Source organism: Talpa europaea, assembly GCF_964194135.1.
Source record: "Talpa europaea genome assembly, chromosome: 12".
In the NCBI taxonomy this organism is placed as follows: domain Eukaryota; kingdom Metazoa; phylum Chordata; class Mammalia; order Eulipotyphla; family Talpidae; genus Talpa; species Talpa europaea.
The window spans coordinates 76,654,561-76,798,739 of NC_140079.1; positions in this window are offsets into that span (position 1 = coordinate 76,654,561).

Below are 144,179 nucleotides of genomic sequence, written 5' to 3' on the forward strand. Positions count from 1 at the left end.
CAGTGAACTCACTGATTGTGCTATCAGCGATTGTGCATGATTGGGTAGGTTTGGAGTGGAGCTCGGGCATCCAAATGTGGGTCTGATCACATCAGAGCGAGAACCACAAAGGTGACAATTTCACTTTTGGGGTTTGAGTACCCTGAAATGACCCCCAGCTCCATACTTGCAGAAATGTGCAGAGGCAGGAACTGGGAGCCAATCTCTTGTGAGATCTATGGTGGGTGCAGCGCAGGAGACACAAGTAGCCTTCCCAGAATTTTAATGATTTTCCATTGGCCTCTGTTTGGTTGTCTCATGAATAGTCTGGACTTTTGTCCCATTTTCTGGAGAAATGATATGATAGCACAGTGTTCATGAATTTGAAGCTCTGAAGGTTTCCTTTGATAATGTTAAAAGTCTATCCCCTAAGTCTTCCAGGTCCTCTCCTCACACATGCCACTTGCAGATTTTATTTCCAGGACAAGTCAGCAGCTCCTAGAACATGTGATTCACATCAGCTTGCTTCCTCTGATGGGGCTGTTTGGTCTGCAAACATGTCCTTCCTCTGTCTTATTCTACCTGCTTGGCACAGAAGGGAAGAGATGGGGTAGACAATTTTGTTTGTGATGATAGTGGAATATTTCCAGATGCTAAGTGTATAATCCTTTCAGTTCTGCTGTGTCTGCCAAGCAAGACCATACCTGTGTGCTGTAGAAGAGAACAGAGTAAAACAAAAGTGTAACAGGATACTGTTTGCATGCTGTGCTGGAGGAGAAATGAATACAGTGTCACTGGCATGCATGCCAGCCCACTTTCCCCTTTTATGTGGAATTTTTTTCCTTGTTTTTTTTTTTAAAGATTTATTTATTTATACAAGCACTGGCTACAGTCAGAAGCACAGGAGGATGAGAGAATTCACCAGAGCCAGAGTGGAGAGCAGAACAGGCAGACTGACGAAATACACTGCTGAGGGGAGCAGCGGGTATGGCAGAAGAGGTCTGCACGCCATATGGAACCCTCGCCGGCTGGCCAGGGATTGAACTGGCACTGCTGAGCCTGTGGGCAGTTTCGCAACCCAGCGCTTAATCGCTGCGCCACCAGGGAGGCCCTATGTGGAATTTTAAAGAATTGTGAATGGAAAGACCTTTGAAGTGAAGAGGTCACAATGATTTGATGGAATAGAAATTACCCATTAATGGTATGTTTCTCTTTCTAATTCAAGGAGATTCTTCTGAAAATTGTTGAATAGACTCATGTTGACCAGAGAAACTCATGTTGACCAGAGAGGCTATGGTGAGCAGTCACTCATAAGTGACAGGGGAAAATAACTTAGTGGTTCCTGCCTTCTCTGCTTTTACCATGTTGGTTATTTTGGGAAATGTTTCTCAACAATGGGAGGTGATAGGTTGTATGCAAAGATACATAGGGAAAAGTGGAAAAATGAGCACCTGAATGCTTGGGTGGTATTTCTGACCATGGACTGTTCTGGAACCCTGGGAGCTTGCTTATGTCCAGAACACTTGCAGTCCTTCTGAAAGAGGGTGACCACTACCTGCTGATGAGCTTCCCTGATCCTGGGCTCTGGTTCTCTAGAAGACCTCTGATGGTAGCCTGTTGCCAGGCTTCCAGATCTCACTGCCACCTTCATGGACTGCATGTCCTTTGCCCTGCGTGTCCTTTGCCCTGTTCTGTTTGGTCTCTGGGTCTTGATCAATTTCATTCCCAACATAAAAAGGCCTTGACTATACCAATATTCCAAAAATTGAGTTTATTTTGTTTCCTGCTACACCTCCTCTCTAATTCATTAATGCTTGAGCTGTATGATCTTCTAGCTACCTTCATGACTGTCACAGAACAGTCTGGGAATCTGCATTGCAGTTTTGGAACCTTGGGTATGTTGCTTAATTGCTCCCTGGGTAATTGCTTCCTTCCTAAAGAAGGAATAGAGAAAACCAAATCTTAAACTTTTGAAATTTGATAGACCAAATAGTCAACAAATGTTTGATAAAGATGAACTACACTAAAATCTTGGTGTCTTTTTTTTTAAAAAAAGATATAACAACACTATTTTTGCATAGAAGAACTGGGGTGTAGGCCAGAGGTCTGGGGGTGGTGAGAGGATTCACCAGAGACAGAGTAGGGAGCAGAGCAGGTGGATATACTAAAATACACTGCTGAAGGGGGCAGCAGGTGAGACAGGAGAGCTTAGCTGCACCATGTGCATCAGCAACCTGGCTGGGCATTGAACTCAGGCCATTGTGGAGATAGTGCTGGGACTTAACCCCTAGGCCACTAGAGAGGTCCACATCTTGGTGTCTTTATTCTGCCTGTTCTTTTTTTTAAATAGATTACACATTTTTTTTAAAGATTTATTTATTTATACAAGAACTGGGGTACAGGCCAAATGTGCGGGAGGTGAGAGGATTCACCAGATACAGAGTGGGAAACAGAACAGACAAACTGATGAAATACACTGCTGAGGGGAGCAGCAGGTGAGATAGAAGAGGTCTGCTGTGCCATGTGGGTTTCTACCCAGCTGACCGTGATCGAACATGTGCTGCAGAGGCTATGGACAGCTTCACAGTGAGGCACTCAACTGCCTGTTCCACCAGGGAGGCCCTATTCTGCCTGTGGTTGTTCTTTTTTCCAGAGCTTATTTTACTTCACTTCTCAGGTGGCAGATATCCTCAAAGTGCAACTCAAGTTTGTGGTTCAGTTTGGAGAGCGCTTAGGATATTTCAGGAGTATTACAGAATGGCATCGGGCTTTTTTTTTTTTTTTTTTTTTTAGTTAAACAATTTTATTCAAACCTTTCACTTGTATTTATAATATCAGTCTTCTATGCCATACATCCACATTTTGAATCATTTAACAAACATTTTCACAGTTCAAGATCACTTCTTTTCAAATCTTGAAAAATTATTTGATAATGAGTGTGACTCAAGGTGAAGGAATATCATGACCATTTCTGGGAAGTGGAAATTAAGTAAAATGGAATGTAAGCTGAATGCGTAAGTTCTTATGTAGGTAGTGAGCATAATAAATTTGGGGTTAACATACAACTGTATCAGGCAAGTAAGAATATCTTCAGGATTTGGCGGGAAAGAGAGAAAGTAATGATGAAACCACTAGTGTTAAATTCCTTGGGAGAATTATTATATATTTAATAAATTTGTTTGTGTTCATTTGTTGGTTTACTCAGCCTGTGTTCTCTCCCTCACTTTCCCCAAGGGAAAGAACAGCCATTGAGGGGAGTGGCAGCAACCCCCAGGCAATGGTCTGGCCAGGCTCAGAACACAGGTTTGTCATTCCAGTTCCCAGCAACACACTGTAGAAATCATCCCTGGAAGCATCCGCTTATATTTCAAACTCAGATAAATTCACCCTCTCAGATCTTAGCCTACACCTTTCGTGAAAATAAAACTGGCAACTTATAGTGCTTATCCCATTAGTATTCAATTATATTTCCCAGATAAACAGCTGGAGGCCATCTCTTCAGTGACAAATGTGTTTGATTTGACTTAATCACCACCACAAGGCACATCATTTACCAACATTTGCTGTAGCACAATTTGAACAAGTAGGGTGATTCACCCTGGGAGAGGAGAGAAAAAGAATGTAAAACATTGAAAGAAAAAGAGAGACAAAGGTGAGCATGGAATTTAAAAGGTATCCACTCCTTTAAAAAATTTTTGTGAAGGATGGAGTTAGACTTTCAGTGATGAACATTTGTGGTATGTGGAGATGTTAATTTATAATGATGCACACCAGAAGCCTAGATGATCCTCTAAACCAATGTTACTTCAATTAAAAAAATTAAAAAGTAGATGAAGATAGAACTGGGGAAAAAAATCTCTTTTATTGAAGCCATCACCTTGATACAGAAAAGTTCAGAGGTCATAGGCCACACCAGTGCTACAAACTATCACAATTTTAACATATCCATCTACCAACTTTCCGCCCAAGAAATAGAACATGCTGGCAACCCACATTCCCATACCCTGGTATGCCTTCCTCCTCTAAAGTAGCCACGATCTCTATGCTTTTATGTATTTACTTTTAAGAACCCTGGCCTTTTGTCATTCTTATAAGGAAGCCCTTGGTATGCTTGATCAAGTCAGGCGCTGGATTTGAGCGCTGTGTTCTGAAGCTTAATCATGGCTGGAAGGAGAGTAGAAGCAAGGCCAGAAGGGGAGCAAAGTGGTGAGATGGAGACATGTCTCCACTGCCCCTCCCCCTCTGTGTGCTGGAAGTCATGGTGCGCTCCTTCCTCCTGCTACTCACCTTTCCAGCCCAGGCTCTGGAGCCCACCCATCTGTTCCTCTCTGGGTTGCTGCAAAGCTCTAATGACATAATGGATGTAAAAAGGCTTTGAGCAGGATAAAGTATTGTATAATTATTATGTGTTTTAACCAATGTGATGGAGAGACATTGATAGTGGAGGGAGTTATTTTGAACAAGAGCAAGACAAGTGCGAACCCAAAGAGGTACTGATCCTAATGGTTTTAAATGACTCTCAATGTTTCTCTGAATTTAGAGAAATGCCATTACCTTAACTCTTTAGGGCATGGCCCTAGTAAGGACAGGGCTTGTGTAGAGACCTTATGTTTTACAACATTCAGGCTGTGATTAACAAAAATAATATTAACTTATAAACAACAGAAATTTATTTCTATAGTGTGAAGTCTGTGGGAAGTCTAAGATCGAGGCACCAGCAGATCTGGTGTCCTGTGAGAATCTGCTTCCAGTTCAGAGGCAGCCATTGTCTGGCTATAACCTCACATGGTGGGTGTTCCCTGGACTTCTTTTATAAGGACATTAATCCCATTCCTGTGAGCTTTGCCCTCCTGACCTAATTGCTCCCCAAGGCCCCACCACTAACACCATTACATTGGGGATTAGGTTTCAACTTGGGAAATGTGTGGAGGGACATGGTCATTCATCTACATCATGCATATGATGGAATCGACTGCATTGTGTGATGTGTACGTTTGTTTCCCCAAGTGCACTCTACTTATCAGAAATATGAACTGTCGATTATTAATGATCAATAATCTGGCAGATTATGATCACATTATTCTATTATCAGGGGAAAATCAAGGTTTGTAAATGACTAGCTATTTTTAATGAAGGGCAGCATATTTTAAAATTTATGATGTGAAACAAAGACCATTTGGGGCTTTGGGTAGGCTTCTGGCAACTTTTGGAACATAGATTGGTGGCATTTGGCCACTGCATTAGGCCTTGGTGATAGGATGGTGAACAAAACTGACATGTTGTTTGTCCAGTGACATTTTAATGTCTCAGCAAGACTTTCTTGTCTCGTTTAGTTCCCTTCTAATTTTATTGTGTTTTCATTTTCTTCTGTTTTCTTCTTAAGGTTTTTGACTTCTGGGTCATAGAGGTTAACCTACTGGAAAAAAAAGTTTTCTAAAATTTTCTTCTTTATTACAGAGAATTGCTTCTCCTTTTATGTGGTAGTGAAATCCCTACTTTTCTGCATTTTTGATTCAATAGGTTATCTACTATTATTGTTATCATTGTTTGCTTAGTGTGTGGAGTGGTGTTGATGATGGTGTTGGATCTTTATTTATCTTCTATGGAACAGAAATATCTTTTTTTGTGGTTCTTACCCAGTTTGGATTTGTGAGTTGATGCACTGGGTCAAATGCCATCCTCAGAGATCTGGTGAACTCAGCTCCTAAGGTCAATCCTAACTGTGTGGTGAGTTTACTCTAGGAGGTTCTGCTAGCCAAGATGGGAACTTTGACTTGTTTGGTTCTAGCAAGTATAGGAAGTGAAACCCTGCCTACAGCTCCTGGTATGTATTGCTCTGATAATTTGTCAATAGTTCTTCCTATGTGCCTCCTTCTCCAGGTTTTACCTTCCAGGGTGGCTTGTATTCAGGACTTCTTATCAATCTAGCTCATATAGTGGGACCCATAGTTTTTGGAGAGTGGCAGATTCTCACTGAAAATTGAAAAGAGCCCTAGATTTGGATAAGGAGATATAGAGCTTGGAGGAAGAGGATTTGTACACTCTTGTCCCCAAAAATCAGCATTCAGACAGGAGTGGGATGCTTCAGGCTTTTGATGACAAGTACCTTGAACCAGGTGCAAATATAGCAGGAGGGAGGAATGATATATATCTACTCTCAGCCCAAGGGAGCCATCAATTATGATTTTCCTTCCAGTTCCATTGCCTTGCAGAAGAAAATCTTCCCAGTACCGTCTAGAAATTAACCAACCATTGGTTTTTCATGGAGTTGTAAATGTTTTCTTTTTGTGTGGAGTGGTGAATTTTATTTTATTTTTTTATATTTTTAAAGGCATTTTTAATTAAAAATTGAGAAAGGCTGTTTCAGGGTTGCTAAGTAGATTTAAAACTAGAAGCTGAATACAGCCTATTACTGCTTAATGTTATAATCGTTGTATTTATCCTTTTATTACTCAACCTGTCTTCTTTTCAATGTAATGAAGTTCTTTGTTTTCTCTCATCACAAATATTATTTCTGTTAAATATTATGAGCTTTTCTATTTTTATTTAAACACAATCAGAAAGAAACTTTTTCTACCAGCCTAATATTGTTTCTTAATTGAACCTTTTAAACTAAATCAAATTGTGTATTTTGTTTTCTAGTCTTGATATTCATAAATCTACAGCTCTGCTTGGACCTAACAATCCTAATTTCAGGGTAAATGGGAGACATATTGTTGAACTCACTCTCTTCTTTCTAATTACTACTATTTGCTATACTTTTGTGTCTTAGAAACACGACCTTCATTTTTTCCCTTTTTTGCTCTTACCCCTTCAAGTTCTCATGGTAAAATAGGACAGTGCAATATTTAAGTTACTTATTTTAGGTAACCTTCATCATTTTAACGTGTAATCAGGAACAGTAAGTTAAAGAACATACTTCTAAAGTTGTCTTTGCGATAGTAATAGGTCGTGCACCTCTTCATTTGTCTTTATTTTCCAGTCCCCTGGTATTCAGAAACATTCATGTATGATGAGGTACACCTCTCTCAGCCACCCCCAAACCCTGGCTTATATATCTGTCTGGCTAATATCTCTTCTAAGTCAAACAGACATCTTACAATTAAAGACACCAGACTAAAACTCTTGATACTTCTCCTTTTGCTATCAAAATTCCCAAAATGACATCTCCATCTTCTCACCGCACAATCCCATTCTACCAGTCATCTGTCTAAAAGCTTCTGAAACACTGTAGACTCTCCTGTTCAATTGATCAGCAGAACTGTTAGCTCTAATTTTAATATGTATATTGAATACGAGCGATGATCATTACTGCCACCTCTTCTTTTGTCCCTACCATCACTTCCTCATTGATTTTCTTTCTTCCACTCTGAATCCCTGAATCTATTCTCCTGGATTTCAGAATGCTGCACCTAAAATGCAAATAAGATCCTTTCTTTCCTCTATTTCAAATGCCTTGGTACTCCTCATGTCACTCAGAATGAAGTGGGAGCCTCCCTATGCTGGAGAGGCCTTATGTGGTCTTGTCCATGGCTCCTCCTCTCTAACGCTGCCTCACTGTTTTCTATACTTAGAACGTTCTTTCACCAGACATCTGCATGGCTCAATCCTCCCTTCTTTTAGGTCTGTTTGAACATCACTTTAACAGCAAAATCTTTTCCAAAGATCCTGTTAAAATAACACCCTCCAAAAAAGACTGGAAACAATATGTGTTGGCAAGGGTGCAGTGAAAAAGGAGTTCTTGTTCACTGTTGGAAGGAATGTAAATTGGTGTAACCTCTATAGAAAATGGTATGGAGTTTCCTTAAAAATCTGAAAATGGAAATACCCTATGACTCAGTGTTGTCTCCCTTAGGTATTTATCTGAAGAACTGGAAAACTCTAAATCAAAAAAATATATCCACTCCTATGTTCCTAGCAGCATTATTCACAATAGCTAAGATGTGGAAACAAATGTCCATTGATCAATGACAGCATGAAAGACGTGTGGTATATATACTCACTAGAATACTACTCAACTATTATAAAGATGAAGTCTTGCTTTTCCTAACAGCATGGATGGGACTTGAGGTGATTATGATAAGCAAAATAAGCAGGAAAGTGAAAGACAATTATCAGATCATTTCTTTCATGTGTGGAATATAAATAGCCAAAGAAAATGAAGTAACAAATCATAATAAAATAAGTCTTAGAGTCTATGAAAAATATAGTGGTTACCAGGGGAGAGGGGACAGAGGTGGGAGGGAAGGCTAGAGCAACAGACTGATAGTGGGAAGCATGCTTGAAACTTGGTGGTGAGTGAGGTGAGGTACTAACACACATAGAGGTAAAGACGCATCCCTGAAATTTATATAGTGTCATAATCAATGGTAAACCAATAAAAATTTATTAAAAAAAACAAATCTCTCAATGATCCAGTTCGTTGACCTCACTTTGTGTTTCTTTGGAGAAGTTGACATATATGTATTCATTAGTTTGTGTGTTTACTATTTGTTCTCCATATGATGTGGCTCACTGCTATATCTTTGGTGCCATAGGACCAACCCACATTAGATGAATGAATGAATGAATGAATGAATAGATTTTAATACATTAGGTTTGCACTTTCCAGTTCATTAACCACTTTCTGCTAGTAGTTTCAAACTGTTTGCTATGGAACATTCTCTTCTAGCTAAGTCCTGAAGAAGACTAATAATTAAACTTAACAAAGTTGGAATGACTTGTTTGTGTGGAAGTATGAGAGCTAGGACAGGGAAGAGTCCCTTTTCTCTGAGCCCTTTACACCCTCATGACTACCCCTGAGTATATTTGAAAACCACCAATGTGTATTATCTCACTTGAACCCTGCCTGTAGAAGGCAGGTGGAATTATCCCCATTTCCTAGGTGGGGTAAATAATGAAGATGGAGCATGTTGGTCTGGACAACATTGTGAAATGAATAAACTGCATAACCTCCAAGTGGCCAAGCCATACACCAAACCAAGTCCCTTAGTCTCAAAGCTGGGCCCTTCTCTCTGTACTACTTGTTGATTCTCTTAACTTCTCAATTAATTATCCTTTATTCTTTGCATCTATTCTCTTTGAATGTCTTTCTTTGTGTTTCCACTGTTGGTAATTACATGCTCTGGGTTTTTCTGTTTGGAATATTTCTGGCCAGAATCCTGAGAATTCCTCCCATTTGTCCACTGAGGTGTCTTTATAAATCTGGTTTCCCAATTATTTCCTTAATTATGATTTCAAGGTTACTTGCCTTTTCTGATCCTTTGGGGATCCTGTTAATCAGTGGGGATAATCTTGATCTATTTTTAGACCTGTCACTTTCCCTGCTCTCCCCTTGAAAATAGAGAGTTGTTGTTGAAATCTATTGTTTTGACATGGAAGTTGTTGTTTGCTTTTTAGCATCATGGGTTTCTTCATTGTTTTCACTATTCTCTTCTCCATCCATAGAATGGTCTTACAAACTTTGCTATGGTCTTGCCTGATCAACTCCTGGGGGTGTGTGTCCACTTGTGTGTCTACTATGTGTTTGTGTAGAAAGGTTACATTTCAGATAGAAATTATTGATGCAAATTTATGAAAAATTTACCCTTCTCTTCAAACTAGAGTACTTTTAAGATTCCATAGTTGGTTCTTACATTCAGGAATTGCATCTTTTCTAAATTGCTCATGTGATTTCTCTTGCAAACTCACTCTCTTAGAAATGTTTCTACATTTCTTTTGGTAATTTTGTTACCCAAGAGAAATTCTATAGCCAGTACTCCCTCGACTATATTCTTGGTTGTCCCAAGAAGGAGAAATATTAAATAAACCCTTATATGATCACACAATTTACAGAGGAAATATTTAAATGCATTTAAAACAATAAATTATAAACTTGAGGCCATTTTCTTTTCTAGAATTCTGATTGACCTCTTGACCATGAAAGTTTAGGATTCTCCAGATTTCCCCCAACATTCGATGATAAAAGTTATTGCCAATGAAAGAATTTTGTAGTGAACACCCATACTCCCATCCCTTGGATTCTACCATTAACATTTTATTGTACTTGCTTTATTACTTATCTAGTCATACTCTGGATGAGTTTTTATGTGTCAGGAGTGATTGACTATCAACAGGGGAGGAACTTCTTAAGGAATCTTTGAGCAAATTACTTCTCTCTGAGCCTCATTTTCCTCATCTCCAGAGTAAGTGTTTGAAGCAGATGGTAGTTTTTTTGGCTGTTTCTTGAAGCCCTATGACTCCTGTTTCATGGAGTTCTGTGGAGGGGCTGGAGGGTACTGTGCAGAAGCGGGAAGGAGAGTAAAAAGTGATGGGCAATCTTGAGGGCAGGCGTGACTCCCTATAGCCAGAGAAGCCCCACTTTGTTTTGTGTTCACTTTTCCATGTGTCTGCCAAGGGGACTTGTGCAACTGAATTCATTTTTAAAACTCTTACATAGCAGAACTTTAAAACTCCTTTTCAGCTGACAGAAAGAATGTGTCTGGTCTTTCTAACTACCTTATAAAATTTTAGAGAGGATAAATGAGCGATCATATTTGAGATGCCTCCTATGTGCCAGGCACTTTGCCAGATACTTTTGCATATTATTACATTTACTTCTCATAACAGCCCTATAAGACAGGGATTGTTAACCTTCCTTTACAGTGCAAAACTCCAGGGCTTATAAAGTCAGCTTGTTCAAAGTTGCTTGGCGTGCAACTGGAGGAATTGAGGCCATAGTGATACATTAGGCATCCCCTTATGTGAGAAGACATTTACCTATTGGCCTAGTTACAACCAAAAGGCATCTCACAATGCTCTCCTTAAGGTGGGTCATGAAACTCTTGGTTAAGAGCTCTTCTTTGTTGAAGGTTGTGAATTTACAATTCTCTCTTCAAACATGAAGACTGTTATACCTATAATAGGAGAATCTGAGACTGAGCATTCTAATTGTAAAAAATAAATAGGGCAGAGGTGGGAGGGAGACAGGGTCAAAATGAAAGCACAGTTATGTTTCCCTTTGAGGATGTGATTTCCGCCTTCAGTTTTGCTTTCCAGCATCCAGCCCTATTTCCTGTCTTGGAGAACTATCTCACGAAGGTGATGTTGGTGAACTGAAGGGCACTGTCTACAGAAAATGAAGACCCTCTATCTTGGCCCCTTGGAGGTGATATTGTGGCATGTGACTTCAGCTCAGTCAATTAGATGCCCTCTCCTGGATCTTCACCTAGAGAAATAAGTGAAACAGATAGAAGGATCCATTAGAATGATGCTTGAAAGAGGCTGTGGAGGTGTGTAACGCAAGGACTTCAACCAGCAGCAGTGCTGTTCTGGTCATACTGTGCTGTTTAGATGAGGTTGTTTTGCCTGTTTCTTGTTCCTTAAGGATATGATTTTCATTCCATTCTGGTAGTTGTAATGGACTCTGGTTATTGCTGCAGAGTTATGGCTTTTTCTGCATTGTGATGTGAAGATGCTTTTACTTACTGTGTGTTGTACTGTCTCCAGCAGTGGAAACAGCACATTTTAGCCTATAGTTTCACCAGACCCTTTGTATGAGTTAGGTTAGTTTATGCCATGATAAAAAACACCTCCACCCCAACCCCCAGTGACTCCAAACAACCAAGGCTAACTTCTTCATTATAGGCCCATTGTAGACTATGAGTGGTGCTCTGTTTGTTATGATCTGTCAAGGGCCCAGTGGATGGGGTAGCTACCATCTTGACTATTGCAGGTTACTGCAGCAGAAGGAAAGAAGACCTGGGCAAGTCTTCACCAGAAATTAAGTAGCCAGCCTGAAACTTAAAGATGTTACTTCTATTCCCAGTTCATTGTCCCATACTAGTCAAATAGTTTCACTCAAACTAAAAGGATTCAGTAAGAACAATCCTACCATGTATTTGTGAAATACAACTTTTATGGAAACAACATTTTCAGTTTCTGGGCCTATGTTCTCCTTTCCTAGAGGTTAAAAACTTGTCCACATAGCCTGGTAAGGCTAGTTCCCATATCACCCCATATCATCCTCTTTGTTACTTTCCTTCCCACCTACTTCACAGGAGAACATCAACAAAACCTCTCTTTCCTTTTATCAAAATTATCACCTCAACCCTTGACACTGTCACACGACAACTCATGTATACAGAAGCCTGGGTCAGTGGTCCAGGTCCAGAAATTGCTGGCTCTGAATTACAGTTTGGGCTCCTTTGGAAGAGCTGCTTGCAAACATGTACACACATGTGGGTAAGAGGTGTGACCTGCACAGACTGATTTTTCCATCCCATTTCAGTCACAGAATTTTAAGTTATTTCCAAAGAATCCAACCTCTCAGCAATTTAAGAAATGATATTAACGTAGGGAAGATTTTGAAGGTACAGAAGTATTTAACTGTATACCACAATATCATCTCCCTTTTCATAGCTGACATTTTCTACATAGAAACCTGATCTTCATAAACTTCCTGGAATCCAGGAAATCCCATGTGACTTGTTTATGCCAATCAGTGTGGGTGTAAGTGATGTGTATCATTTATGAGCATGAATTTTTAAGGAGGGTGTGCCTTTTTCAATATCTTGTTCACTTTCCATGAGCTACATGCAAAAAACCTCAGTGTCCCTAGGGGATGGCAAACCCACAGAAGGAGAATGAGTTCATGAATCACTGTGGGGAGAAGAGCTCTCCACTTACCAGGGACATCTGCATGATAATTTTACATTAGTGAGAAAGTGTATTCAGCATTGAACTTGAGGGATTTGTTTATTTCAGCAATGAACATTGCTCTAACTAACACAGGGGCTTATATCACATGCAACTCAGCCAGTAATAAATGAATTTCCCAAAGCCCACTTCTGAAAATGTCTTCTACACCAATTCTTTCCCAAGCAATGCATATTTTTTCTAGTTTTGCCCCCTTTCCTTGGGATAATAGCTCTCTGATCTGAATTGTACTTTTCTGACTGACCTATTAAGCAGCTTTTATATCACAGTTCCTGGTTCTGAACTGCATTCCTATATTCAAGAAGGAAGTGAGATATCGCCATCTAATAGGACCCATTCTTTCAAGATAATTGAGAAACTATCTCTAATTACTTGAAATTACTTTTTGGATCTTAAAGTCTAGTCTAAATAGATTATCCTCTATTTCTTCCTAACACATGGCTTACTGACCCCAATGGGACTCCTGATGATATTCCATGCTCTCCATCCTGTTGTATGTGCATACACTGATATGGAAGAGCCTTGGGGTTATAATGGATACAGCACATACTGTGACACCCTGGTTCTAATCCAAGCTCAGCCTCTGAGAAGTTATATGATCCAGAGTAGATTATCTCAATTCTCTGAATGTTAAACCAAGAGGATGTGTCTGGAAGAACTAACAGAACTCTTTTCACTCCTGTGATTCCTAGTTCTTCATTGGTTTTATGATTGGTGGTATGGATGACAGTAGATTTTCTACTATCCTGCTTTCCAAAAAAGAAAGTGAATATAACTCTGTACCAAAATTCAAGGTGCTAACTCAAAAAATGATATAAGCATCATTGCTTTTAAGAGACATTTGTAAGAGCATTTAAAAAAAAATACCAGTTGAATTTTGTTTTCTCCAAGTGTCTTAGAGATGTAGGAAACTAAGTTTTGTGTTTACTCTCCCCTCCTACCCCACACCTCCTAAATGCCCTTTGTACCTCAAAAAGAGAGCTTGGTTGCCCTGAAGACTATTTTTTTTTTTAATTTAGACAAGACTTGTGCGAGTGACTGATACTGATGCTAAGTGGGGCTTTCTGAGATGAATGAACTTGAAAAAAAAAATTGTGGGGAAAGAAAGTCTTCTCGGGAAACTTTCAAGGAAAAAGAAAAAAAAAGTTGTCTCATTTGGACTGTGTGTTCTTGCCTACGGGGGACACTGCAGGGGCACAATCTTAAAGATACTAGCTAGATAGAGCCTCCTGAGTTTGGCTGGCATCAATGAGACACCCACAGTTAAAATCTCATTTCACAGCTTGATAAAAATTAAACATAAAAGACTCTCCTGGCTCCACAGAAAGGAAATATTTGCTGTTTTGAGTTCAAAAGTGCTACCTCAAGAAATTGAATGACTAGTTTATAGACACACCTTGCTTCTGAATAATAGTCCATGGATTTAGAGGCATTTGATCTCCAAGGAAGGAGGCTGGTCATTCCATCTCTGAGAGTTGCAAAAGCATCTGTCTGGAGTCTCAATGCCTTGCCAATATGATCTCAGGAAGGCCTTTCGCCACCGGAGTTCTGACTGTGTGGAGTCACTCACTCCAGCATTCAGTCTGCTTTTTGATCCTGGAGCAGAAACTCTGAAAGACACATTTGGCTTTCTTAGGCTCTGCCAAATGTGAGTGAGAGGGAGGCTGCGTGGGGGAAGAGGAAGTAGAGAACCATGCCTTCCTCTCTGCTTCCTGTGGACTCTGTCTCCTTCCTGTCCTTTTTTGTGCCACCCAGCAGTGGTGCTTCCTTCTGGTAGTCATGGGTGAATACAGTCTGCCATGTGCCCAGCCCTTGTGGACAGTAATCATTAGGCCCACTCAGGGAAATCAGCACCAATCAGCCATTTTCCCTTCCTCAGAGGTTTGGGTTCCCATTCCTGGTCGCTCCTCTAAGTTTTCTGGATTTTAATAATTGCAGCCTCTTCTCTGTTCCTCCAGCCCTACTGGTCGTAGCTCTCATTGTAACTCAGTGATCAGTCAAGTTACCTAATTAGCAACTCTATACTTAGTTAACAAGTTATTTTTATTAAAATTTCTGTGTAGATATAACTTTTGTGTTTTCTGACATCTGACTGGACTCTGAGACACCACCGTCAAAAGGCTGATTTGTAAGTCTAACTTTTCTTTCTTTCTTTTTAAAAAAAAAAATTATTTTTTTATGCATCCAAGAGCTGGGGTATAGACCAAATGTATGGCGGGACCAGTGAGAAGATTCACCAGAGACAGAGTGGGGAGCAGGACAGGTGGATACACTAAAAAACACTGCTGAGGGGAGCAGAGGGCAAGACAGGAGAGGTCTGCTGCATCATGTGGGTTAGTTCCCTGCCTGGGGTTTGAACTCATGCTGCAGTGGCTGCTGATAGCTTCATTGTGCTGAGACTTAATCCTTTGTGCCACCTGGGGAGGCCCAGTCTGACTTATTTCTATGTATTTGTGTGCAAATACATGTAGCCTATATGTTACAATATAAGTACATGATTTTATTTTTGCAAACATGGCTTTGTGTTCTTTCCACATTGTTCTGCAACTTGCTCTTTTCACCTAAAGCTATATATGAAGAAGTAAGAAATAATAAGAAATAATATATTGTAAAGAATTGTCCATGAAAGTATATATAAGACTTCTTTGTAACTTTTCAAGTCTGCAGAATGTTTCATAATTTGTCTAATGGTGGTCATTTTGGTTGTTTCTAAAGTTTTTGCAATTATAAAAAAATGCTTTGATGAATATGCTATTGACAAACACAGGTAATTCTTTGGTGCATGTTTTAGCATCTATTTTTAAGATAGATTCCTAGTATTTGAACAGTTTAAATAACATGCACATTATTTTTTTTTATGTAATGCATACATCCAATGCCCTCAAAAAAGTCTACCCTGTGCCATACCACCAACATTATGTGATAGTGCCATCCACTTTCTCTTTTATAAATTCCTAAACGTTTCTGATTCACTGACTTTCTTACATATTCCAGTGATTAATTAACTATTTCTTCCTGGATGGAAGGAGTAACTAAAGCATATGCTCAGCTGCCATCTTGATCCAATTTCCCCAACTATCTGTTTTCTCTAGTGGTCTTGATACTCTCCATTCAATAAATCTCAAAATTTTCTATTGCCAATTATCTGGCTTCTAAGGCAAACTTGAAAATGTTTTGGATTTTTCTGGCACAGGTGAAATGATTAGAACATTTTTTCAATATGAGTGAATTTTTGTCTCCTTGAAGGATGAATCCTTACAAGGAGTATTAATGTGGAGACTTATGACCAAGAATTAATAATAGCATTTACCTCAAACAAAAGCTATCAGTTAAAACAAAAAGGGCTTATTCAGATACACACAATAGAAATGCAGAAGACTGGAGTATTCATATATCCAAATGCACTCCCCCCCAATCCAAGGGTAATAGCCCCCTAAGTAATCTCTGGAGCACCTCCCCCTTGGTCCACCAGAGGAGGAAATAACATCACCCCACCCTGGCTTGTTGAATCCTACTGTTTGCTGATTTACTCCTTCTCAAGGGCTCTTTTTAACCTCTTTTCTTCATTTACATAGAGTTTCTGTATAGTGTCCAAATAGTTATTGTGAAAAATAGTCAATAGTTATTGAGGACTTGTGTGTTCCACATCATATTAACTTTTTTTTACATTAAATGTATTAGTTGATACTTCCAATTGATCTTACTTTATAAATGTGGAAACTGAGGCTTAGGAAGCTAAATTACTTGACCAAATGGGACAGCTAGCAAGTGTTAGAGCTAGAATTTAAATGCAAGCAATATTAATATAAGGTAATTATATATCAATATTAATGTGGTAGCCAGATTCCATGATGTCCCCCAAAAATCCCTGCTTTCAGGAATTCACTAAGAGGTATTCATCTCCCATAACAGACAGGACTGACCTATGCAACAAAGAAGATATTGCAAAAATAATAGCATCTACTGATGTTGCCTAACAACAACAACAACAACAATAAAACAAAGAGATAACAGTATGTGACCTCAGAGTCTGTATCATGGGAGCCATGTGGTTTCTGACTTATTATCTCTTGGCTCAAGTCTCCTGCAACCAGGCATTTGAGAGTCATCTTGGAAGGTTCCAGTCAAACCTCCAGAGGATAACAGCCCTTAGTTCATCTTCACTGCAATCTCATGAGGGACCTTAAGCCAGAATCAATCAGCTGAGCTGCTTCCAAATTCCTGATTCATAGAAATGAGGCAGTTCATATTGTTGTCATTTTATGTCACTAAGTTTTGGGGTAGTTTATTATACAGCAATAGATACCTGTTATACTTGGCATGTGCTAGGTGTAGTGCTGGGGGTGGGGAACTCAGCAGTCAATAGGACATATGAGGGTCTGGCACTTGAGGGCCTTAAAGTTTTCCAAAGGAAAATTGTGGTTAATTTATGGATCAACTCGACTGGCCCTGAGGTGCCAGATTAATTATTTTTGGGTGTGTCTGTGAGGGTGTTTCAGATGAGATCAACATTTGCATTGGTGGACTCAGTAGAGTAGTTGGCACTCCTCTATGTAGGTGGGCAACAGCCAGTCTGTTGTGGGCCTGAATGAACAAAGAAGGAATTAGATCCTCCACCATACTCCCCATTTCAGGTGGGACATCTCGGTTTGTCCTCAGATTGGGATTTACTCCATTGGTTCCCTTGGTCTTAGACCTTCAGACTCAGACTGAAGTTCATTGCTGGCTTTTCTGGGTTTCTAACTTGTAAATGGCAGATAATGGAACTTCTCAGCTTTCATAATCACATGCGCCAACTCCTCATAATTATCTATTTATCTATATCTATTTATCTATCTATCTTATCTATCTCTGTTTCTGTGGAAAAATCTGACTACAGTACCAAAAAATAAGTAAAGGGAAACAATCCAGTAAATCCAATAAATGATAATCTAAGGGAAAAAAATTTTAAGTTCCATGCAGATTTTTCAGAGTAGGTTGATGAAGTCATTTAGTTTGGGTAGGTGATAGACGTAATCACTGAGGTGGTCGTATTTAGATAAGTAGCAGCACATTACAGCGAAGCCAAGAAGGCAGCAACCATCTAAGGAAAGAGAATAACTAGTGCAAGGATCTGAGTGATGGGGGGAGTTGGGCCAGTGTGGTTAATCAGTAGAGGTTCAGAGCAACAGGGTAGAAATGAGATGCAAGAAGAGGCAGGGGCAGGGTCATGAAGGGCCTGTGGTATGGTCAGGACTGGGCATTTTTTTCAAAGTACAATGAGAAGCTATGGAAGCAAGTGAGCGATGCATATTTGCACTCCAATATGGAGAATGAATTTCAGGTAGGCAAGATAAGCATAGATATCATGGTGGCAAATGGAAAGGGTGACATAAATAGACTTCACTGAGATTCAGAGGACTATTAGATTGAGATTTGAGCAACTAGGTAGATGGTGGCACCATTCACAGAGATGAGATAAATGGGGAGGAATATGCAGGGTGGGGGAGTCAAGAGGTTCATTTGTCATGTTGATTTTTAGATTAACACAATTTGATCACCAAATGAAGGCCTGGAGTTCCCAGGGGAGTCAGGGCAGAAACCAGGGATTTCAGGAGCCCAGTGTTAACCAGTATGGTACAATATGCCCAAGGGTTAAAGAGAATATTAGAGATCCTCTGAAAAGACCTGCTTCTGTTCATCAGGAGTGGGTGAGTGATTTGCTTAAATTCATGCACCTTAGTCTAGCTGGAACTAGAAACTTCCTTTTTTGATTTTCATATTAGTGAAGGTTCAACATTCAATATCTACTGTAAGCCAGGCTCTCTGCCAAGTATTTCCATTTAAATGATTTTATTTAATCCTGTGCTCTTTCTACTTCAGTCTATACTGTCAAAACCACAATGCCTCTTCAAACTGTGCCCCTTATATTCCTCATAGACTTGTACTGACAATTGCATTTTACAGTTGTGTTGCATGTCTCTGGGGAAAAAACAACTTGTTTATTCAGCTCAAGTGGCCAGCACTTCCAGGAGCAGAGTGTGGCGTCAGGGGGTTAGGGTTTTAATGAGGGCATTCTTTAAGCAGGAGATGTGAACATGACCTTGAAACTGTTCAGAAGGAATAGGTGACTTTAAGGTACCTTTTGTATTAAGACACTCAATTCAACAACAAGTTTCCTTCTCCTCTCTCCTTTTTCTGCTCCATTCCTTCCACCCTCCACTCCAATCTTGCTACTGCCCACCCATCTTTCCAAATATACATATCCAGTCCCTACAATATGCCAGACATTCTGCTGGGCATTGTGGATACAATCATAGCTACTATTCTTATCTTTCAGTACAGTGCCTGTTTCCTAGCTACAAGGTCAAGAACTCCTTGAGGGCACAGACCCGGTGTTGCACTTTAAAAAATTTGGTAAAATATGCATAACAGTGTCACCATTTGAGGCATTTTAAAGTGCCTATATAGTGGCATTTAGTACATTCACAAGGCTGAGGCTACTATCACCTCTATCTACTTCCAAACAATGTCGTCACTCCTAAGGGAGATCTTATACCTATCAAGCAGCCACACCCATTCCTATCTTCTCCAGCCCCTGGCAACCACTAGCCTGACTACCATCTAACCTGTGGATTTACATCTATTTGGGATATTTCCTATAAATGCAATATGTGCTGGCTTCTTTCACTTAATATAATGTTTTCATGGCTCATCTCTGTTGCTCCATGTAGCAGAACTTCATTCTCTTTCATGGGGAATTATATTCCACTGTATGGATATGCCATCTTTTGTTTATTCATTCATCAGCTAGAGGATACTATGTGGCTTCCTCCTTTAGGCTCTTGTGAAGAGGGCTACTATGATCATCCATGTACCAGGTTTTCCTTGACCACCTGTTTTCTATTCTTTTGGACATAAAACTATCAGTGTAGGTGCAGGGTTATATGGTATTTCTGTATTTAACACATTGAACTTTTGTTTGGGGTTTACCCATTGTGACGTGTTTACATTTTTGTGCTTCCTGGAGAGGCCTACCTGAGCCTAGGAGAGGGCTTTTGTAATATGAATCAATATTTTAAGGCATGTTTTTGCTTGATATTTCTCTCCCTTCTTCCACCTCTCTCTCACCCATACATATTGAAAGAGTAGAGTTATAAATCTCATTAGTCCCTGAAAATTCAGTTTTATAATGGAAAATGATAATAAATTTAGTGGTACTTCTAAGTCATCACGATAATAATGTTTAATTTGAAATGTAAACAAAATATTTTATGAAGAGAAAAAAGCCATTGATGATTCTATCCTCCTACTGTGGCAATAATTTTCAGTTTTTAATTTGTTCCATTTAGTCTTTATGCATATATTTTATATGCTTGTAATCAGGTTATACACATAAATCTAAATTCTGCATTCTTAATGGTTTACTATAAAATTTCTATAATGCAATATGCTTTTCATAATTTTTTAATGGCTATATTATATGTCATCAAGTTGATTTCTCATAGTTTACCTAGCTAGATATTTAGATTGTTTGCATTTTCCCAATATTTGACAAAACTCTGAAATTTTTATTCTAACGTATCTAACTTTTCATTTCTCTTAAATCATTTCTTATTTTTTATTATTTTTTAGAGATTTATTTATGCATATAAGAACTGGGGTACAGGCCAGAGGTGTGGGAATGAGAGGATCCACCAGAGACGGAGTGGGGAACAGAACAGGCAGATCTACTGAAAAACACTGCTGAGGGGAGCAGTGGGCGAGTCAGGAGAGGTCTGCTGTGCCCTGGCCAGGGGTCAAACTCATGCTGCAGTGGCTTTGGACACCTTCATAGGTTGTGTCTTAACCCCTTGTGCCACCAGGGAGGCCCCTCTTAAATCATTTCTTTAGAACAAATCCCTCAAGTGGAATAACTGGGTTAATAGGTATTTATTTGTATTATACTTGATGCTCACTGTCATATTTTCCAGAGTAGGTGAAACAGTGTAAAATGCTACCAGCAAATAAGTTTTTGTTTCAATACAGTTTCACCAAAATTCATTCTCTCTCTCTCTCTCTCTCTCATCCTCCCTTCATTCCAATTCCATGGGGATAAAATGACACTTTGTTGTTACTTTGATGACTTTCCCTTATTTTGCCACTGCTTCAGAAATATACTTCCAGTCTAGTCTGAAAAGAAGAAACTTTGAAGGAAATAACAAAAATGTGGCACTTGGGAAGATTAATGGGTTCAAACTGCATGGGTTCTAAGAGGCTCCAGGATCAGTCCTCACCCCAAAGACAAGTAAATAGGACCACTTGGGAGCTGACCACCCTGGGTTCCCCTCCTGAAGCAGGTCTCATGAGGCAGGGCCCCTCACCACAGGCTTCCTGCAGAAAAGGAAATAGAAAGAAGAGACAGGGCTACTTAATTCTTTCAATACCTGATTTTCATTAGGTTTGAAGCAATTCTTTGTTGTACTTTAAACTGGTTCTTTTGTTCAGCCTGAAACCTGCAGCCTGTTCCTCTTTGCAGGAGAAGGACCACAGAGTCAGCGGTAAGTTAGACGTGTGGGATCCTTCCTTCCAGACCGCTGTGAATGAAGGATTGGGTGACAGGTAATTAGGCAGCTGTAGCGGAGAGTGCACTGCCTCCTCCCTCTGGGAGACGAGTGTTCAGGGACCAGGAATCCACCTGGGGCAGCTGAGAGCAGGGATTTGTGCTTAGCTCCTCTGCTGTGAAGATCCCTTTCCCTTGGCTTGATGCAAAAATAACTACCACTGCAATTCTTTCTTTCTTTTTAAAAATTGTGCTAAAATATATGTAACATGAAATTTAGCATCTTGACCATGTTAAGTGGTTCAATACTATTAAGTACAGTCACACTATGTACCAACGTTATCACCATCCTTCTCCAGAACTTTTTTCGTCTTCCCAAAGTGAAACTCATACCCGTTAAACTCAATCCCCCCTGCTCCTCTCCCTTCAGCCCTGGGGAAGCATCATTCTATTTTTTTTTTTTTGTCTCTGTGAGCTTGCCTGCCCTAAGTACAGTATGTAAGTGGAATCATAGAGTAGCTGGGTTTTTTTTGTGGCTTATTTCACTAAGCATAATATCTTTGAGGTTCATTCGTGTTGTAACAGGTGTCAGAATTTTCTTCATTTTTAAGGTGGAAAAATAGTCCATTGTCTATATAGACCACATTCTGTTCATTCATTCATAGGTTGATGGATATGAGGGTTGCTCTTGGCTATTAGAACAAGGCTGTTGTGAAAAATGGGTGTGCAAATATATCTCAGAGTCCCTCCTTTTAATCCTTTTATGTGTGTACCCCAAAGAGGAATTTCTGGACCAGATGGGAATTCTATTTTTAATGTTTAGAGCAATCTCCATGCTGTTTTCCATAGCAGCAATGCCATCTTATCTTTCCAGAGGCTACTGCCTCAGCTCTGAGTTGCCGGGAGCTGGTAAAGGTGGCAAGAGAAAAAGAGACTGACTTTTTCAGGTATCTGCTGCCTATTAGAAACAGGAGAAAGGAACCCAGTTGTGACAGGCAAGACCAACTGGGTCCAAACTTTTCTGAATCTTTACTGAATTTCATTCTTTAATTCCTACACCTATAGTCACTTTAGGAAGGCCGGAAGGGTCTGTTCTTCAATGACATTACTATGACTTTTTAATATTTTAATTTAGTGCAGCAACAAGGTTTATAAGCTTACTTAAGGCTGAAAATTAAGACCTCTCTTTTTATTTGTTTTAAAACCACTTCAGCCGTCTGTGGGTAACTACAAATTCTAGTAGTTGCCAAAAATGTGTTCTCAATGGTTACATATTTAATGTGATCATAAAAATAGTGCTGTCTCCTGTCTTCATCTTCCTAGGTGGAATGTCCCAAAGGACGTTCCTTAGAATGTTCATGTGCCTTTCAAAACGGGGCTCTGCTATACTTCAGTTCTCACTCGATCACATTAGATCATTATTTTAGAGGATCAGTTCAAGTTACTTGTTTTGCCCAGGTCGTATTTTGAGACACACTTTCCTAGGCAGATGAAGCCTCATATTTTTACTTTCTTCTTCAATGACAGTCTCTGTATTCCACAGCAAGCAAAGTAACTGCTGCAGACACAGGGAGAATTGGGTCTATCCCCTATCTGATCTCTATGTTAACTAAATGCATGTGGGAGACTTCTTTAATCTCCTCGAGCCTCAGTTTCCTTTCTTGTGAAATGGGGAAAAATATAACCTCACAGGACTTACCTTCTTCCCACTATTTTACTGACTGAGCTGTTGACTGTGGGTTGCAAACTGCATACACCACTGAAAGGTAATGATTCTTTGTTGTCTTTGAAGACTGCCATGTTCTTCTTTAGGGTTATAAAAAGTTCTTCCAGATATATTCACTAAGAAGTTTAGATCATTTTTGTGAGATTCTGTCATGTTTGAACTCATAAATCTGAGGCATTCTATCCACGAGGTCAGCCCTCTGATCCAAGATACAACAGGTACACTAGAGAGCCATCCAATTTGAACATCTAGATGTTGCAAATACACACCGAGGTTCATTACTTTGCCTCTCCATCCATCACTACCAGCTCTTATCTGGCATTGGCCTGTAAGTTTGATTCTTGTACTTGCTCTAAGGAGATTTGGTGTCTCCTACCGTGTAGACCTAGTATCTGATCTTCCCTTCCTGTCAGCCCTGCAGTCTTCCAATCCCAATGGCTTCATAGACTATATTCCTGATTTCTCTCACTTTCTTTCTGTATTCATCTGGAACCTGTACCTTTATTCAGCCCTGCCTGCCCCTTTGGAGGCTCATGGAGACTTTGCACCCCAGGTAGATAAGTCAGGACATAGCCTTCAATGCCTTGCTGTCGTTAGCTCACTTTTCATTCTACTTTTATGCCATAAGATCTCCACTGCAATCATTCAGCAAATATTTACTGAGCGTTTTATGTGGTAGATAGCCTTGAAAGATGGCCACCAACATTTCCTGCCCTCTCTGTGTATCCATATATGCCTTCCAACCAGCGGAAGAGTACTTTCTCCTTCAATCTTGACTGACTCGTAACTTTCTCTGACCAACAGAATGCAGCTGGTCGTGTTGCTGTGTCAGTTCTGGGCCTGGATCTTAGGAGACTTGGTAGTTTCTGCTTTTACACTTTCTCTTGGAAGTTTCAATAAAGAAACTTGAAATAGAGCAATGAGTGGCGAGAGAGAGAGAGAGAGAAAGAGAGAGAGAGAGAGAGAGAGAGAGAGAGAGAGAGAGAGAGAGAAAGGAAGGATATGTGCAGGAGAACTGAGTTGCCTAAGCCAACAGCGCTAAGGTGCCAGACATGTGAATAGATTGATAACTGAAACAACAAACTCGTGTGCTCTGGGCAGTATTGTGTTGAGATACAATGGTTAATATGTCAAATTAATTCCTGCCTTCAGGGAGCTTGCAGCTCTTCCTAGCTTTATGGCAAAAGAGATTAGAGACAATAACTCCTGTCTGAATAACCCCAAGGCTCAAATCCAACTACTTAGAATTCAGTAAAATGGGTAGTAATTGAGGAATGAGCAGGAGTTGGAGCTAAGTTCTGTCCTGGTTTCAATTGCTGCATAGTGGACAGTAATGATGGTGTAAAACAACCATATTGTATGCTCATAAACTCTGTGTGTCAGAAATTAGACAGGGATGGCTTGTCTCTGGCCCATGGTATCTGGGTTGTAACTGAGAAGACTTGATAGCTGGGGCTGATTTGTCATCTGGAGGTTAGGATCATCAGAAGTGTTATTCAAGTGTCTGTGACTGGTGATGGTATTTGGCAGGACTCTTAGCTGAACCTGTTCACTGGAGCACATCCACATGGCCTGAGCTTCCTCAATTAGGGAGGCAGACCCAAGTATTTCAGGACTTGGAAGTGGGTGTACCCAGAAGCAAGGTGAAAGCTTTGGAAATAATACAAAGTCGCTTCCAATGTGTTCTATTAGTTATATCACTAAACCCAACCCAGATTCAAGGACAGGGGGCATAGACACTGCCTCTCTATGGGAGAGGTGTCAAAATCTTTGTGGTTATGTTTAAAACTACTTTAGTATCTGATATTAGTATGTGAAGAAGACTGTGTAATTCAATTTTGAGTAAGTTCACGAGTTTTGAATGTTTCTTGTTATGGCTGACCCAAGTTCATAATGATCTGTTCAATACAGGTTTGGAGAATAAATAACATGGGAGGGGCCTTCCTGGTGGTGCAGGGGTTAAGTCTCAATGCTCTCAAGCTATAGCCAGCCATTTTGGCATGAGTTCAATCCCAGCCTGGGAGTTGACCCACATGGTGCAGCAGACCTCTCCTGCCTCACCTGCTGCTCCCCTTAGCAGTGTGTTTTGGTGGATGTCTGTTCTGCTCCCTACTCTGTCTCTGGTGAATCCTCTCACCCCTCTCCCCGCAACCCTGCACCTCTGGTATATGATCCCAGTTCTTGTATGCATAAATAAATAAAAATAAATCTTTAAAAAATATAAGTAACATGGAAAATTATGCACACTCACTACCATGACTTAGTCCTGACTGGCTAAGGCCTGTGTAGTTTGCATTTATTAGAACAGCCCAGTTGAATGATTGAAAGCATCTACTATAGAGTCAGACAGTCCTAAATTACAGTCCCAGCTTGGCCATTTGCTTATTCATGACCTTGGGCCAATTTCTTAACAGTTTTGTCTTAGTTTTGTCATTTTAAAAAATAGAGATAATAAAATTATACATCCAAGTTACAATGAGACAACTCATATAACTATCAACTTGAGGATGCTCAAGAAATAGTATTATCTTAAAGTAGACTACTTTATGACTTTTGAAGATTTAGTAAGCTTTAAGCCTAAGGATATTGGCAAGATAATACAGAAAATAGCAAAAAGAAGTTTAAAATTCACTGAAAAGTCTACTTATTCTGAAAATAATTTTAACTCCAGGAATATACTTTTAAGATGTAGGATGCCTCTGTGTTCTTTTATATCTAGACACAAAATTATATACACACATATACCTCCATATATAACAACACGCACATATACAATTTTACATAAATGACATAATAGTCATGATTTATAACCTTTTGGTACTCAACACTAGATCATGCCTATCTTTCCAGAAAAATACATAACTTTGTACCACCATTTGGAGAACTAATAGTAGCCCACTCTATGGACTTCCATAATTTAACTGGTCCCAAGTGTTGAGCATTTAGTTTGTTGCCACCTGTTTGCAACATGCAAGGTGGCAGGTCTGCACTGAAGGTGGTAATAATGATCACTGTAGAAAGTGAAATCTAAAAACTAGACTCAGTACCAGTCCAAGATATTCAATTACACCCTACTCTCTTCAGCTAGTTCTGTCTTTTACCAGGAAGCAAAGACACAATGTAAATAAGCCCCAAAGAACATTAATTCATTCACAGGTCTTGTCATGAGACCAATGAATTCATCCCACATTTCTTTTCATTTCTAACCTCTGTCTGACCTCCTTGGCTCCTGACCTCCCTCCACCCCTAGTCTTTGGTGGCCCCCTTTTTCATTACTCCTTCAACAAACACCTGCCCCCTTCAATGTTCACTTGCATAGGACCCTGACTTTTAGTGGTTTCAGATCCATCCATCATGAGCCCCATTGATAGCATTTTCACTGGGGTTTTCTTGCTGCAAAGAAAGGGAACCATTGATAAGAAAACCACAAATATTTTTTGATGATTAAATCATCTGCGATCACTGAAGGAAATTCCCCAGAACTTTTATGACTAGCATATATCTCAGAGGACTTCACGTCCAATCATCCTTCTGTGAATGACCAATGAAGGGAATAGCCCCAAACATTAAGAAACGAGAAAAAGGTCATATATTTTAAAAAATATCAAAGGAGTCATTGGAAATTAGAAGAGGGAAAATGGCCTCTCTCTTTTTTTTTTTTTATTTACATTTTAAAAGGGCAGGTTTATTAGGAAAAGGAAAAAGAAAAAGAGCGGTACCTGCATAGTCACAGGTGGGCAGGAGAGCTGCATCTTGCCAGCTAATAGCGTGGCTTTTATTTATTTATTTTTTTTTTATAAATTTTATTGTTATATTCCCCATACAATTGCAGCCCCCCATTCTGACCCCAATCCCTCCCCTCCCGCCCCCACCCCCCTAAAAGTGTCTCTGGTTCATAGTTTTTTGTTGATTTTGATTTTCACTTTCTTATAGTTATTCATTTTCCTGGTCCCTTATTTAGGTTTTCTAGATTCCTGCTATGAGTGAGACCATCCGGTATTTTTCTTTTTCTTTTTGGCTTATTTCGCTGAGCATGATCCCTTCCAGCGCCATCCATGTTGCAGCAAATTGCATGTGTTTATCTTTTTTGAATGCTGAGTAATATTCCATGGTATATATGTACCACATCTTCTTGATCCAGTCATCTATTTTTGGGCATTTGGGTTGTTTCCAAAGCTTAGCTATTGTAAACAGTGCTGCTATAAACATAGGGGTGCAGGTGTTCTTTGGAATTGATGTTTCTGTGTCCTTTGGGTAAATACCTAGGAGTGGAATTGCTGGATCATATGGAAGCTCTATGTTTAGTAGGTCCAGAAATCTCCACACAGCTTTCCACAGTGGTTGGACCAGTTTGCACTCCCACCAACAGTGCAGAAGAGTTCCTTTTTCTCCACACCCTCGCCAACATTTGTTGTTGCTAGTTTTTTTAATATGTGCCATTCTCACTGGTGTAAGATGGTATCTCATGGTAGTTTTGATTTGCATTTCCCTGATGACAAGTGATGTTGAACATTTTTTCATATGCCTGTTGGCTCTCTCTTATTCAGAACTTGGGACTGCAGAAGTCTCAACTGTTGTGGGAAATGTTTCAAAAATATTTCTTCCTTATAAAAATTATGAAAATGTATCCTTACATGAAACTGAGTGGACACTGATTAAAGATGGCCAATGGGATCCTGAATCCCCATAGCTAATTCCTTTCATAAAATGGGACTGATAATACTAGGTTCATAGCTCTATTATAAACATTGCATAAGATAATGTCAAAGAACTTTATAAGGGATTGTATTCTCACTACTATTAATATAAATATTTTTAAGAACTACAACTTGAGAATAGTGTCTATCTTGTTTTTCATGTTGCAGGTGCTCAATGTATGTTGAAATTAGTATGCTAAACAATGTAAAGCTAGCCAGTTATAGAGGGAATTACTTTATGCAAAACTTTCTTAGACTAGACAACAATTCTAATATTTCCAATTTAATTATTCATAAAAACCAAAAGATGAAAAAAAAACAAATATCTACCACTTGATAAATGGATAAAAAAATGTGGTCTAGTCACATAATAGAATAATATGAAGCAATGAAAAATATGAAGTATTGATACATACTACAACATGAATAATCCTCAAAACATTATGCTCAGTGAAAGAAGACAGTCAGAAAGACAACATATGATTCCATTCATATAAAATGTCCAGAACAGGGAAATATGTAGAGACAGGAAATAGAGTAGTGGTTGCTTTGGATGTGATAGTTGAAGGGTAGAGAGTTTCTTTTCAGGGTGATGAAAATTCTAATGCATCTAGCTTAGTATTTCTTTTAAATTATTTCTTTAGAGCAAATCCCTCCACTGGAGTATCTGGGTTAAAAGGTATATTTATTTGTATTATTCTGATGCTATGAATGTTCTAAAATTGACTCTGGGGATAGATGCACATATCCTTGAATTCATTAAAAAAACATGAATTGTATACTTTAAATGGGTGAACTGAATGGTAAGTGAATTATTATCCATAAAACTTAAAAAATGATTCTTATTTCAAAGGCCTGGCTAAACCAGTTGCAAAGTTAAGTGGGAGAAATCAATTTCAGCTCACATTCTAAAGAATAAGCTGGAAGGAAAAATCTTCATGGCAAAAGGCAACTCCAGATGTCTGGGACTTCCCAGTCCACTCTAATACGGAGCCAGTGGGGCAACCAACAAACCACCAATGAAACCAAGCCAGGGACACCCAAGTGCATTATTCATGACCTGGGACCAAATCCCATGGCTGCCTCCCCTCCTCTCAGTCTCTGGAATGTCCTAGCTCTGGGGTAGTGTGTGACTCTTATCTACAATAGCATTTGTGCTATCCGCTTTTGCAATTATCTCCTGGGATAGACAATGAGGAAGGAGCCAAATTACTGCCTACCTTCTTTTATGATGCCTGAGCTTCTGTTTGTGAAATAAGGTATACATAATCCCCACAATTTTTCTTCATTCACTTCTATTGACCTTATACTAAGTGGATATTTCTTTCAGATTTTTATGACATCACATTTAATTTATTAAAAAAATTTGTTTTATGAAGTACCATTGTTTTACAACTGTGTTAATATTTTGACAATATAGGATTTTTTTCTCTCAGGTGTGATCACTGTAGCTCTCCCACCAACAAAGCACCCATGGTCACAGGCATTTTATTTTTTATTTTTTTAATTTAATTTATTTTTTTAAAGATATATTAATTTAGGGCCTCCCTGGTGTTGCAAGGGGTTAAGATGCAACCTATGAAGTTGTTGGCAACCTCTGCAGCATGAGTTCGATCCCCAGCTGGCCAGGGAGCAACCCACATAGCGCAGCAGACCTCTCCTGACTCTCCCGCTGCTCCCCTCAGCAGTGTACTTCGGTCAGTCTGCCTGTTCTTTTCCCCGCTCTGTCTCTGGTGAATCCTCTCACCAACCCCCACCCCCCCGCGCCCCACACCTCTGGCTGCACTGTGCCCCAACTCTTGTGTGTATAAATAAATAAATCTTAAAAAAAGATTTATTTATTTATACATACAAAAGCTGGAGTAAAGGCTAGAGTTGTGGGGATTGATGAGAAGATTCACCAGAGACAGAGTGGGGAGCAGAGCAGGCAGACTGACTGAAATACACTGCTGAGGGGAGCAGCGGGTGAGACAGGAGAGGTCTGCTGCGCCATGTGGGTAGCTCCCTGGCTGGCCGGGATATAACCCATGCTGCAGAGGCTGCGGACAGCCACAGGGGAGACCTGGTCACAGGCATTTTAGAGAAAAATGTGAAAAGGAGATATCGAAGCTGGTACCTGATGCTTTCTCATTATATTACATATCAATGTTTCAAAGTGTTCTTTAATTCTATGGCAATACAGTTCATTCATTTTTTATTTGCATTTGGACAGAGCTTAGAGAACAAATTTGCACACACGTTTAACTTTGGCTCTTTAAGATTTGGAATTCAAATGATCTGAACCCAATTCAATATTAATATAATGCAACCATTTTTACACTTTATATATTTTAGAGGGCTTTACAAATATGATCTCATGAGATGGTATTAACAGAAAGGAACCTGAATCAGGAATCAGGAGTGTTGTCTAGGGCTGGCTCTCCCTCCAGCCATAGCTGACACCTAGGAAGATCCACTTACTCTTCCTGGACCTCAGTTTTCCAGTTTATAAAATGGATGGATGGACTTGATGGTCTCTGAGTTCCCTTCCACACAGGTTTCTGTGATTCTGTTTATTACTGATGGTCGTTTTGATCTAGAACAAATTAGATAATTAGCCTCAAAGAAAACAAGCAAGCACCCATTTGTGAGTGATAGATGCTTCCTTAACAAAGACTCTAGTTTTAAGTTTTCCTAATCAGTCAAACTAGAGTTTTGAGCTTTATTATCATTGCTCTATACTTTCAGTTTTATAAGATCAGAATGCCAAATATTCTTCTTAGCTTTTTGCTTATGACTAAAATGAAGTGCTATTGGTTGACACAGGATTCCTTGCTTTAGGCCAGGTCATAGTGAAGTATTAGGGCATTGTTTCTCCAACTTTAGTGTCTAACAGAATTACCTAGAGGCGCATTAGACACAGGTGTCTGGTCTTCATTATCAGAATCTTTGATTCAGTAATTTTTAAGAAAGTACAGAAGATTCAATATACTAATTAATCTATATAGTTCAGGCTCAAAATGTAATTTTCCTTTAAAAACAAATATATTTACTTTTAATTAATTTATATATATATTACATCATTGTTCATTTTTGTACAGCATGTAATTTCTCCCCTCAGCTGTAGTCCCCATAAAATTCCCACCAAAATAAAAAGACGAATGTTTACTTTTAAGAAATCATAATATTCAGGCACAAAATCACTTAATCATATGTAGCTACAGCCGTTCATGGTGCCAATCATACCAATATGTGAAATAATAAAAGTAATATATATGATGCAAATAGGCATAGTCTTTGCTGAAATTGATCTGATAGCCTGTTGCTTCTTGTTACTGAAGGCTAATTCTGGCAGGAAAAAGCTAGAATTCTGTTCCAAAGCCTGGCTCTCATCACCTGTTTCTCTCTCTTCAAAAGAGAAGAATGGAAAGGGCGTTATAAAACAGAAACCATAGCTTGTTGGGAAAGACGAATCACCAAGTGATGAATCAAACCAGGGCCGCTGATGGAGCCCTAAATCATGAGAGCAGCCTGTCAAGGGAAACCCCATAGGAGATTTAGAACTTGGCACCATTCATCCATCTCATCCAGGGTGCATTAGTGCGCTCATGTGCTCATGTGACAAGTGATATTTTGGGATAAGGAACTCCTGGGGTTCTTATCAAAAGCTTCTCTGACTAATTAGAAAGTAGTCAGTTCCCTGCCTTTCCCTGGAGCCATGTGACTATTGTGAACTGCTAGAAATGGATGTCTATATTTATGTCATTCCAACTCCATGCCAGCTGTTTAGGATAAGCAGTCAGGTCTCTGCAAACTTCTCTGCCCTTCTCCTAGAAGTAACAAAAGATGGGGTGGGCAGTATATCAAGAGTGTTCTACCTGGAAACCTGTGGATTATGATAATAGAAGTGGCATCCCATAGAAGGAGATGCTGATTAGTCATTGAATGATTACCCCCACCTCTCTGACTCCTCACGTGGAAAGATCAGGTTGCCTTGCTGCTTCCTTCTTATATTCCAGGGTTGCATCCTGACTATTGGTGCCTGGGAAAATGATGCTCCTGTGATATATTTTTGTATGGAAATTTCTAGAATCACTTGGTTTTCTCTCTGGTTGTTCCACGGTCTCAGTTTCTCACTCAAATTGGAGTTATCAATTTGCCAGCAGCCCTTATTTTATCTGCTCCTCACAGCTGGACATTCTGTTACTGTTCTCCTTCAACCAATTTCCTTAGCTCAGAGGAAGTTTGCAGTTGTCACCCACACCAACTATATGAGTTCAGGTAGACAAGTGAAGACAGCACCCAGCAAAATGGCTCAAAACTGATGATGTTAGATGGAATGTGGATTATTTCAAAACAGACCAACTAAATTCAGTCAAGCAACCAAGCAGTTACTAACTAGCTGCTGTTCCAACCGTCAGAAGGTTGGTGTTGTTCAAAGCCATCTGTGTGTGTAGACACAGCAGCAGATTTTGTAAACTGCCATCCCTACCATCACGCCTTGTAATCAGCGCAGTAGTGCTTTATACCCTTTAGTTTTTTCATGCTCGATAGTATGTTTCATTAGGAAATTAATTTATTCTTATTAATTTTAAGGCTCCAAATTGTTAAAGCTGATTCAAAAAATGATTTTCATTCAGCATGATAGAAATATACAGGAACAAGTGATTTCAAGTTTCAATGAATCTCTAGGTCTGGGAAGGAGAATAATAATTTGCAGTGAACTTCTATATCTCCTCCCCCCTTCTCCTTCTCACCCTCCCCTTCTAGTCCTCTCCTCTTTCCACATCTCTTTTAGCCTCTCATACTAACTTGGTTAGTCTAGATTCCCAAGGCTAGTGCATTGCCAGGAAGGAGGAAAGAACATGAATCACCTCCTTCCCCCCATTTCTGCTCTAATTATAAATATGTGAATCACAGTTCTAGGAAAATACACTGCGTAAAAAAAGGAAATATCTAGGGAAGGAGGAAAAATAGCTGGCCAAATCTCTAGCTAGCTTCGACAAGTCATCCACCAGATAGCCTAATAACTTAAGACAATGTGTGACAGGTTGATGTTTCAAGTTCACTTTACTAAAAAATATTTTGGGACCAAAACATTTCAGTGGCTACCTATCAAGTGAAATTCTAAACGAAGACTCAGGAAGGCAAAGAGGAATGCCTAGAAAATGGACTATTTCTGATTGTGTCCATAAACGTCACCTCATAGGAACTGTTGATTCAAATAATCTATCACAAGACTTGCTCTGTGGGCTCAGTTCTTTGGAAACAATTTGCTGTTTGGACTTGCCATTATGTTCCATTTTAGTGACTTACCTAAGTGGACACTTGTTCCTTAATTTTACTTCTCTGTTTAAGACTCGCTTGGGCCTTGGTGTTCTTGAGGTCCTTCAGTAGAGTTGAGCTCTGTTAACTGCACAGAGCTTACTTTTCTTCTTGGGTTGAAGAGGAAATTTCTCTCTACCCCTTTGGGATCTTTTTTGGCTGCTCAAACAATCAAATTAGCAGTCAGGTTAGAAAAAGAACACATTTAATTATGTAGGTATGGAGTATTTACATGGATGTAAATTCCAGAGTAAATGGGACAAATGAGGGTTGTTATTCTGAGCTAAGGAGGGGGACTTGTATGACAAAGACCAGATGCTCTAACTAGCACTGGATGTCTTCCCTGCCATAGAGATAGGTTTCACTCATGGAGATAACCCGAAATCTGGGTAGCATCTTTTAGGTGCTAAAGTAATGGGAATAGTTTCTCTTGAGTGTGTGGGCCTTGATTGACTAGCTTGGACTAATCCACATGCCAAAGTAACTCATCTTGGAAGGCCTCTCTGGACATCTTAGGAAGGTCTGTCTTTCACTTCCTAGTCTCCAACTCAGTGGGCGGAGACACTACACTTCTGACCTGTACCTCACACAACACTTTTATCCCAAACCTTCTAAATGTCTGTCTTTCCTTTGGCATGACCCAAGTGGTTCAATCCTAGAATGTCCTGGGAGCCACTGAAGTTTTCCCTGAGTTGCCTGTAGCAGCAACTGCCATGCGTAGACTATTTCACTGACCTTGATATCTCCATTAGCTCCATGAGTGCTACAGCTGTTTAATTGCGGCCAACACATGTGACCTTAGATCCTTCTGCTTCCTATAACTCTCACTCAAGGAACCAAATCTATGGGAACAGGAGGAAAGGGCTTGGAGTTCCAGGTCTTGGTGCTTCTTGAACTCCATCACAAGTAAGATGCTCTGGTGGGGTGGGAACACCATGCCTAGTTAAAAAGACAGAAAAACATATGCAGAAGAATGCTGACTAGCACAGCCTCTGGAGGCAGGGGACCAGACAACTCAGAAGAGTCGTGCCTTGGAGCTAGTTATGATGAGTGCGCAGTTTTCAGTGACTTTTACTGTGCTGTGTGCCTGGATCTGAAAAACCTTATTCTCCAGGGGCTGATGATGATGGTTTATACTCCTGCACAGCATCTGGTTTACATCCCCACTCTCCATAAGTATGCATAGTTGGCTATATGCCTGCACTTGCTTCTCCATCCCCATCCCCCACCTTCCAGATAGTTTTCTCTTTGGAAGAACAAGATCATTTCTCTCCTGAATGTGTCTTTTGATCGGGGGAAATTCTCAACAATAATGAACATGGCCTTTGGTTTCTGTGTTTCCTGTGGCCGCACCCAGGAAACTGGATAAGCAGTGCCTCTGGAATTCCTTTTCATTTTGTGGACACAACTCTGAATTCCTGACTTTCAGACTTCAAATAGCCTTTATGACAGTTAAATTTTTAGGGGCACTTTGGGCAGCTTCAGATTTAACTCCCAGAGCACTGAGCTCTAGGTTCTTCCCTCCCCTCCCTCAGCCACTGCACAATCCCTCCTTTTGCCTTTCCTTCTAACTGGAAAAATGGGGGGAGGGAGGCATGGTTCCTAAAATAGGTCAGGCCATCGCACAGCTTCCAAAATAAACGTCATTAATGCCAAGTCACTGAACCATACAGCCCAAGCTGAAAATGTCTCATTTGCCTGCTGCCAGACTTAGGGATGTTAAAGAAACAGTAAACATCATGTAAGTGTAAAGGGCTTACAAAAGAGCCCTAAAAGTGGAAGGCAGTTTTGGGGTGAGTTGAGCAGAAGATGGGATGAGAAAAGTAAGGAAACACCCTGCTTTGAGTACAAACTAGAATTTTTCCTTTGCAATGCAGGTTGCTGTTTTTTATTATTATTAATGTGGGGTTTGGAGGGGGATTCCAGTGGGGAGGAGTCAATCCATTCTAGCCCCAGTGCAGGCTTGAACTTTATGAGGATGGAACAGAAGCACATAACACAGTTTTATGCATCAGCACAACTTTGTGTTAAATTGTTCTCAGTGGGTATCTCGTAGGGGAATGTGAATATGAATGGCCCAGTTGTTCTGGAGGTTGAATTGCAATTACCGAGTCCTGATAGGAAATGTGGTCTTAACACTGCCCAGTGAAACACCATCCCTCCACTTACGTATGGCACCTATGGTCCATTTAGTTTCATATACACAAAGTAATCTCTTTGGTAGTCAAACTCCCATGAGCCACCCAGAAAACAGAGGAGAAAGAACTCTGTTGCCTAGCAACCAATGGAACATTACAACACTAGATAAATTGAATCAATATTGCTCTAAATATTGAACCCTTAGATGATGAGAAAAACCTCAAAGCCATGTCCATAATTCTTTGGTTCTATCCTGTCCTAGACTCAGTAGTTGAATGTGACCAGCTTGTGTTCTTACAATTTTCAGAGGGAGAGGACAGCAGGCTGAGTTCCATGGGAGAATCCGTGAATAGAAATTCCAGAAGAGACATATCTGAAGACATATCTGAATCCCTAGGGGTTTGGAGCCTGGATCATGGTGAGGTAGTGGCATTGGCTGACCTGGAGTGAGGTCATTGTTCCAAGTTCCTAGCCTATTGGTAGCTGGCCAAGGCTCATTAAAGTTGAAGAGACCAAGATCACTGTGCCAACAGTTTCTTAAAAAGAGCTCCAGGCTCTGGGGCACACACTGTTCCCCCATTAGTCCCTGACTCCCTGCTCTTCTCCTTGTCATCACAGAGCCATCTGCTCACACCCCTAGGCCACTAGGTGGGGGCCTCTTTTCCCTTAAAATCTCTGTAGCCTGTTTTAATCAAACTGTTCCAATAAAAGTTTGCCAACCTTGGCAGAAACTTGCCCATTTTCACAGAACTTTGGACAATATCCCATGGCCTTCATTTTCCAACTAGTGACTTTTTCTACCTAAAAAGAATGCTGTGTCCTATTCCTAGAAACAATTTCTTGGCAGTGTCCTTTCTGAAGAAGTTCCATGGGTGCTCTTGTACAAAGTTTTCCTTGGAGTCCCCAAATTTAGTCTTCAGGTAAAGTGCTGCTGAAAGAGCTCATTTTTACACAAAAGATTTTAATCCCCTCCCTCCAAATTTTTAAACCTAGAGGGTTGACCTTAATGAGTGCTGCTAAGATGTGGAAGATGGAAATTGTCACTAACCCTGCACAAGTGCTTCAAGGAAACTGGGGCTGCTCACCAAACCCTGTGACACCCACATGAGCTAGGAGCTTCTGCATACATCTTACAGGTGGGGGAGCTGAGACCTATCAAGGTTATAGTTGCCTTTAAGGGATAGTTGTGGTATCCCAACAGGTGGTGATTCCAGGCTTTTCTCTGGCCTTTATGTGGTCATTGAGAGGGATATGGCTAGCAGTGGACCCTGTTTCATTTTCAGTGGGCAATAAAATATCTTTTGCAAAGAGAGGGCAAAGGGCAGACCATAACAGGGTTCTCCACAATAGCACATGGGATGGTCTCCCTGTGCAAGAGAAGAACCTTTCAAATTATGAGACAGGGTAAGATAGGAAAATAAACTTGCGTTCCTTCTGGATTCTAGCAACGCTAGCTTTGATAATTCATGTTTGTCCCTGGTGTGTATATATGCACATGTGTAAGGCCAACATTTACCTCCAGGACAGTTCATTTCACTCCACCTCTCCTTGTTCTCCTGACACTTTATTCTCCAATCGTATTGCCACTCGAGTTTGGATTAGATTTTCCTCACAGATTAAGGCAGGGGGTAGTTAGGAGATTTGTAATGTTGGAGGAAGGAACTTAAAACTCCCCAATATAATTTTTCCCAATCCCACCAGGTTCTCCATGGGGGTCCTCATGATACATTCTTCTTCCCCTAATGGTCCCCTACATGTTTAAACAATGATTCAAAAAGACAATTTAGGTGATACACACTAACTTTAATAATTTATGAAGTGGACAGTCTCCTTTAGGAGACCTACAAAATGGGTGGAAGGCAGGAAGCTATCAAAGAATGAACAACAAGTAGGAGACAAATAAGACACAACTGATTGCCTAGGTCACAGATCACCTGATTTGGGGTGAGAAGGTCCTGAAGGAAGCTGGGCCTTTGGGGACTGGCTCACTGCCTTCCTGGCCAGAGAATTTATTGGGATGTGAGAGTCAATTAAGTTTAATTTCCTGACTGGGCACCCTGGCAGGAGAAGCTCCTTCTTAGGCCTCAAAGTTCATTTCAACACTAAGTGAGGACATTTTCAAAAGGAAAAGCACATGTGAGGAAGAAAAGCTTTTATCTGGGAATGAATATTAACTCTTATTTAGATCACCCTTTTACCGAGTAACATACGAATACTCATCTTTAACCAATCAGTGGGCTGGTTATATGTTGGAGCTGTTTCTCCATCCCTATTTTTTTACCTTTTCATTATTAGATTTGTTAAAGTAACGATTGTAGAATGGACCAATAGAAGTATTCTTTAGAATGCATTTGTAACACAAACGTTCAGAGCAACTAAACTATTGATTAGTTTTATAGATTCAGGTTTCCTTTTTTAAAGTCACAAATACCTTCCTAGGGAGACTTTTATTAACATGCAAAGAAAGAGAACCAAGGAAGCAGAGACTGAAGATTTCACGTCTGGCAGCCAGGCAGGAGGAGACCTGAGCCATCCATGTCTGTGATATCCTCACAGTGGCTGCCTGAAAAGATAGCTTGATGTCTTTTATCCATTTGAACTGAAGAATGGAAGAAGAGGCATTTGAGCTCTAAATTCAGTTTGGATCCAGTACCTGGGTTTTGCCCCTGGAATCAGGATTTCTGGTCATTGCTATGAATTGGATTTTGAGAGCTGGAAGGTCACTGAGTCTTCCTTCATCTTATAGCCACTGAAAAGAAGTCTCTGCATTAAATCAAATAAATTTAGATAAAGGTGGGACTAAAATCCAGGTCTTCTGATTTTCTGGGTAAAAGTGGTGTCGTTTTGATGAGATGTTGGGTTCAGTGAGTGAGGTCCTGAGGTTCCCTCTGAGAAAATTTTCTGCAAAGTTCCCCTTTCAGCAGCATGGCAAGTTTGCCAGAAGATGAAGATGTATGAACAGACGCAGGAGGTGAAGGTTACATTTTCAAAGGACCAGTTTATTAGGAAAAGGAGAAAGAAAAAGAGAGGCACCTGCAGTCACAGATGGGCAGAAGAGCTGTGTTTGGCCAGTGCAGAAATTGTACTGATACTGTGTTCTTTTGGGGGAGGGGTTGATTCTTTTGTGGAATTGTTATCTGTTGTTGAATCAGTCACTTTTAGGCTATGACTGGATTAATTCGTAAGGACTGGTGATTCTCTAATAGCCCTCTATCACCATATCCCCACCTCTGCTCTGGGCCTCCTCATCCAGCCTAAGGAGCTCCTGTGTCTCAGTTTTCTTGTCTATAGCTGGTTTAAAGACTATATTAATCATTTCTACCCTCACCTCTAGTGTCAGGTCTTGTGACACCTGCTTCCCAAATTTTGTACACTAAGCCTCCATTTCTTTGCATTAACAGCTGCACAATGTGGGTTTATACAGGTTGTTTTCATTGTTAAATTGTTCTTTCTATCAATATCCCACCTGATCCCCTCCTGCCTTACCCCTACATATACTTCGTGAGAAAAGAACAAAGTCAGTTACTAGAAAAGCTTTCTTTGTAAACCCATGAGTTGTGAACTCTTGTGATTAAACCGACGACTCCAAAATAACAGGATATCTGTGGAAAAGGGGATCATTGAAATTCTTCAAGTCCTCCCTGAATTAGAGTTGCTTACATGCCCTTTGCCATGGGACTTTGCTTTCCATTGGAATGATGGGAGTATATTTTTGTTTTTATTGATGTTATGTTTGGCCAATGGAAAAGGAGTCCACATGACAAGTGTGAACACCAGTACACACCCTCAGGAAACCTAGTGTGTTTTTCTTTGCCCTTTTATCCTCCTGATGCCTGCCTGGAAAAGACCATGCCTCAGGTAGCTGCTGGTCCAAAAAGAGGTAAAGTTTCATGGGGTAAATCTGAACCCACTGGAGGTCTCCAGCCAAGCTAAGCTGACCTATATCCTGGCTGTCCCAGAAACTCCACAGACCTGGGAGCTAGAAAAAGAAATGCTTGCTGCTGTAAGGCCAAGTGCTTAGGGAAGTTAGGTGTGCAGCGTTATTGCCGCAGTGACTGATTAATATGCTATTTTTATATGGGGCATAGTGAGTAATATGAGGAGAGAGAGAGGATGCTGGAGAAAAAGAAAGGTTACCAGGATGGGAAGAATGCTCTTATTTGTCCATCATACTAGACAAATAAGATGGACCTTGTAGCAAGACTTTCTCTGAACTTTCCAGACCTATCACTGTGCTAGACAGGCCATGATGCTAAATATTTTTAAGGCAGGAATTCAGAGGTGACTTGTATGGAGCTGAAAGGGCAAAACTGAAAGGCAGTAAGCGAGTAACCTTTTATATCAGGCAAAATTGATGGCCTGATTCCTCAGCCTGGAGGCTTGTACAGTTCAGCAACTTAGAGCAACCTTCATTCTTGCTCATTTAGGTGAAGTCCATTCATGCTAAGAGTGGGGGTCCCCTACTCTGCCCAGGTTTGGGAGGGAGCTCAGAACATTTAAAGAAATATAGGCATAAGATAACAACCTTGATGATGATAGAACTTTCCAGAGAGATAGTGATAATATTCAAATCAGTATTGTGATTATTATTTAGAAATGGTCATATGATGCTTAAAATTATTGCAGTAGTGTTCTCTCTTGAGTAGAAAGATGATATAAAAAGTGGAATATTTGAAAAATCACTTGATTATCAGTAAAGTGATCCCAGAGGATTTTGTAGACTATTGGAATAATCTTAGGAAAATGGTATTTGTCTGTTACCCAGAGAAAGCAGTTAGGTTAGTGGAGAGAAAGCAATTTGAGTTTAGTCCAAGTATTTCAAGGCAAATTTAAACCTTCCATGCAATTAGCTAAAATAAATGAAATTGGGGGATGTACAAAGGCCATGTCCTTGCACACTAATTAATTATGGCAGTTAGTTGTTGGAACTGACTTCTCTTTTTGTGATGAAGAATCCTTGGGTTGAAATGAACCACCCAGACCAGAGTAATTCCTACCCCTGCCAAGTACAGGGGTAATTGGCTTCTGAACCAAAGCTTGGCTCTTGGTGTTTAGTTGCAGGAGAATTTAACTGGAATTTCTGGCTATCTTTCCATGTGTGCCTGTCTTATCTTCTTTGAGGGCAAGCCTTGAGTCTTTTTTTTTTTTTTTCCAATAGAGGCATGTTTATTTATTTATTTATTTGTTTGTTTGTTTTGTTTATACATGCACTGGGTACAGTCAGAAGCACGGGAGGGTGAGAGAATTCACCAGAGCCAGAGCGGGGAGCAGAGCAGGCAGAAGGACGGAAGCACACTGCTGAGGGGAGCAGCGGGCGGCAGGAGAGGTCTGCGCGCCATGTGGGACCCCCCTCCGGTGGCCAGAGAGCAGCCGGGGATTGAACAGGCGTCGCAGAGGCCGCGGGCAGCTTCATAACCCAGCGCTCAACAGCTGCGCCACTTGGGAGGCCCCAAGCCTTGAGTCTTGAACCATCCTAAAATCAACTCTGTGTCATTGTGTTGAGCATGGCATGAGGCCTTGAATAATGAGTGGCTCAAATATATTTTTATTATTATGGCAGGCCTGTTTGGTTGGCCAATCCAGTATTTATCCAAGATTCCTTTCTTACTAGTCTTCTTCAATCCAGGCACATGTGACACAATTCTACCCAATGAATTGTAGCTGGAAATCACTGGGTGGAGTTTGGGGATGTATGTTTTTAAAAATTGTCATGGCATTTTAGCTTTCTTACCCATTATATTTCTTCCTCCTTGGCATGTACGTGAGAGGCTTAGAATTCAACAATCAGGTCCTCCCCGGTGGTGCAGCGGGTTGAATGCAGCACTCTGAAACTGCCTGCAGCCTCTGCAGTCTGGCTCTCCTGTCTCTCCTGTCTCTCCCACTGCTCCCCTCAGCAGTGCTTTCATTCCATCTGCCTGTTCTGCAACCTGATCTGTCTCTAGTGAATCCTCTTACCCTCCCGCACCTCTGGTCTGTACCCCAGCTACTGTATAAATAAATCTTTTTAAAAAAGATTTAAAAAATAAATCTTTTAAATCTTTTAAAAAAAGAATTCAATAATCATCTTGTGACCAAGAGGTAACAAACATGCAGATGAAGATCTACCTGGAGGATACAGCAGAGCAAAAAGATATAAAGACCCTGCATTCAGTGGTCTGAACTTGATGGTGTTGAACATGACCAGTACTGGCTCATAGCAATTGACCACTAATATTTCAGAAATGTTATAAGTCTGTTAAATACAGTCATTATGAAAAATTGCCCTATATAAACTTACAAATAAATTATGTTAAAATAATGATAATACCTCAGACTCATAATTCACTAACTCTTTTATTACATTTTACTATTCGCTCATGCATTTGAGAGAGTGGTGGAATCACTTTATAATGGTGTGATACAGGATATTTCCTCCCAACCCTGAACTTTGGTAATGTCATATTGGTAGCTGAAGTCAAACCAACGTGGAAGTATATAAACTCCATAAATTGACAAGCAGGATAAATCAGGACTTTCTCTTCAGAATGCTTATTGAACATCTACCAGTATACTACTGCTGGGTTCCCAAAGTACCATTGAGTTACCCATCAGATTAGGATTTGCATGCAATGAGACAAGTAAACCCTGATGTTTTTAAACTAATATGAATCAAAGTGTTTTTTTTAATATTTGCAGCAAAAAAGCCCTCAAAAGCCAAATTTTAACTTATATAACTATGAAGTCATTTATCTCATGCTATCAAAAACAGGTGGAAATATTCAATGGAATGCCATAGATGTGCAGAAGAAAGAATCTTGCTTGGAACTTAGGTCAGGCTGTTGGAATCTGCAGAAGAAAATCTTGGCAGCTTGTAGTGTTTGAGACATTACATAAACATCTGATACTTGACTCAATAACTTTCAGCATTTGGTGTCAGTCTATAAATGTTGGGTTGGAAAAGTAGACCAATTGATTTTCCATTTCTTTTATTCTAGTGTCGTCCTTTTCATTCAGGTTTCTGCGAGGTATCCTATAACTGTTCATAACGTAAGCTTGTTATTTCTCCTGTTAAAGAGCGATTCTTTTCAAACTTATATAATGTGATAAACTGTCTCTAAATTATGATCATCAAAATAATAATAGAATATTATGCAGCCATTAAAAATCATGTTTTCAAAGAACACTTATAGACACAGGAAAATGCTTACTGGTCATGTTAAATCCCTCGCATCCTTTCCTTTTTCCCCAAATTTGTGATGGCAGCAAAAATTAAATAGCACACAAGGATAGAAGGTATAGCAAGTGCCAAGTCTATGAGAAACAAGGCACTTGATATTTTCATACAAGAAAAAACAAGCCAAAAAAAGAAAAAGAAAAAGAAAAAACAAGCCAGTGTGTCTGGGTTGTAGTAGACAGTGAGTTGGTTGTAGGGAATGGAGTTAGAGGGCTACTCAGACCAGTTCTTGTGTAACTTTTAGGCCATAGCAAGGATTTTTGCTTAATCCCAGGTGCAATGAAAAACCAGCAAATATTTTTAGACAGGGGAGGGACATTAACCAGAGATGCCAATGATATAATCAAGAGGATTCAGCTGGGACACAAGAAATATTGGAAGTTTGACTAAGAATACTGGAGATGGAGGAAAGTTTATGAATTTGCAACATATACTTTTGAGATAGAGCTACAGGAGATAGTAATGCATGTGGTGCAAGGGAATAAATGGATGTGGAAAAATCAAAGAATTAAGGGAGATGACTGGGATTTGGTTTGAGTAGTTGGAGTGATATTTACTGAAATGGGGGAAAAAAGAGGCAAAAAAGATTTGGAGGGAGAAAACCCAAGAATTCTGTTTCAAGTATGTTTTATTAGGGAGTCCAATAAACATCTCATTACAGAAAGGAAATAATCACTTGGATATAGGAGTTTGGCTTATTATTAGAGACCATATATAAAAACTCTTTAAAGCCAGTAGTGAAAGTAGGTTTTGGAGAGAGTAGAAAGAGAGAAGGATAGACTTAAAATTGGAGTGCTTCATTACATTATCCGCAGCCCTGCACAATCTTCTTTTTGTCTATTTCTTTCTTACGGGAATTCTCTGAGTTACTGCCATCAGCTCCCCAACTCCACAAGTTCCATTATTCCTGAGTAATCTCTTTCATTCACATCCCTTCAACACTCCTATATGGGTGATTTCCTAAGTCTATGTCTCTCTCTCTCTCTCTCTCTCTCTCTCTCTCTCTCTCTCTCTCTCTCTCTCTCTCTCTCCCCTCCCCAGGCAACTTCATATGCCACGCACTGTGCTAATAAGCACTTTGGTTGGTCATTGAATGGCTATACAGGAAGGCATTAATATGGTGAATCTAACTCTCAGCTTTGGGGGCTTAGAAGCTTGATTGTCTCAGCATATTAAGTGGGCCAATTTCTCCAGGTGAAAATTAACCCAGCTCACAAGAATCTCATGTATATAAATCAAAATGTCAATTCACTAATTTACTATTGGAAATGCAACTTAAAAAAGGAACAGACATTCACATTAGCCTGATCTACACCTTTTCTCCATGTAGGAGAACTGCACGTAAGGCCAAATTTTCAGAAGGTTGCAAGGATTATTAGCAATCAGAGTAAGGGACCTTGGTGGAAGATTTGAATGTTTAATATCATTAGTCTCTGACAGTCTAATGCATCCATGTCCACAGAGAAATCAAACAAATCATGTGTTCCTATGGACTTTATAGGACACCAGAAGAGCATTTTTTTGGGCACTGCTAAAATGAATCTCTCTCATTTTCCTTTTTCTATATCCTGTGATCATAGCCCTTTCTACCTGATACATCTTTTCTCTGGATAAATCAATAAAATAAATTTTTAAACTCACCAGCAGGTTTTATTCTTACTTGGGAATCATCCTCTTCAGCAAAAGTGATTTACTTATGTCTGATTTATTTCTTCAGGTTTGGTATGTTTTGTTTAGCTATTCAAGTGTAGATATATTTTCTTCATTGTCAATTCTGTGTCCTCAAGTTTCTAGAATATTTTTGCAAAACATCTCATGAAATGTTTTCTGAATGAATTACTTAGACCAGATTAATTTTTGTACCTTTGCGGCTTGGATGATTAAATAAGTAGATTTTATTTAAGATAGTCAGTTGACTTTAATAAAAACTGAATGGCTAACAAAACAGTTTTTCTAGGCTACTTTCCCAGACCCAGGCTTCTATTACTCTCTTAGTGTTCAGGGCAACTTCATGTCAAGGAGTAGAGGGGCCACATTCACTGCCCCATTCCACATGCATACTCAAAGGAGGATGGCTTTATCTCCACTTTTTATTTTTTTAAAAAAGATTTATTTATTTATGCATGCAAGAACTGGGGTACAGGCCAGAGATATGGGGGTTGAGAGGATTCACCAGATACAGAGTGGGGAACAGAACAGGCAGATTGACCGAAGTACACTGCTGAGGGGAGCAGCGGGTGAGTCAGGAAGGTCTGCTGCGCCATGTGGGTTGCTCCCAGGCCAGCTGGGGATCAAACTTGTGCTGCAGAGGCTGCGGATTGCTTCATAGTGTGGTGTGTAACCCCTTACACCACCAGGGAGGGCCTCCACTTTTTCTTTTGATTCAACTTTAGCTCTTCTAAGGTTGAATGGCATATATCACACTTAGTTTGTCAGCTATTTTACCATTTCTCTCCAAGCACAATATTCTTCTCATGTTTACAAAATAGCAGAATGAATGAAGGTCTAACTACTTGAATGAATAACTGGGATTCAGATTTTCAGCATGATTAGGGTCAGGTGAGATCCAGGTCACATCTAGTCAGTGGTCCTTTAAATTATTGCCTTTCTGTTAGTCATTTTGGACCAGAAGCAACAAGTCTGTGGCCTAGTAATTTCACTCTAGGAATTTGTCCTGAGGAAATAATTAAAGAAGCAATTAAGGACTTATGTGCAACTATACTCCTTATAACATTATATTAGTACAGTACAAACCATGTACAAAGCTTGCACAAAAACTAAAAACATATGGCAGTGATTGGCTAATAAGTTATGTTCATTTAATAGAATATTATGCGGCCATTAAAAATCATGTTTTCAAAGAACATTTATGGACACAGGAAAATGCTTACTGATCATGTTAAATCCCTCGCATCCTTTCCTTTTTCCCCAAATTTGTGATGGCAGCCCTCCTGGTTTACACATAACACTAGCACTTAGAAGTCTAGAACCTACAAATTTTAAAATCTAATATGTTCAACTCCCCAAAACTCAAGGGCCCACACATTTTATTTCTATACACTTCCTTAGTTCCCAGCAATAGAATATAAGAAGGACAATAAAAGAAGGCTTACACAGTGACCAACCAGTAATGTCCTAGGCTAAGACTTCTTATAGGAATCCATGACTATTACAAAGGCTGGGAGCAGCAGATGCACTTCATATAGTATCACAAAGTAGAAGTAAGCAGGACACTTTGGCTGACTTTTGAAATTTGGGGCTAGGAGTAAGAGATTCATTATCACTCTGTAAGTCTTCTACTGCAAATAGCTAGAGAAGCATGTGAAAAAAACCTAAAGTATAAGATTACCCTAAAGATGGAAAGCCACATGTTCTCTCCTCCCATTCATGTCTGAACATGGGCACCAATAATGTGTGACTCAGTGGCAGGAAGAATCTTTTATGCACATGGCAGCAACAACAGCAGTAGACAGTGTAACCAATACCAATTCCACCAGAACATTGTGATATGAATGGTAATGGTGAAATTCCTTGGAGGAAGTTACCTCTCCCTTCTCACTCCATAAAGTTTGGAGATTACTCTCACTGGCTTCAGAAGCTGGCATGTGACAAAGCCTGGTCAATCAGAACATCATCTCAACCAGACACAAGGATTGGCTCAGAGATGAGCAGGTGATCTCATCTGATGAAATGCTATCATACTTTTGTTAGGACTTGCTGTGAAGCTGAGAAGAAAGTCCCAGAATAGCCAACTGCCATTTTACCAGCATGAAGAGAAAGTCAAGTTGAGCTGGAGAACATAGCAGGAAGTAGAGCAGAGGCAGGGAGAGGTCAGGCCTTCAGAACATAATTTGAATCTCTTGATTCTACCAGGCCTGACACTTACCTGTCTCTGAATTTTCAGCTCTGTGAACCAGTGTATCCCCTTCTCTTCTACAAGCACTTGAGGTTGTATTTTTTGTTGCAACCAAAAGAGCCCTAAGTGAAGGGACTGTTTACGATTTTACTAGTTAATGAAAATATCAGGGGAAAGTAATAAATTGCAATTATGTATGTATGTGTGTAAAGAAATGTATTGAAACATTAACATGATTATGTCTGATTATGTCTGAATCATGGGATTACTAGATTAAAGAAAGATATTTTCAAAACTTTATGGAATAGTTCAAGTTTTCTAAAATTCCGTATGTTAATTTTAGTAATAATATAAAGGAAATGAAAACAACTCTAGGATGTGCTTCTCCGGCGGCACAGGCAGAAACCCATGTGGACTTTTTCACAACATCCACAAACATTTGACAGACATTCTTGATGTAATTTCTGATGAAGCCTGGTAAGTTATAGGTTAATCTTGTGGTTAGTCAGAAACCTTAGCGATTGAGTAGTTTAAAGACTACTATTTAAATTCTTCACTTAGTCACTTGGTGAAAACACCCAAAGACAGTCAAAAGGTTCAATGACCAATAATGGGATTTACTGCTAATCCTAAGAAAGCAGCTAAAATGGATGCTATTAGGCATTTGTTCCTAAGAGGCTGCAGGGAGGCTGGTGGAGAAAGCTCGGGAAGCCAAACAGGAGGAAAACAGAAGGAGCTCTATGAAACCATCCTACATATATTCGAAAGGTGTCATGGGTTGTCTTTGCCACCAGACTTGGAGAAGAGAAGAGGTAGGAGGAAGGAGACATGGGAGGGGAGGAGGGAGATGGGGGAGAGACAGGTGTGTGTGGGGGGTACTGAAGGCCCCTAGGGAGCCCTGACTAATGCTGGTGAACGTGCCACTTCCTTCCTCACCCTGCAGTGTCCTTTGAGGACTTCACGGTCCCTGGTAAGCAATGAAGTGAATTAAGAGCCTAGGTTTTTAAAAGGGGCTGCAAAACTTTACAGCAGGTACTATGATAACATTTATAGGTCTCCACCAAAAGGAAGTTAAATAAATCTCCTGCCTGGGAGCACAAATAATCACCTGTCACCTTTATGTGGTCGGGAGGGAATTGCCTGCTCTAGAGCCCAGGCCCTGCCAGCTCCTCTCACCCAGGCCAAGGCCAAGGTGTGGGGAAAGTCCGCATCCTTTAAGTGTCTGAGTGTACATCTTTCCCCCGCTGGAACTAATTGCCTTTTATGGACCCACCTATATTTTAAGCACACTTTTCATTCTCAGGATGCAGTGAGACTCTTAGGCGTACTGTAATTACATATTTGTGAGTTTTTTGTCTCCCATCTCCTGGAGGGCAAACAACCTTATTATTCTTTTGAATTTCTACATTTGACCTCCCATTTCTGTGCCCTTAATAAATATGCATTTGATTTTGAATGTTCATAACTGATTTTTCTCCATCCTATCCTCTAAACCTAAGAAAGAGAATAGCCATTTGCCTCCTTCATCTGGCAGACCAGGGAGAGAGAACCTCTCCAGCTTAGTAGCCCAGTAAGCATCCTTGGCCTCCAGCCCCTGTATGACCCACTCTTAGGAACCTGGGTCTCACGCTGCAATGTGTTGATAATGAGCACCCCAAGTACTGCCTCTCTCTTGATAGGTTTCATCCAAGTTAAAATGCACAGTAGAAATATAAATAAAGACTCAAGACTTTTACATCAGGCCCTACTGGAAGAAAGAATTGAATGCTTAGAGAAATACTGTACAATGAAATAATTAAAGACTTTGGAGTCAGATAACCATGGCCTTGATTCCTATTCAAAACTGGACAAATCATCTAACCTACATGACCCTCAGTTTCCTTATCTGTAAATGGCAGAATAATACTTGTGGATGAGGGGGTTGTGGGCATTTCATGGAATGATACTTGTTTAATCTCAGCGCATAGAAAGGCTCGATAAATGTTAGTTCCCTTTTCCCCTTTCTATATTTCTACATTTTTCTAGGTTTTCTTAGACTTGTCTCAGCTGGAGCACAATGGTATGCGATGACTAACTCAAAGTCCAGTTCTTAAAAACCCTGTATGTGAATTGCTCCCAGGGAGAGAAAGCGTCGTAGTTAGGAAGCCCATGGGTGACATGACAGGAGTTTCAGGCAGATAGCTAGCTGTGTGTTGATTCTGTGACTCAGTCAACAGTACACAGAAGTTGCCCCAGTCTTGCATGTTGTGGAAGGCCAGTGCTTTGCACGAGGGCACCATCAACTCAGACATGAACTTCTAATGGCCACAACAATGTCCTCCATTCTCTGGTACTCACAAAGAAAGGTTTAGATCCAGTGGGGATTTTGATGAACAGATGATGACAGCCTGATCAGCTAAAGTCTCACATAATCTCAATATTACTTTCATTATATACCAAGGATGGAGAATGGGCCTGTATTCTCCAATAAAACCAAAAAGGGGAGTCAATTCAGGAGGGATAGACAATCCCTTGAGATGTTGGACCTCTAGAGAGGAGGCAAAAACATTCTGGGGGCTTGAATTCAGTAATAGCAGGACAGGAAGTGACTTTTACAAGTCAGGGGATGAGTAGATATTAAAGGGTCTCCCAGTGCCTAGATAAAGGGAAAGAGGCTTGGGTTTCCCGAGGCTTCCTTAGACAGTCTGCAGTAAATCCTGAAGCTGCGTTAGCTGAGGACCAGGTCTGCACATGCTTTACCTGTGCATCCTTCTCCCCTTCCCTCACTCAGAGTCTATGGGCAAGGGGACAGATGCTAAGTTGCTGGGATACGCTGTGCTTGGAGGCTAGAAGACAAGGTATACTTATGTGAGACCCCCTTCAGATCAGTGATGGCCAGTCCTGGTCAGAAGGAGGGCAGCATAGCTAGCCCATTGCCTTCATCAGTGCAACTCTGCCCTATGCTTCTGTCTGCCCAGTAAGCACACATTCCTCTCCGGGTTCAGGAAGCATGGCCATTAAACACCTGCTCTGAGGCAGGCCATATACTGGGATGTAGATCCCTAACTCAAGGTCTGTGGACTTTGCCAGATTGGCAGTAAAAGAAATGACTTTGGAAATTTTCAAAAACACCAATTGATACCAAGTCCAGGTAAAACCAATAATCCATATTAAAAACAAAAACAAAAACAAAAAAACCACAACACCTTAACTTGAATGTCCCTATGTCTCTGTTTTTTAGAGGTACAAGAAAGAATTGCCAGGACTCTGACCAAACTGACTCAGGGAAGAGCAGAGAATAAAAATATTCTGTAAGGACTGGGATTAAAGCGTGCACAATGGAGACCACTGAAAAATCTGCTAGTGTCTGGGCGCCACAGATACTTCCCAAAAGAGGTGACATTTGAGTTGGGTATGGAATAGTGGGTGCAAATTTGCTAGGTGGATATCTGCAAAACACATTTCAGGTAGAGAAAATTGTCTGGGCACCAGGCAGAGACTGGCTGTAGAACTGAGAGTGGTTTGGATTTTTGGTGTAACTAGAGCCTGGGCTTCATCATGGGGTTGGGGAGTAGTTATTGCAGCTTATTGGAGGGTGGGGCCAGTTCACAGAGTATTGCATGAAAGCAAACTGGGAGCTTGTTCTTTATTCCATGGGCCACTGGGCACTACTGATGCGTGGCAGCAACAAGATCAGATTTATACTCTAGAAAGATCATTTGGCAGCCTTTATGGAGGATGGATGGGAAGGGGTCAAAGAGCCAAGGAGGGATATTAGGGGCTCTTATAATCACTTGGGTTGAGGTGAGAACCCAAGCCTGTGCTGAGACCACTGTGGTGGGCATGGAGTTGCAGAGACAGAACGCAGAGATATCCATATCTCTGTAATTATCCTAAACACGTGTCAGGCACTCACGTGGTCCTGACCAGAACTCTCCCCTTCACAGTCTCTAGTCAGCATATAGCTGGGCACAACCTCCAGTGGGCTCAATGGCTAAATTAAGTAGCACGAACAAGCGTCATCAGTAATGCAAACACACAGGGCAGTTTTAGAAATCCTGGCAATGCTTTCTGGCAAGTGTAATGAAAAAATTAATTGAATAATCATCCCATGTAAATAGATTTCATGTGAGCTCTCCTTTTGGTGGGAGGGAAGGGGGGGGGAGAGAATTCTGTGATTTATGACTTTCAATAGTATAATGAATTAGGCCGGGTGCCCCGCGGTGCGCTGGTGTCTGCCTCGGCCCACATTATGAGGTGGTTAGATCATTTTGAGCACTGTGGCTCAGGTGACCCAATGCAGGCATGAGAGATGGGGGTCATTAAAATCTGCCACATGGTAGGAACTCTCTTTAAAAAAGAAATTCAAAGGCTTGCTTTGCAGTGTAGCAGCATTTCTCTTTGGGATACAGGGTGTTCTATCACTTTGAGAAAACTGGTGCAGATCCAAGCTGAAATGATAATGATGGAAAATAAATTGATGGCCTCAAAGGGAGGGGTTGGAGAGGAGGAGAGAGAAGAGTGGTAGGAGCTACCTGCAACCTGTGGCAAAGGTTCCTGTAAAGGAAATGATGAATGAGTTAATATCAGGTAGGAAATATTGACTCATGTGCATAAGACTCAAAATTAGAATTTCTGAATCTGCAGTCAGTGTGGTCCTAGAGAAAGAACAACTGGGAGTTAGAGGTTGACTTATTAATCCTAGTTTAAGAGACTCACGCATGCCCCTTAACTTCCCCTAAGCCATAGTTTCCATGTATGCAAAATGGGCTATTAATTCCTATTCCAGTAAGTAATTTTAACTATCAAATGTGATTATGTATTTGAAAGCTGTGCATACATGTATTTTCAAGCATTTGCTCACAGGAAATTGGCATTGAAGCCCAAAAGAACAGGAAAGCCCCCAACTCCTCCCTCCCCCTTTCTGCTGGAGGGTAAAACAAAGATCCCTGAAGAGAATGGTGGATGCCCAGTCTAGGCTATTCTTTGGAAGCCCTACCCCTGGCATACTCAGTATTATTTAATACTATGAAACTCTACTCTGGAAACTAAGCTAATATCAAATTAATACGTCTGATATGTTTAGGGGAAAAGGAACCAAAGGGCAAAATCATGCATTTTGAAGATGTATATGTTTCCACTGTCCATCAGGCTGGGTGGGGAAGGTAGATTTGAGAGGGAGACCCAGGCTTTACTTGAGCCTCAGGAGACTGTGTTGAAGCTTGGATTCAGGAGCAGATAGTGGCTGGGTGTTGTCACATGGGCAGGGCATTAACTCTTATATCCTAGCAGCATTCTAAGAGGTTGGGAAGGAGGGCCTACTCTGCAGGGGCCAGGTCTGTGCATCTGAGAAGGACAACACTGGGTCTAGAGAATTAAGTTTTCCCCACTGTCATCCTCCTTGGCTAAATCCAAAGCTTTTGAAAAGCCCAGTACAGTCTGGTCTGGCATCCATTGATTTTCTGTGGTCATACCTGCAGTGATTTTGCCTGAGAGAAACAGTGGAGAGGCAGCTGTTCCCTCCATGGGTATGCCTCCTGAACCTCCTGTTTCCCAAAGATGGTTATAACAATATCTTTTATTTTTTAATTTTTATTTTTTAAGATTTATTTATTTATTTATTTATGCAAGCACTGGGTACAGTCAGAAGCACAAGAGGGTGAGAGAATTCACCAGAGCCAGAGCATTGAGCAGAACAGGCAGAAGGACCGAAGTATACTGCTGAGGGGAGCAGCGGGCGGCAGAGAGGTCTGTGTGCCATGTGGGACCCTCGCCCGGCGGCCGGGGAACAAACCGGTGCTGCAGAGGCTGCAGGCAGCTTCGCAACCCAGCGTTCAACTGCTGCGCCACCGGGGAGGCCCTGTAACAGTATCTTTTATTACACAACTTCATCTTACCATATGACCTTGACAACATTGCTGGGCTCCATGTCCCCTGTCCTTGAACCTGGGCTGACCTTTATGATTATCTCAACCAATAGAGTAAGATGGAAATCATGCCATGGGGTTTCTCAGGTGTGTCATTAAAACATCATGTGTATCTGTCTTGTTCCCTTGGAATCCTTGTCCTTGGAACACAACTACATGCTATGGAGAAGCTTGGGCCACACGAAGTAGCTACATGTGGATGTCCCAGCCAACTATTCATCCAAGGTTCAAGTCAGCACCAACCACCAAAGACGCTGCCTTCAATTCCATCCTCCATCTGTAAAGTCACCCCGAGTCTTGGAATCTTTCTAAGCTGAAGTCCCAAACATCATGGTACAAAGACAAACTGTCCCTGCAGTGTCCTGACATTTCAGACCTGTCTCATCCTTGAGCATAACCACATGGTTGTTTTATGTCGCTAAATTGTAGGATGGTTTGTGACACAGATACAAATCACTGGAGCACCCTTCACACTTACTTTCCGGTTGAGTTTGACTACAGACTTTTGAACTCAGAAACATTTTAATGACGTGATTGGTCATTATTAAAAACCATTGAAGGCAATAGAAACAGAAACCAATCAATTTGTGTACAGAACCGGAAGGCATACATGACAGGGAAGTAGAAGGGATATTCATTCTGCCCAAGCTTTACTAACTCAAAAGAGGAAACAACTCTACAGTGAAAGATGAAAAAAAATGTACATAACAAATATTTTACTTGAAATAAGGCTCTGTTTTTACTAAGAACCAGAATTCAACTTAACTATAAACCAGAACTAACCACACTAATTTACTGAACCCAGGCAGAACCAGTTACAAGTATCACTTTTATTTTTAGTGAACCACAAACCAAATCAAAGTTGTTAAAAAAAAATGAAGAATATAGGCTTACATTCAAATTAAACCAAACCTATATGCCTTATAACAAATTTTTGCCACGTTAAAATTTATACTGTGAAAAAATTTTATTCTCTAAAATGAACCCCCCAAACCTTCATAAATAAGTAAATAAATATGTCATTGTTCAAAATCTCCTGAGACACAAATTAATCCATTCAATATTGATTGGTGAAGTTGTGAGAAATACATTATTTATATGAACCATATATGAACCTAGGAGGGACTTGATGCTTCACATAACAGTTTCCAATAAGCCCAAAGTATTTCATGTATTAAAAGAGCTGTACCTTTACCTGTTATATGTCACATGCTATGTTAGATCCAGAGTTTTAGAGTCTTATTGACCTGGGTTATTAATCCCAAACCAATTCCTCTGAGATCTCAGGAAGTTTGCAAAACCTCTTAACATACTTCATCCTTAGTAAGATGGAAGAACTCTGCCTACTTTTTAGGACTGGTATGTGCACAGAGGTGTACACATGTGTGCATGTGTGTGTATGTGCTTGGGGAAGGGACACAGAGAGGGGAGGTGTGGAAGAGATGATAGTTATCCCCTAAAAAGTGTGTTCATTGTGTGAGCAGAAATGTTAAGAAATGGATGTGCTTTCTCCATCTTTTCTGCCCTTACCGCCATCTGGGTTGACTCCAGGATCTGGGACAGTGGTGCCACCAGGCAAAAAGACTTGAGTCCTGAGCTCCTCATGTGTCAGAAAGCCACCAGTTGGCCAGGAATACTTACAGTGGATGATTAGGGGAAAGAGTATGCTAATCCACAGATTGGGAGTTTATTTATTTTAAATTAATTTAATGAATTTGAAGTCCATTGGTTTGCATCATTGTATGATTCAGAGAAATAGGTCCACCTCAGATATGCAACACCGCACCCCACTCACCCCAGAGCACCCATATTTCTTTATCACATAGCATTGGGCCCCTTATAGCTAACATTATCCTGACTATTACAGAATCAGAGGAGATAATGTATATACAATGATGAGCTTCGTGCTGACATGCAGTTGTGCTCAGCAGGTGCTTTTGCTTGCCCCTTTAGTTGGCTGGAGGCTGTGTGTCTATTCAGGAGCTACTATCAGGCAGCATGTTTGTTGAGTGGCAATCTCTTGGGTTGTGCCTCTGAGTCCTGTTCTGCTGCATGAAGTCTGCTTGATGTCTTGGATTGTGGTTGCAACAGGTGTTTTGGTGGATAGCTGAGGAAGAATATGCTTGCTTATCTAAAACATGGTTACTTTCAAACTTCCCATCAGTCGTGTTACTTTGCTGTCTATTTAGTATCATGAAAGACGATAACAGAGAAGTTTAGGAAAAGGGTGGTAGAAAAACTCACTTCTCAAGATGTGATTTCTCAAAGAACCAACAGACATCTTAAGCTCTCTATTCCCCACTATGAAGGGGTACAGTATGATATAGCAGAGAGTAGCTTCTAGGCAATATGAAATCCTCTTGTTGTTCCCTTCACTAATTAAAATACCAGGCATTTAAAAAAATTAAAATGAATATTTCATGAAAATGTTTCATTTTTAACACAGTAATAGCAAAACAAATCATAACAGTATTATCATTCACTTTTTATTTTTTTTTAATCTTGTGATTCAGGGACATGAAATGTAACATAATACCTCATGGACTAGCAGCATTTAAATTTTTCTGTTATAATTCCTTTTTATATCACTCTTGTGTGTGATTAGAGAAATTACTTTTAACATTCTGATTTTTACAATTAATTTTTTTCTGGTCGATGAAGTCTAAGGAAATCACCCAACAGTCTGAAAATAAGCTATTATGCATGAATGTCAAAATGCTCTAATTTGAGATGACAATCTGCCTTGAAGAATGATGCTCTTCCCTCTTGTTTGCCCCATATTTTATTGAACCAACCTTTGCTTGAAAAGGGATTCTCTGGTGTTCACTTTCTGGTTACATAAAAAATATATAGCTATGAAATTTTCAAGTAGATAGCTACTTTGCAGAAGTTGAAGTTGAGCTTTTGTTTGTCCATAATGGTCAGGCAAGGGGTGGGCTGGAGTGAGGCTGCACAACCCATGTTGTTTTGAGTCCCGCCCCTCCACACACTATCCCTTCCCCCTCTCACCCCCTCCCCTCTCCACCTTGCCCTCCCCCCCTCCAGTGGGAGTTCAGTTCCTGAAGATGGTGGTGCAGATGAAAAGAGTAAAACTCATTTGTAAAGAAAGGAGTCTTATTCCTGCTTCCTTAAAAAAAAAAAAAAAAAAACACAACAACAACCTGAGGCTTAAGGATTCACAGCTTAACAATTTATTGGGGGGAAGTTTGCCAGCCCTGGGTCACAGGAGTCAGGCTCAAAGGAGGGGAGTAATTATGAGGGAGTGGGTGGCCAACTGACCACAGCTGTTTCCATCTCTCAAGTGACCTTCAGGGAGACCGTGTTGCCAAGAGGGGAAAGGGGAAGCATTGCTCTGTGGACATTCACCTCCCATTGGTCAAGGCCACATCTCCAGGTTAAGTGTGGGTGCTTCATGGATGTGGTAATGTGAATGCAATTCTCAACAATACTTAGACGAAGAGTTTATTGGCTAATCAAAGTGAGGATTTGAACTGGGGAAGCAGTTAACAGATTTTATTCTGTGAAAAATGTTCCAACAATCACACATTTTATATAGATGAAGCAATGAGCCACTGATGTAAAACATGTAATTATTTTTAACACGGGGTGCTTCTGGTCCTAAGTTATTTCAAGCTAGAGATATATTGATGCTGTCTATGTGCAGAGGAAGGAAAATACTGGGCTTGAATCACTTGCCTGATTTCTTCAGTATGTACCTTGGAGATGAGTACCCATTCTCTAAACCTTCTTTATGTGCTTTTTGGGCATTAGTAGTGGTTGAAAGGCTGGGTTTCCTGCCCAACTGTTTCACAGAACAAGACAGGAAGCCAGTTACTTCTGACTTAAAAGTCTATGCAGATAGCTTTGCTCTCTTGCCTGCCTGGCCAGGGGAGGGGGTGTTCCCAGAGCAATTTATATGCTGTTATGTTCACATGAGGCATTTTGCACATGGGCAGCCATGTGGAAGCCCCAGAGTGGTGGTTGTGAAGCATAGTGCATGGTACAGGTGCAGGGCATACTCACCCGTGACATCAAAGACTGGTAGCAGCTGTCACCAGGGGTGCTGGGTCTATGGCAGTGATAGCATCAACAGACCTAGTTCCAGGATCACAGAACCTTCAAGCTATGCCTAGGGCCACCCCAATCAGAAAGTGAGGTGATTATGTGGATCTGGGAAAAGGTGGAACTGAATCCAAGACAAATAGCAAGTCCAAAGGGAATGAGTTTTTTAATTAAAGCTTTGGTAACTGTATGTTAAATTACATTTTGCTGAAGCGCTTCCTGAACTGTGAGGTGTGAGACCACCATGATACAGGATATAAACTCAGATTCACCTCCTTTGCAAGCCCCGCTTTTCCTGCGGCTCCCCTCTGGTTATTAGGGAGTGCAATGCTGGCTTAAATAGACATGCTAATGGCTGAGGAAGGCAGGTAATTTGTAAGCAACATTTCAAGTTCCCAGTGGATCAGACATGGAGGTGCTTTTAATTGCATTCACTGGAGAAGCAAACAATGATAATCAGCTCCTGCTAAATGTGATGGCAGTGGAGTTAGAAGGAAAAGGTCCACAGTCGTGTTGCTTTCCCTTCTTTTTGTGTCCACCGCTCTTGATTGCCAGACTTAATAGGGCTAAGTAGTATCTAGAGGGGCCCTTGGAGAATTGGGGGAGTGCTCTTACCTTCTCTGTATGATGGAAGGGTTGTCCCGTGTGTGTGTGTGTGTGTGTGTGTGCGCGCGCGTGTGTGTGTGCTTGCACGCACTTACCCACTCCCTCTCCTTTGTAAGGCTGAAGTCAGTTTTCTATTCTGACAATCCAAAGTTGCCGTAGAGTGAACAGCCCAGTGAAGGGACAGTGAGGCAAGAATTGACGATTCATCATGAGCCCTAGGAAACATTTAAGGGAAACTTCACTTATGGAAGGTTGAGCCCTGCAGCTGAGAGAACTACCACACAGCAGCCTGGGATACATGACTTGGCCACCCTGGAAAACCTTCAGGTGTTTTTAGATCCACTTCAGGATTTTAAGGGGATGGAATGTCTTAATTCATCATCAGAGTGACTTGATGGATCATCTTTTTCTTCGATTACCTGTCTTTAACATGAAATTCCACTTTCCCTAACATTTGTCTGAAACTCCATAAATATCAAGGCCTTGCTCATTGTTTTGAACTTAGATGCTATGTGTATGCAGTTCTAGAACATATTTTCCTGATGTTTGCATAGTTTTCCTTGACTCTCCAAACAGTTATCACCATGACTTTAGATGCTATGAATGACCTGACTGCAAGTGGTGTATAGAGACAACGGAAGAAAAAAAAATGTCCTCAGATGGAAAGTCTATTTTAGGGAGAACTGGTTCCATGAGTTTGTTCTTTGTAAATGTATAAAGTACTGATTCAGTAAAGCTCCTTAATTGCTTTAGGGCTTTAGGAGCATTCAGTTCTCTTTCTTCTTGAGTGTCTTTGATAATCCCCCCCCCCCCCCCCAGAGTGTCTGTTTCTGCTGATTTCAAATGTATTGGTACCTAGGTGTTTCTAGCATTTTCTTGCTAGGTTAACAAGAGAAGTCTTATTCGTGTCAATTATCTTTTTTTTTTTAAAGATTCATTTATTTATTTATACAAGCACTGGGTACAGTCAGAAGCGCAGGAGGGTGAGAGAACCCACCAGAGCCAGAGTGGGGAACAGAACAGGCAGACCGATGAAATACACTGCTGATCTCTTCTTTTTGAGTTATACCTCTTCCATCATGACATCACGACTTCTTTCTATCTTAAGTGCTTTTAGGGAAAGTTTGTTTACTTTTCAATTAAGTCTTTCCAGAACTTACTTTTTGGCTCTGGTGAGCTTTTCTGTTCTCTCTCTATTTGAGATTTCATTAATTTCAGCTTCTTTATTATTTTCTTCATATTAATTTCTCTAATTTTGGTCTGTTTTTAACTCCTGAAGATTTGATGGTTGATTTTTAGTCTTTTTTTCTAAAATTATAAATTAATCTTATGAGTATTACTTTTGTGCATGCCCAGAATTTTGATGAATAAAATTTTATTATGGTATTGGTATGTAAACATTTCCATGATGATTTCTTTCTTGATCCATGAATTGTTTAGAGAGTGCGTATGTGTGTATATTTGAATTCTGATAATCAAACTTGGTGATGCAAACAAAGGATTGATTATTTGCATGTTTGGAAATTTCCACAGTATAAATATTTTTTAAGTGTGTTTCTGAAATGTCCAAATGCATCAGTTTTAAGTTATAATTTTGTCACCCATTTCTAACTTAATTGAATTTGGTTGAATGTGATGTATTAGATGCCAGTTCTATGAAAAGTTTAAGGAACTTTCTGACTTATAGCATTGTCAGTTTTTATAAATCTTCAGACGAGTGTTTGAGAAGAATATGATTTCCCTACTTGTTTGATTCAGACACACACACACACACTCTTCCCACTTTGTTGATAGACTTAAAATCTCTTATAGTTATGTAGTTTTACCTTATAAATGAGACTATCCAGTTAATCGTGAACAAATAGAGAATTGTAACATCTTACCAGTGAGGCAAACCTTTCGTCACAATGGCAACTTTCTTCATAAGTGTCCTCTGCATCAAAGTCTATTTTATCTGCTAGCAGTAAACAATACCAGATTTTTTTTTCTTGTCCTTTAAATTATCGTTTTGTATAGCACATGTCATTGTTCTTATAAGAACTCAATTTGACATTCTCTATTAACTGGTGAATATTAGCCAGTCCATTTGCATGGATAATTAATACACTTGTGCTTCTTTTCAGCATCATAGTTTCTACTTTCTATTTGACTTGCTTAATCTGGCGCTTTGTCAATTTTCTGTTTCTGTTTTCTTTTGGATTGATTGTATTTTTATTTTTTTTTTCAATTTCCAATCCAAATTTTAATCTAAAAGCCACATGATGCCAAATAACCTATTTATTTTCTTTTTTTTCTTTTATAAATTTTATTGTTATATTCCCCATACAATTGCAGCCCCCCCATTCTGACCCCAATCCCTCCCCTCCCGCCCCCGCCCCCCTAAAAGTGTCTCTGGTTCATAGTTTTTTGTTGATTTTGATTTTCACTTTCTTATATTCATTTTCCTGGTCCCTTATTTAAGTTTTCTAGATTCCTGCTATGAGTGAGACCATCCGGTATTTTTCTTTTTCTTTTTGGCTTATTTCGCTGAGCATGATCCCTTCCAGCGCCATCCATGTTGCTGCAAATTGCATGTGTTTATCTTTTTTGAATGCTGAGTAATATTCCATGGTATATATGTACCACATCTTCTTGATCCAGTCATCTATTTTTGGGCATTTGGGTTGTTTCCAAAGCTTAGCTATTGTAAACAGTGCTGCTATAAACATAGGGGTGCAGGTGTTCTTTGGAATTGATGTTTCTGTGTCCTTTGGGTAAATACCTAGGAGTGGAATTGCTGGATCATATGGAAGCTCTATGTTTAGTAGGTCCAGAAATCTCCACACAGCTTTCCACAGTGGTTGGACCAGTTTGCACTCCCACCAACAGTGCAGAAGAGTTCCTTTTTCTCCACACCCTCGCCAACATTTGTTGTTGCTAGTTTTTTTAATATGTGCCATTCTCACTGGTGTAAGATAGTACCAACTACCATGGTATCTCATGGTAGTTTTGATTTGCATTTCCCTGATTACAAGTGATGTTGAACATTTTTTCATATGCCTGTTGGCCATTTGCATTTCCTCTTCAGAGAAGTTTCTTTTTAGCTCTTCTGCCCATTTTTTGACTGGATTATTTTCTTTGTTGTTGTTGAGTCTCATCAGTTCTTTGCAGATTTTTGTGATCAGTCCTTTATCATTAGTGTTGGGTGCAAAAATGTTCTCCCAGTTGGTGGGGTTTCTCTTTGTTTTTGTTATTGTCTCTTTTGCTGTGCAAAAGCTCTTTAATTTGATGTAGTCCCAGCTGTTTATCTTTGCCTTCACTATCACTGCTTTGGGTGATGTGTCTGTAAAGATGTCTTTGATGTGCAAATCACGTAGTGTTTCGCCTATATTTCCTTCTATATATTTTATGGTTTCAGGTCTTATGTCTAGTTCTTGAATCCATTTTGAGTTGATTTTTGTGTATGGTGTGAGGTAGTGGTCAAGCTTCATTCTTTTGCATGTAGCGACCCAGTTTTCCCAGCACCATTTATTGAACAAACTTTCTTTGCTCCAATGCATATTCTTTGCTCCTTTGTCAAAGATTAGTTGACCATAAATCTGTGGGTTTATTTCTGGATTTTCTATTCGATTCCATTGGTCTGTATGTCTGTTCTTGTTCCAATACCATGCAGTTTTGATGATTATGGCTTTGTAGTATAGTTTGAAGTCTGGGAGTGTGATGCCTCCATTCCCTTCTTTTTTTTTCAGGAGAGCTTTGGCTATTCGGGCTTTTTTGTGATTCCATATGAATTTCATCAATAATTGTTCTATTTCTTTGAAGAATGACATTGAAATTTTGATTGGAATAGCATTGAATCTGTATATTGCTTTTGGAAGGATGGCCATTTTAATAATGTTTATTCTTCCAATCCATGAGCAGGGGATGTCTCTCCATTTCTTTGTGTCTTCTTCTATTTCTTTTAACAGTGTTTTATAGTTTTCTTTGTATAGGTCCTTTACCTCTTTTGTTAGATTTATTCTCAAATATTTGATTTTTTTTGTTTCAATAACAAAAGGGATGGTTTTTTTGATTTCTTCTTCTTCAGATTTATTGTTTGTGTATAGGAAGGCTACTGACTTTTGCATGTTGATTTTGTATCCTGCCACTTTACTGAACTGATTGATGAGTTGAATTAGCTTTTCTGTGGAGTTTTTGGGGTTCTCTATGTATAATATCATATCGTCTGCAAATAGTGATAGTTTGACTTCTTCTTTTCCTATTTGGATTCCTTGGATGTCTTTCTCTTGTCTTATTGCCCTGGCTAGGACTTCCAGTATTATATTGAAAAGCAGTGGTGAGAGTGGACATCCTTGTCTTGTTCCAGATCTTAATGGAATTGCTTTCAGCTTTTCACCATTGAGAATGATACTGGCTGTTGGCTTGTCATAGATGGCCTTTATGATGTTGAGGTATGTTCCTTGTATCCCAAGAATTTCAAGGGCTTTTATCATGAATGGGTGTTGCACTTTGTCAAAAGCTTTCTCAGCATCTATTGATATTATCATATGGTTTTTATATTTCTTTTTGTCAATGTGTTGGATAACGGTGATTGATTTTCGGATGTTAAACCATCCTTGTGTCCCTGGAATGAATCCTACTTGGTCGTGGTGAATTATCTTATGGATACATTGTTGGATTCTGATAGCTAAAATTTTATTGAGGATTTTTGCATCAGTGTTCATTAGGGAGATTGGCCTGTAGTTTTCCTTTTTTGTGTTGTCCTTGTTCGGTTTTGGTATTAGTGTAATGTTGGCTTCATAAAACGTGTTTGAAAATTGAGAAGGAAGGGACAATACCAAACACGTTTTATGATTGTATTTTTAAATTTCATGTCCCCCTCTGCCGTTTTGGATATCTTCACTCTATTCCTGTTCTCATCACTCTTCTTAAAATTTTAATAGCCGGGGAGGGGCAGGGAGAGGGATCAAAACAGGGGAGGGAAGAACACAAGGGACTATGGTGATGGTGCAGGGGTGAATTGGTGGTGGGAAGTTTACGGGGGACTACACCTGAGAGGAGAAAGCAAACATTGTACAAAAATAAACAATGTTGTAAAATATATTAATTAATTAAAAATAATCGTCTACTTAAAATTTTTTAAAAGGTTTATAAAACTTAGTCTCATGTTAACCAGTATCTTGTCTCTCCAAACACTGATAGACCATAGGACACTAAATCTAGTTATTCACCCGGGTCTTTCATTATTACTTATATTATTACTGACATACATTACTGTGGGTCTGCAGTTAGTTTGGTTATGCTGATTTTTTTCTTTTAATCTTTTAACCTAAATTAGCTATTATTTTTGTTATGTTGCTTTGCAAATGCTTTAGACCTGGCGTCAGCAACCTTTTCTCTACAGGTCAGAGGGTCTCTGTTACAATTACCTCACTCTGCTTTTGCTTCCGAAGCAGCCATAGACAAAACATAAACACCAGAGTGGTGCTCTAATAAAACTTTGTTTTCAAAAACAGATGGTATGCTGATTTGGCCCATAACCTGTAGTTTGCCAACATCTGCTTTAGCAATTCTAACATAATTATTGTTTTATTTAGCTAACATCGCTTCTTGAATTGTACACTTTCTTGTAGGTCATCTGCTTTTTCCGGAAGCACATCCTTCGGATGGTCCCTTACCGAGACCTTTCAGGATCTCTTTGTCTTTGTTAATGTTCCCTCTTGGATGGAATCAGAGAATAGCTGAATATATTTTCCCCAACCACTTTTTTTTTGGTATGAAATAGTACATTTCATTATCTTTATATTTACTTCCAAATCTAAACCACCATATTGATGAACTAGTAAAACCCCTAACTTAGTTATTGTTGGACCATCTTCCCGGCTCCATCTTCCTAAGACTAGATTTAAAAATTCTTAGACTCAGTGGTGATGTAGTAATAAAAAGGAAGGTTTGTTAGAATTTTCAAGTTATTACTCCCTGCTTTTCTGGATTTTATAGCCACTGTTAAGGAATTCTAGATTAATTGGCATTGGCTGGTAGTTAATTTGGCTTGTGTCCCTAGGTACTTTTAAGATGTTTTTCTTTGCCTTTAGAGCGCTGTGGTGTTGCTGTGCTCTGCCATGGATGCTCTTTTAAGTTTTCTTCTTTAGATTTGTTATGGTTCCTGAATCTGAAGAAATATTTTTCATTATTTTTGCAAAGTTCTCAGCCATTACCTATTAATATTTTCTCTTCAGCATGCTGTACATTTTATTCTTTTGGGATTTTATTATGTTAACTCATATCCTGCTTTCCTTTCTTTCACATTCTCCATCTCTTTGAACATTTGTGCCACATTCTAGGTGATTTCTTTTTGCCTACTTTCAGTTCATTAACTGTATTTCCAATTGTGTTTCTCAGTTCCTTACATCAAATTGAATGCTGAATCTCAGGAATTGTATTTCTTATGTTTAGAATTTCTATTTGTTTCTTTTCCAAATCTGATGGTTATTTTATAAATTTCTTAATTTTTGTCCATATTTTATTATGTCCTTTTATTTCTTTAATTTAGATGCATTTTTTTTAATAAGCTGAACTGATAGCTCTGTTTTGCATGCTGTTTTTCATCTCTGTGTGTGTATTTCGCATTAGTTATTAAGCATAAGAGGCAAGACTCCTTATTCCCCCACCCCTCTATTTGTCAGTGCTGCTTGTTCCAGTACAGTTTGGGTAAGTCTCCTTGACTCTGGTATCTATTTTATCTTTTCCTAATAGAGTGTGAGGTTGGCGGAGGAGGAGAAAAGGCCAGGGGAAAAGAAGAAGAGGAGGGTGAGCAGCAAGATCAGGAGGTAGGGATGAAGGGGAAGGGAGAGGGAGAGAGCTACTAGCTGAGGATATGGGCCATTACATGTGAGCATGTGAGGGGGAAAGGATGTCCTGAGCGGACTCCATATAGGACCTAAGGGTGGAGTTAAGCAGCCATTTTCTTGTATGTACAGAAAACCAGCCATGTTAGTGGGGTCGGGGGCACTTGGCTGGTGCTCTTGGCCAGATCAGTTTGGTCTCGGTAGGTCATTTGGGATTCTAGGCCGGTGGCCCAGGTAAGACACATTTAAGAATTTATCTCCCCCTTTTCTCCCTGAGTTGTACATGTCCTCATTTCCCCTTCCCCTTTGTTAATGTTTTGTGTGTGCCTGCAGTGTAAGTCCCCTTTAAACACCCGGGTGAGGAGCTACAGTCAGGCAACCTGTTTTATATCGGGGTTGCCCTGTAACAAGTAGACGGATAACTACTTTCCCTTCTGCCACTTTGTTGAAAGTTCTTGTCCTAGGGGTATCACTGGGGTCACTCTTGGGGTTTGGATATTTTCCCTAATCCTAGGCAGAATCCTGAATATTCACATTAAACATATGATTAGTGCCAGTATTCCTCTTCTTTAACTTCATCCAACTCCCCAGTGGCTTTGCTCCCAAGCCATGGAAAATATAGACAGTAGAGCCAGAGATTTTGGCCACAGTGTTTTTATCTGTGGGAAGAAGGAGCAAATCCCGGGTCTCTGTTTCTTTCCCTTGTAAGTTCCTCCCTTCCTCCCTCCCTCAGGATAGCTTGTCTTATTTACTTTCTTTACTGAGCTGCTAAATCCCTGTTATTGCTGAAGGTAATTAGCTTTGCGCAATTATAATCATCCTCTATTCCATCTCTAGCTTTCCTCTCAGCCAGGAAAACACAAAGGTAAGACACTGAGGTTGTGAGGGAAGGCTTCTGTTTTGGAAACGTCATCTATATCTTTTTCCCATACTGCCTGCATTTTCTCCTCAGCCTGCGTCTCAAGAAATTATGAGGTGTTTGTAATCGAGTTTAGGACTTTGTCAGTTGATCATCTTAATTCTGTTTTTCTTTTGGGGGAGACATTGCTATTAGAAGTGCTGATTCCTAGACCTTTTTCTCAGACCTCAAAATGACTTAAGCTTGTGGCCCTTTGGTTTTTTATTATGACTTATTTTTATGTTGGTTTTAAATTTATTTTGTTGGGTTTTGAGAGTTGAAGAAAGTGTGACTCTGCTTTATCTCTTCTTATTATTAGGTGGTTCATTTAAGAACCATGCATGTCACTGGCTAAGGGGAGTGAGGACTTTAAACTAAAAAGACTCAGATTATTTTCTGTGTGCCTCTGTTTTATACTTTAATTTAGTGATAACTATTATCATCTTGGGGTTATGGGATGAATGCATAAGTAAATCCAGATAGTTTCTCCCCAGAGTGTCATTTTCAAGGGCTGACTGAAAAATAAATGGTTAATTAAAATGGAGGGTCTCCAATGGCAAGCTGATCTAGGGGATCCCCTGAGGGTACCTGACCCTGATGGTGGTAGAGGAACAATGGGGAGGGTGAGCTCTCATCCTTTTCAGGAGAGGGTGTGCCTCCGATATGATAGGAGAAATGACACGTTGAGTACAGCAGGAAGAACAGTATAGGAAACATGTTATAAGTGTGAACTTGGGAGCCAAAGGGCAGAAGTGAAGTTAGGAAGGATCCAGGACCAGGTCCGGGAAAACTTACATGCCCTCATACTCCCTGAGAATATGGAATATCCTTTTTGTAAAGAGGGACATTGGACATTTTAAAGTAGAAAGTGCCACAGTCAGATTTGTGTTTTCAGAAATCTAGAAGCATTGAGAAAAATGGTGAGAGACAGATTGTACAAATGGCTGCAACCACATCAGCCACCCCACATGCCCTTTTACATAGGATAGGATAACAGAATGTCAACACTCCTATTATCAGGAGGTGTCTGGGCAGACTTAGGATGCTGTGTGGTTTCCAAGCCAGATCACAGAAAGTCTCCTGGGCTGCTTGCTCTTTGAACTCAGCCTCGTGCCATGAGGATGCTACAGCTTTGGTGGTGAGGTCCATATGGAGAGGATTCAGGACTCCAGCTGACACAGCTGACCACCGGCCTAACTCTGCACCCGTTTACTGGCCACATGGCTGTGCTATCCAGGAAGTGGATCATTCTGCCCATGGCTGACCCATCCTATTTGACAAAGGATTACGTTGTTTCAAGACACTGCCTTTTGAGATGCTTTCTACACAGCAAGTGATAAGTGATACCAGGGAAGAAAGTAAAAGGAGAGACATCTATTAGGGAACATATCTCAGGCAAGAGGTGATGAAATGTTGGCTAAGAAAATCAATTAATTAGTTACTTAGTTATTTATGAGGTACCAGGTATGTGCTATGTCATGGGATTACAGAATGAACCAGAGGACAAGGCCCTAGTCGAGGAGCTGACTGGCTGGCTGCAGAGAGGGTGGTGTGTGTAGGGTTCCACCAGTTACGCCATCATATTTACTTGAGGATGTGTATACTCCACATCCAACATTAAGGGAAAATTCTTTTATGAAAAACCCTAAAGAAAGGCAGTATGGCAGGGATAAAAGTTTTGGCATCCAGATAGCATGACAATGACTTTGGCTGTGTTTTCTAAGGCCCATTGACCATGTAGGGAAGTGTGCTTTTTTTTATCTTCCTCTCCATTAGAGAAAATCTTCATGTGGGCACTTTTCTTGCTCCCCCCAGCATTGTGTGATTTTCACTTCAAAGCACAAAGAAGCACTTGCTATTTGCATCAGTGCTTGTTACTATTTTTTTTTTTAAGAGGCAGAGAGGGGGAGGATTACCACTGTATTCTTTTCAAGTGCTCTCAGTCCCTGATCAAAGGAAGGGCTTTAGAGTCTTAGTTTGACTGAGATTCAATATAAGACTGTTCTTGGTTTGAGATTTTGAGTTACTCCGTTTTGCTGAGACACCAGAGAGAAAGACATGAACCCATGTGTTGTAAACGACAGGGTCCTATCCACATGCCAATGATATTTACTACTTTAAAATAGAATTTGGGGTTTAGTGGCATTTAGAGAAATGACCGTTAACTAGGACACCTCTCACTTAAAAATAATAATTCATTTAATCATGTGTTCCTTTACAAAGAGCAGCCGTGGCCACTCTCCCTCTTCTCTTTGCCACAAAGTGGTGCCCATTCCCTTTCTTTCCCCTTTACCGCCACAAGAAAGACTCGTGCCCTTGCTGGCTCCTCAGCCAGTGCAGTCTGGCTTTGGTTGCCATGTCTCTGTTGGAAACAAAAGCCACTTGGCTTTTTTGATGCCAAATTCTTTGATGTTTTCTTATTATTCAATTGGCCTGAACTCTCTGCAGCATTTGCTGCTGTTGATTATTATCCAGTTCTTGAGACTTGGTCTTTCTGGTGCTTCTCTGATTGCTTCATCTGCCTTTATTGTTGAATTTTCTTTCCATCTCTTTCTTCTCCTTGAATGTTGATATTGCCTAGAGTTTAGCTCTTAAATCCTCTCCAACTCCCAAGACACTGCCATCTACTTCCAACACTCCCATCCATCAGATAGGCCTCTACATCCTAATAATCTCAAAAACCATGTCTACTGCCCTTGAAGCACAAATGCCTAAGAATTACTAATTTGGAGAATACAAAACTGGAAATGTCCTAGTCTCTCCAGCTAGAAGCTTACAGTTTGGTAAGGCAGACAAGATGTGTACACACAACCACAAGAGCTGTGCTTTTTTTCCATTTGGATTTCCCCATGAGGCCTGGCACATAGCACCTTCTCAACACTTAAGGTCATGTGACCAAAGCTGACGGCTTTCTTTGCATATAAGTGACATTAAAATAGGAAAGTTTTAAGATTGTGACACAAAATTGGGCTTTTTATTTTTATTTGAAGCTGGGCTGAGGTCCTGAAGAAAATTAAATTCGTTGCCAGCTAATCTGTAAGTAGAAACATATCAGGTGGTGCACCCTGGTTATAAGCCATTAGAGAGGATTCAGCTAGTTTACACACCAAAAAGGAGTTTATTGAAAGGCTGGGCAATACTTCTTGGCAGGGAAGAAAGGACCGAATTACTATGCATTCAAAAGGAAAGGCGCCTACACCACTCTGGAAAGCTGAGTGGTAGAAACAGAGACCATCACCTGTTAGAACCTGGGCTCAGAGGTAACACCCCAGGACTCCAAAGGAACACAAGCTCCTTTGTGGGCTGAGGCCACAGTTACTCACCACGGTGGGGGAAGCTGCCTTAGGAATATATAGTACCTGGTGCGTAGGTGGCATTCAAGACAAGATTTTTGAATGAAGAAATTCAAGAATCAGGTTATTAGATAGATGAAGTGACACCAAAATCTCTACCAGCAGTACTAGAAATTTTTCAGACCATGGTGAAACTTTCCAGGCATTTTAGTCTGGCTGACATGAGTAAAATATATTCCCACCTGCTTGGCAAGGCAGGATTACTATGTGAAAATGTCTTCATGGGTTTCAAAAATCACCCTGGTCAGCCTCAGACCAAATGAAAACAAACCCAGCAGCATCTGCACATCTGTGTTGTTGTTTCACTGATGGGAGCATTATGGGATGCTGAAGGATGCCAGAGAGGATGCAATAATGTTCCTCTGGATATAGAACACTTGAGATTTGACAGTTTCACATTTTTCTTTATTTCTGTGAAGGAAGGATCCTGACAGGACTATATTTTGCCACCCACTTTCGCTGTTTTCTTGTAAATGGCAGTGAGCAAAAGAGAGGAAATAGAGACACCTTATTAATCAACTCGGTTACAATTTTACAGCACTATGCCCAGAAGGACACACTGAACTATCTGTGTCTGTCAGGAAAACACACGACTCAAACAAATTAAAGACTGGAGAAAATCAACAGGTAGGCTGAAACCAGACTTCTATGCAGCAGGCGTTGTGTCCTTTAAGAGGAGAATTTGAGGAGCAGAATTTGCTCCTCAAGCCATAAAACATCCTTTTCAATGTGTTCACGTCCTGAGCCTATTTTTGACTTTTTGTTTCACTTGTTTGCTTTGGTGCCCAATTTCTGGGCACCATTTTCTGTTCTTCAATATCTACACAACAAACCACCCCAAACTTAGTGGCTTTATGTGTTTGGCTCTTAGGGTCACTTAGGTGGTTCCAACTTGGGACCTCAAGCAGTTGCAGTGAGTTGTTGCCTGGGCTGAGTCCTCTAAAGCTTCAGCTGGGGTGGACGTCTATGATGGCTTCTTCAGTCATGTGTCTGGTACCTCAGCTTGCTGGCTGGGCATCCTTTCTTTTCACTTGGTCCTTCCATGTGGTTATCCGGGCTTCCTATGGCATGGTCATGGTTGTGTAGTGCTAGCTTTCCAAGATCTCACCCAATGGAAGCCATGAAGCTTCTAATCTCCCAGCCTCAGAAGTCATACAAAGTCATATTCACCATGTTCTATTGGTCCACAGTAAGTCTCAGGGCAGCCTGAGCAAAGGCAGGGGGTTCCATAAAGCTGTGGGGTTGGGAGGTTTGCCTCACTAGGGAGTCATCTTTGGAGACAAGTTAGGATGAGCTACCCTGTGTGCACCCTCTGAGAGGCAGTATATGTTCTTGCCTCCCAGGTACTATGATTTCCCACTCAAGAGAGTTTTCACCTCAAATTTGACTCTGTTCCCTTGACCCACATGCACCTGCCTGTCTTCTCAGTCATAGTGCACTCCTGCCTCTGGCCCAGGCCTGGATTTCCAGATCTCACACACTCAACACTCCTTCAGGGAAGTACTTCGCTGCCCAATCTTGGTCAGGCTGTTTCATTAAAAATTCTCAAAAAAGTGAGTTCCTCACCTTTCCATACCACCATCACGTCAGCTACAAGACAGCTCCAGAGAGCAGTGGCCATATTCTGTGTATTACCATCCCCCTCTTTTTTTTTTTAAATCCATATGTGTTCCCTACATTTAGCACATAGTTTAGAAACATTTGTTAAATGAATGAATGAATGAGCCTTCCTTTTCAGACTGCTGTGCTCTATTTTGAGAGCTTCTCTTTGAGGATGTTTGCTTATCTGGTCAGCACAAACCTTCTGATGGATAAGAGACTTGGTTGAAAGCGGAGAATCAGAAGTTTTTTTAAGGGGATGAGAAAGTAAGAGTAATCTGGAGGATTTCCAGGGATGTTGCCTTTGTATTGGGATGCAGGGGATGCGTGGGTGGGTTGGACTTCATAGGGAGAATGTGGATCAGAGAGGAGAGATAAATTAGCACATTTCTCCTTGATGCCTGCGGCAGAGATCTGGGCTGATTGTACCAAGCGGGCAGCAAAGAGGCAACTGGTCTTGGAAGGGGCAGGTGGGTTATTTAAGCAGCAAAGCTGGTGTGAATCTGATAAGACCTGTCCTGCGTCTTCACCAACACGCACAGAGGCTTAAACAACAGAAAAGAAGCTGAGCCATTTAGAGCAGATACCTGATTGTCCCGGCTTCATCAGTCATCCTTTATTAACTGAAGTGTGTAGTTGGAGCTTCTATCCTGCCTCACTGCGGTGCGTCTGGCGCTTCCCCCCAGCCGTTCGTGGGGGCACCATGGTTGCGATGGCCATGTGCCCAGAGTTGCTGCTTGTCTGCACCTACTTGCCTTCTCACCAATTGGCACCAAATGTGAACAGAGATGCCTGCCTTTAACCCCAAAGCCCCACCAACACACAACTGACTTCCCTAGGGAATTTGGGGTGAAGAAGGATGGGGAAGTGACAGCCCAGGGCAGGAAACAACAAACGTGGATGTCAGAAATTGCTGTTCTAAAATTTATAACCCTCACCACAGAAAGTCCCTTAAAGTCTCTATTTTCCCTTGGTTTCAGCAGAAAATAACTTTTGTGGAGGCCAATCCAGAGCAAGACCTAGTAACACCACTTGCAGTTGCCTCAGCACCTATAAAACTTGTTGAACCTGCCAGGTGAAAACTTTAAGTCTCTTAAACATTAATGACATACAATAATTAAAAAAAACCTTATCCCAGAATATCTTAATCAAAAAGACTCATTTTATTAATGAGGAAAAAATAAAGTTCTTTGTTTTTTACTCTTTTGCATTGGAAATTTCTTGTGCACAACTCAAGGCTCCTTCAAAGGGCATCGGAGCTAACAGAGGTTGTATGAATGTCTTAGAGACTTGGTTGTCTGCTGGGAGGCCAGCAGTGAAAAATAATGCACAGGTTCTTATTCTCTCCAGGCTGTGCCATCCCTTGCTACCATGTAGGCTGCAATAGAACTTCAGTAGAATGTGCTGTCTGGTTTCCAAGAGCTCAGATTTGATCTGTCAGACTCAGTTCTGAGCCCCGCCCACTGTTGTTCACAGACCTGGCAGATCTCACGAGTTTCTCTCCTTTCTAAATGTACATAGTTTCAAAAGCTATTTTTCATACTAATAAGGTAAGAGCTGTGGAGTTTTGGTTATTAATGGTCCAGCTTTCAAAATTTGGTTCTGTAACTTCATCAGTCTATTACTTGTTGGATAGAAACGTGTATTTTCTCCCCACTGAAAAATAACAATAAGTTTTAAAGATGGAATCTTTTACCTCCTAGTTATTTTGCTTAATTACTAGCTTTGCAACAGAATAGCATATTGTTTTATCATTTCAAATACAGATAGTCCTCACTTTGCATGGTAGTGGGGACCAAAAAATGACCCAGCAGGTTGAAACTCTTTAAAATGACCTTGATCATCCACAGGACAGATGATGATTGTTCAATAACTTTTAATTTTTTTTTGCCAGAATACTAAAGTCTTTCTTGTTGTCAGTCATAAACGTATAGGAAAATAAAATAAGAAAACTACATTTGGTATAAAGTAATTTAAAAGTTTGAAACACTAAGAATTAAAAGATTTTTTTTAGTAAAAATCTTATTGGAGAGTTTGAAGAGTAGAGCTTCTTTTGTTTAATTTATGATACAGAATGAGCATTTTGCTGAACTGTCATACTCCTTTCAAACTTTGAATCAGCTTTCAACATTTCATTTTGTGTGTTTCAGGGTGAAATCTCTGAATACTCTTCTCATTTTTTTAAAAAAAAAAATTTTATTGGTGGATACAAGAACTGCAGTACAGGCCAGAGGCTTGAGGGGGTGAGAGGATTCACCAGAGACAGAGTAGAGAACAGAACAGGCAGACTGACTGAAATACACTGCTGAGGGGAGCAGTGGGCGAAACAGGAGAGGTCTGCTGGGAGGGTATATACTAGGGAGGGTATCCAGGGAGGGTATCTCCCTGGCTGGGGATTGAACTCGTGCTGCAGAGGCTGCCGATTGCTTCATAATGCTGTGCTTAACCACTTGCGCCACCAGGGAGGCCCAGCACTCTTCTCATTTGAGGTCACTTGACAACATCACTCCCATTGGGAGGCCATCACCCTTTCCATAAACCCTTCCTCATCTGTGGGGGGAGTTGCCCTCACTAACTTCTGACTCGTGGCAATGTGAAAAGGCCTATGGAGGGTGCTCTATGGCTCATTTACATTAGAGCCACATTTCACTTCCAGTAGTACCACTTCTTGTTTCTTTGCTGCACTCTGATCCCTGTTGGCCCAACCTCTTATGTTTATCCATTTTTATAAGTTGTCACAGGGCTTGTCCCTGGGAGATGATGAGGCAGCATGACTAAACACTGCTGTGTGTGTGTGAAATGAATAACAGATGGGCTGTGATCAGACACAGATAGACTTGGAGGCTTGCTTGCTCACTGATCACACGATGTGTGGACTGAGAGTGTGCCCAGAGGCTAGACTCCTCACATCTACCCTCAGGAACGCACTGTGCTAACAAGTTGCATTTCGTATCCTATTTGCCTATTGTGAACTGGGAGCAAAGCAGCCTTCTGAGCCTGAGAAAATATTTCTTGATTTTGAAACAGCGATTTCCCATTTTGATAGGTATATAACTCTTGTTAATTTGGGAACTTCCTGGCAATTGTTCTATGTACATTTTTGACCACCCGTCCTCTGTGGTTCTGGAGGCAATTCCCTGAACTTTAACTTTTTTTCTAAAATGCTTGCTTATTTTCATTAGGGTGTGTCAGGACACAGGGGAAATTTCTGACACCCCATGTTAGTTCTTTTGAGGTTAGACAGATGAACAAATCAATGTCAGACAGATTAGTAGGAAAAAAGGCCAAAAGTTAATAACATTCACATGGAGAATTTACATGATTATAAATTCTAAAGAATAATGAAGAGTATTGGAGATATTTATTCTGTATTTAGGCACCTCAGGGATCAAGAAGAGAGGGGGAGACATCATATGACAGACAAAAAGGGGTGACCTCATCTGAATTCTGAGAGTAAAGATTCACAGAGAACATGTTCACTGACAAACCTGCAATGGATGAGACACCCCCCCCCAAAAAAAAATAACTGCATTCTTCTAGGCTAGTAATAGGGGGACAGTGATTGCTTCTTTCATTAGGTAATACGGGCAAAGGACAAGAAAAACTCCAAAGGCTGTCACAGCTCTTAAAATAATCTGGAATCTTTAAGTACAGGCAATGTCTCCTGAGACTCTTGGGTCCTTGATTGACCTCTAATTTCCATATCCAGGTCACAGAAGGCTTACTCTGTGCATGTTGAGATAAGCCTATATTACACTTTTGGGGAGACCGACCACACAGATAGTTGAAACCAAGAAAGAATTAGAGATAACCTTTGTCTGATCTTGTTTATCTTAGTTCTGAGTTGTCTTAATTATAAAGCACCATGTTTTGGGCTTAGTGCTAACTTTACAATCATTCATCCAGTTACTGATCAAAGTTATGTTGAGTATCTTCTCTGTTGAGCAGACAAAAATAAATTTAACATGGATATTATCTATTTCAATTTAATGGAATGTTCAGAATCTTAATTTGCTGTTGATTCTTGTTGTTTCTGAATTTGCCACCTTGCTAAAATTTACCTGTAACCCCCAAATCAGTACTTATTGCACTTTCATGGTGATTTGGAGGCATGTACAGAACTCCCAAAACAGTTGAGTCACCCAATATGTTCCCAGCTGAGTTCTAACTAGGCTGTGCTGTGCCTTCCTGTTCCAACTCTCACACAGAGGTGAGCAGATGGTGGAGATGCTGGCCAGAGGTGTACTCCAAGTGGCTCTGCTCCAGGACCAGTTGTTCAGGGGTTTGAATCCCAACTCTGGCACATCTGAGTGGAGAAGACTCAGACAAGTCATTTAACATTCAAATTTCATTTTATTTTAGTAAAATAAGGAAAATGGAATTTACCAGGATGTACAGTTTTTATAAAATAAGATTATAATCCTTGTGAGACATGTATTTATATATGGTCATATTGCCCATAGGAAATTTACTAATCCAATGTCTGTGAAGACATTGTGCAACATAACTACAGGAATACTAAGAACTGACTCTGCCTTTAATATATAAATGTCATAAAAGGTTGTTGTTAACTTTGCAGTCTTTTTCTCATTCTACTTTTGTCAGGTTGTTGGGAAATGGATTCCTATGATTAAAAGTAACTGAATTCCAATTGATATAACAAGAAGGCTTCCAACAAACAGTATGTTTGTGTAAATACTCATTTACTTATTTTAACAATACTTTCATCTAGATAGTTTTCTAGTTTAAAGTAAATGCATTTCAAAAAAAATTAATAAAGTAAATGCATTTCAAATTTCACTTACGTGAATCTGAAATTCTAAAACACATGGCTGATGAAAAGAAGGAAAATTTATAGTCCTAGATTTCCTTATTCTTACTGGGGAAAAGTCTACAAAAATTCATTGTCATTCCATAGATTTTTTTTTTCTTGACCAGATTTTAATATATTCATTTCAATCCTGATCTTCATTTTAAAAACTTTCAAACATACAGCAACACTGGATGAACATACAGTGAGTACCTATACTCCCACCACACAGATCCAACAGCAATTAGAAGTTGATCATGTTTCTTTACTTACAAACAAATGTGAATGTGCCCAAGTAATTTTTCCTTATAAGGAAATTTTTTTCCTTTATAAGTAGTAGAGATCTTTATATTTTACCCCAAATTATCTCATCACATATGTCTAGGAATAATATTCTCTGCACATGATAATTTCATGAATATATCTGTGAATTTTATAATAATTCTCTGATATGAGCTAATATCCAATCCATATTAAAATTTTCCCAGTTTCTAGCATGTGTCTTTTATAGCCTCTTTTCTTGAACCAAGATCCAATCAAGAGTTATGATTTGCATTTTGTTATTTTATGTCTTTGACTCCTTTAATTTAAAATAGGCTTTGACCTTTTCCTCTATGACTTCAATTGTTTAAAAATTAGATCTATTATCACTTGTACATCGTGTATTATAGTTAAATAATGATGTAAGTTCGAGTCCTATCTCTACTTGATCAAATTTGAGGTCAAATAACCATTAAGTGCCTTAGTGTATGTATCTATACTAAAGAAATTAGATTAAAAAAGATAATGCGTATAAAATTGCTTTGTAAATTATAAGGGCTAGACAGTCTCAGTTACTTTTAATACCACTATTTAAATTATTATTTTGAAAGTCAAAATGTTATCATTCTATTATTTGATGGCTATAATAAATTAAATTACAACGAAAAGAATTGGGTCAATGGACTATTTTCAATTTAAAAAATGAACAAACTCTATACTAAATAAAATTCACTATGAACTTTTCCTTCCCCCCGCCCCTTCTTTAGCCAGTGTGAGCACAAGGAGAGAGTGTTGATGTGCATTTTTATATCACCACTGGGATTAAAAATGACTGTGAGATTGCTGACCATGGGTGCCCAGGGAGCCTTCCAGAGACAACATTCCTGCTGGATGATGTGTGATAAACTCCCTGCTCTGGCCTTTTTGCCAAGATCTCTGTGGTTGGGCTCTGGCCCCAGATTAAATTCCTAGAGGACTTTTGTTTCACCCAAGATGGAGTGACAAGGACAGGATTACCATCCTGCCAGGAACAACTGGAAAAACCCAGACAAAATATATAAAACAACATTTTTTAAAAAGAACTATGATCCCCGAGAGACGAGAAACTAATGAAGCTCCACAACTGCCGGGGCTGCCTGTCATAAGCCTCCAGGTTGTGATATAAGGAGCGAGATCCAGGAGGAGCCAGCACACTCCCTGAGTTGCAGAAATGGGGCTGAGAGGCCAGGGAGACCAAAATCTAGAGCTTCTAGAGAAGACCAGAGAGGAGAGAGGTACATGCACAGAGGATCCTGGAGACTAGCAGAGATCCCCCTCAAGTACTCTTTTTTAATCTTTCTAATTTCTTTAGTATAGATACATACACTAAAGCGCTTAATGGTTATTTGACCTCAAATTTATCAAGTAGAGCCAGGATTCAAACATCATTATTTAACAATAATATACAATGTACAAGTGATTCCAGACCCAACTTTTAAAGAATTGAAGTCATGGAGGGGAAGGTCAAAGACTATTTTAAATTAAGGAAGTCAAAGACACAAAATAACAAAATGCAAATCATAACTCCTGATTGGATCTTGGTTCAAGAAAAGAGGCTGTAAAAGATACATACTAGAAAACTGGGAAAATTTTAATATGGGTTGGAGTACTTGGAGTCCTTGCCAATTTGCCAAAAGTACTCAGCGGAATACTGTTGAATGTATGCATAAGAGGAAACTGGAAGGATTAGAATCCAATGAGCAGAGCCCACCTTGGGTCAGGAATAGAGACTGTTTCTACCCATCGGCCTGGAAAAATTTAGGATTCGTGGGGTATGGGGTAGAATACTCAGGAAGATTTTGCCATAAGAGTGGTGATAATAGCCCTGTTTTAAATTCACCTAACAAATCATAAAAACAAGACCTTCCCCAAATGCGTTGTTCCTGAGTAACCTACCTATAGCCCAGAACAAAGTTCTAAGACATAGTTATAGTAATATGAAATCACCCAATAACCAACAAGATAGACTCTATATAGTCTGCCATACAATAAAAGATTACCTGTCATATAAAGCGGCAGGAAAACATGGTTTATAGTGAGGACACAAACAGTCAATCAAAATAACCCAGAACTGGCACAGGTGTTAGAAAGAGCAGACAAAAGCATTAAGATATACTTTAAAACTATATTCCACATGTGCAAGATGTTAAGTCATGTAATGTGTGTACTTGTGTGTACATATATATGTATACATATGTTCCTATAACTGTTTTTGAGCTTTGCTCTGGGATGTGTTAAATTACTTGGGAACATTTTGATTCTTTGGGTTCTTGTATTACATATAAAGCAAGATCCAAGTCAAAGTTGTACAGATGAAAAGTATAATACCCGAGATGAAAAAAAATGCATATATAGAATGTGGTTAGCATAGTCGAAGAAATGCTTAGTATCTTGAAGACATAGCAGTAGAAACTATCAAAATAAATTACATATAAAACTTTAAAAAAGTGAAAAGAGCATTAGTGAGTTGTAGGACAACTTCAAACAGCCTAATATACATGCAATTGAAGTCCTGGAGGAGAGGTAGGGAGGGATTCAAAACGTGACCAAAGAAATTTCCAACTGATGAAAACCACTAGCCTGCAGGTCTAAGAAACACAATGAACACCAAGAGCAAGCAATATCAAAAACACTGAATTGTGATGAAGCATGATCAAATTGCTCAAACCACTTTAAGAAAGAAGATAGAAAAAGAACAGTGACAAAAAGAAGAGAAGGCACAAATAGAAAACAAATGGCAAGGTGATAGACTTTCATGTACCAGAGCAGAAATCGCCTTAAACATATATCTTGCGAATGTTACATGGACCTTTGATAAAAGATGTGTATTTTGCTGATGTTGAGGGAGTGTTCTATGTGTCAGTGAGATCCTGCTTGCTGACTGTGTTACTCACATCTAGTTCTTTGCTGATTTTCTGCCCAACAGCTTTATCAATGACTCCTAATGGGGCATTGATATCTCCAACTATCACTGTGGATTAGCCTATTTCTCTGTTGAGCTCTACCAGTTTTGATTCATATACTCAAGGCTCTGTTGTATGATGCATCCACATTTAGAAATGTGACATCTTGGTGGACAGACCCTTACAGTATCTATATCTCAATGGATAATGGAGCTCTGGTTTCTCATTGTTTAGTTGCTGAGTGACATGTTAATGACCCCCACTCTGAAATCTTAACTTGGTCTTTCAAATCAAACCAAGTGGGAAGGCACAGACATCGTAGGCACAGGGTTTCAGTCCTGGTTTAGCTCCCACATTGTGTGAGGCTAAGACCATATGGACCCACTGGGTTCCATTTCACCCAGTGTCTCAGAGTGGCCTGAGTATAGGAAAAAACTATACTGGGTGGAGGAGATAAATAATGGGAAAAATCTGTTCTCTGAAAAGCTGCACCCCGCTTCTGAACATGCTGGCTTCTGCCAAGTCTGAAACAGATTTTACCAGCTCTTCCCCCTACCCCTGCCTCAATATTCAGAGCTGTGTGTTCTTTTAGAGAAATACAATCCACGTGTTTTTTAATTAATTTATACTTAACAAAATATTGTTTTCTTAGACCTTTATGATTCTTGGAAATCTTATCTGACTTATACACCAGTTCTTTCTTTTTTTAGCAGAAAGTCAGTTGGATTTATCCCATGAGTTCCAAAGATCCCTTACCTGAGGACAGGGGAACCTGATTATATATATTTACATTCTCAAACTTGCAAAATTAGGTTGGATGCCTCACCCTTGAGTTTCCAGTCTTTTCTTAAAGGAGTGTGTGATGCTTTTCACACTGTGGAATTGGTCTCCCCTAAAGGATCAGAAAGATTTTTCTCAATGTGCCCAGAGTAGGCCTCTTGTATAGCAAAAAAAGTTCGGTGGAGGCCCTGTAAGACTGAGCCTTAGGAAGTCTATTACCATCACCTAAAAGATGCAGGTTGTTTTGAGTTGGGGGCAGTGAGGGCCCTGGAGGCTGAGGAGAAGATTTTCTCTTTACTTTGGCCATTGGCCCTTCTCTAATCAAAGAAGAGATTGTCCATGTGAATGTTATTAAATTTTGACCTTTTGTGCTACTGATCAGTCTGATGTTGGTTTATACATCTGTGCAGCCTCAGAAGAACCCAGATGGGTATCAGAATTTCCCCTGTGCCCCAATAGTACCAAAGAGGCTCCATGGCACCTGAACCAGCACTGACTGAGGCAGGACGCAGTCAGGCCTCAGCCAGCTGGGTGTGCTGCCAGAGAGCTGCTTTATGGGTAGAGTTTCACCTTCCTCCATATCCTGTCACATCTGTCCAAAAGAGCAAAAAGTAGAATTTTCTCTTCTTGATCCACACAGATGATGCTGATGTCGGGGACTGAGCCTTGAGAACCATGGAATATATGCAAGGTAAGCAGTGAGTAGGAGTAGGAGGAAGGATTTGGAAGGACTGAGTCGGTGATGGCTGGGCCCTTAGGGGTTCTGGGTACCTCCATGGTCAGCCGTTGGGCCTTAAATGGGTGCTACCCAGCAGACTCCCGTGGAACTCCTGGGCTTCTTCTTTGTTGATGTGAAGGCAAAGAAGACTGTGTAATCCACATTGTTGCCACTCTGACAGTGGGGGTGGGGGGCGGGGCTGTCTTTCCCCAGTCCTTCTCTGGGCTTCCTAAGGCAGTAGAGGCATTCCCAGAAGTGAGAGGTGGGGAAGAAAACCCATTGGGGGATTTAAGGGTGCAATACCATACAGCCCAATTCTAGAACATACTGTGCCTGCAGAACAGAAACTTGCCTCCTAGGGAGGGGATCCCTTTCCTGCTTCCCCATCTCCTGGCAACCAAGAGAAAATCAAAGAGCTGGCTAAAGGGCCAGGCTTACTCCTCTGTTCCTTCTATCTTTTCTTTCTTGAACATCAGATTTTCATTTTGTTTATTTATTTTTCAAGCCCTCTGAGAACTCTCTTTCCTACAGGTGCATTGACATGCACACCACGTACCAAGGTTCGGCAAGCATGTTCCTTCATATATGTAAGTCCTTACTAACATATACGACTAGCATTCTTAGAATCATCCTTTGCATGTGTGTCTTTTTTTTTTTTCTTAATGGCTTTACGGAAATATAATGGATACACAAAAACCACACACAGTTTGATAAGTTTGGAGCTGTGACACTATCGCTTCTATTGAGGTAACAGACTTCTCCATCCCCTGAAAGTTCCCTGGTGTCTCTTCATAGATTTTGTTTGTTTTTGTTTTGGGTGCTAAGAACACATAGTTAAACTCGAAGTGTGGTTGCCAGGGACTGGGGGAGGGGGGGCTGGTGGGGGAACGGGCAGCTGCTGTTCAAAGGCTCTAGTTATGCAAGACAAATACATCCTAGAGACCCGCGGGGCCATGCAATGCCTATAATAGAGAGCCCTTAAAATGTTTGAGAGGGTAGATTCCCTTTTCTTTTTTCATTTCACACTCTCCCTTTTGTGCTTTCAAGTGGGGGCCTGGCAGGCTCCTTCTCCCCCTGCCCTTGCCCTGGCCTGTGCTGCTGTCTGTCCTTGTTGGCGGGGCTTCCCCACACAGGCAGATGCGGCCTCCCTGCCATATCTCTGTGTCTGGTGCACCTGGGAGGCACAAGGGCCATGCTAATAAAGAATTGCAATTTACATGAGAATGACAAGACTAAACGTGAAGAGACTGATAGGGTTTGCCCACAGCCAAATCCTTTCTGCCTGAGTACATTCGATTTGAATTCTTCTAGAAACGCGGGCTCCACAGTGCTTGGGCAATATTGAAAAGGTCAGAGGAGGCAATGTCAGACATGCTCTGTGGCCACTCCACCAGCGCTCTGGTGGAGACGCATAACAATGTACCCCTGTAGCCACGCTGCCCTGGCGCTCCTGGCCTGCTCGAAGTTACCTAATAGCCACCGATTTTTCTTTCTTTCCCTCCTTTTTTCTCCTCTTGAATATCACTCTGCAGCCAACTAATAAGTTTTTTCCAAGACAGTGCGGCTAAATGTGTTGAGCTGGCTTCTACACGTGGCCTTCCTCAGCGTGTTTGCACATTAAATATAAATTGCAGCAACTCCAGGGGCTTAGATGCCTGCACTCAGCGCTCACCTTGGAGAGAGTTTGGCATCACAGAAACCTTATGATCTGCTGCCCTGTTTTGCCTGAGGCAGAGATGTGTTGAGGGTATGTTCTTCTGGCTTAAAAAAAAAAAAAAAAAAAAGCCCTTCCTGTGATTCTAATGGAAGTAAACAGTGACTTTGGATGCAAGAGACTGGGTTGTCCTGGGCTGGATGCCCTAGAATCAGATGCTGAGACAAAGTGCGGTGTGCATGCGACAATATTGGTGCAGTAATGACCCCGTCTGGTCAGCATGTTCTGTGTCTAGACGCCATAGTGACCGTGCCTGATGGAGAGTTGGGGGCAGCTGAGTTAGAGCAACTTAAGTCATCAATGACAAAGCAACTGTTTGTTTACAAAGACACTGATAAACAGGCAAGAGGCAAGGACATATGAAAACCTGGCTGCAGGCAGTGGCCCCGCCTCAGTAAAAATTAACCAGCGATCTTGGTAAGAAGTCAAGAAGTGGCGTGAACATAGGCACCGTGATTGAGCAATCAGATGCTGATGGGCTCGGTGCTGTGGTCCTGGAGCTGTGGATGTCTCCCAAGAAGAACACCCCTCCTCGCGGACGGGTGGACTCTCAGAGCAATCAGGGCCAACTTTGCCAAGAGGTTCGCTACCTCCCCCACTTCTGTTGCCAATTTGGTCACTTGCTGTGCACTAGTTGTAATGTGGGTTCTTCTCAATAGATTCTTATTGTGGTTCTATGCATTTGAGTCAGAAGTGAGACCTTCCCACTTTTTGCAAGTCAGCACTCCAGAAATCCTGAATTTATGAAATAATGCAAGGAAGGGAAAAGAGCAGACCCCATGAAGCTTTGGAGGCCCTGTCACCCACTGGTGTCCCCCGTCAGATGGAAATACTCTCACCTCCTACCCCACCTCGCTCAGAATGGGGGCTGCCTCTGTGGTGTGAGTGGAAACCGGTGGCCAAGGCTGTGTCCTCACTGTGCTCCAGTGCTGGGTGGCAAGCAGGATCTGGGCATCACAGAGCAGTGTCCACTGTCACACGGCATCCCAGCCACCTAGTGATCATGAGCAAGACAAAGCCTTTCTGGCCTCACTTTCTTTTTCTGCCAAAGAATGGAATTGAGCTGAAGGATGTCTGTGATGTGATAAGAAATATATACCTGGTCTCTGCCCCTGGATGTTGGCACAAAACTTCCATAGCTCTTGTAACTTCCTGTGTCAGGATTCTCCAGAGAATGAGAGCCAATGAGATAGATATATAGTCTCAGATCTAACCTGCAGATCTCAGGGCGGGGACAGAGTGGGACTTTGCTTTCTCCATCTTGCTTAATGCACAGCCACAAGAATCGTCCCTTGATGTCACTTGGGTCTTGTCCCTCCTCTTCCCAAAACCCTGCTAGGGCTCCAAAACCTTCTAAAGTAGAAGAGTGTCAAACAGTGGCCTCAAAGCCCCAATCTCTGTGCATGACCGTGGGCACACTTCCCCTTGGGCCCTCTCGAGGACCCTCCAGCCTGAAGCACTTGTCCCTGATGTTTGTGTTGTTTACATCCTCACTTCCTTCAGTCTTCCCTCAAACACTATTTTACAGTGAGATGTTCTCTGTCCATGCCACAAAAATTATGCCCTCCACTTTCCATCCATTTTCCCATGCCTAATTTTCTCCATAGCCTTTATCACAATTTCCTGTTTGTATATAGCTGTATTACCTAATTCCAGACTTCTTGCTGGCACATATGGGCTTCGACAAATATTTGTGGAATGAATGAAAAGTGTCCCTTTGTCCATGATTCTCTGAGATGGAGTCAGCCACACCTCCTCTGTGTTTTGATCCCATGTTGCCAAACATACGAGTTTTTACATCGTATCATGCAGTCGTGAGTTCTCAGCATGCCATGCATGCTCCCCCTTCATGACCGGGTATATATCTGTCCCCTTGGGTGTCCCCCAACATCACACAGTGACTGGGTCACATAGAGGAGGGCCAAAACATGATCAGTCTTTCCAAGAGATGTGATTGAGTGAGAGGCTGCTTGACTAAAGGTCTGTCTTCTGTGCTCAAGCCCTGGAGGATTCGATTCTACCTATAAACATGAGTCATTTCTGTGTGTCAAACACTGGAGAGAGACTCGGAAAGAAATAAGATAGAGTTTCTGTCCTTGGGTTTACCAGCAGAGACAAAATAATGCACACCTCTAATGGGACGGTGACTAATACTGCACTTGGGGTAGCGGGGGAGGTAAGAATCACACAGATGCACTCTTAGTCCATTCTGTGATGATGATGGTTTCTTAGAGGTCACAAGGCCTAAGGTGGATCCTAAGGACATACTTTTCACGTAGGGAAATCAAATCATAGAAACATGGCAGCTGTGTATGTCTGGCCTCTACTCTGCATAAGTCTAATGTGTGAGATAAGGCTTGCAGGGAGATGGGGCTGGAGAGAGGCAGGGATGGACTAGGCCAGGTCATCGTGGCTTTGACTTGTTGAGTGGGAGCTAAGGAGCCAGGAAGTCATTGAAAGAAACCATGGAAGGTGGAGGATGCGCTCAGGATGAGGGGCCAGTGAACTCTTCTAATAGCTGCTGAATCATTGGGGAGTGAGGAGTTAGTTGCTACAAGTGATTCCAGAACTAGCACCAGTGGGTTGAGGAACAAGTGGGATGTTTTTAATAATCACATCAGCCTGAGGGTTGACTGCTTGGAAGTGAAACCACATCCCTGGAGGTTTCGAAGCATTGGTGTGGCATGGAAATGTTGTTTAATGTTTCCCAAAGCACATTCTGCAGATCACCAGCTTTGGGATTTTCTGGGGGACCGTGTTAAGAATGAAGAATCTGGGGCCCATCCTGACAGCTCATGAATCAGGATATTTGGGCACAGGGCTCAGAGTAAGCATTTTAAACAAGTTCTTTGTGACTTTTGAGAAGGATTGCTATAGAGGGCACCACTTTGAACAGAGAGTTGGATTGAACAGAGACCTGGAAGTTTCCTTTCAAACCTTGGACTCTTACTGCTCATGGGAGGAGACTTGAGGAGCTACAGCTGGACACCTTTGAGGAGGGAGGGAGTTAGATTGACTGGGACATGCGAATGGGGTCCACAGACCCTTCTTTTCTGTCCACAAGGTTTTCAATCTTTCTCTTCCCATCCTAGTAGTTTGGGCTACTATAAAAGAATATCGTAGACTGGATGGCTTTAAACAACAGAATATTTTTCATAGCCCTGGGGGTTGGGAAGTCCAAGCTTGTGGTGCCAGCACGGCCAGGTGAGGGATCTGGTGTCTGGTGAGCACCCACATCCTGGCTCATAGATGGTTGTCTTTTTGCCGCCTCCTCACATGGCAGAAGGGGCAGGGAACTCACTGGAGTTTCTTTTATAAGGCTCTATTTACGAGGGTTCAGCCCTCATGACCAAATCACTTTCTGAAGGCTTTATATCCAAATACCATCACTACCAACATGTTGGGGATTAGGTTTCAGCATATGAATTTGGGACCTGCGGGTGGTTGGGTGGGGGGAGGGACACAAGCCTTCAGTCTATAGCACTCCACTTTCACAGACCATGGCTTTCTAGGTGGTCATTCTTAAAAAAAAAAAAAAAAAGACCGATCTTCGTCCCATCTCAGTTCCCTTAAACTATTTCATTCAATCCATCTGCAGAACATTAGCAGAAATGCACCAAGAATGGAATGAGGCTAATTTGACAGAGTGCAATTCAGCACTTAGAACAGGAGGAAAAGAGGTTCTTCAGATATGATGGCCACTCAACCAAAATTGGCTGGTGGAACTAACTCAGTGTTACAGCATGAGTGGACACAGGATGCCAAAAATAGCCACTCACATCAGTCCTTGCCTCTGCCACCTTCTTCTGGGTGCTGAGGGTCAGGAGATTAAATCCTCCTCCCTCTACCTGTCACGCATCGGGGGTTGCCTGAGGTTTGGCCTCTATTGCTTTGTGCACCTCTCTTAAATATTATTGCCTTCTCAGCTGTGGATTTGAGTGATGAGTTTCTCTTATGAAGTCAAGGCATACACCTTATTACAAGAACTTCAGACCTGGTATTCAATTTGTCAACCCAAATGATATAGCCCCTGAACTTGTTTAGAAAACATTTTACAAAAATTAAATTATACTCTTGCCATCTTCTTCCCAGTCTCCAGGGGAAATAAAAGCAACCTAGTTTAGCAGTCTTTGTGTGTTCATTTTTGGTTGCACTGCTAGATGCTGAAAGGGACTCCAGCTGGGAAGCTGCACTCATTCAGTGAGAATTTATTGTTTATTTCATTTTATTTTTTGCTGTCTCCATTATTGTATGGTAAACATTCTTCTCCCAGCATTGCTCCAAGATGGGAGAATGCACAATTTAAGTTTCAGAGTCACACCTGTTTTCTATTAGTTGTTGTCCATTATTTTAATTCTCTGCCTATTGTGTGTGTTCTGAAAATGTAAGTAAATCAATGTCTTCATTCAAAAATGAGACCCTGAGTAGCATTTCACAAGTAAGATTTGTATTATCCACATCAAATGTAATGAAGACTTCCAATGAATAACTCTTGATTATCAGGTGCACACATCCTAGGAATCCAAGAAGTGGAATAATTAGGAGCAACAAGAAGGTTTCCAAACCACAGATTTCACAGAGCGGCCATGCTAAGTGATTGGGTAAAAGAATAAGGATGCTTCAAAAGTGCTCTCCGGAGAGTGAATGTGAATGATTCATTTAATGGAAAATAATCAGAAAACATGCTTTTGGTAGAAAAAGACTAGAGAAAGGGAGAGAGAGCTCCATCTGGGGTCAAGAAACCCTGGGGCTAGTGCCATCTCTGGAGTAACAAGTATGATGGGGTGACTCACTCCTCCTTGGGTCCCCCCGTTTTTCTTTTTCTGTAAAAATTAAAGAGTCCCATTTGCTATTTCAGATAAAAGAAAACATCTACCAAAAAGAAAGTCAAACCATAATAGCATTCACATAGTCTACCCCCATCTAGATTGGTGTGATGTTTATTTTGTTAAATTAGATATCTAAACTTGACAGCTTGTTTTTTTCCCTTCTAAAAAGAAGTTAGAATTCACTGAAGTAAACAGTAAGTCATGCAGTTATTCTTAGTTGTGTTCCTCATCTTAACCACAGAGTATAGAAACTGATTTGAGAGACTGCTCAATTCTTCCAAGAGCAGAACATGAATAGTATCTATCTCGTTGACCAGAAGAGAATTTAATTTGTTGCAGTGGTTAATTCTCTTTTGGAACACACATTGAGAATTCTGCTAGTTCATCAGCAAATTTACAATATAACTTTGACATTTTTAACCTTGGTGTCATAGACTCTTGGCTGCCATCTAACTGCCACAGGGAAGGGGTTCTTATTCAGCCTACTTTTTATCTCGGCCCTGGCCAAGGCAAGTCTCTTGACCCACTAAAACTTCTGTACGTGCCCAAGATGATACATCAGTAGGTGGCAGAATCAGGACTAAACTCCATCTTTTCTAACTTCCAGTACAGTGTTCTTTCCTCTACATTGCACCACCTCTTCAGAAGATGGCCTCTATTATGGTAAGTCTTGGGCGGTGTCCCTTGCTATGCTCTCAAGTATTCTAGGCAATTGTCTCATTATGCACCCCTAGTGGGCTGAGGGGTGAAGAGGAGGTGAAGAAGTGGATTCAGTGTGCATACATTACTATTTATAGACGATGACTATTTTATATCTGTCTTCCTCAATAGTTGTGAAAGCCTTGATGACAGCTACCTATTCTTCTCCACCTAAGTAACCTCAGTTGCAAAGTTAGGTGGAACTGAGTCATGGATGTACCATTTTTTTTTCAAATTATTCATTCTTTGTTTTTTTTAATTTTATGTATTTTTTAAATCATTCTTCATTTTTGTACAGTGTATACTTTCTCATCTCAGTTATAGTCCCTGTGAAATTCCTACCACCAATTCACCCATGTACCATCACCCTAGTCCCTTGTGCTCTTCCCACCCCTGTTTTGGATGGATGTACCATTTGTATTGCTAGAGCTGGCCTCATCTGATGCCAGCCCTGCCTGTGGAATTTTCAGTAGCAGGAGTTGATGTACATTTTCTTTATTGCTTAAGCAATGTTTTGTGTGAATTGCAATGGAAGCATCCTGGCTGATATGATATTTCAGCGCCAATCATTTTCCTGCCATCTGAACTCCACCACTGCTACTCAGGATTTGACTTAGTTTCATATATCTAAGCAGTGAGAGGAGTAGGGTTATTATGGTTTGCTGGGCTAATGAGTAGAAAGGTCACATTTATGTCTGGAAGTAGAAATTATAATTGCCAGTTGGCACTATGTATTACCTTGTTTTCCCCCCATGTTTAAATAAAGCATTTAAGTAGATAATTCCTTAAAGGCAAACAGTGTAACAATTAACAAAGAAGTGAAAGTTCTAAATAGGTATGTGAAGCAGTAAAGAAGTTTGGAAATTATCTAAAAATGATTTAGAGAGAAAAACAATAACATGCAGACATTTCAGCAACTGAATCTTCCTTCTGGTGAGCTGTGGGCTATGGGAGGGAACAGGGCTTGTCTCAGTGTGTCCTAGTCCTAATGTTTCGCTAACCCAGGTGACGTAAGGGATGCTATATTCCCTGTTGGGCCTTATTTTCTTTTCCTGTAAAATGAAGGAAGAGAAGTAGATGATCTCCCAGGTCTTTTTTGCCTCTAAACGTCCATGATGTATGGTGGTTTGAATTCAATTGATTATTTTCCAGGCTCTTCTGTGTATGCTGGCTCTGCCCCTGCTCTCCCTGTTCAGCTTTTCTGACAGTGATAAGTTGCAAAGTCATATAGAAGGGAGTTTTCTGTCTTCAATTTGGGAGACATATCTAGCTCTATTACTCAGGGTAACTCAATTCAATTCACATTTGATTCAATGTTGACTGAATAGTTACTTCAGCCAAATTACAAAGGAGTCTCCTGGTTTCCCTAGTGAACCTTGGGAAGTCTGATGATTTTCCACTCTCTCTCCTTCAATCAACAAACATTTATTGATAGTACTGTAGCCTAGACACTGAGCATTAAAGATAAATCAAAAGAGATTTGTGTCTTTTGAGGATGTACGAAATACTGCTTTAAATAAAAACAGGCTCTGAAGTCAGACTTACTGGGTTAGGTTTCTAGTTCTCGTATTGGCTAACTAGGGCCCTGGGTAAAGCAATTCCATTTATTTAAGCTTGTTTTATTGCTCTGTAAAAATAGAGATGATGATAGTATCCATTTTATAGGGTGAGTGTAAAGGCTCAATAAATAAAGGCTAGCATGTAGTAAATGCTCAATGTAGAGACAGTTTAGGTGCTTATGTGTTATAAAACATATAAGAAGTCCAACAAATGACTTAAAGTTGATGTAAAGATGTTGAAGTTTATTTAATTTATGGGGAGGTGACATTTACGTAATTTGTGGGAAGATTATCAGACTTGAAAATGAGTTGGAGTCTTGCAGATAAGAAGGAATTGAACAAGATTCTGGACTGAAGAGTTGTTGAGATGAAGACTGGCAGCATGTGGAAGACTGGGCGTGGTAAAGTGCTTGAGACAATGGGGAATGATGGAATCTCTAGCAACCCTTGGAAATAACACAGGAAATACAAATTCCAACCAGAATCTCAAGAACTCTTAATGTCGTCATGATGAATTCTTCAGTCTCTGGGGAGCCATTGATAGTTTTTAAGAGAAGGGACATCACAACTCTAATTTGAAGACATTTCTTGGTGGGACAGCACGTCTGAAGCAGGAACCAGCCAGGAAGGCTCTAGTTTTCTAGATGAGATATTATGAGAGCAGTAACCAAGTTACTAAGTGATGAGAAGGAGATGAGGGTGAAAATGGAGCTCTATAGGGACGATAACTTTTGGTGGTCCATTAGATGGAGGAGATGAAAGAAGAAAGGAAAATGATTCTGGAGGTTTAACGTGAACACTGCTAGCCATCAGCTAACACAGAGGATTCAAGATACCTTATAGGTTGCATGATAATGGGGAAAGATAGTTTTTTATTTGATTTAAAAATACTTGTGAACCTTTTTCCCTCTCTTTGTCCCTCTCTACCCTCCTTTCCTTTTAGACTTACATGCTTCCTGTGGTTCCATGAATATTTAACAATTCTGTAAGTTGTGCTAGGAGTTTGGTATACATTGTAGAGTAGAGTAGGCTTGGAAGATGTGACTGGAACTGGCACCACTAATTTTCTCTGATGAAGGTAGAGCAGGACCACGAGAGAATCAAGACCATAGGTTAAACATGAGGTATTTAATTTATCTGTGAGATATCTATGTCAAGTAGGTTCAATGGGGGTATTGATTTGAAACCCAAAGAAGAGGTCTGCACTGAAAATAAAAAAAAAAAAATTGGGAGTCATCATCAATTACTCAATATTTATCAAGTGTTTATATTCCCTAGAAGGTGCTGAGAATAAGTCAGTCTATAAGACTGACAAGGAACTGTCCCTCATGCAGTTTACATTCAGGCAATAGGCAATAGAGAGTAAAAAGTAAATAAGTAAAAGAATTTTTGAATCTCTTAAGTGATAAGTTTGGGAGGCTAACTAACCCTTCGGAGCAGAAAAAGGCTTTCTGAGGATGATATTGGAGGATACTTTGTAAAGATTGGGAGGACATTTCAGAGGGAGGAAACCGAAAATTGAAAAACCAGCATCTACGGAAGGGCTTGGCATGCTTGAGGAACTTAAAGCATCCTCTGCTGGATCTGGAGAGCTAAAAGTAAACAGCCTCTAGATGAACCTTGGCCCCCTCCAACATGGGTGCCAGTTGGAAGGAGAAGAAGATATCAGAAAGCGGGCTGACACCTGCAAGCAGCTGGGACTCCAAACCTGGAAACAGGGAATCCAGAGTGCACTAGAGAAAGAGGTTTGGGAGTCACAGATGCAAAAGTGGCACCAAAGTCTGTGGATGAGCCAGACATACTTACCTTTGGGGAGTATGTGTGCAGAAGACAAGTGAAACAGGCACAGAACTTTGGGAGAGAACAAACAAGCCCCCAAGGGAAACTAGAATAAGCTGTGTGGAGGTGAGGAAGAAAACAGAGAGGCAGACTTGGAAGGTGTGGTGATAGGAAGGTCAGGGTGGTCTGCCTCTCAGCAGGACTTGACAGTCACATGTGGGGGAGGGGAATGATAGAAGCTGGAGCTGCTGGAAACACACTGCAGTGACAGGTGGAGCACAGTTGCGGGGACTGATGTAAGCTCAGGAGGTAAGAGAATGGATTCAATAAGCAGGCACTATTGTTTTAAGAAGTGTGCAGTGAAAGAAAAGATGGATCGGGCAATAGTTTGAGAAGAAGGGATTCTAAGTCTCTTGTTCTTAAGAATTTGCTCCTTTCCTTAGAATGGGCTCTGTGGCAAATCTGAGTCTCAGTGCTGCTGAGGAAGGGCAATTTTTTTTTTTTTTTTGCATTTTGGGGACACACCCCATTTGGCCCCAAACCTTTGCTTTTGCCTCATGCAAAGAAGCAATCAGTTGGGCTTGGGCGAGTAGGTCTGGGTGCTTTGATCCAGCATATTTTCTTTCCTTTTAAACCATATTTGTTCCCAGCTGCCTGGTAGATCCCATCATAACACATGTGATTTCCGGTCCACATACCAGCGATTTCTTCTTAAAGCCTTACTCACAGGAGGTGCACAATGGGCAGTGGTGGTTTGGCTAGGTAGGCACCATGTACAAAGAACTTCGTAGCTCCCATAAAGGAAAAAGTGCTCTCTCATCATGTGACATGCGGACAGCCCAGACGGTTCTGTCAACAGCCAGCCATAGGTGTGGGCACAGGTGTCTGCACTAGGTAGCCTTGATCAAGGATTGATATGCCATTGATGTTCTTTTCAAGCATGAGGAATTTCCTTGGCTAACATCGCACTCCTCTAATTACATTGAAAAATAGATAATACTTTAAAAAGTCAAATAATATCAAGTGGCAGGTACTGAGAAAGTGGAAATACAGTGGCGCCAGTGCGTGCATGCCTCCTCTGAGATTCAGGATGTCAAACTGTGTTACTCTGGTTATTGCTTTACAGTATTTCAAATCGTGTTACATTATATCACGCCACTCTGGAATATGAAGTGAGCCCCAAACTGTCGGATAATGGGCAAACACAGGGGTTGCCTGACAGTACGAATTATCCTTGAGTGGTCTGGCATAAAGTAATCACACCACTCTTTAGGGAGGGGGGGAAAAAAGCAGAACTAGGTACTCCGGACATAGCAGCAGTGTAATCAGATTCGCTGACCTGCTCCCGCAGCTGCCAGCAGGCTGGCCAGCTCAGCATCCCTGTCGTGTCTGTAAGTCACCCCCAGCACACCTGAAGCTGAAGATAGAGAAGCTATACCAATCAAGGTCTCTCCCGATTAATAGAGCTGTTGCTCACCCAGGAAGGGAAATTAGTGACAGGAGGAAATGACCATTTAATTCATCCCGCAAGGCTGTACTTCTTCAAGAGGCTCGTAGTAGCCTGATTCACTGACCCTGTCACACAGCCACAGAAAAGTGGCACCACTTTCTGGGGACAGTATGATTCATAGCTTGGAGGATGTGACTTTATTTTACAAACAGGCATTTCACAAACTGGTGTGTGTGTGTGTGTGTGCTGCTTTATTCTATAGGCAAAGACATTCTATTTTTAAAAGTTCTTTTTATAATCTGGATTTGCATCTCTATTAAAACTGCAAATAATGAGAATTTAGAATGCGAACTGCAATGACAACTGTTGATAGTGGAAACTCAGAGAAAATGTCCAGTGGAGAAATCAGGTAGCAGTGGGATGGTGGGGTGGGGTGGTGCTAATAACCCAGAGGTCTGCACCTCCCTTATGAGTAGCCTGAGGGAAGTCCGGTCAGGAGCCATGCCAAACCAGGAGAAGCATTTTGAAGGCGGATTGAGGTCAACGAAAGTGTGAAACACTAGGATTTTTATTAGGAGAAGCTGAGGTGGGAGGTGGGACATTACTATATTCTGGAGAGGCTTAATCCTGGGGATGGTGAGCAAGGCTACCAAGAGCGACCACAATAGGTGTCAGGCCAGGGTCAGGGAGAGAGGTTCAGAATGAATGTGGGGGGCCTCCCCGGTGGCGCAGCGGTTGAGTGCTGGGCTGCGAAGCTGTCTGCAGCCTCTGCAGCGCCGGTTCAATCCCTGGCCACCTGTGAGGGTCCCACATGGCGTGCAGACCTCTCCTGCTGCGCCCACTGCTCCCCTCAGTGGTGTACTTCGTCAGTCTTCCTGTTCTGCTCCCTGCTCTGTCTCTGGTGAATTCTCTCATCCTCCCATGCTTCTTACTGTACCCAGTGCTTGTATAAATAAATAAATAAATAAATCTTAAAAAAAAAGAAAAGAATGAATGTGGGGTTTGTGAATAAGTGAATAGTTAACATAATGAGCTCTTAATTTCACTTAAGTATGTTGAGGTTAAGTTGGGTTATTCTGGGTGGGTCCTAAATGCCACCATGAGTATCTTTTTTTTTTTAAGGATTTATTTATTTATGCATACAAGAACTGAGGTATAGGCTAGAGGTGTGTGTGTGTGTGCAGGGAGGCGGGTGGGGGTGAGAGGATTCACCAGAGACAGAGTGGGGAACAGAACAGGCAGACTGACAGAAATACACTGCTGAGGGGAGCAGTGGGCACGACAGGAGAGGTCTGCTGTGCCATGTGGGTCAGCTCCTTGGCCAGGAGTTGAACTAGGGTGCAGCAGTGATGGCACTGAGGCTTAACTCCTAGACCCACAGGGAAGGCCCCACAAGTGTCTTACTAGAGACAGAGGGGGATTCGACAAACAGAGGGAGAGGTGGAGGCAGGATTGGAGTGACATTGCAAGCCATGGAATGCTGGCAGTGAGCAGAAGCTGGAAGAGGCAAGGAGTAGTTCTCCCCTGGAGCCTCGGGGATGTGGGTGGGGGAAGAAAATCATTGTGGTTTTGGCACAGTGACACCGACTTGAGACTTCTGGTCTCCAGAACTGTGAGAGGATGAAAGTCTGTTGTTTTCTTCATGGAATTTGCAATATTTTGTTAGAGCAGCATCAGAAAACAAATCCAGTATCCACTCCTAGCTCTGCCTCCCTTGCCTGGGGCCCAACTAGACTTGCCTGGGGCAGCCCTGAGATACAGGATACACTAGTCCTTAGGAGAAGCTGAAATTGTTCTTTGGAAACAGTTTCCAAATAGTTCTTTGGAAACAAAGAAATACAATCTGAGGGTATTTGTCATTTCTACATAAACCTCTCTCTGAACTTAAAAGTATTTATTTACTAATAACTAAAATCACAGTAGAAGTTATGGGATTATGTCTCATCCAATGGCCTTAGAGACATAGTGGATCTTTTCCTGCCTTTGTCTTATCAACGGGAGACCCAGGCAGTTTAAGTGTGTAATATATCGGTGCCATTTATTGGGTACACATTCATTTCTTAATAGAAACCAAAGCTATCATTTAAGTGTGTTTTTAGAGAATCCCGCTAAAGAGAATGTTGTGAATCAATAGGACTAATTTTTTTAAAAAATGAACAAAGTGTTTTCATTTCTGGGAACATGCTAACAATCCCTGTTTGTGAATGATGGAAATGATTAGAGGAAAATAATATAAAATATTCAGCCCAGGGCTCAGGATAAAATGCAGTTATTCAAATGTCCACTTAGTATTTCATTAAATCCAGTCCACAGTGCACCCAAATTAATGATTGGATTGTTCTAAAGAAAATGGTATTATACCAAGTCTCCAATGTTGTGATAAATATTCTTTTTGCAATGGCCCTCTTTTTAAATATTTGCGTGCCACTGAAGAAATCACTAAATAATCAGAAGCTCCATTTAGGGAGGGAAGGAAGAGGGAAACTTGACGTAAATGTTACCTGGCTGAGTCTGAGTGACCTATGGATACATTTGTCTCTTCTACTTAAAGCTGGCCTCCTCCAGACAAAGGAGCGAGGTGTCATTCACCTTTGTTCTTTTTGGGACATACAGCCTGGCACTCAGAAGTTCTCAACAAACATTTGACTTCGGATGTAGGTTCAGTTCAGTAGAACAAACAGAGCTGCACAAAGATTCTGCTGTTGTCACAGGAATAGGTGGTTTAGGGGCGGGTGATAAAATCCACCTCTGGTCACTGGTGGTTTTACATAAATTAGATTTGCAAATGAGTGAGAGTTTGCTTTGTGTGTTAGACCTTTGTTTATTTAGGACTCAGTGAAAGAAGCCCTGGCCTTTCCTGTCTTGTCAAAAGTATCAGCCCTATCCAGTTTTCTGGGGCCAATACCTATCTCCATTACTTGAGAACCAAAGCCTGCCTAGAGGTGGGGGTGCAGCAGGAGGAGGGTAGAATGCTCCTTATAAGGAACTTTATTCTCTTCATTTCTCTGAGCCCAGGATTTTTACTGCGAAGTCCATTACTTCTGTTTTGGTTGAGTGCGACTCTGCAGGGTATCCTCTGACTCCACGGAGTGGAGTCACATTGCAGATGGTAGCCTTGGTGGCTAGCTTGTCATTTGTATGTCTTATTACTCTCAGCATTCCTGGATACTTAAACTAATCCTTTTCCTTCCTCCTTTCCCTTCTTTCATCCCTCCCCCCATATTATTTTACTCATCCCCAAGCCACCTTATTTGATGTTCCAGTATTGTCCAAACCACACTCCTGCATCAGACCTTGACACCTGCAGCATGAGGGCACATGCTATATCCGTTGTCTGCCTTCATTCAGCTCCCCAAGGTGCCCCCCGGAGTTCCCTTATGCTTTGCTTTCCCTTATGCCTTTTCCTAGACCTTGAGCTGCCACTGATTTTTCATCCATAGTCCTCTGAATAACCCCAGTCCCTCAATGTGGGTGGATACATTTCATATCCCTGACAGTTCTCTCCCTGCCCTTTGACCAGAATCTACCCCAGTTGAAAACTATTGGTGATTCTTGGATTTCTCTATCCCTGCTCTATTTGTAGAACTTGGAGTCATGTTTATTTGCCTACTAGGAATCTCTAATCACATCAAAGACCAATGGCATCACTGTTTTCCTGAACTGTGAGGAAAAGTGGCAAGCCCTGTGGGTGCTTTGCTCTGCCTGGCCTGTTCACCTCCCACTACTGACCTGCCTCGTTTCCTTGACCCAGAGCCTGGTGGGTGGGCTATGCTCACCCTGATCCCCTCACGGCTCCATCTTACTTGAGAAAACGTCTATGTTTTACCCACAAATCCTGACATAGGCCTTTTTGTTTGCTTCAAGTACATGGCATTTTAAGTAGTCCAGACATCCAAAATGCAAGCAAGAACACACGTTGTAACACAAAGGAAAACAATTCAATGCCATATGGGTGATGATTCTGAAACTCATTCAGAAATATATTTAATGCCTGAGATGCTCTTGAGTGTTTTTTTTTTTTTTTCAACACTTAGACTAGACTGGAATGACTTTATGTATGCCCTTGTTCTTCTGTGTTCTCTGCCTGATACATGACTCATGATTTATAAAGTACCACAACTATGTTTACCACATTGACTATTACTAATTTACCACATTGACTATTACTAATTTACCACATTGACTATTACTAATTTGTGTAGTGCCTTATGGTTGTCAAATCTCTTCCTTAGATGGTAAGTATATTTCATTTAAATGCATATAATGCTTTGGAGCAGAGAATAGGGGAGGGAAGGGCACCAGTGGATCATGGTGGAGCATAGTTGGGGCACTGGTGGTACAAGAGAGTGAAAGGATACATTTGTAGAGGTTTGAAAGCTACAAAAAGATCAACCTCAATAAACATAATTTGGAAAAAGAAAAATAAATGCATACAGAGCTTTAGAAGCAGTCAGTTGAAGTTCTGTATTTATTTCATTGCTGTTAAACAAACACTTTGGTTATTTTAATCTGGGTTATGCAAAGCAAGGGTCATATTACACCAGACTAGAACTATAGCACTTAAATGTTAGCAAACACCAGAATCTTGCTAAAAGCTGAAAGGCTTGTTAAAGTACTGGTGACCACCCTTCACCCTCCAGTGTCTGATTCAGTGGACTGGAGGGACACCTGGCATTTGTATTCTGACAAGTTACTAGGGAAAGTGAACACTGCTGGTCCCAAGACCACCTTTTGAGAACCCCTGCACTAGTGCAGCTTTTGACCCTGGGTGAACAAGCTGCTGTGAGACTCTTCAAATACAAAGATGGGATAAGGAAGCACATACGAACATGGTCCTAGAAGATGTGCATGTATCTATGACGAATAAGGAACAGACTAAATGTGCGACAGCAGAACAAGAAGATGACTAGATTGTGTCGTGTTTATATATATCACCAGATACAAGTGAAAAATGAGTGAACTGGAGCAATTGTCTATCAATGTGGATTGAGTCTAACATAAAAGATTGAATGAAAAAGAAAGCACTACAGGAAAGAGGAATAGAGTGTATTATTTTCTTAAGACTCAAGAATACACACAATAAAATCATTTCAGTACACATGTGGTAAAAGTATAAAGACACCTATGGGAAACAGCTCATAAGATGGGGGTTCACAAATATACTTGTAGCATTCCTCCAACCTTGTACAGAATGTGAAAGACAATAAGTATAAAAATGTACACGAAATCCCCACATTTCCACCTGGGTCTGTTGTTTTAATAACGCTCCATCTGTGAATCTCATACACAGGTGATCTTTGTGTCCCACCTGAAATACACCCTATATTTTTGAGCCCACCTGGCAGCACTCTGATTATCCATTTAACTCACCAGGCTTGATAAAATAGAGATACTCTTGAAAATTAATTAGATATCAGGAAATGGCCTAATATCAAAACTTTACCATAGTGAATACGGGCAAAGGGATGTGCTACTAATTCTGAAAATGACTTACAAGGAGGAAAATTGTAGGGAGGCAGACAGATTCTTACTGAGACCATCTGAAGTGACAATGTCGACTCACATCGTCTGGGGCATGTGCTACCATATTCATGGTGCTTGCTTTCAATCAGTCCTTGAATGCACATGAAATCGTCACACCATGGACTGGAAGAAAGAATCTATTCTTGTAGCTTCTTTGTTCCTAAGAAATTAATAAAAACCACCCTACTAAAACTCTTTAAATTCAGCCTGTCAAATAGATGTAACAAGGATCCCCATAACATCTGCAAGAATGATTCCCTTCTAATACAGGTTGGGGTGTTTTCAGAATTCTGTTACAAGTAAAAGGACAGAAGCTTCCTTCTGCAGAATTATTCAGGAGCCTTGGTGAACAGCCGCTTGCCATTAGCAAGAGCCTAAAGTAAGTGCTATTGGCTTGCTGTGTGTGGTGGGTTTTGAGGACATCGGCACCAGATACTAAAACAGCACAGCCCCTGCTCTGCGTGGACAAAAAATGTTGTCTGTAATAACTTGGAAGGCAAGCTGAGTGCCTCTAAGGCTGCAGCTCTGGTGCGAAAAATTGGAAAGCAGAATGTTACTGATGTTACTGGTGTGTGTAGGGTTTCCCTTCAGCAGAGAGGGGAGGGGAGCTTTGTTCTGTGGTTCCCTGGTCCCTGCTTTATCACCACTGTGTCTAATGAGTCTATGGCAGGCAGGCAATTGTTTGGTTTTTTTTGTTTGTTTTTTTTTTTGGTTTATGGCTTACTAACTATATCATGAACACTTTCATAAATACAGAATGAAAATAGCTGTTTTTGCTTCTAGGTTTATGCTCTGCTCTAGCTGCACTACTAGGCGATTGCTGAGGAGGGGCTAAGTATATGCATGCCTGGGGGGTGGGGGCAGGTGAATGGGGGTGACCAAGAGAAACAGCAATGGTCATCAAGGGCTCCTTCCCAGGGTGAGCATTTCTACTAGAAAGTGGTTCAGGCCATGAACTGGGCTAAGAGCACCATTACCATGCCAAAAAGGCTCAAAAGCAATTGTGCCCCCCCCCCATCCACTAGTTGCATTGAGGGAATTCTGAGACCTGAAAAGACAGAACCCCAAGACAGAAGGAGCCTGGTTTCTGAATGAGCTATGGATGGAAGGCTGCTGGCCAGCAGAAACACATGCACTGAATTGCTGCCTGAATAAGAAATACATTCCTTTTATGTGAAGTTATTGATAATTTAAGAATTTATTTCTTACACCAGCTAGTGTTGCTGTAAGTAATAGACTCACATAAGAGTTTCTCTTTCACAAAATGATGTCTATTGAGGTGATGTTGATTTACAAGTCTGTATGTTTTTGGATTATAGGTTCCTACCTCTACAAATGCATGTTATCACACTGCACCCACCACCAACATCCCAATAATTCTCCACCATGGATCACTGAACCTGCTCCTCTCCTATTTGCCCTCTCCTCTTCCACCCTCCCCTCTGGTAGGCCAAGTTTGGCAGTCAAATGTCAAGGGTTTGTTTTCCTTTTCATATAGAGTTTCTTTTTCCTTTTTAGTATTTTCTCCTTTTTTTTTTTGGTATTGTAGTGCCATTGGATTACATCTTCGGAAGTACAGTCCAAAGTACTCTCCCTTTATTTTATTTTTTATTTTTTTAAAAGTTGCAGTTCTTGCATACAAGAACTGAGGTACAGGCCAGAGGTGTGGGGGAGGGTGAGAGGATTCACCACAGAGAGTGGGGAGCAGAAAAGGCAGATCCACTGAAATATGCTGCTGAGGGGAGCAGCAGGTGAGACAAGAGAGGTCTGTTGAACCATGTGGGTAGCCCCCTGGCCGGCTGGGGATCAAACTTGTGCTGTAGTGGCTGGCAATAGCCTGATAGCTCTGTCTTTAACCCCTGCAGCACCAGGGAGGCCTGTCTCCCCCTTTATCGTAGCTCCCTGGCATACCCACCACCACAGTACCCAGAGTCCTCCACCATAGTCCATTTTCTCACATAGAGTTTCAATAGTGTTGCTTAGCAGCTGGCTGACAAAGATACAGTCCACTTATATGCACTACCACATCTAAGGCACAAGAAAAATTATTCTACAAGATGTCTGCATCGGAGACTCCTCTAGAGACCTTCCCCTTGGCCCTGACTGATTGTCATCTCTATGGAAAATCATCTCCGCTGTCCTGCCATGCAGGTTTTTGCTGGGCACTTGAATGAACCAGAAGAGCTTTGTGTCTGGCATTAAGGAGCTCCCTCTTTTTCATGGAAGAAATGAGAAAATGCATTCCATTTGCTACTGGTCATGCTGTGATGACAGATAATTAGAAACTTTAATCAATCTTGTTTTGTCAGCATGACTTTCATATCAAAAAGAGAGTGTGTTTAAAAAAAGCCACAAATAAATATAAAATTTAGACTGTGAAGCATAATAATGAAGTATAATGATGTTAAGTAATGATATCTCACAACCTTTCCCCCAAGCCTCTTGTGTGTATCAAATTCTTATCTTCCACACCTTTCTGCACTTGCATTTGCAAAGCATTTTCGTTTATTTATTTGCCCTTCATGTCTTATAGATCACTGCCCCAAGTTTCATGGACAAGGATGCATGAGGGACACTACACTGTATCTTACTCCTTCTCAGGCCAAATAATCTGTCTCTGCATTTAGCGCATTTAGAGCGGCTTTGGAATCAGACAAGCCCACTTTTAAATTCCAGCTTTATTGTTTTCCAACTTTGTGATCTCATCTTTCTATGTGGAATCTGTTTCACTAGCTGCAATTTATGGACACATGTACCAACCTTCCAGAGTTGTAATAATTAAAGGAGGACACACACACACACACGCACACACACAAACATAGGCGTGCACGTGCACGTGCACACACACAGAGCATATAAGTATGCAGTTTATAGTATGGCCAGGCATAGCTTCAGTTATTTATTTCCACTTGTTTTATTGATAGTTTTCTTAATTTTTCCGACTAGATAGTAAGCTTTTTGATGCCAGACTTCATTCATTTAACCAGCTAACCTGTCACATGTGAACACTGTGCTGATTGTGTTCACAGTTACTGCTTTTTTTCCAATTCTTACAAAATATCCTAACGGAGTCATCATCCTAGTCTCAAGCTTTGAATTTCTTAATAATTTGTTTATAAATCTAGAGCCTGAACTACACAGTAGATGAATGAGAAATCTGGGTTTTAAGCTCCAATGCCAAGTCTAACTGTCTTCCTACCAGGCAAATGTTCTCAAGGTGGACTGTACTTGCTCTCCTCATTTTGTATTCATAAAAGCATCCAGTTGTGCACTTCACATTTAATTAAAACTTAATAAATCTTGATCAAGTCTTTGAAAAGGACACTGTCGGGATGCTTTCTAAGATGCTTCTTCACTTTTTAACTTAATTTCTTCCTGTACTTAAAAAAAAAACTGAATGGAATACAAGTTTTTAAAAATAATGCTTTGGAATTTTGCTGGTAATTTATGACAGCTCTTACAGCAAATACAATTTGGGGTTTGCAGAACTGTTTGTGGTTTTGCTTGTATGAATTGGTTTAGGGTTTCCCCCAGGCTGGTGAGACAGAGGCAGGAGACAGAATCAGAGATGCATGGCCTTGAACAAGGCCATTTTAGTACTTTCCCCAAAGACTTTGATGTTATCCAGAAACAATATTTATAAACTCAATGACCAGAAAGGCTGATTAATAGATAGAATAAACTGCTGGGAGCCTCCCAAAAAACTTCAACTGAAATGTTCTCTAGGTGCACAAACTTGGCTTTTACTGAAGCCAAGGGACCTGTCAGGAGAGATTCTTCCATCTGCAGAGTGACACAGGGCATAGTCCCTAGTGGGAGGTCATGGATGCTCCATGGTAACCTCTTGATTATCAGCTGCAATTAGTCTTGAGTCTATCTAGAATAGCGGCTGGGGCATCGGCACCTAAAACTCCAAAAGTCTTCTGCCACAACCTCCTACAACCCCATCCTATAAGATAACTGAATGAAATGTACATCTAGAAGAAGGGATAGGTCAGGGTTACCTTAATGTAAAACCAGAGAGAAAAGGAAAACTTCAAACCAATATCTCTCATGAATATAGTTGTAAGAATCCTCCTAAAATATTAGGAAATCAAATTCAACAATATATAAAAAGAGGTGAATACCATAATCAAGAGAAGATTTCCCAGGAATGCAAAGCTGGTTTAATCTCTAAATTCATCAATATGACCTACTGTATTAAAAGTTTAGAAAATAAAACCGCATGGTAATAGCAATCAATGCAGAAAAAGCATTTGACACAATAATAAAGCCTTAGAAAACTAAGAATACATGTGTGTTTCCTCAATCTGATTAAGTACACCTATGAAAAAAACTATATTATCATACTTCATGGCAAAAGACTAAATGCTTTCCTCCCAGGAATGAGAACAAGTTAAAGATGTCCAATTTCATCAATCCAATTCATCCTCATATTGAAAGTTTCAGTCAGTGCAGCAAGGTAAGGAGAAAGAAATTAAAAGACATACAACTTGGATATAAAGAAATAAAACTATCTCTCTTCCAGATGACATAATTTTCTTTGCAAAAAATTGCACATTTTCTTGCAAGTTATCTATCTCCTAGGACTAATAAATGAGTTTAGTTGAGTCACAGGAAGTAAGGTCAACATTAAAAAAATCAGTATTATTTCTATACTTTAACAATGAACAATTGGAAACCAAAATAATCATTTATAATTGCTCCAAAAAGAAAATATAGGTATACACTTAAAAAAGTTAAAAATCTACATATCAAAATTTGTAAAATATGGATGAATAAAACCAAAAGATACCCCAATAAAGGGGGACACATAGAGTGTCAATCCTTCTCACATTCATCTGTAGATTTTATGCCATTCCAAATAAAAATCCAAGCAAGATGTTTTATATAGAAAGAAATATCTTAAATTACATGGGAAGGCAAATGATTCAGACTAATGAAACAATGTTGAATAAGAAAAATAAAGTAGAAGAAATCATACTGCCTAATTTAAAGTCTTGCCCTAAAGCTATAGTAATCAAAACAGTAAGGTATTGGCAAAGAACTAGACACATAGACCAATGAAAGAGAATAGACACTCCAACAATAAATCTACTCAAATATGACTGATTGGGCTTTGATAACTAATCAAAGGCATCAACAAAAAGGATAATCTTTTCAATAACTGATTTTGGATAATTGAACATCTGTATACAAATATTTTGACTTAAATAGTCTAAATTGAAAGCAGTCAGGAGGAATTCTCCCCTACACAGAGAATCAGCCTTTTTGTTCTCTTTAGACTTTCAAGTGATTGGGTGAGAGACCCACCTGCACTGTGGAGAACAATTCTCTAAATGTTACAGCTCATAGGCAAGAGGGATAATTGGTTTAAAAAGTAAAACATACAATTATAAAACCTTTAGTGGAAATGATAGGAGAAAATCTTTGGGATGTGCGTTTGGAATGAGTTCTTAGTCATGAAACCTAAGCATGGCCCATAAAAGAAAGAAGTGGTAAATGTGGTTTCATTTTGTTCTTTCAAAATCATTGTTAAGAGAATGAAAAGATAAGCTACAGACTGGTAGAAAATATTTGCAGATCACAAATCTGACAAATGATTCATATCCAGAATATATAAAGAACTCTTAAACGCAACAGTAAAACAAACAAACCCAATCAGAAAATGGATAAGAGACTTGAACAGATGCTTCCCCAAACACAAAATAGGGAGGACAAGAAAGCCTACGAAAAGATGTCCAAGATCGTTACTAACTAGGGAAATGCAAATTAACGCCATGATGAGATACTACTATTTGTGCATTGGAATCATTAAGGAAAAAACAAAGGAAATTACCAACACCACCAACACCTCAGATGGGAAACACTTAGGACGCTCATGCCTTAATGCTAAGCATGCAAAATGACACAGACACTCTGGAAAACACTGTGACAATTCCTTATAAAGTTCAATGTACATTTATCAAATGACACAACAATCTTATTCCTAGGTTATCCTAGAGAAATGAAAACTTAGCTTTACATAAAACTCTGTACGCAAATGTTTATAGTAACTCTATTCATAATTGCCGGAACTGGAAACAAATACAATTATCTTTCCATCAGTCAATGCATATACAAACTTTGGTATGCCCACAATAAATATGCTATGCAATAAAAAGTATGTGCTGTTGATACACTTTGAAGTTGATTGACTCTCTAATGCATTCTTCTTAGTGACAAATTACATGATTCAATTTATTTGTTTATATTATTAATCTTATGTGTCAACTTGACTGGGCCACAGGGCACCCAGATATTTGGTCACACATACTGGATGCTTCTGTGATGAGTTTTTAGATAAGATTAACATTTAAATTGGTTGACTGAGTAAAACAGATTGTCCTCCCTAATGTGGGTGGGCCTCACCCAATCACTCGAAGGCTTGAATAAAATATGAAAGCTTTTTCTTCATGTAGGGAGGACTCCTCCTGTCTGACTGCTTTTACACTAGAACATGGGCTTCTTTGGGCTTTGGACTTGAACTGAAACATTGGTTCTCCTGGGGTCTCCAGCCTGTTGGGCTTTGAATGGGAATGGTACCATTGGCTCTCTTGGTTTCCAGATGGCTGATTCATCCTGCAGATCTCAGCACTGCCCAGATTCGTGATCTCATGAGCCAATTCCTTACACTGAACTTCTGCATAGATGCATATACATCTGTCCCCCTCTAAGGGGATAGCACAAGGGGTCATGGGTGATGGAGCTGACTGCATTTGGTTTGTAGGAATGGCCACATCAATCTAGATGTGTGGTAAAATTCACTGAACTGTACACTCCTCAGAAAGTCAGTGTTACTGAGAATTAATCTCAAAAATAAAAATACTCTAGAAACCCAAAGAAGGGAGACAACTGGAGCTGGATAGAAGGTGAGGAGGGGGTCATAGCATAAGGCAAACTGGGAAGGGGATTTGAACTGAGCCTCAAAGAACAGTTGGGACTTCAACAATGGGAGAAACCAGAGGTTCATGGCAGTTGGAGGGGCAGGACATGTCAGCCCAAGGAACTGAATGAATCCAGAGGAGGGGCAGTATGCCGAGGGCTGTGACAGTAGGGGTGAGGATGGGAGGAGAGGGAAGCCAGCAGGGTAGTGCCCAAACATCAGTATCTGATGTGAAGTGAGACATCCCTACCTAGTTCTTTGGGAGATTTGCAGTTACTACATAATTTTGAGCAGTGATTCCCCACCAGAAATCCAGGAGGATTGACTTTTAGGAGATTTTAAGCTTCCTAAAAGCCTCCTGGGGTGGGGGGTGCGTGGGGAAGATACTGAGAAAGGGCTTCTTAGCTATTCATTTAGAAAATTCTTTCTTAAGTTTACAAACGAGACCCTCCATAAAATATCTTATTCACTAGGGAAATAACTCTGGGATTGATCTAAATCCATTGGTCTCAAAGTATTTATGTAAACATCTGTCTCAGTCGGGGTCCCAGCAGGAAACAGATGGCATACTCCAAAGGAGAAGCCAAAGAGACTGCAGTGACAAGGCTATTTACACAGACGTGGGCTGGTGAAGGAGGACACAGAAGGCAGCCAAGTGTCCTGGGCCGGTGACGGCAGGAAGCTGTTGGCACCCTGGGCCTGAAGGCTGAAGGGTAGGGGTGGTCCTGGGGCCCTAGAAGGGTTGAAGCTACGGGAGGAGCCACCTGAGGTGCCTGTCCTGGGGTGGAGGGACCAGCATTGCCAACCACTGCCTAGCAGGGAGGGAGCAGAGGCACAAAATACTCTGACCTCTCTGTCCTCCTGCCCTGCAGACTCCTGTTGGCACTTCCCATTGATGCACCTCGAGGGAGCTGGAGGACCCCACTGATGGAGTCCACAGGGGCTAGTGCTCTGGGAACTGGGGAGAAAGCTGGACTGTGGATCTAGAGGGAGGCAAGGAGAATAACCATGACACTGTCATTGTCCACTTGGGTTCAAGTCCTAGGTGGGCTTATAAACCCTTAGTTTATAAGGATCGCAGCGAAAAGAAGCATGAGAGTGGGCTGGGGTAGCCGAGTTAGGCACGGACTGGCCTTCATCAAATGCTCAGAGAGGCTGTTCAAGCTGCATCAGAAATGTCCTTCCCTGACCTCCACAGAGCCAGGTGCTTTCAACACCCTCTATTTTCTTTTTCTGTCTTGCACCTATAGCTTGTTTTTAAGCTTGGAGCCTGAGTACTGATGCCCGGTACATACAGAGACCCTTCAGAAAGACTGAAGGAAGGAAGTGGGGGTCAGGCTCAGGGCTGCGGGTGAGTGTGTAGATCCTGCCAGATCACCAGGGATAAGGACTCACCTTTTGGGGATGCCTCTTGGAGCGTTGCCTGGGGACCCAGGCTTGCTGGCTCCTGTGGCAGCCTCTGTCCTACTTTATTCCCATCCATCAGCGATAAGCAGAGCAGCCTGCGCTAATGGGATGGAGCATCAACCACAAAGAAGTAGGAGTCATGAGAAATTATGAAGAGGGAGCCCTGGGGACCAGGACGCCTCTTGCTGCATCTTTCCTAATTAGCAGCAGAGGTCCTCAGGGGGCCCTGGGAGACCAGCTAACGACCATTAACTCTGCAAAAGAACATTGCCATCACTGTCACCAGACCTGATGATTCTCCCTGAGTCCTCGAGGGATGCTTGTTTCCTTGGCAGGTTGATTTGGGCCCAGGCTTGATTGGGTGACACTGAGAATGCCCCAAAGCTATGCCTCCAAAAGGTGCTATGACTGATAAAAATCATAGCCATTTAGAATTGAAAAAACCTTAGAAAGCATCTGGTCCAATTTAATTCAGTCTACTGACAAAAAATGGAGGCTGAGCTGGGCTGAGTACTTAGTCTTTACCGAGCGCTAGCTAAGAGCCAGGTCTGTGCAGGGCCCCTTGCAGGTAGCACTCACAAGCTACATGCACCGGGAGCTGCTGCTTTCACCCCACACACTCCTCAGGGCTAGAAAGACACCCCCAAGCTCAGGCATAGTCTACTCCCTAATACTAATGCACTTTTCCCCAAAAGGACTATGTCATTACATTTGAAAGCACAGGCAGTGGGAAAATTATGAAACATCACTGGAAATTCAGGACTGATGTTTTGCAGGGCTCTGCACAGGCAGCCAGGGCTCGCTGGCTCGGGCTGTAGCTGAAGCACCTGCCAGCCAGCTGCAGGGTTGACTTCAGACATCCAGGCGGGGTTGGAAGTTATTATTTCCTCATGATCAGATCCTCTCTTGCACGTGTGGATGCCTTCATGTGACACTATCAGCCTTTCCCTGTGTCTCTAAATAGCAGTGTCACTGCTTTGTCACAGAAACTGTCATCAAACATCTCAGAACAAAGGGGCTCAGCCTATCTATGATAGGCATTGGGCCCTCCACCACGAACTTTCTACCCATTCACTCACCCACTCACTTGTTTATTCATTCTCTTCCAAACATTGAGTATCTACTACATGCCAGGCATTTTGGATGTGGAGATGAAAAATAGGACTTGTCTTTTTCAAACGGATTTAACAGAAAATAGAAATTTCTTATGAGGATATTGGGGTATCTCACCATAGTGAGGGGAGCAGGAGGCACAAGAGGTATCTTTCATCCCTGCTCCTTTCCGTGCCCTGGCCTGCCTACTCTCTGTTGGAGGGAGATGATGGAGAAGTTCTGCCATCTGCCAGAGAGAGCCTGACTTTCTCCTGGTTCAAAATTCACATTCCTGGAGAGAAACTATTTGGCTCATACGTTCTGTCTGGTTCTCTCAACTGTGGTGTAGGGAGCCAGGTCACACTGAATAATGTGGCGTTCCAGGGCTCGGGGAGTCGTGCTGTGCCTTGGGATGATGAAGCAGGCTCTGGAAAAGGAGAGTTGAGTGGAGAGCCCCATTGGGGTCCCCTCTGTTGTGGCTGCCTTCCAGGATCTCTCCTGAAAGTGGAGAAAAGTGAGGAGGAAGCCTCTGAATGTGGTGCTGTGCAGAGCTGTGGTGGGAGTTTTTTCCAGATTTCAGAGTTCAGAACCTAAGCCAGCTTGGTGGGAGTGCAGTGGACTCCCTGGGGAAACCAGCACTGGAGCTAAGTCTGGGCTGCACAAATATGTGTGCCTGCCTCCCTATGTGTGCCTGCCTGTGTGCCTTGTGTGTGTTTGTGTGCCGGGCCATGAAAGGTTGGGGCAGGGTGGTTTTCGAGGCAGATGGAAAAACATGTGCTAAAAATGAAGCAGCCTAGGGGAGCACAGCCCTTTTGGGAACCATAGTATTTTGGAGCTGTTGAAGCATAAAATTTTTTTGCAAGCACCAAAGGTTAGGAGGGGCTGGAAAAGTCAGCAAAGACATGTGGATGAAGGATTTAATAGCTCATATGTCACTCTCAGTGGGTTTATCCTATGAATGATGGATAGCCAGCAAAGAATTTGGAGTAAGGGAGAAACATAATCTAACTTTCTTATTGGGAAGATTACTCCATTTGGGGAACATGTTATAGGGAATTGAAACTAGAATTGAGGAGAAGGAAGATGGGTTGGTACAGGTGGTCCAAGAAGCAGAAGCTGAGAACAGGATTAAATGTGCAAGGATTTATTAGAAAAAAACACCTGTGAGTTTCTGGGACGGGAGCTGGAGGAGGCTGGGCAGGGTATCAAACTGCCAAGTAAGCCTGAACATAAATACAGTAGAGAGGGATAGAAGGTGGGAGTGACTGTGTCCTAAACAGCTGGGACAGTTCCTAAGTCTTTTTTTTTTCTCATTTTTTTAAAAAGATTGATTTATTTATACAAGAACTGGGGTACAGACCAGAGGTGCAGGAGGGTGAGAGAATTCACCAGTGACAGTGCAGGGAGCAGAACAGGCAGACAGACTGAACACACTTCTGAGGGGAGCAGCGGGTGCGGCAGGAGAGATCTGTCCCAACATGTGGGTTTCTCCCTGGCCGGCCGGGAATTGAACCCACGCTGCAGAGGCTGCAGACAGCTTCACAGCGTAGCGCTCAACCCGCTGTGCCACTGGGGAGGCCCCAGTTCCTAAGTCTTTAGGAACATTTGTAAAAAGTGTCGGGGAGTCCTCGAGTCAATCGGCCACTGGGCCTTTGAAGGAGTATGTGATGTCCTGAAATGAGCCTGTGTATTTACCTGTCACCCCTCCTTCGACAACTAATACTGGTAGAACTGCTGTGATCAGTCATTGGTGGGGAGCACAGGCAGGGCACTGGATCTCAGAGCACTGAAGCAGTAGAATCCCTTGGTGTGTTACTCTCTCTGAAGTTGGGAGGTCTACAAGGTACATTCTCATGGCTTCAGTAAAATTATTAAGATAGACTAGGTATAAACTAGGTCACCAGTCATGTAGCAAAGGATGTGAGAGACGATGGAAGGTACTATCACTTGGTTATTGATTGATCATCATTGCGGTGCCATCATGTTCAGCTGTACAGGTTGTATACTGCACAAGTTTATATGTGTGGCCCAGCTTACCCAAAGATATGCTGAAGTCTTGGATCAGCATTGTATTTTATTTCTATTTCCTGAGTGTCTGGTCTAGTGTTTGAAACATGGTTGCCATTTCTCTAATGCAAGTTGAGTATGAAAAAATACAACTCTGGCCACCAGGGAACTTGCTGTCTTAGGGGGTTGTTGGGCAAATACACAATTAAAATATAAAGTGGCCAGTGCTTATTACAGGAGTGAGACTGGGCTTTGATATTTATGCAGCCAGCTATTGCTTGGTGACTAGAATCATCTATCCTGTCTCCTGAGCCACTCAGACATTCCCCAGGCTTTAGATCAATGGATTTGGATAAAGAAAACAGAGCTTGCATTTTCCAAGCAACTTTTATATGCCAGGCAGATGCATTAATGATTTAACATATATTTAGTATCACCTGTCATGTTCCAGGCACTGTTCTAGAAGCTGGGGATTCAGCAATGAACAAAGAAGACAAATCCTGCCCTCGTGGGGGGAATTCACAGACCAAATAAACATTAGAAGAATGTTAGCTGAGTGACATGGAGGGAGAAAAGCATTAAGTGTATGGTCGGGGGTTGGGGGCAAATTTGCTGTTGGAAATAGGGCTGTTAGAGAAGGTATAGAAAAACCTCATTGATAAGGGATATTTGGGGCCTCCCCTGGTGGTGCAGGCAGTTGAGTACAGCGCTGTGAAGCTGTCTGCAGCCTTTGCAGCACCGGTTCGATCCTGGCCTGCCGGCGAGATACCCACATGGCGTGGCAGACCTGTCCTGTCTTGCCCACTGCTTCCCTCAGCAGTGTATTTCGTTAGTCTGCCTGTTCTATTCCCCGCTCTGTCTCTGGTGAATCCTCTCACCCTCCCACAAATCTGGCCTGTACCCCGGTTCTTGTATAAATAAATAAATAAAAATCTTTAAAAATAAAAGAAAGATAAGGGATATTTATGTCCAGATCTCAAATGGGTGAATGAATAACTCATGCTGAAGCCTGGGGGATGAACATTCTTGGTGGACGGTGAGTGAGCGCACAGGAGAGGGTGGTGAATTTGTTTCAGGACCCAAATACCAGCATTTGGCATTACCTAGTTGGGGAGGCGAGAGGAAGGGAGGGAAAGAAGAGGAGGAGGAGCTAGAAGGAGTAGTGGGAAGAAAGGAGATGAGGTCCGCGGTAAAGAGGTGGGAGCAGACTGGCCTTGGAAGCCCTAGTGAGGACTTTAGATTCACTTTGGCTGATAAAGGGCAATCTCTGGAGGATTTGGAGAATAGAATAATATGAAATGTCCCATTTGAAGAGGATCACTGTGGCTGCTGCACTGAGGCAAAACAGGATGGCAAAGCCGGGGCAGAGAGACAAGTCTATAGTGAAGCTGGAATTTTAATTCAGAGTGAAGACCTTGAGCTGCACTAAGTGCTGAAGTGCCTTTTGAAACACGGCACGTCATTATAGGAGGTGAAGTATGGCTTGAGTGGTAAGTGCATTTAAAAAAAGAGGCAAATTACGTGAAAATTGATCATCAATTTATTGCCTGTGTCCACTCTTGCAAAATGAAGCCATTTCCTTAAGAGGAGTTTCTAATTCCCCAACAATGCATATGATGCAGCATTCGCCTCTTATAAGCGGAGCCTTGTATGCTATTATCACAAACGTTGTTTAACCATACTGTCAAAATCCTTGTTGAATTTTGGTTTTCAAATATTCTGTTCTTGTAAGAAACAAATGCTTTCAGGAGAGTGGGCTTCAAAGGCACCCAGTAATGAAGTTGAGGGCTGACACACTTTTTTCCAATTTAGTTATCACCTTTCAAGCTGCTACCTGTGGTAAACCTTTCTGTTCCCTTATTTGAGAGAAATGTTACATCCTTATCTTTGGAAAAATTAACCAAAGGGTTTTCTAATTCTAATGGCATTAAAAGGTGGTCAAACCTTAATCTCTCTTTTTGCTGAAAAGGGAGAATGAAAACAGGATGTTAAAAGGAACTGGGAAAAAGGTTCTTTCTAAATTGGTAAGTAGGTTAGAAAGTGCACTGTTAATTAACCCTGGCAGCTTAATAAGGGGCATCTTCCTGCATCTCAGGGGAGCCAGAGGCTGGATGACTCTGAAGGTTTGGGGACTCATTACTGGGAGGGGCTTTTCATAACATATTGCTTCAGGTCTTTGGGCCTGCCTCAATGTGTTTGACCCCCAGGTAAGGGATAAGGCTTGGGGATGATACCATCTTGGATTAAATGGGATGGCAGTATTGGAGAAGAAAAGACAGTGATTTGGATATTGGCCAGCAAGAGGGGTAAGAATTCAGGGAGTTCTTTTTTTCTTTTTGCATTCAATCTCAGCATCTGGAGCCCTCAGGGAGCATTTCTGGAAGATACAGTGCTCTTCCTTCCCATCAGCAGTGCAGTTTCTTTCTGGCAAGTTGTTCACTGCATGGCTCCAGCCAAGGCCTTTAATGCATGTGATGGGACAACTGAAGGTCAGGCCTTTTGCTTCATTTCTATGTATGACTCACCACCCTGCTTCTTTTTGGCCAGACACCACCTGGCACACCTGTTGGCTCACTCCTTTCAGGTTGGTGTTTCGACCCTTGCCTTGTTCTTTATGCCTGGGCATCCCTTGCGTCTTCCACTGTCAGTGGGACTAACAGTCCATCCAGGAATAGATATGGCCAGTGGGGTGCTCTCAGGCTCTGGGATTATGGTTTTACCCCACCTGGCTGATGCATACATGTTTCAAGAATAGTATGAACCAGGCAGGTGTTAAATAGCTCTGTTTGGGAGGAGCTGAGTTCAACAGGGACAAGTTGAGCTTGACTGGGCCTTGAGTGGAAACTTTCACTGATTCCCACTTACATAAGGGAAGAGAAGGTGCTTTTTGAGCCTCTGTCCCAGATTTGAGCATCAGGGTTGTTATAAGAATCATGTGTGATAGCAGCTATGAAAGAATCATTGCTCAATATGTTTTTCTTTCCTATGACTAGAGCTGACTAACATGTTGCACCATGGACTCGGCTGCTGAGAGTCCAGACCCTGGGCTCTGTGGGGCCTGCCAACTCTCATCTGTCTGTGTTGACCTGGGGGCTCGTGTCTCTGCCTTGACCTCAAGTTTTGCCTAAATTTCTCCACTTATTCAAGGGCTATTCCATTTCCTTCCTGCCAAAACCCATTTCTTCCTAATGGATCCTTTTAATTTATACTTTTTCTTTATTATTTAGCCTCACTTACCTCATCTGTAAAATGGGCACAACAGTTGTACTGATCACACAAGGAAGTTGGGAGGTTGACACCCACATGGGATCCTTGAGAGATGCAGTACAATAATGTGTGTTAGCTTTAGTTCATTGCCTGGCACACAGGGAACACTCAGTACCTGTTAGTTTGATTAATGTCTGGATAATTCTTTCTACATCTGCCACTCCAGCTTGGCTTACTGTCCTTCAGGAAACAATGCTATGATGGTGAGCCTAGTGAGTGATTCTCCAGAAATTCCAGACTTTTCCCCAATGAACTTAGTATTCTCTTCCTCCCATTTTCTCATCGGCATGCTCTCTGCTGGAAGTGATGGGGCAATCACATACTAAGAATCTACAGCACTGAAATAAAAGTCAGATGCAATGTCTTTCTTTTCTGGGTTCATAATGTACACTTGTTTAAAAAACACGTCATTAGGGGAGAGATTTTATTTCATGCAAATGAATGAAAACCAGGATTGTTGTGATATAGTAAGGTCACCTTTACTTGTTCTGGGAACTGCATGTTCTCAACGTGCCTCCAAGTGAGGCTCACATAAGGGCCAGGAATTTTTGTCTCCCTCCATGACCCAATTCAGTTTGATGCTGTCAGACCTGTGTCAAGGCTCACGCTGAGGTGTCCTTTTGTCTTCTTGTTAAGAAAGTGACCACACTTAATAGAACATATACTCTATGTTTATCACTCTTAGCACTTTGTGCTGATTCTCCATCTTATCAATAACCTTGAACACAAATGCTGCAATGGTAGATTTTGCTTTTTAGAATTGGTGCATTCCTTCTGCATGGCTTCTATCATATTGAGTATCTCTGTTCATTTAATCAAAACTGATATCATTCTCGAGGGTCTCTTTGCAATGAGCAGAATTTCAATATGTAAGAGAAATTAAAAAATAAAATTTTTGCAAAAGAGAGTCTTCTGTGCCTCTAAAAATGGAATAGAAGGAAAGAATTCACTGTAATGAACTGTCTGATATTGGTCAGCTTGACATAGCATGTATGTTTATGTTTGGATGAAAATGATGACTTTATACAGCCACTCTTAGTTCCTACATTTACCACTTCCTTTTATGATTGCAAAACTTCAGAGCCTCTCCCAGAGATGAGTCTTGCCTCGCAGTTACTCATGTGCACTTTTCTGTTGACATCATTGGGAATTGCCTGCCATATGTCTGAAAGCACACTTTCGCCCTTTGCTGGTTAGCTACTCCTCACAGTAATGATTCCATTTTCCTGAGTGAATTTAATTGCAAAACAGTAAGTAATTGCCCAAGTTGGTGGTCTATAAAGGTTTTGGTGGCTCACTGGGGAGTTTTTCCCTATTCAGGGCTCTTGTGTATGTGATTATAAGGTTATGCCCCTCTAGAGTGTGGAATGGTCAAAATCTTATTAGAAGTCTCATCTGCTAGACCCAAATGTAGACCCCTTGCCTGAGATATGGGGTGGGGGGGGTCAGATGACCAGCACCCAGAGTCTGAATTCCAAGTACTTCTGATGATATTCCATTTGCAGAAGGAGGAGAGGAATGGAGACTTTCTAAGGTCCATAGAGGACCCAAGAGGAGACCAGGGATATGTGGATTCAGGTCCTCCAGGGACCTATTCCCCCAACAGGGATAGTGGCTGGGCTTTCTCTCAGTTAAATAGAACTTTTGTGACTTAGTTTTTGATATTTATGTTCTATATCTATTAGATTATTACATTATACAATTAGATCATATATTTATGATCATAATTTATATCATTATGATCATATTTATTATCTATTCCAGCTAAATGTCTCTCTATTCATGATAGATTTTGTGAAAGAGAACCAGTGACAGTTTTCCTTTGTGTCCTTGGTCAGGGTGCACCAAACACATGTGGAGTGTTTGTTCTGCATTTATAACTCTCTAGGTCTTCCTGTGCCTGTCAATAATGACTGATACACGCTGTGATTCTCCAGTCATTCCACTCTGTGGAGCATTACCACAGGCTATCTGAGAAAGCATTTATGGTACAAAGCTGTCCTGGGAAACCTTGGTTATGGACAAGGGAATAGTTAAGGAATGGGACTATGGAGAAGAGGCTTTAGTTTGGGGCTGTGGAGGAGGGAATCTTCCATCACCCAAGAGGAAATAGATGGATCAGGGGTGGGTTGGGAGGGGAAGGAGGAGAGCTGAGAAAGTGGGCGGTAGGGTACACCAGAAAGGCTTCTGTTTGTGTATATGAGCATTTCTTGCACATGTGGGTGTCTGGGTAGGGTGTGAGGGTGCCAGAGAGGCCGAGCGTGGGGTATGGTGAGGAATGGTAATGAGAGGCAATGTGTGAGAATCTGTGGTGTGGTTTTAGCTTAGTAGCCTCTGGGGAGGCCATAACCTGCTTACTGCTTTCCCTTGCGGCAACGCGTAGCTCGGCCAACTTGGCTTTGCACCCATCAGCACTGACAAGGGAACCATGCGAGGTAATTAACACTCAGATGTCTGACACTAAAATATCTGGAATCCCACAGCATTCTGGTGTGGGCAGATTTCAGGGGTTGCTGCTGCTTGCAGGAACAACCAGCTTTTCTCTTTCCTCCAAGAATGCAGAACAAGATGAAGGCTTAGAGAAGAGAAAGAGATTTACTGGGATTTGATAAGGGATTTTCTGGCTGTGAAAACACAAAGGGAAATATGATCTTCAGAATGGGATGCCTGAAGAAATCTGAAATCTCAGATTTCCTGTAAATCTGTACATCTAAATATGGAGGACAGCGACTCCCCTGAATGGGTTACCATAAATGTGCTGTTTGTGGAGATAGGGACACGGTCCAGTTAGTCACCTCATGACCATCCAACCCCAAATGAAATGAAGGGTGTTGAGGCTCGGGGGAATCACAAGTCATTTTCTTTCCTTCATTGCATACATCTTGTACATAAAGCCAGTCGTTTGAAAGTTTTGATTTGGTGCTGGAAATGATGGTTAGCATAGAAACACTCCTATTTGAGCATGCTTTTGTCAGAAATTGGTTCTAGCTAGACAGAGAGAAGCGGCATGCTGCCTTTTACAACAGAGATAAAAAAAAAAATTGCCAAATTGGCTAAGTTATTGTGAATACATGCTCCCCAAATGATTTATTTGGTAGCCAGCCTGTTGTGCAGAAGGGTACAAACCTGAAAACATTAGGTGAGGTGCCGTCCCAATGTTTTAGAGCTTCAGTTTTGTCATTTGAAATATAGAAATAATTTTGTTTTTATTTTGTCTACCTCAAGGTCAAAGATGATACTAAATGTAAAGATGTTTTGAAAAGCAGTTGGGTAGGATATAAATGCTTGTCAAATACGAATTTAGCTCAGGATTCTATTTCAACACTGAATTCAATGAACGATTCCTTATTTAAAATATTCCGTAAACTGTGAAGCACTATTCAAATTTAAAACAGTAGAATAATAATAACAGCATTTGTGGCATTGAAAGTTAGTCCAATGTGGTAGATAAGAATAGAGGTTCTGGAGCTAATTTTCTTGCTCTGGTTCTCCTCTGAATGTTCTAGTTTTGGATTTGGGATATATTACACGCTCTCTCCTCACCTTAATTTCCTCATCTCTAAAATAGAGCTAATAATTCTAAGGGCGGGGGTTGTATTCAGGGGGTAGAGGCAGGAGGGGAGGTTAGGGATTAGCAGGTGCAACTTATGTTGGGTCTACTAAACAGATAAAGCCTTTGGATTTTATTTAAGCACAGTAGAATTCCTTGAAGGGCTTAAGCCTGGTGTGATCCCAGCAGGGTCAACTATTTCCTCTCTACTGCCAGCTACACCTCGTTCAGATTTGTTTCTATATGTTCTCACTCAACTGTGAATTTTTTAAGGGAAGACTTCCCATCAAGCCAATTGCTAGAGCAATTAGCACAATCTCTGGCACATGGGAGATGTTTAAAACTGTCTGATGAGGGCTTCCCCTGGTGGCGCAGAGGTTGAGCGCTGGGCTGCGGGGCTGCCCGTGGCCTTTGCAGCGCTGGTTCGATTCCCAGCCACCAGCAAGGAGGGTCCCACATGGCGTACAGACCTCTCCTGTCTTGCCCGCTGCTCCCCTCAGCAGTGTATTTCGTCATTCTACCTGTTCTGCTCTCCGCTCTGGCTCTGGTGAATTCTCTCACCCTCCTGCGCTTCTGACTGTACCGAGTGCTTGTGTAAATAAATAAATCTTTAAAAAAAAAAGAAGTCTGATGACTTCAATTTTCATTTTTTCCCTAGTGTTTTTCTATGACTTTATGGGGTCCTTTGAAATGGTGAAGTAAACGGTACCATCAAAGGACACCAGCGCATTTTTTTAAAAAGATTTATTTATTTATTTACACAAGCATTGGGTACAGTCAGAAGCACGGGAGGGTAAGAGAATTCACCAGAGCCAGAGCGGGGAACAGAACAGGCAGACTGATGAAATACACTGCTGTGGGGAGCAGCTGGCGTGGCAGGAGAGGTCTGCGCACCATGTGGGACTATTGCCGGTGGCTGGGGATCAAACCAGCGCTGCAGAGGCTGTGGGCAGCTTCGCAGCCCAGCACTTAACCGCTGCGCCATCAGGGAGGCCCCACCAGTGCATCTTGACCCCTGGCATCCAGCCTTGTGTAATATTCACCCACATACTGTGGCCATGTGACTTCTGGCCAATGAGGACTCAGCAGACATGAGCCTTGCTCCCTAGGAATGTTGCTGCTGTTGTATGAGAAACTTGAGCTGTCATGCTGGAAAAGCTACATGGAAAAATATTGGCATGGACTCTCCCCTGCCAATAGCTCCCAGGAACCACCAGGCATGTAGGTTAGGCCTTGTCTCAGGCTCATGAGCTCTGCACTGTTGTGCTGCATCTGTGATCCCCAGTGAAGCCAGCAGAAAAGCTTGCCTGCTAAGTTCAGCCCAATTGTGTAGGATTGTGAACAGAAAATGATCATGACTTTCAGCTACTAAATTTGGGTAGATTGTTAATCAGCAGTAGATAACTAATGAATATGGAAAGGTAGAGAACAGAGTAGAAAAGAAGGTGGGTTCAGAGCAGGTCTGGCAGGGGAGCTGGGCAAAAGGTGTTTAGGGGCTCTGGAATGTCCTCTGAGAGGTGGCCAGCCCAGAGGCAGTTTCCCCTTCTGTTTCTCACCTCAGTTCAACACTTGGCTGAAAGTCAGCCAGTTAGTCACTCCCCATGCTCCCCTCCCCCTGGCAATGGCAACCACCAGTCTGCTTTCCACTGCTGTGGATTTTTCTATTCTGGACATTTCATATAAAAGATATATGGGACCCTCCATGTCTGTACCTTTCACCAGGCATGATAGTTGGCCTGGATTTTATCGGGCAGCTTCTGCCTCCCAGCAGAGCTACATGTAATTTATAATCCTCACTCACAGCACACCTGCAAAGTAGAAATAATCGTCTCACTTTTCAGATTGTGAAACTGAGGTGCCGAGAGCTGTGAGATCTACAAATCTCTATAGTAGGATTTCTGCCCCACAGGGATACTCCTGAATGCCCTGGCCTGCGTGCCTGCTGGTCTCATAGCTCTGCTCGAGCCAAGTCAGCAGAGGCGCTGGGCCCTTGCTCCCTGCCCCTGCCAGTGCCTTCCCTCAAGGAGCTAGTCCTTTGTCCTCACTTGTCCCTGCGGCTGGTCTCCTTGGAGCTTTGTCTTCTGGCTTCGATTGGGTGGTTGGGTGTAGCCAGTTGGAGGTACAGATGGGAGACAGGAGGGTGGGGGAAGAGGCTAGGCCATATTTTGCCTGTTCCTTCTCTCCAGCCCTGTGTGTCCAGCCAGGTCACCTCTCCATGGCTCCTGTCACAGGCCTTCCTTCCTGGATGCTTCAGCCCTGAGGACAGTAATAACACCCTCTGACAGACCATCTTTGGATCCCTCAGCTCCTTGGTACCCTAGCTCTGCCCACAACCCCCTACTATTTCCTCAGTAAAGTCTCTCTGTTTCAATTATCTGAGGTGCAGTGGAGTCTCTTTGCTGCCAGGACCCTATTAGCTTATCACCAAACTTCATGTCTGGCCTCCTGAATTGTGGGTATTACTGGGGCTATTTACTTATTGACTTACTTTTTTTGAAATCATCCTACTTTTATTCTTACTAATTACTTTTGCTTTACCCTAAGCAACACTATGCATGAAAAATCATGTTTGTTTGTTTTTTTAATGAAAATGAATGTATTTTCTTGATAGGTTCAAAGTATACGTATAACTCTTTATTTTTTTTAAAGATTTTTTTATTTATGCATACAAGAGCTCGGGTACAGGCCAGAGATGCAGGAGGTGAGAGGATTCACCAGAGACAGAGTAGGAACAGAACAGGCAGACTGACTGAAATACACTGCTGAGGGGAAACCAGCAGGCGAGACAGGAGAGGTCTGCCACGCCATGTGGGATTCTTGCCAGCCAGCAGGGGATTGAACTCCTGCTGCAGTGGCTGCATATTGCTTCATAGTGTGGTGCTTAACCCGATGCGCCACCAGGGAGGCCCTACGTATAACTCTTTAAAAGAAAAGTAATGAACCATCTTACACCAACTAGACTAGATGATCTCTTAGGCCCCTTTCATCTCAGGCAAGTATGATTCCAGATAAATGACTGAAACTTTGGTGCTTGTCTTATGTCAAAAACAGCTCAGTAGTTTATAGATTTAAATTGTTTTCTTTCAGCTGTATCGCTGCCGTAAACAGAAATGAAGAAAATCTTTCTCCTCTTTATTCTTGTGCTGATGAAAAGCTTCTAAGTGCTACCAAATGTGGAGAAATCATTTGGGCTTTCATTGTATTGTTGTGCAAGGAACAAAGATAAATCTGGTTTTGTGCAAGATGAAATTTCTTTCCTCAGGTGGCCCTCACTGTGGGGGATTTTGGAGGAAGAAAGAAAAATGGAAACTCGACTAATTGTATTCATTGCCGGGAAGGGACTCGGATTCCCTGCTTGTGGCTGGAGGAGCTGTGAGGTGTGAGCACTGCAGCTGTGAGTAAATCCTGGCACTCAGACTGTGGATCAGAGAGCATGCAACTCCTTGAAGACTTGAGACAAAGGGAGACTCCATCACCTGTCAATCCAGAGCTGGGGTGTTACTTTCCTAGCTCTTTGAAACCTAGTACCTGCCTCTCTCTCTCACCACCAACACTCTTCTTGATTTTGGTCTCAGTGTTCTGAGTAGACTGGATCCACTCCTTCTGAACTTTGCCATTTCCACACACTAGTCATTAAATACCAGGGTCCTCAAGTATTTCAGCCTGCCCCAGATTCTCCTGGAGGGCTTGTTGAAACACAGTTTGAGGGCCCTGTTCTCTTGAGCATGTGAGTGAGAAAATCTGGGCAGGGCCTGGGAGCTTGCATTTCTAACAAGCTTCCAGGCAATGCTGATGCTGCAGGTCTGGGGACAAACCTCCAAAATGATAGGCCAAGGGCCTGCCATATGCCAGACACTCGAGTTTGAAAGCTGAATAAGGCAGGATCCTTCTTTCAAAGTGCTTACTTGGCAAAGAGTTCAAACTCTCAGAGGGTCAGTTGCCTCATCTGCAAAATGAGAATAATTGTCTTTACCCCACAGGGCTATTGTGAGATTAAGTGATATCAAGTCACAGACCTTTGCTATTTTAGAAGGACACATCTCCAGACATTTGTAAGTCCCCAATTCTATGAATACTATTAAACATGTAATTTTCTTCATAAAATTTAGTTAAGCATAAATGAAAATTTTTAAGTGACCCTTTCAGGCCCCTGATGAGTCTATAAATATAGGATTAAAGCAATTAAAATAAATTCTTGCTGGAACATTCACTGAATAGTTTCAGAAACGACTTCTCTTGATTCCTTTACAGTGTTTTGGAGGCTCCCAACAACTATCAAATTGATGTTCTATCCATGAATTGAGCCAACACTTCCTCTTATCTTCCCTTTATTTCCTTTATTCATATTCCAACTGACTTAGAAGTGGAAGCTTTTCCCACATAAAAACACAAGATATTTTATACACCACCAGTGCTTTGGAATGGTTGATATTGAACAGTGATGGCAACAAAGCCACATCAAGATGTAGATGCTAGGTAGTAAGCTAGCTTCTTCACTGGTTGAGATGCTGCTAATACTCCAGTCACCCACAGGACTGAGCATCCCCCAGCTCCAGAATGCTCTCTCTGTTATAAATCATGTCTCTTGCAGTTGTAGGAATGGTGGTGCTGTTGTTGCATGGAGTTCTGATTTGTCACTGTATATTAGACCTTCCAGTTTACTCAAAAGTAGGATTCTGACTCTCCTTGTTCTAGGGGCTATTGTCTTGTTGCCCAGGGTTCCTGCTGGTCAAGCTAAAATGTAGATCAGGAGGGGGCCTCTCACCAAGGGCAAAAGTCCTGGTATGAGGAACATAATGGGAAACCTGTATCTGCTGAAAACAGCAGGCGGACATTATGGCTAGATTGGCAAGATCAGCTAGAATATCTTACTTACAAAGATTAGCAGAAAGTGAGGTAAGAATAGGGAGTAGAGACAATATGCTTTGATTAGTGGGAACTATGGAGTCCCCCCAAGCAATAGCCCTGGTCACTCCAGCTTAGCTTACATCCCCAATAACTACTTCCCCCAAGCATGAACATTCTCTATGGACTTGCCCCACCTTTGTACTTAATCGTAATTAAATATGAGACTGCCTTTGGGGAATAAAATAGTAGTCAGAGTCATGAAATGCATGTGTAGGAAGGGCCCTTGTAATCTTTCAGATTGGGTAACTCCTTTATTTGTGTAGTGAGCATAAAAAAATCCTTATACTTTGCTTTTCTCAGAAAAGATGGTTTTATGTCCTGGCATTATTATCAAACAACAAAAACTGGATTATTTGTATAGTATGGGCCTAGAGGTTTCAGGGTCCCCAATATATTACCCTGCTTTGTATCATGAAATCAAGTTTAAAAAGAATTTTTTAAATTCTCTTTGAATTTGGGGACTTGGGTCCCCTTAAATAATGGTCTATTTTCCAGGCTAAGGAAAGTTCCTTTGCTCTGGCCTAGTTTTTATTTCTGTGGATTGGGGGGTTGTTGAGCTGTCAGGCTGTTTGTGTTTGAACCGTCCCCCACTTCAGCAGTAATCATGGTATTCACAGTAAGAGCTCTAAACAGGCGAGGGAGGACACATCACCTCTAAATGGGGCTTTTGGACTCCCTTAAATCATTTACCAAGGCAACTGGCCTTTGCTACTCATCTATCTATATCTTTGGGGTTGTTTTTCTCCTGTGAATTATAGCAGCTCGTTTCTAATTTGCAGTCTACCTGTTCCCAGCAAGCACTCTAGTCACACTGGAGTATCCAGAAAGGGCAGCATTATAATATGACTGTTTAAAAATTAACACGCTTTTACAGTTACCCTAAATAGCAGCAGAAGGAAAATCCTGGGTCTAAGTTGCCTTAGAATCTTTTTTTTAAAGGATTTATTTATTTATACAAGAACTGGGGTATAGGCCAGAGGTGCAGAAGGGTGAGAGAATCCACCAGAGATAGAGCAGGGAGCAGAACAGGCAGAAGAACCGAAATACACTGCTGAGGGGAGCAGCGGGCGAGACAAGAGAGGTCTGCCACGCCATGCGGGAATCTCCCTGGTTGGCCGGGAATCAAACTGGCAATGCGGAGGCTGCAGATAGCCTCACAGCGCTGCGCTTCACCCACTGCACCATTGGGGAGGCCCCAGTTGCCTTAGAATCAGTGCTGGGGAGCCCATTCAGCTCTTCCCTAGTGTCTCATTCTGATTCTACTGTTGAGGCCAGCTCAGTAAGTCCCATCTACCTCTTTGGAACAGCTACCAGATGTTTAAAGGCAACCACCATAAATTTTCCCTATGTTTTTCCTTTGCCTAGTTGAGAATGCCGGTTTCTGATGCAGTTTCTCATACAACAGTCTTTGTTCCCGACACTTCCCTGAACACATTTCTCCAACACTTTGGTTCATCAGTGACCTTAAAGTGGGGTATGCAGAAACAAATGCAAGATTTCAGGTGTTGTCTGATTAGAGAAACATTTTGGGCACATCTTAAATAATCTTCAAGTAATCATCTTAAAACAATCTGTTTATTTAATATAGTTTGGTGCAAACTATAGATGGATTTATAGTCATACTTTTAGTGAGGAGGTGGTAGGTTAAACTGAACCTAATACAAAACTTGAGAGGTCTGAGAAAGATCATTTGGTCGTAATGATGGTCATGTGCATCACGGAAAACATATGCATTGCGACGTGCATACATTTTGCATGCTATCTCATTTTTTTCTCATAATTCCATGAGGTGGGTATATTAAAACAATATTATTGAATCCCATTTTGCAGATGAAAAAACTGAGGCTCAAAGGGATTTAATAATCTTCAGGTGTTAAGTGTAGGACAAAGGGCCTGGAGCTTGCTGGCATACCCACTACCTTTTTTTTGTTTTGCCATGGTCAGGTCAACCTGTAACTGAGAAACTTTGTTGCCTTCATAGCATTTAGTTGAAGGGTTAATTTTAATAACAGAGAGAAGTTCTTGGTCTTCAGCAGGAGAAAGCTACCATTGGAGATGGGACATTTGAAACAAACACCCTGTAGCACTCTGTGATAAATATAATCCTCTCAGCTCCAAGCAGTGTAGACTTTCCAGATGGAAGCAAAGCCTGAAAGCTTATATCTCCATGACATTATAGCAGTCAAGGGTATCCAACAGGTTTTGTAAAAATAAGTAAGTAAACAATACAATAAAGTGAACATTGTTAAGTCTCAGGCAGATAAAACAAGGACTGAGTATCTTTTTCTCTCCTGGGCCTGTGCACCATAAACATAGGCATGTTCTCTGCCTGGCAGCCTAGGGGAATCCCATGTAGGTTGCATTTTGTTGGAGTCCCCTAAGATGTGAGGTGCTGAGAAAAGGAGAATGTCGGGGTCATGACTGGAAGACTGGTCAGCATGGGCTGGAAGACTGGCTTGTGTCCAGACCATGATGTCCTTTCTTGTGTCAGCAAAGCTAAGCCTGAGAAACAGACATGATTGGAAAGGGAGTAGAATACCTGATAACGCAGAACCTGAATGTGAATGTGTTTCCCGGGCAAGGGTAAATGCTAAGAGAATGATTCATTGTCAGTTACTAACAAGGAGGGGAGGAGGTGGGTTTGTATCAGTAAAAATGAATAGCACCGGGCACTTGGGATGCTTGAGCTCGGGATGAGAAGCCTTGCATCCCCTTGGTCCTGCTTCTCTTAAATTATATTTTGTGTTAGGCATTTCTTCATTCCTTGGTTCTTTCGGATTCCTCTCCTCAACCCTGTTCGCCAGAGCTGGTCTTGGCAGCATTTAAAGACAGATGTCCTGGACTCCAATGCTCATCCAACAGGCTTGGGGTGCGACCCTGGGTGTTGCATTTTATGAAATTTTCCAAGGACTTCAGATCTGCAGGTGAGGTTAGAATCAGACTATGGACTTCCAGCCTGGGGTTATAGGATGTGATTAAGTCTGTCAAGCAACCAGACCCTTCAGAGAAAACCACCCAACTCATTTTTATTTGCCAACTTGAACTTATGGTTTGAGGTTGTGTAGTTTCACAAGCACTTAGCACATTTATCAGATCACTGGTTTTAAAAATAGGGTAACGACTGGTGGGGGTACTCCAATATTACCTCAGTTAAAAATTAATTAATTAATAAAATGAACGCACATATGTGATAAAAAATAAAAAGAATACTGATACAAATGTACATAAACTACTGCCAATAGATTGGAAGAGATTCATGAAATTATCTTCAAGTTAAGTTTCAAATTCCATAATTATCAGTATTCGTTTCATGTACTGTAAGAGTTTGCATAATTTCCCTGTGGTAGAATGCAGAGAAATCAAAACAATAAACTAAGAGATCTACCAATTCATTGGAGCACAAAATTTAAATCTGTGTTTGCTAACAATATTTCAATTTCTGGGCAAATCTAACATGGAGAGACTGAATAATTATATTTCCATCTTTACTTTGGGGGGAGTCCGTTTATTTATTGCTTTGGTTAAGAATGCTAAAAACCTGGAACTTTCTACTGTGATATTTACCTTTGTCAGAGAAATTTATTGCTTAAGATTGTATTGATTTTGTCTTACAAACATATTCATCAAGTGATAGCTCTAGGTCTTAGCATGAGAGAAACTGAGTATTCAGTTTAGGATTTTTGGATGCTAAGTCCTTGTGTGAAGAAAATGGAGCATAAAGAAATAGTAATGATCGGTTTGTATATGGCCTTTGCAAGTCCTTGACCTGGTGTGACCCCTTCCCATCTCTCTCAAGCAGAGACCAGATTTGCCAGGGAACTTTGTAGCTGTGTCTCCATTGTTCCATCTCTGTGTGCTTTTTCATCCATTTGTATTCAAATTTGTTGATGATTAGGTGTGATCCCTGAGAACCTTGTGCCTTAACAGAAACACTTGTATTAACCCAAACTTAATGAATTAAAAATATAAAAGTGTTTCACATCCTATTTATAGAGGGATGTAAATTGAATTAAAATGAGTAGATATCAAAATACCTACCATTGCACATTTTGACTAATTCACTCATTTCTTAACTACCTACTGATATATTGGTTAGCAGGTACTTCTTTTCAACTACAGCTAAAATCTTGAGACCCTGCGGAGTCATCGTTCAAAATATAGGCCTTGGTACTGACAGTTGGCTATGAACCCCTCTGCTCCCACTCCTCATGTGACCTTTTATATGCCGCTTTTTTTTTTTTTTTCAATTTTAGCTTCCTTTCTGTAAAACATGGATATTAGTGGTTCTAGCTGATATCATTTTGGGGGATTGAGAATTAAAGGAAATAATATGTATGGAATGTTTAGCACAACTGCTATTGTAAAGGGGGATGATAAACTATAGAATAAACCTATAGTGAAAACTGTTGTTCAGAAAGGACACCTTGGCTGTTTGTTTGACACTCTAAAGAAGAACACGTTACTTAGGTATATAGCAGCACGTTCACAAGACACTTGGATCAAATGGTTGTAATTAGCCATTATGTCAGTTCATATCATTTTGGTTTTAAGTCACATAAAATAGCTCAAACTGGCTTACAGAGTAAAGAGAATGTATTCATTCTTGTAAATTGCTGAATAGTAGGACTAGCTTCAGGCAAGTCTTGATCCAGCAGCTCGAACTCGGACCTGGTGTCTCTTGGCCCCATGTAATAATATCTTCCTCCTAAAGCTCTACATGTGGTCCTGCCTCAGCTTCCATGTCTTCCTCAAGCAAAAATGATGGCTGTTGTATTTGTGAGTCTTCCATCCCCGGGGGACTGGGCCTAAGTGGGGAATGGAGGTCTATACCGCTAATGCAAAAAATAAGTGGGCACCAAAACACCCCATTAATGAAGATACAGACTAGTCTATGTTATTTGTTAAAAAAAAAAATGCAAGATCTTATGAAGAACAAAATTCAAAGATTTAAGTGAAGGAACACAAAATATTCAAAAGAGACGATTTCTCCCAGCAAACTTGTATTGCAGGCTGCGGGAGCTATGTCCCTATTCCAGAATTAATTACTGAAGTCTAAGGAAAGGCATATGTCCAGTGACTTCAGCTAACAAGGGCCCACTTCTGGAACTGGAGGTGGGTCAATTCCATGCAGTCACTGAAGTATGGATGGGACATGTGGCTGCAGAAAGATGGGCCCTAAATGAGTGTGATGCTATAGGGAGGGAGCATGAATCGCATGTGTCAATAAGCCAGTCTCACTATCCTCATTAATTACATTAATCAACCTTCATCTTTTTTTCTGGTCGCACCAAACAATCTGTGTGTTTGCTTGCTATTACAGATTAATATTTATGATGATTGTCAAAAGTCCATGCTCTGCTTATGTTGCCTCCCCCACCCCTAGTTTGCTTGCTTGTGTTTAACAAGGTTAGGAAGGAGGGGGTGTAGATGTGAGTAGATGAGTAGACAGGCTTGGAGTTTTGGGAACCCATGGATCTGTGCTGTTAGGGGAAGGAGGGATCAGTGGAATTGCAGCCCACCGAGTTTTCTCTGTGCCGGCGTTAACAGCAGTTATGTGTGTGCGGGTAGGTGTATGAACTTGTGTGTGTATGTGTGGATGTATATGAGTTTGTGTGGGTCTGAATAAGCATGTGAGCATGTGTGTAAAAGTGTACGTGGGTATATATGTGTGCAAGTGTATGTGTGTGAGAATATGTGCGTGTATGTGTATATTAGGGTATATATGAATGAATGTGTACACAGATGTGTGAATGGGGGGGGGCATGCACTCACTTACATGTCCCAGTGGTTGCACTGGAGACAGGAAGTGAAGATTTTCCTCACCTGACCAATCCAGTTTAGAGAGCTGCTAGTATTTGTCCAGGTGGGAGTGTCACAGCCACATTCTCATGGTGTTTACTGAGCCTTTCTGCTGAGGAAGGTGCTGGTCACACTTGCACCTGAGCCCTTGGTGAGTGTGTATTAGATGCAAAGAGCTTCCCTCTACAGTAGCTTGGCTAGTAGCTTAGCAGGCTGGGGTTTTAGCTTTCTCTCTTAACGAATGAAAAGGCTGAGGTTCTGGATGTCTTATGGAAAATTTTAACTCAAAGAACAAATGAAAGTGGCTGATCAGCTTTTGGTCCAGCTCATTCTGGACCAAGGCTTCTGCCCTTGTGTGCCTAGTGGGATGGCGGGGTCTGACCTGGAGTCAGCTCTGCTCCCAGTCTGTGCCTGGCTGGCCCATGGTGGGTGAGTCACTTTCCCTTCTTGGCCTAGTGTTCTATCTACACCATGACAATCGCTTTTAATTTTTGTTTTTAGCAGAAGGTGTTCTCTTCAAATGAAAACTTAAAGAACAGGTGGGCTTTTCTGATGGAGATGGGAGTGAAGAGTGGGGGGTGGGGTGGGCTCAGAGGGCACAGAGACCTGCCAGTTCAGCTGCCCCTTGCCCATGGGCAGCTCTGGACACCCAAGGAGCCCCTGTGTGCTGGAAAGATGGTTCAAAAGCCACTAAACTCAATGAAAGTTCTTTCCAGCTTTACTGTTTATGGCTATACTATTTATGGTTCTGAGTGTTCTTTGAAGGAACCAGAGAAATGGAGAAATTAAGTCAGGATATAAGTGAGGAGGGAAGAGCAAGAGCTCAGAAGTCCTGACTCACAGCAGACATGGTAGGAAACCCCACGTCATTGTCTTGGAGGCAGAGGGACCAGCCTGGGCGCCTGTGAAGTTCTCCAACCTCTATACTGCTTTGTTCTCTGAAAGCCCTTTGTTATTTTTCCCTTTTTGGTCATACTTTTCATATTCTTTTAGGGCAAATCATTGTTCTCTCTGTGTGTTCAGAATCTCATGAAGCACTGGGATGATACATGATACAGTTGATTAGATGGGGGAGGGACTAGCCAGAATATTAAACTGGTCTGGAAAATGGGCTGATTTTGAGAGCTGTACACAGTTGGTAAATAAAAAAGGAAACCCGTTCTTTTTAGTTTTAAAAGAAATCTATAATGAGTTTTCCTCATAAACTGCAATTATTTTTAAATAGCACTAATGAATAATTTAAAGACCCACTGGGTTAGGCAATTAGTTTTAAGTGTGGATTAATTGCTTTCTTTATAATATTCCATATTCATTTTTTGCATAATATAGACAGATATTTCATCTTCTTTAAAAATATTTTATGTTTTCTAAAATTCTCTGATAGGTGAGAAAAGAAGCTGCGGCAGTCATTGTAAAGTGTGAAGCACATGACTCTCAGTCTGTGTCTGCCCTTGTTTGGGGAACTAAGTGTATCGCCTGCCTTTCTTCCCCCTGGGTGATGGAGGCAGCAGGATGCTACCTAGGCAGAGGTGATCTCATTGTTTTTTTATTGTAACCTTTGCTGGGAAATTGTAGTCTAATGGAAGTGCACACACACATACACACATACGCACATCTATGAAGCAGAATCTTTAGGTCCAATGCTTAGCTCTGTTGGGTAGCCACTCACATTTTTCACTCCACTTAAAACATGGTCCAACTTGGTAGCTTTTGGAGGTGAGAAGATGTCTGCCCTGAATGGCAGGCCAAGTTCTATTTCCTGCCCTGAATGGTGGTTGAAGGGATTTTTGCTTGTAATGTTTCACTAGGCAGTAAGACAGTATGATTGGTCCATGGGATTTTGTGTACCTGTATTTTATTTTGCTGTGTAAAGTTAGACATTATCTTTATGTCCCAGTAGTTTGGAAATCATTGTCCTAGGGGAGTGGAAACCTGAAGAAATCATATCACAGCTTCTTATCACACCTGCCCATCTTCACTTTTTTTTTTTAAGATTTATTTATTTATGCATACAAGAGTTGGGGTATGGGCCAGAGGTGTGGGGGGGTGAGAGGATTCACCAGAGTTAGAGCGGGGAACAGAACAGGCAGACTGACTGAAATACACTACTGAGGGGAGCAGCAGGTGAGACAGGAGAGGTCTGCTGGGCCATATGGGTTTCTCCTTGGCTAGCTGGGAATCGAACTCGTGCTACAGAGGCTGTGGATTGCTTCATAGTGCAGTGCTTAACCCTTTGCGCCACCAGGAGGTCCTTCACTTTGGTTTTAAATTCGAGAGAAGACTAAACTAACAGACCCAAGGGTGACTTAAGGGACTTGGGGGCAAAGCACCAAAGCCACCCCTCTGGCCATGCCTCGGGGTGGGAGGGGAGGGCCTGAGACCCAAATCCAGGGGTCTCATTTTCAGATCCAGGACTGTCCCCCACTGAACCACTGGTCAGGTCCCAGGAACTTAGGCAGATAGACTCTGGCGTGTTGGGATGATTAATGATTGAATTGGAAGGAGGGATTTACAAAGAAAGACTGAAAAAGGGTGCTTTGCTGTTATTAGAAACTTCAAACTTTGAGTGTCTTTCTACCCATTTCTAATCCACCTCAATTATCTTCAGTGGTGCCTGTGAGTTACCACTGAGTTTCTTTTTCTCTCATTTTATTGATTCCCACTGTCTTGATACTGTCTTAAAGAATCGATGGACTTTCTTCAGAGATCTGTCTTTCAAACAAGGTTCTACAAACCTTGGTGGGAATTAAAGTCTTGGTTTCTAGCCTTGACCCTGACCTATATCAGCTTACAGTGTTGGGAAAAGGCAAGTGAATGTCTTTTCATCACTTAAGACAAATCAGATTGACTATTTTTACTCTCCAAGGACACCATGACATGAAACTTTGATCTCCTCCACAGGCTAGCTTTTATTTAGCATTCAGAAAATTTATTCAAAACTTGGAAATCAGGCAAATAGTTGAGTAGTATGTCCTTTTCCGTGTCATGCATGGCCCCAGACCCACCCAAAGTGAGGAAAGTATTTTGTTCAACTCTCTACTGACTATTGGTTAAAGATGCAAGCCATGGGAAGTCACTTTACCTTAGAGAATTTGGTCCGGTAGAGAATCAAGTAATTTCTGTCCAATACTTAACCCCAAATGTTGCAATATTTTACCCTGTTGAATATCAGATGGTTTTGTGTCATAGCTCATAGCCTAGCTTCTCTTTAGTAAATCCTTTTAAATACCCATTCTTCTATTGTTCTTTTTTTTTTTTTTTGAATGCCAGTGTGCCATGTCTGTGAAAGATTTAATTTTTAATTAATTATTTTTTCTTACATCGTTGTAGCCCCCATAGTTCTCCTGCTAACTTATCAGTCATAAACCATCACCATATTCCCTTGTGGTTTTCCCTCCCCCGATTTTCCCCCACTCCCACCCCCTCCCTTGCTGTATGCCTCAGGTCTATGCTCAGCTTTTGAGTTTTGACGTTTTCTTGATCTTTCATTTTGTTTCTCTATATTCCGCATATGCAAGTCTTAGCATCATCCTGTTTATTAATTAATGGATTGAATAAAATCTTTTACATGTATTCATTTTATATCTATATTTACATGAGCGTCAAGATTTTACCTTTTGAAAGCTATGGTTTTTGTAGGTTGCTCTACAGAGCTGCTCAGATGGACTAAGCTGACAGAGCCATCATCTGCTGGCTAGGCGTGAGTGCTAAAGGGCCATGTAAACTCAGGCCTGTCTTTTCTTGTGTCCAGAGCAAATCCCAGTGGCAATAGAACTTTAACTTTACTGGATCTCTATTTCTCTACATTTTTCTTTTTTTCCTTTTTTAAAAAGATTTATTTATTTACACAAGAACCAGGGGATACAGGCCAGAGATGCAGGAGGGTGAGAGGATTCACCAGAGACAGAGCGGGAAACAGAACAGGCAGATCGACTGAAATACACTGCTGAGGAGAGCAGTGGGCGAGACAGGAGGGGTCTGCTGCGCCATGTAGGATTCTCACCTGTCGGCCGGGATCAAACCCGCCCTGCAGAGGCTGCGGACAGCTTCACAGTGCAGCGCTCAACCGCCTACGCCGCCAGGGAGGCCCACTCTAGATTTTTCTTTATTTTCCATCTACAGACTTTGTGTTTCTGGCTTGATTTTAGTAATAAGTGGGAGTTGATTTCCTAGTTGGCCATTTTCTATCAGGTGGGACAGAGATGTAGGTTTGATGAGCATTAACAAAATTATATGCTTGTCTATTTGTGAGCATAAATCAATTAAGAATTTCATGCTTTACTGGGAAGAAAAGCTCATTGAGATTTGAACCAGTGATACTATGAACTTTCTGTGTGTCTGTAATTCAGAAAGGCCTTGATATCTTATTGTCCAAACATAAAATTTCTTGAAGATGCTCTGGTTTACACTACTATATTGTAAAATAAAGGAGCACTGATCTGTCTGGTTTTCAGAAATTCACAAATCTGATTTAAATCTCATAGTACTAAAATTTACAGAAAATAAGGAAACTATCATTTAAAAGTACTAGATTTAAAAATTGCTTCTTAATGAAAATGTGAATTCAAAATATTTTAATTGACAAATCTAAGTTTACATAGTTAAGAAAAATCTTTGGAAAAATCATACCAGTTCAATAATTTTAGCTTAAAAATAAACAATAGTTATGTATTTTCCCCTTGAATTATTACTAGATATTTTGGGTTTTTTTCCCCCATGTACTTCCTAACCTTTTCATATTGGCTTACTAATCAAATTAAACTAACATTACTGCTACATTACATTTAAGATATAAAAAACAAGTTTTTGGGCCTCCCCGGTGGCGCAGCGGTTGAGCGCTGGGTTGCGAAGCTGCCTGCGGCCTCTGCGGCGCTGGTTTGATCCCCGGCTGCTCCCCGGCCACCTGAGGAGGGTCCCACATGGCGCGCAGACCTCTCCTGCCACCCGCTGCTCCCCTCAGCAGTGTACTTCGGTCCTTCTGCCTGCTCTGCTCCCCGCTCTGGCTCTGGTGAATTCTCTCACCCTCCCGTGCTTCTGACTGTACCCAGTGCATGTATAAACAAAACAAACAAATAAATAAATAAAACATGCCTCTATTTAAAAAAAAAATAAATAAAAAAAAATAAAAAACAAGTTTTGTTTAACTAAATTGAAAATTCTGAAAAAATGTTTTCATAGTGGTATTTATGTCAGTTTGGAAACAGTTTCCAATATCCTCAGGTAACTTATAACATTGAATAGCACATTGAGTTAGTTAATTGATAATTATTGTTTTCTTAGATAGTTTCTGAGTAAGAATGAATAATAAAACATTGGTTAGTAAGCATAATTTAAAATTTATATACTTGACTTATTTTTATATTATAAATAGTGGCTGTATTTCTGGGTCAGAATAAAGCCCAGGTTCCCTACAATCATGTTGTCTTTCAAATATTTTATTTTTTTTAAGATTTATTTTTTATTTATACAATAGCTGGGGCACAGGCCAGAGGCACGGGAGGGTGAGAGGATTCACCAGTGACAGAATGGGGAGCAGAACAGGCAGACGGACCGAAAGCTCTGCTGAGGGGAGCAGCGGGTGAGACAGAGAGGTCTGCTGCATCATGTGGGTATCTCCCTGGCCGGCCAGGAATCGAACCTGTGCTGCAGAGGCTATGGACAGCTTCACAGTGCTGTGTTCAACCTGCTGCGCCACCGGGAGACCCTTTCAAATATTTTAAAATATTATATTGTCACTTTGTTTAAATAGTCAAATAGTTTCTCATAGGCACCTATGATCCTATCTTAATGGAGTGACTAAATCTTCACTAATTCTTGATTTTGCCCAAGTTTGGATCCTACGTTGAAGAAAATAAAATGCCATTTCCAGAATATTATTTAATATCTAAAACAATATTTTACAATATTTTAGATTTTCTAGAGGTTCCCATGGATTTGTTATTTCATCTTCTAAACAGATAGTGAAAATAGGTGTTTTTTTGTGTTGTTGTTTGGTTTGCTCCATATCTCTGAATTAGCTCAACATTACTCTAAGAACTGCATGGGAAAATTTGTCAAATCCAAAGAGATATTCAGCCTTTCTTAGGTCAAGTTTTTATAGCTAAGGTGTCATTAGTTCAAATATTTCAGAAGTTGCATACTTTACAAGAATGCCCTGGAGATTGGTCAATACTCTTGAAATCCATAACATGTTCTTCCCCTCAGGAGAAAACAGCAATCAAACCCTGATGAAATAGTTATGCGCTCTGCCCCATTATTGAATTTTCTTCTTCATTGTGATATTATTGATTACTGTGATAAATTAAGCATGGTCATTCAGTTTTAAAATCAAAGAGGTTTCTGCTTTCTTTTGATGCCCTTCAAAGTTTCTTCAGGCCAGAATGTGTATATTCAGCATGGAAGCTCAGTCTCAGAACCTCCTCCCAAATATTCTAAACTACTGATGTCTAAGAATAGAATCTTGGGTACAGGTTTCTGAGCTAACATATCTGAAACAACTTTCAGATTACGTCAGGAGATAGATTTAGAATTTCAAGGACTCTATTCAATCTATTGCTTGAAAGCAGACTGCTTAACCAGACCTAGCAGAAGAAGAATGATGTGGCACTGAGTAGACTGATGAGGGAAATTTAATTTGTGTTGTTTGGGATCTTACTGATGCTGATTTAATGGTCTATGTTTTATGAACATACAAGAAAATGTGTGAAAGACTTCCCTCTTTCTTCTTCACTAACCCTCAGTCAGTAGACTGATTTTGAACCAAAGTGAAACTCTAATGGTATCTGATTCTTACCTGCTCCCCAGAGTTCAGAAATAAGTACTTTTACGGAGTCTCATTTTCAAATGGCAGTATAAATTCTGCCTGGGTTTATGAGAATCTGTTCTCCCTCTCTCTCTCTTTTTTTACTAGAATATAATTGGACAAATCAATTGTGCACCCAATGCCATGACTGGGTGTCATGTGTGTGAAGGATTCTCATTTAATTTGGTATGACAAACCCACTATTAAGGAAAAGTACTGTGATAGTTATTTTATGGCTTCTCCCTGGGGTGCCCAGATTAAACATTATTTCTGGGACTGCCTATGAGGATGTATTTGGATGAGATTAGCATGTGAATTGTGGGACTTTGTAAATGAGATCGCCCTCCCCAATGTGCATGGGCATCATTCAATTTCGTGAGGGCCCGAGCAGAACAAAAAGAAAGAGGAAGGGAGAATTCACTCCTTTCTAGCCTGCCTGCTTGAGCTGGGACATTAATCTCCTGCCTTTGGACTAGGATTTATATCATCTGCTCCCCTGATTTTCAGGCCTTCAGACAGACAGGAATTGCATCACCATTTTTCTTGGGTCTCTAGCTTATGGAAGATTGTGGGACTTCTCACTTTCCATAATTGCATGAGCCATTTACTGTTAAATCTTTTTTTCTATAAATGTGCATCCTACTGCTTTTCTGGAGAACCTAGATAATATGATTATTTCTCTGCTGTGCAGATCCAAACCTGCAAATCCTCCCCAAGGAAACTCAGGAAACTTGGTATCAGAGCTCTCTCTCTTTTTTTTTTTCCTTCACAACTGTGGCCCCAGGGTCACTTTTGGTAAGGTAGGTCACCTCCTGTTGGTGAGAGACAGTCACAGAATTGGAGGGCCTTAAGAAAAAAGGAATTTACCCCCCAATACAGGTATATATAACATCAGGTACAGTCTGGTTTAGAGTGTCTTGTGCTTTTTTTCCTAACTTTAGGCTAAAAGAGGTTTTCAAAAGTCCATTCCAAAATTCCTTATGAAAATTTCTACCCGGAAGTTGTTTCATATTGAAGGGTTCTACATTAGCAGAACAAATTCAAGGAGGTATATGTGGTTAATAGACCCATCTCAGGACCTCTCTGGTGGTGCAAGGGGTTAAGATGCCACCTATGAAGCTATCCGCTAACTCTGCAGCAGGAGTTCAATCCCCTGGCTGGCCAGGGAGCAACCCACATGGCACAGCAGACCTCTCCTGACTTGTCCGCTGCTCCCCTCAGTGGTGTACTTTGGTTGATCTGCCTGTTCTGTTCCCCACTCTGTCTATGGTGAATCCTCTCACCCCCCATCTCTCTAGCCTGGACCCCAGCTCTTGTATGCATAAATAAATAAATCTTAAAAAAATATAGCTCCATCTCACCACCCCCCACATTTTTTTTGCATGTGTGTGTGAAGTATTAGGCTAAACATAAACATGTGACACCAACCTTTTGGGAGATTGCTTATGATGCCACAAGGGTGGTAGGGAGATTGCCTCTTCCAAAAATTGGAAGTAAGGCAAAAAGGGAGTGACATGTCTTTCCAATGTCTAATTGTTGCTTAGGGCTACCCAAATTTATAGAGGCTTATCTTGTTCAATTCATTGTTTACTATTGATTAAAGAGCCCAGATTAAATAAAGTTACATATGCTCTTTTATAGATTTTTTTTCCCCAGTAGAGATGCAAATGATTTCTGTTCAATGGAATAGACAACTATAGAGTTCACAGCTTATTACCCTAGTGGACACTAAAGGGTTTGTGTCTAGTCCAGAAATTTTATCTTAATAGCCCTTTACTTAATTGCCTATAAAGACCTGGTTCCTTAACATCTTAACATCTGTCTTAACATCTCTCTATTCCCTCAGTAATTAATGAGTAGAATAAAATCTTTGACAAGTGTTCATTTTATATTTGCATGAGTTATGATTTTAAAATTCTGAAAATCATACTTTGGCATAAATAAAGATGTCTTTTCATTTTTGTTAATCTCAGAAACAGAGTAAGGGATGCCAATGTGAGCAGTGTGTAACTGAGTTGAAGTAATTTCAGAAATACAGAACAAAACAAAGAAATTTAAAGCAGTTAACTTTTGCAGTCGTCAGCATATGGATTTCACTAGGTTCTCCTGAAAGATGTATCAAAAATCATTAGTAGACCAACTTTTTGTGCCTACTAGAGGCTTTGGATCTCAAAACAAGATACCTCTGATCCTAGAGGAGGTTTGAAGCTTAGTCTTCTTTTAGCCTGATATAGTGTCATACTTTGATATCCAAACTGTTGTTTGACATAGAAACTAAATAGTTCCACTTCTAAAGAACTGTGGTGAATCCTGGGATATCTGTTTGAATCTGTTTACACACAGAGCCACTGCCCCCTTGAAGTTCAGGATCGTTGCTCTCTCAAGTCTTTCTAATTGGACTCTTGACCTTGTGTAGAATTGAGTTTGTGGTACCCTCCTAAACAAGTAGTGCTAAAAACTTAACTTGTCATGTGTACATTTCCTGTCCCGGCATCATTTCTGATTGATTCTAATTCACTCATTTCTTCCCAGGCCAAAGTTCCCAGCATGGGTCATCAATGTGGCTGGATTGTTTATGAGCAGACAGGTGCCAGCAAATCTGGGAAAGCGCAGCATGTGCCTTGTTGATTAGGGTCGGGGAGTGGAGGCTGCAGAGTGAGGGGGAGGGTAGATGAAATAGCAGCGCAAATTCTCCTTTAGTTTGTAAAAATGATGTTTACGATTTGTTACATTCTTACTGTAGGAAAACAACATGACACAGCTTGACTCTACTGAGTGGAGACCCCTTTAGCTATTGATCCTTAGAGAAACTTAGGGTTAAAATCCAGCAAATGTTTGGGAAACAAATGAAGTGGTATTCAAATGCTCAAAAAGAAGCATATCAGGGTTACGAGAAAGTTAAAGAAGTAGATGACAATGTGGCATCTAAAAGTCTAAATGAGAAAATAACCCAAGATCCAGTCATCTATTTTTGGGCATTTGGGTTGTTTCCAGGTAGATGTGGCATATATACACAATGGAATATTATTCAGCAATCAAAAAGATAAACTCATGCCATTCGCAGCAGCATGGATGGAGCTAGAAGGAATTATGCCCAGTGAAATAAGCCAGAAGGAAAAAGAAAAATATAGGATGGTTTCTCTTATAGCAGGAATATAGGGTAACCGAATAAGACATCAAGGTATAAAAAAATAGTAACAGTACAAAACCCAACAACAAAGCAAAAACAGACAATTATAAACCAGAGACATACTGCAGGGGAGGAGGAGGGAGAGGGATCAGAGGGAGGGAGGGAGGAGCACAGGGGACTGAGGTGATGGTGCATGGGTTCGTTGGGGAAGGAAACTCTATGGGGACTACACCTGAGGTGGAGTGGGGAAGCAAATATTGTTTAAAAATGAACAATGATGTAAAAAAAAAAAAAATATATATATATATATATAAATGAGAGATTTAAAAACAAAAAAAGAAAAGAAAAGAACCCAAGAGAAGTGTTTAACAATGCCCAATACCTCTGGGAGGTTGCGAATGGAATGAGGACAGGGGTTGAGCATTCATTGGCTTTGGCGAGATGTAGGTGTTCAGTGATATTAGAATCCAGAGACGACATGGGGAGGACAGCTCAATTCATACAGAGCAGTTCATGACGTGGATTTTGGAGTTAGATAACAATAGTCTCTACCATTAATTATGATTCAGAATCTGCCAGGTATTTCACAACAGTGATCTCATCTAGAGTTCCAAACAACTATGATGCAGGTAGTACCTTCACATCCACTTATAGGTAAAGTTCTGGAAGTTAAAGTATTAAACAAATTGTTATATCCCATCAATAGCAAAATCAGAATTCAATTAGAAGCCGTTTGACTTTGAACCATACCTTAATCATTTAAAAGCTTTTTATTAATTACTTTTTTCTTCCATCATTGTAAAGTCCCCATAGTTCTCCCACCACCATGTCACCTGTGAAACATAACCATGATCCCTTGTGTTCTTCCCTCCCTGTTTTGGCCCCCTTCCCTTCCCTTCCTTAGCTGATCTATCATATGCCTCAGATCTATCATACCTTAATCATTTTATCAGGTGCTTCCCATGGCTGGTTTACAGCCTAGCCTTCTTACTGAATAGCTATGTAATTTTGGATGAATTACTAAACTTCTCTAAGACTATATTTTTCATGAAACAGGGATCTCATCTCTATAGATAGTTTGTGAGCATTAATTGAGTTATTGTACGCAAACTCTGAGCACAGAGCCTGACACACAATTATTATCTGGTGCAGTCTTCTCATTTTGCAGATAAGGAAGCAGCCCCAAGGGTCCAGATAACCGGTCACACACACTCACAGAGAGTGTCAGGGGGAGACAGTCAAGCACCCCGACTTCTGGTCCAGAGCTCCGAATCTAAGGACCTCTGACCACAGCATTGTCTACACGGGGGCCAAAATACTCCTCGAGGCAGCCCCGGTGCACATGTGAGCTGCTCAAAATAGTCCCTGCTCAGTCAACAAATAACTCACAATGTCATTCCCTACCTGATGCCCTTTGAAGCAGCACCGTCCCCAGGGGTGCTCTGTCACTGGAGTGACAGTCCCTCATGCTGTACATCTCCTCAAAACTGACATTCTGCCTTTGTGTTTTAAAATGCCCATGACAGATCACAGAAAGTACCATTCATTCCAGAAAGCAGAAGGCATACTGTGGGCTGGCTGATGACTGAGTGGGGGAAATGTCTGATAATATTTGTATATTTTCCTTTTTCAATCTATCTCAGCTGTGGTTTGGTTATGAAAATACTAAAAGATGAAATTTGATTTTGGAGGATTCTAAATCTGGGAGTTTTACATGTTGCCTCAGACTTAGCATCATGACCTTCACTGCAGAAGGGACTTGGAGAGTGTTTAGATCTGTGGCTAAACACATTGGGACTGTGGGGGATAGTGATACCCCTCCAAGAGCTCTTGTGGGGTGAGGGTGAGGCTGGGAGATGAATGGTTAGGATTCTGGCTCCCCACTCCAGCCCTTATCAGGGCTTGCTATAGACTACTTTAACTAGAATTCAAGTCTCTGATATCCTATAATGATTTTCTTTTTCCCCACTCAATAGGTCCACAAGTTGGGTTTTTGACCTTACTTCCAGTGCAGGAATCACTCCTTCTGTGAAGGACTTGCTCATAAATATTTTCCGTTTTACTGGCTATACTGTAGCTGTTGCAACTACCCAGTTCTGTCCTTGTGGAAAGTAACCATATAGTTTTAGTGAATCCAGTACAACTTTACTTACAAAATCAGGTCAGACTTGGCATGTAATCTGTAGTTAGTTGGCCCCTATTCTCACATACTAAGAAACAAGTAAGTTATATAGATTGGTAGAGAGTGATATCACACAAACACATACACACACACACACATACACATACACACACACACCACACTCTGTAAAACTGGATTACTTTGACTGGGCGCTCAATTACTGTTGGAGAGATGGCTAGCAGATAGTGCAATGAAACAGTGAGCCTGTTCATAACAGATCGTCACCCAGGAAGGGAATGACAAACTCTGTTTGAGATCATTGGTTGGACATCAGGGAAATTTGAGAAATTTGAGAAATTTGAGCTGGCCTTGGGTAATGTTATTAGATCCAGAAGAGAAAGACCATCTCAGGTAGAAAAGATAGCAGGTGGCAAAAATGTAGGGGTTTAGAGTGCCTGGGGGTGGAGGGTAGGCAGGAGCTAGGTCATGAAGGGTCCAGGGTGTCCTGTTGAAAAGATTGATCTTTATTCTTATGGAAGGTTGGAAGCAAGCTAAGGAGTTTTTAAGCACAGGCATGGCATGTTCATCAAACATTTGCCAGACATGCACGAGGCACCATTGGGTGAAAAGAATGCTGAGGTTTGGAGTGGGGAGGCACACCAGGAATTTGTTGAAATGGTTCAGGTGAAAGATGATGGGTCAGAGTTAGAGACAATCTGCGCATTCTCATTTACCCACACATTCTTACCAAGAAGGGTCTTGGGCCTGAATAGATACTTTACCAAAGAAGATATTCCAGTGGCTAATAGGTACATGAAAAGATATGCAGTGTCACTAATCATCAGGGAAATGTGAATCTAAACTACAAAGATCTCACCTCACACCCAGGAGAATGGCTATTATCAAAAAGACCAGAGATAACAAGTGTAAGGAGGATGTGGAGAAAAGGGAATCTTTTCAGCACTGCTGATGGGAATGTAAATTGCTGCAAGCCACTATGGAAAACAGCATGGAGGTTCCACAAAAATATTAAAAATAGAACTAGCATATCACAGCAATCCTGCTGCTGGGTATATATCGCTAAAGGGGAAATTTCGCTATCTCAAAGAGATAGCTGCACCCCCATGTTCATTACAGCATCATTCACAACAGTCAAGATATGGAAACAACCTAAGTGTCCATTGATAAGTGAATGGCTAAAGGAAGTGTGGTGGGTCTGTAATGTTATGTTAATCAGCCGTGCAAAGGAAGGAAATCCTGCCATTGACAACAACATGGATGAAACTTGGGGTGTTAGGCTAAGTGAAATGAGTCAGACAGAAAGAAAATACTGTAGTGTATCTCATATGTGAAATCTATAAAAAAACTGAACTCATAGAAACAGAGTAAAGATTGGTGGCTGCTAAGGATAGAGAGGTGTGGGGGTGGGAGAAACTTTGAGTTGTAAGATGAATAAGTTCTGGGAATTAAAGTACAGTATAGTATACATTATCCCTAATATGATTATAGCTAGTAATAGTTATATGCTTGGAAGTTGCTAACAGAGTAGATTTTAAAAGTTCTCATCACACACAATTCTTGCAATGTATACCTATATAAAATCTTTATGCCATATGTCTTTAACTTACACCATATTTTGTGTAAATTATCTTCAGTAACCTGGAAGATAAAAGAAGGGTCTGTGTATATGGTAAATGAGGCATGTCTGTTGCTTTAGCTTATTGACTATTGACTCACAACTGGAAGGTGTAGCTTTCATGCCTGTGTATTTCTCATTTGCTGTGTGTGCTTGGAAATAACAATTTCCTTCTCTGGGCTCTGGATGCATCATCCTCTGAGTGGTGATTACAATACCTACTGCCAAAGATTGTTGTGAAGATTAAGCAGGATAATGTTTTAAAGCTCTACTTTAAGTCCTGTTTTTTATGTACAAATACATAGCAAAGCGTTTTTCTTTTAATATAAACTGAATTTTCAAAGAGATTAAACCAGAAGAGAGATTTATCTTTACAGCAATGGGCGCCGTTCTTGAAGTTGTAATCCACCAAGGAAATGGGGATCATTCTGACATTTCTCATGGATCATCGGGATATTCTCAAAGGTCTGAGAATGGATTTTAAGACAACTCCTAGGCTGGAATTTTAATAAAATGTATATTCCTTGCAAATTACATTGTTCACATGAAAATTTGCTATACACTACAAATCGAGGTTGCTGCTGATATTAATGCCCAACGAGCACTGCATTATTTTAAATTTGATTGATGTCGTTCTCTTCTGCATTCCCGAAAGAAATATAGTGAAGTCAGGTGACTGGATCTTAGTCTTAAGTGATACTTAGCATGCTGGTTATTCAATAAAGATGTTCTCCTTCAGTATGTGCAAGCCTGCACAACCTGATTCAATTGCATGCTGAAGGGTGTGAATATTCATTTTGCCCAATTGTTACCGAGAGTCCAATTTTAATTTGTTTGCTATTTCTGTTAATACCAAGGCCTACTTAGTATATCCATTGAAAGTCCTTAAGAATATTAACAGGGAATCCTCCTAGAATTGCTACAGAGTTTTTAAATGTTTGTGAATTACCCTGACAGGCTTTTAGTTTTAACTCACATTAAGTAGATTTCATTATTAACAAGAATATGTGCAAATTAAAATGAGGCCATTAACATCTTAAATACGCTGCATTTTTAAAAAGAAAGCAAGTTTGGGGGAAAAAAAGAGAAAATGCATTTTTGCAAAGACAAAGTTGCCAAAAATAAAGAGAAAAGAAACCAAATTTAGCCATACTAATAAAGACATACTAATTGTGTTTAGAACCAAGTACTGAGAAATTTTCTTCATAGGAAAGAGAATTACACTGGCAATGGGAACTGAGTTCCAGTTTTAGGTCAAATTTCCAAATACCAGGCTATAGACAGACAATTCATTATACGATCAACTTGCCAAATAATAAATTCAAAAGATTACTAAATATACTGCACATTCATTTATTTTAATGTTGGATGAATGAAAAAATATGTTTAGATTTTGTTTTTTTCCCTACTATGTAGCAATTAATTTTTCCTCAGTTTTATTGATTTGCTAATCATTTACATGGCTATGTGATTTGGGAGTGCATCTTTATATCATATGTACACAAGCTCCACTCACCCTCCACCAAAGCTCCAGGACCAGTTCCCTGCTACCCACCTTTACTCACCCCTTGCTCCTCCTGCCCCCCTCCCCTCTGGTAGCCAGTATATTTTTCACAGAGTCTAAGAATTATTTTTGCTGTGCATTGCCAGTTTGTTGTCTTCGGTTATTTATATTCCATAGTTCAGTGAAACCATCTGGTAACTGTCTTTCTCTTTCTGGCTTATTTTACTTAGCATAATCACCTCAAAAAATCCATCTATTTTGTCCCAAAACGTACTGTCTCATTTTTTTAATAGCTGAGTAGTAGTATTCCATTGAGTATATCTTCCACAATTTCTTTATCCAATTGTCTGTCAATGGACATTTAGTGAAATTTTAGATGATCAGCTTTAATTTGGCTTCAGAACAAGATTTTAAGTGCTGCTCATCCTATTTCCATCCCAAGCTCTCTGGGACTGGAGTCGAGGGAGCAAGCTGGGGGAATCCCTTCTGGTTGAGGAAGGGCTAGCCTAGGTTGTCACCCCTGTGAGGTCGAGGGCAGGATGGGGTAAAGCAAGACCAGAGAGGGTGAGGATGGGGGGACACAGAGCACTGAGAGGTGGTGGGGATCCATGCCCTGAGGGGAGTGGCTGACTGGTGGTGCACTTGTTAGGGGTGTTTGGGGGACAGTGAGAGGGGGAACAGGATATGAGAGTACTGGACTAGGGAGTTCAGGCTCCGATAACCCTGCCTGTGAGCCCAGTATGGAATGCTAGTCTAGTAAGTATTTAGAACTGAAGCAGGTTTTTGATGATATGGGAAACTCAGAAATTTGTCATTTGGTGACTTAGTATTGGGTGGACTGACATTAGGGACACTGACTTTTATCAAATTGACTCAGCAAATTACTTGTTGAATGAAGTGCTTGTTCAGGACCAGACCTGTCCCCAGGTGGAGACACAACAAAGCATGGCTCTAGCCAAGACACCCTTCCTTCTGAGCCCCTGGCCCCCGCCCCGGTGTGGTAACTGAGTCAGACCATGTTGGGAACACTGGAAGATGCTTCCCAGGGAGCTGTCTCAGGAGGAGGGAGAAGGCCAAGTAAGAAGTATTGTGGGCCCCCAAGTCAAGCAGGCCTGCCCCCTTTTACCATGTAAGGTTACTTTGGGGGAAAAGAAAAGTCTCACAGTTAAAATGAAAAGACACTCATTTGGAAACCAGGAGAAAAGGATGATCCTGCATCCCTTGAAATTCTAGCAATGATCCTCTGGAGACTGACTCTAGCAGTGCCACGTGTGTCCAGGGTGTATCCTTCACTCACTCCTCATGCCCATCCTCTGAGGATGGTGAAAGCCATCATTACCTCACAGTGAGCAAATGGGTTTTCTAGAAAACCACACATTTGAGCATATCTCTATGTAAGCTGCAAAGGGCCTGGTGTCTCTCTTTTGATCTCACTCATCTGGAATTTGTAGGGGATTTTAGACAACATTTAGGGCCACTTTGCAGCTGAAGCTCCATGGCTCCCCCATGAGGTCTGGGCAGACCACTATGTGGGCTCTTCTTGTCCCTGAACGGGCCTCTCTGCCTCACGTCAGTGGCTGCTGCTTTCCTCACAGTCTAGACAACCCCTTCTGGCCCAGCCTCCTTCCTGCTTTTGCCTTAAATGTACTCACCATTACAGCTGCAGCCTGAGAACTCACATGTGGTCAGCATCTCCCCACTCAAAGTGCAGAAAATTCCAGTTGTACAAGATGTGTCAGTTGTGGAGGCTGCCTGAGCTAACCGCACAGGGACACACACGGACACGTCTGCTCTGAAGGTCCATCTCTCAGGGTGTTCTTAACACAAAAAAACCCAACCCCCCAAAAAACAACCAATAAAAACCAACACAGTGCACACCTGCACAGGGCTGTTCCAATAGGCACAACCCAGTGGGGAAACTGAGACAAAGGGTAACGTCACTTTCTGAGCCTCACAGCTGGTAAGTGGCAGAGCCAGCTCCCCGTCACTTACTGTATTTGCCCTCTATCTGCTGTCCCCTGCACTCACCTCCTTAGGCCACCAGTCCCTCTCACCTCTTCCAAGCTCCTCTGGTTCTTTAAAGAGCTGCTCACCATTCTTTAACCCCTCACATAGCCTGTTTGCATTAGGGGGCCTAAGCTAGCTTTTGGGGAGACTATTTCTCTTTTTTCCAGTTAGAATTTAAGGTTCCCCTGGTGCCTTCCTGCCCATCATGGTGTCAGTACAGGAGTGGGGAGTTCTTGTGTCTTCTCAGGGGGCCCACCTAGCACCGGGGGGCCATTTCTCCCTGGAAAGTTATGGATTTCGAGGTGTTTTTATTGATTACCGCAGTGATTTGTTCTCTGTCCTGCTACATAAATGTCTTCCTGGGTTAATTGCAGCAGTGTTCAGGGAAGTTTCCCGCTTCACAGAGTCTGCCCCTTTTTGTCAACATCCATCACTGTTGTCCTCAGTTAAAATGTAAACACCTCCTGGTGTTCAGCAACTCTTGCCTGAAAGGACAATCTTGTCCTCTCTCTTGGACCAGAATCTGATTTCTGGGCCAGTGTCCCCAACACCAGACCCTCAGCTTCTTATAACCAACCCATAAATGGCCTGGCCTTGTTTTAGGTACACATCTGCAGCACTAGCTGTCACTGCCATTCCACTGAAGTAAAGAGAATAGCAACTCCCCACAATGCCCCCATCCTAATCTCTGGAACGTCAATTACATGGCAAAGAGGAATCAGGGGTGTGGATGGAATTGATGTTGTCAATCAGAAGATCTGAAAACAGAGAGATTGTTCCTGAATTCTTTTGTATCTGGTGTATTTGGGGAGCAGTCATAGGGTCCTTAAAAGTAGGAGGGGATTGGAGGATGTCAGAGGGGAGGCAGTGTGAGACGGACTCAGCTCAACACTACTGGCTTTGAAGAAGGAGGAAGGGACACGAGGAAAGGAATGCAGCCTCTGGAAGCTTGAAAAAGCAAGAAAGTATTCTCCCCCAGAGCTTCTAGAAGACCATGCACCCTGCAGGCATCTTGGTCTTAGCCTGGTGAGGTCCAATCAGACTTCCCAGCTACAGAAGTCTAAGATAATGTGTTTGTTCTTAAGCTAGTAACTTAGTGATAAGTTGTCACAATGGAAAATTAGTATAATCTATAGACCTCAAGCATTTTTATTTTGCAAGCCTTTGATCAATCAGAGGAAAAATGCACATTATAGAGTTTGTTTATTGTTGTTTTTCAGATTTTTAAAACAGCATCATGGGCTGCAAACTGAGGTGTTTCCCTTGTCATCTGTTGCCCAGGATGGTGGGACTGCTTTCTAGTGGTTTTTGAATCTTGCTCAGATTTTCTTAAGATGTTCTCAAAGTAAACTGGTCAACTGGTGAATGTGGCTTTGCCTCTGGAAAGTCTTTCAATTAACAATTTTGTATTTGAACCAACTTTGTGAAAATTGTGAAAGGTAGCCATGGTTGCTAAGAGAAGCTGCCAGGGTGTTGTCATGGGAACAACTGTTTTAAAACCAGGCCTAACAAGCTCTAACTGTAAGACGCTTAGGTAGGGCAGGCAGGGGAGATAGTTACCTCCTCCTCATTAGGGG